At 44.6% G+C, this 141,808-nt stretch overlaps 4 protein-coding genes, 1 long non-coding RNA gene and 4 gene segments (V, D, J or C); 5 read left to right on the forward strand and 4 right to left on the reverse strand.

Moving 5' to 3' along the window:
• The window catches only part of DCAF11 (DDB1 and CUL4 associated factor 11), a 24,902-nt gene extending 6,813 nt beyond the window's left edge, over positions 1-18,089 (forward strand). Inside the window, exons 5-13 of the mRNA XM_064402216.1 lie at positions 1,257-1,327; positions 2,057-2,207; positions 3,906-3,981; positions 5,648-5,774; positions 8,666-8,842; positions 12,790-12,943; positions 16,390-16,536; positions 17,105-17,211; positions 17,941-18,089. Coding sequence (XP_064258286.1) covers positions 1,257-1,327; positions 2,057-2,207; positions 3,906-3,981; positions 5,648-5,774; positions 8,666-8,842; positions 12,790-12,943; positions 16,390-16,536; positions 17,105-17,211; positions 17,941-18,075 — 1,145 coding nt within the window. The 3' untranslated portion in view covers positions 18,076-18,089. The remainder of the gene's footprint in view (positions 1-1,256; positions 1,328-2,056; positions 2,208-3,905; positions 3,982-5,647; positions 5,775-8,665; positions 8,843-12,789; positions 12,944-16,389; positions 16,537-17,104; positions 17,212-17,940) is intronic.
• A 4,976-nt stretch (positions 18,090-23,065) lies between these two features.
• On the forward strand, positions 23,066-29,359 carry LOC135288880 (protein FAM98A-like). 3 transcript variants are annotated; one of them, XM_064402222.1, is made up of 2 exons: positions 23,066-23,324; positions 27,792-29,359. In XM_064402222.1, exon 2 carries the CDS (start codon positions 28,362-28,364, stop codon positions 29,046-29,048), a length of 687 nt encoding a protein of 228 aa, XP_064258292.1. In that variant the 5' UTR covers positions 23,066-23,324; positions 27,792-28,361; the 3' UTR covers positions 29,049-29,359. The 3 variants fall into 3 exon arrangements, with proteins under 3 accessions (XP_064258292.1, XP_064258293.1, XP_064258291.1); XM_064402223.1 differs by lacking the exon at positions 23,066-23,324 and adding an exon at positions 24,416-24,509; XM_064402221.1 differs by lacking the exon at positions 23,066-23,324 and adding an exon at positions 25,339-25,437.
• A 10,682-nt stretch (positions 29,360-40,041) lies between these two features.
• LOC135288831 (immunoglobulin epsilon heavy chain-like) lies at positions 40,042-117,831 on the reverse strand. Its single transcript, XM_064402217.1, has 10 exons — positions 117,828-117,831; positions 117,423-117,780; positions 111,277-111,365; positions 110,842-111,180; positions 100,548-100,634; positions 48,881-49,171; positions 45,863-46,183; positions 43,524-43,847; positions 41,810-42,141; positions 40,042-41,378 (listed from the first exon to the last, which is right to left on the reverse strand). The coding sequence occupies exons 1-10, from the start codon at positions 117,829-117,831 to the stop codon at positions 41,004-41,006; spliced, it is 2,520 nt and encodes an 839-aa protein (XP_064258287.1). The 3' UTR covers positions 40,042-41,003.
• Positions 55,647-59,793, reverse strand: LOC135288823 (uncharacterized). The gene is made up of 3 exons (XR_010351732.1): positions 59,701-59,793; positions 59,197-59,243; positions 55,647-55,761 (listed from the first exon to the last, which is right to left on the reverse strand). It is a non-coding gene; the product is annotated as an uncharacterized LOC135288823 (long non-coding RNA).
• On the forward strand, positions 61,697-69,932 carry LOC135288825 (Ig alpha chain C region-like). The segment is given in 5 exon segments: positions 61,697-61,700; positions 62,845-63,132; positions 63,965-64,300; positions 65,208-65,537; positions 69,507-69,932. Coding segments are annotated over 5 exon segments (1,353 nt in total).
• Positions 77,085-91,698, reverse strand: LOC135288822 (Ig mu chain C region-like). The segment is given in 6 exon segments: positions 77,085-77,194; positions 78,876-79,000; positions 82,642-82,983; positions 85,886-86,218; positions 88,707-89,036; positions 90,066-91,698. Coding segments are annotated over 6 exon segments (1,533 nt in total).
• A 3,847-nt stretch (positions 117,832-121,678) lies between the features above and the next one.
• Positions 121,679-122,503, forward strand: LOC135288832 (Ig heavy chain V region 914-like). The segment is given in 2 exon segments: positions 121,679-121,685; positions 122,058-122,503. Coding segments are annotated over 2 exon segments (453 nt in total).
• Positions 122,504-127,863: 5,360 nt separating this feature from the next.
• LOC135288833 (Ig heavy chain V region 914-like) lies at positions 127,864-128,324 on the forward strand. The segment is given in 2 exon segments: positions 127,864-128,164; positions 128,248-128,324. Coding segments are annotated over 2 exon segments (378 nt in total).
• A 4,926-nt stretch (positions 128,325-133,250) lies between these two features.
• LOC135288834 (Ig heavy chain Mem5-like) lies at positions 133,251-135,457 on the reverse strand. The gene is made up of 4 exons (XM_064402218.1): positions 135,323-135,457; positions 135,185-135,221; positions 134,733-135,092; positions 133,251-133,693 (listed from the first exon to the last, which is right to left on the reverse strand). Exons 1-4 carry the CDS (start codon positions 135,455-135,457, stop codon positions 133,251-133,253), a joined length of 975 nt encoding a protein of 324 aa, XP_064258288.1.
• Between the last annotated feature and the right edge of the window lie 6,351 nt (positions 135,458-141,808).

Raw genomic sequence — 141,808 nt, forward strand, 5'->3', positions numbered from 1 at the left:
TTCACTCAAAATTCCCAGAGTTTGACCCAAAATCCTCAGGTTCCCAATTTCGGACCTGAAATTACCCGAAATCTCCGGATTTTTGACCCAAAATTCCCAAATTTTGACCAAAAAAATTCCAAGTTTTCACCGAAAATGTCTCAATTTAGACTGAAAAATTCCGACACCAAATCCCTGAATTTTCACCTAAAACTCCCAAATTCTGACCCCAAATCCCCAAATTTCCCATTTCCGACCCTAAATCTCCAAATTTTGACCCAAAATTTCCCATAAATTGTTAAATTTGACACCAAAAAACCTGAATTTTGACACAAAATCCCCAAATTTTGACTGAAAAATCCTAAATTTTTACCCAAAACCCCCAAAACTCCCAACTTGAACCCAAAATTCCACCCAAAAAATCCCAAATTTTCACCAAAAACATCTGAATTTAGGCTTGAAAATTCTGACACCAAATCCCTGAATTTTCTCTTAAAACTCCCAAATTTTCACCTAAAAATCCCAAATTTTCTCCCAAAATTCCCAAAATTTCCCATTTTTGCTTCTAAATCCTCAAATTCCAACTCAAAATTTCCAGAAATTCTTACATTTTGAGGCAAATTTTGCCAATTTTCAACACCAAAAACCTAAGTTTTGACACAAAATCCCCGAATTTTGACTGAAAAATCCCAAATTTTCACCCAAAATCCCCAAAAATTTCCAATTTCTGGTTCTAAATTCCCAAATTTTCACCCAATTTTTTTTTTAAATTTTCAGGCAAAATTCGCTAATTTTGGCATAAAAAACCTGAATTTTGACACAAAATCCCCAAATATCGGCCTGAAACTCCAGATGTTTTACACAAAATCCCCAAATTTTGACCCAAAATCCCCAAATTTCCAATTTCTGCTTTTAAATCCCCAAATTTTCACCCAAAATCGCCAAAAATTCCTAAATTTTCAGGCAAATTTTGCCGATTTTGAGCACCAAAATCCTAAAATTTGGCACAAAATTGTCAAGTTTTTACTGAAAAATCCCAAATTCTCACCCAAAATCCCAAAAATTTCCAATTTCTGGTGCTAAATCTTCAACTTTTCACCCAAAATTTTTAGATTTTTGGGCAAATTTTGCCAATTTTGGGCACCCAAAATCCCAAATTTTGACACAAAATCCCCAAATTTTCACAGAAAAACACGGAATTTTCAGTAAAAATCCTTAAAATTCCCAATTTTAACCCGGTTTTGACCAAAATCCCCGTTTTTTTGCCCCAAACGCAGACCACACCCTGCGGCTGTTCGAGGTGTCGGGGGAGGGGCTGCGGCTCCTCCGGGCCACCAGGGGGCGCCAGGTGGCCGTGGCCTTCAGCCCCAAAATCCCCGAATTTCACCCCAAAACGTCCAAACTTCCGCCCAAAACTGCCCCAAACCCCCCGGAGCTGGAGCCGAAAATTCCGAATTTTCACCCAAAATCCCCAACCCCCCCCAAATTTTGAACCCAAAACCTTCTGATTTTTAACCCAAAATCCCCAAATTTTGCCCTAAAACTCCTAAATTTTGACTAAAAATTCCCAAATTTTGACCCAAAATCATCAGGTTCCCAATTCTGGACTTGAAATTGCCCAAAATATCTGGTTTTTGACCCAAATTTGTCACATTTTCAGCCAAAAAAATCCAAAAATATCTCAATTTAGACTGGAAAATTCTGACACCAAATTCCTGAATTTTCTCTTAAAACTCCCAAATTTTCACCTAAATCTCCCAAATTTTGACCCGAAATCCACAAATTTCCCAATTCCGACCCTAAATCTTCAAATTTTCACCCAAAATTCCCCAAAATCCTTAAATTTTGAAGCAAATTTTCCCAATTTTGAGCACCAAAAACCTAAATTTTGAAACAAAACCCCCGAATTTTCACAGAAAATTCCAGAAATTTCACCCAAAACCCCCAAAATTCCCAATTTTAACCCGGTTTTGACCAAAATCCCCGTTTTTTGCCCCAAACCCAGACCACACCCTGCGGCTGTTCGAGGTGTCGGGGGAGGGGCTGCGGCTCCTCCGGGCCACCAGGGGGGCGCCAGGTGGGCTGGAGCGTGCTGGACGTCGCCTTCAGCCCCGACGGGAGCCAGGCCCTCTACTGCTCCTGGTCCAGCTGCGGTGACTGGGGGATACTGGTTTATACTGGGAGGGGGGCCGGGAGGGGGAAAACGGGGAAAAAACGGGGAAAAAACGGTGAAAAAATGGGGAAAATCTGGTGGGAAAATGGCGAAAATGTGGGGAAAAAAGGGTTAAAATGGGGTAAAAGTGGGGTTTGGGGTTACTGGTTTGTACTGGTTTGTACTGGTTTGGGACTGGGGGTTACTGGTTTGGACTGGGAGGGGGGCCGGGAGGGGGGAAACGGGGAAAAAACGGGGGAAAACGGTGAAAAAATGGGGAAAATCGGTGGGAAAATGGGGAAAATCGGTGGGAAAATGGCCAAAATATGGGGAAAAAAGGGTTAAAATGGGGGTTTGGGGTTACTGGTTTGTACTGGTTTGTACTGGTTGGGGACTGGGGGTTACTGGTTTATACTGGGAGGGGGGAAATGCAGAGAAACGGGGAAAAAAACGGGGAAAAACGGTGAAAAAATGGGGAAAATCGGTGGGAAAATGGCCAAAATTGGGATAAAAATGGTTAAAAATGGGCAAAATGTGGGGAGTAAAGGGTTAAAAATGGGGAAAATGGGGTTTGGGGTTACTGGTTTGTACTGGTTTGGGACTGGGGGATACTGGTTTGGACTGGGAGGGGGCCGGGAGGGGGGAAACGGGGAAAAAACGGGGGAAAACGGTGAAAAAATGGTGAAAAATGGTGGGAAAATGGCGAAAATGTGGGGAAAAAAGGGTTAAAAATGGGGAAAAATGGGGTTTGGGGTTACTGGTTTGTACTGGTTTGGGACTGGGGGATACTGGTTTATACTGGGAGGGGGGCCGGGAGGGGGAAAATGGGGAAAAAAACGGGGGAAAACGGTGAAAAAATGGGGGAAAACGGTGGGAAAATGGGGAAAATCGGTGGGAAAATGGCCAAAATATGGGGGAAAAAAGGGTTAAAATGGGGCTTGGGGTTACTGGTTTGTACTGGTTTGGGACTGGGGGTTACTGGTTTGGACTGGGAGGGGGGAAATGGGGAAAAAACGGGGGAAAACGGTGAAAAAATGGGGAAAATCCGGTGGGAAAATGGCGAAAATGTGGGGAAAAAAGGGTTAAAATGGGGAAAATGGGGCTTGGGGTTACTGGTTTGTACTGGTTTGTACTGGTTTGGGACTGGGGGTTACTGGTTTGGACTGGGAGGGGGCCGGGAGGGGGAAAATGGGGGAAAAAATGGGGGAAATATGGGGGGAAATGGGGAAGAAAGGGTTAAAATGGGGTAAAAATGGGGTTTGGGGTTACTGGTTTGTACTGGTTTGGGACTGGGGGTTACTGGTTTGGACTGGGAGGGGGACTGGGGAGGGGAAAAAAATGGGGGAAAATGGACAAAAAAGACGAAAAAAGGGTTAAAAATGGGGAAGAAAAGGTTAAAAATGGGGGGGAAAGGGTTAATAATGGGGTTTGGGGTTACTGGTTTGTACTGGTTTGTACTGGGAGGGAACTGGGGGTTACTGGTTTGGACTGGGAGGGACCAGGGAGGGGGGAAAATGGTGAAAAAATGGTAAAAATTGGGCTGAAAATGGTAAAAAAAAGGGATAAAAATGGGGGGAAATGGGGAAGAAAGGGTTAAAAATGGCGGAAATGGGGCTTGGTGTTACTGGTTTGGACTGGGAGGGGACTGGGAGGGGACTGGGAGCGACCGGGAGGTGAAAAACCGGTGGAAAATCGGCGAAAAAAAGGGCCAAAAAATGTTGAAAAACGACAAAAATCTGTCAAAAAAACAATGAAAAGGGGGCGGTGGCCTGAGCCGGCCCCGCCCCTTTCCAGTCACACGTCTTTGATTTGCATGGAGAGGGCGACGCCCACACGGCCCTGGACTTCAGGTGGGGGGCGTGGCTTCACCCTGGGGGCGGGCTTCTCCATTTGGGGGCGTGGCTTCCATCTAGGGGGCGTGGCTTGGGTGTTTTTTTGCTCCTCATTTGCATTTGGGGGCGTGGCTTTGGTGGTTTTGTTGCTTTAAGGGGCGTGGCTTTGCTGTTTGGGGGCGTGGCTTGGGGTCCTGGGGTTAATTTGCATTTGTGGGTGTGGCTGTGAAGGAAGGGGCGTGGCTAAAACGTGGTGGGCGGTGGCTTAAACGGGCTGGGGTTCAATTAAATGGAAGTGGGCGTGGCTTGATTGCATAATTAGGTTGGTGTACTGATGTGGGCGTGGCTTAAACCCATAATTAACCCAATATAATAAAGTGGGCGTGGCTAAAACCCATCATTAACCCCAAATTATGAAGTGGGCGTGGCTTAAAACCAGAATTGAACCCAATATCATAAAGTGGGCGTGGCTTAAACTGCTAATTTACCCAAATTTATGGAGTGGGCGTGGCTTAAACCCATAATTAACCGAGAATTATGAAGTGGGCGTGGCCTAAAGACATAATTAACCCCATAAAATAAAAAGTGGGCGTGGCTTAATGTCCATATTTAACCCAATATAATCAAGTGGGTGTGGCCTAAACCCGTAATTAGCCCAAATTTATCAAGTGGGCGTGGCTTAAAACCCATAATTAACCCAAATTTATGAAGTGGGCGTGGCTTAAAACCCATAATTAACCCAAATTTATGAAGTGGGCGTGGCTTAAAACCCATAATTAACCCAAATTTATGATGTGGGCGTGGCTTAAAACCCATAATTAACCGAAAATTATGAAGTGGGCGTGGCCTAAAGACATAATTAACCCCATGAAATAAAAAGTGGGCGTGGCTTAATGTCCATATTTAACCCAATATAATCAAGTGGGCGTGGCTTAAATCCACAATTAACCCAATGTAATAAAGTGGGCGTGGCTTAAACCCCATAATTACCCCAATAAAAGCAAGTGGGCGTGGCTTAAATCCACAATTAACCCAATTTATGAAGTGGGTGTGGCTTTAACCCAATATAATCAAGTGGGCGTGGCTTAAACATAAAATTAACCTGAATTTATGGAGTGGGCGTGGCTTAAACCCATAATTAACAGAGAAGTATGAAGTGGGTGTGGCCTAAAAACATAATTAACCCCATAAAATAAAAAGTGGGCGTGGATTAATGTCCATATTTAACCCAATATAATCAAGTGGGCGTGGCTTAAAACCCATAATTAACCCAAATTTATGAAGTGGGCGTGGCTTAAAACCCATAATTAACCCGAATTTATGACGTGGGCGTGGCTTAAAACCCATAATTAACCCAAATTTATGAAGTGGGCGTGGCTTAAAACCCATAATTAACCCAAATTTATCAAGTGGGCGTGGCTTAAAACCCATAATTAACCCAAATTTATCGAGTGGGCGTGGCTTAAACCCCCAAATTACCACCATATAATCAAGTGGGCGTGGCTTAAATCCACAATTAACCCAAATTTATGAGGTGGGCGTGGCTTAAAACCCATAATTAACCCAAATTTATCAAGTGGGCGTGGCTTAAACCCCCAAATTACCACCATATAACCAAGTGGGCGTGGCCTAGACCCCTCATTTAACCCGGGGGGCGTGTCCCCCCGCTGTCCCCCGCCCCCAGGCCGGACGAGCGGCGCTTCGCCGTCTTCTCATTGGCCGTGGGGCCGGACGGGCGGGACGTGATGGGCGGGGCCAACGACGGCTGCGTCTACGTCTACGACCGCGAGGCGCAGCGCCGCGTCGAGAGGGTGAGACCAGTAAAAAACCAGTTCAGACCAGTTTGGCCGCCATCTTGAGCCATTTTCCCGCCATTTTTAACCTTTTTTCTGCCATTTTTTCCCAATTTTTTTCCATTTTTTCCTAATTTTTAACCATTTTTTTGTCAATTTTTAAGGGTTTTTTTGACATTTTCCGCCATTTTGTCTCAGTCCCTCCCAGTTCAAACCAGTATAAACCAATGGCGGCCATCTTGACCCTTCTCCTGCCATTTTTAACCCTTTTTTGGCCATTTTTTTTCCATTTTTTTCTCCGTTTTCAACCATTTTTTCAGAATTTTTAATGGTGTTTATCCAATTTCCGCCATTTTGTTTCAGTCCCTCCCAGTATAAACCAGTTCGGACCAGTTTGGGACCCATGTCCGCCATTTTGAACCTTTTTTCTGCCGTTTTTAACCCTTTTTTTGCCTTTTTTTTCCCAATTTTTTTTCCATTTTTTTTTCAATTTTTAACAATTTTTTTACAATTTTTTGCTGTTTTCAGCCATTTTGTTTCATTCCCTCCCCAGTATAAACCAGTACGGACCAGTTTGGGGCTGCTGGCGGCCATCTTGAACCCTTTTCCCGCCGTTTTTAACCCTTTTTTGGCCGTTTTTTTCCCAACTTTTAACCCTTTCTTCCCCATATTGTCAGCTATTTTCCCCATTTTTTCCCCATTTTTCCCCTCCCAGCCCCCTCCCAGTACAAACCAGTAACTCCCAGTCCCTCCCAGTACAAACCAGTAACCCCAGTTCCCATTTCCCCCACTTTTAACCCTTCCCTCTCCACTTTTAACCCTTTTTTTCCCTTATTTCTCCCATTTTTCCCCATTTTTTTCCCCATTTTTTCACCATTTCTCCCCATTTCCTCCCCCTCCCAGTCCCCTCCCAGTACAAACCAGTAACCCCCAGTACAAACCAGTAACCCCAGTTACCATTTCCCCCATTTTTAACCCTTTATTTGCCACATTTCCCCCATATTTCCACCTATTTTCCCCATTTTTCCACCATTTCTTCCCATTTTTTTCGCCCTCCCAGCCCCTCCCAGCCCCCTCCAGTCCCTCCCAGTACAAACCAGTAACCCCCAGTCCCAAACCAGTACAAACCAGTAACCCCAAACCCCATTTCCCCCATTTTTAACCCTTTCTTCCCCGTATTTTCCCCCGTTTTCCCCATTTTTTCACCTACTTCCCCCATTTTTTCACTGTTTTTCCCCCGTTTCTCCCCATTTTCCCCCTCCCAGTCCCCTCCCAGTACAAACCAGTAACCCCCAGTTCCCATTTCCCCCCACTTTTAACCCTTCCCTCTCCACTTTTAACCCTTTATTTGCCACATTTCCCCCATATTTCCACCTATTTTCCCCATTTTTCCACCATTTCTCTCCCATTTTTTCGCCTCCCAGCCCCTCCCAGCCCCCTCCCAGTCCCTCCCAGTACAAACCAGTAACCCCCAGTCCCAAACCAGTACAAACCAGTACCCCAGTTCCCATTTCCCCCCACTTTTAAACCTTTCCTCTCCACTTTTAACCCTTTCTTCCCCACATTTCCCCCATATTTCCACCTATGTTCCCCATTTTTTCACCGTTTCTGCCCGTTTTTTCCCCCTCCCAGTCCCTCCCAGTACAAACCAGTAACCCCCAGTCCCAAACCAGTCCAAACCAGTAACCCTAAACCCCACTTCCCCCATTTTTAACCCTTTCTTCCCCATATTTTCACCTATTTTCCCCATTTTTTCACCTTTTTTCCCCCATTTTCCCCCTCCCAGCCCCTCCCAGCCCCTCCCAGTACAAACCAGTAACCTCCAGTCCCAAACCAGTCCAAACCAGTAACCCCAGTCCCTATTTCTCCCACTTTTAACCCTTTCTTTACCAAATTTTCCCCACATTTCCCCCCATTTTCCCCATTTTTCACCTATTTTCCCATTTTTTCCCCGTTTCTCCCCGTTTTTTCGCCTCCCAGTCCCTCCCAGTCCTCTCCCAGTCCCCTCCCAGTACAACCAGTACAAACCAGTAACCCCACACCCCATTTCCCCCCACTTTTAACCCTTTCTTCCCCGTATTTTCCCCCATTTTCCCCATTTTTTCACCTACTTCCCCCATTTTTTCACTGTTTTTCCCCGTTTCTCCCCATTTTCCCCCCTCCCAGTCCCCTCCCAGTACAAACCAGTAACCCCAGTTCCCATTCCCCCCACTTTTAACCCTTCCCTCTCCGTTTTTAAACCCTTTATTTGCCCTATTACCCCCATATTTTTACATATTTTCCCTGTATTTTCACCGATTTTCCCCGTTTTTTCACCGCTTGTCCCCATTTTTTCACCTCCCAGTCCCCTCCCAGTACAAACCAGTAACCCCCAGTCCCAAACCAGTCCAAACCAGTAACCCCAGTTCCCATTTCCCCCATTTTAACCCTCTATTTTCCGTATTTCCCTTATTTTTTCTCCCATTTTCCCCGTTTTTTCACCGTTTCTCCCCGTTTTTCCCCCTCCCAGTCCCCTCCCAGTACAAACCAGTAACCCCAGTCCCCATTTCCCCCACTTTTAACCCTTTCCTCTCCACTTTTAACCCTTTATTCCCCACATTTCCCCCCATTTTCCCCATTTTTCCACCTATTTTCCCTGTTTTTTCCCCATTTCTCCCCATTTTTTCGCCTCCCAGCCCCTCCCAGTCCCTCCCAGTACAAACCAGTAACCCCAAACCCCCTTTTTAACCCTTTCCTCTCCATTTTTAACCCTTTATTCCCCACTTTTTAACCCTTTCTTCCCATATTTCCATGTATTTCCCCCATATTTCCACCTATTTTCCCCGTTTCTTCACCGTTTCTCCCCGTTTCTTCGCCTCCCAGTCCCCCTCCCAGTACAAACCAGTAACCCCCCGCCGCCCCGCCGGCAGGTCCCCGCCCACGAGGACGACGTCAACGCGGTGGCGCTGGCCGACGCCTCGGGGCAGCTCCTGCTCTCGGGCGGCGACGACGGCGTGGGCCGGGCCTGGGACCGGCGCTGCCTGCCCGAGGGGCCGGCCGCCACGCTGGCCGGGCACCGCGACGGCCTCACCTTCCTGCACGCGCGGGTGAGCAACTGGGAGGGACTGGTTTGTACTGGGAGGGACTGGGAGGCGAAGAAGAACGGGGAGAAACGGTGAAAAAACGGGGAAAATAGGGGTAGAAATGGGTGAGAAATGGCAAAGAAAGGGTTAAAAATGGCGGGTAAAGGGTTAAAAATGGCTGACAAAGAGTTAAAGTGGGAACTGGGGTTACTGGTTTGTACTGGGAGGGACTGGGAGGGAAAAAACGGGGAGAAAAGGCGAAGAAATGGGGAAAATAGGGGTAAAAATGGCAAAGAAGGGGTTAAAAATTGCTGGAAAAGGGCAAAGAAAGGGTTAAAGATGGAGGAAATGGGAACTGGGGTTACTGGTTTGTACTGGGAGGGACTGGTTTGTACTGGGAGGCGAAAAAAACGGGGAGGAAAGGTGAAAAAACGGCGAAAATAGGGGTAAAAATGGCAAAGAAGGGGTTAAAAATGGCGGGTAAAGGGTTAAAAATGGTGGATAAAGGGTTAAAATGGGAACTGGGGTTACTGGTTTGTACTGGGAGGGACTGGGAGGGGAAAAATGGGGGGAAATGGTGGAAAAATGGCGAAAATAGGGGTAAAAATGGGGGAGAAATGGCAAAGAAAGGGTTAAAAGTGGGTGAGAAGTGGGGAATAAAGGGTTAAAAATGGTGGATAAAGGGTTAAAAATGGCTGACAAAGGGTTAAAGTGGGAACTGGGGTTACTGGTTTGTACTGGGAGGGAGTGGGAGGGAAAAAACGGGGAGAAAAGGCGAAGAAATGGGGAAAATAGGGGTAAAAATGGCAAAGAAGGGGTTAAAAATTGCTGGAAAAGGGCAAAGAAAGGGTTAAAGATGGAGGAAATGGGAACTGGGGTTACTGGTTTGTACTGGGAGGGACTGGTTTGTACTGGGAGGCGAAAAAACGGGGAGAAAAGGCAGAAAAACGGCGAAAATAGGGTCGGAAATGGCAAAGAAAGGGTTAAAAGTGGCGGGTAAAGGGTTAAAAATGGTGGAGAAAGGGTTAGAAATGGTGGATAAAGGGTTAAAATGGGAACTGGGGTTACTGGTTTGTACTGGTTTGTACTGGGAGGGACTGGGAGGCGAAAAAACGGGGAAAATAGGGGTAAAAATGGGGGAGAAATGGCAAAGAAAGGGTTAAAAGTGGCTGAAAAATGGCAAAGAAAGGGTTAAAATGGAGGAGAAAGGGTTAGGAATGGTGGAAATGGGAACTGGGGTTACTGGTTTGTACTGGTTTGTACTGGGAGGGACTGGGAGGCGAAAAAACGGGGAAAATAGGAGTAGAAATGGGTGAGAAATGGCAAAGAAAGGGTTAAAAATGGCGGGTAAAGGGTTAAAAATGGAGGAGAAAGGGTTAAAATGGGAACTGGGGTTACTGGTTTGTACTGGGAGGGACTGGGAGGGACTGGGAGGCAAAAAAATGGTGAGAAAAAGTGGAAAAATGGCGAAAATAGGGGTAAAAGTGGGCAAAAAAGGGTTAAAAGTGGGGAAGAAAGGGTTAAAAATGGGGGAAATGGGGATTGGGTTACTGGTTTGTACTGGTTTGGGGCTGGGGGTTACTGGTTTGGACTGGGAGGGGAAAAAATGGGGGAAAAAACGGCGAAAAAAGGGTTAAAAACGGGCTCAAAATGGCGGAGAAAGAGTTCAAAATGGCGGATTTGGGGTCACTGGTTTGGACTGGTTTGTACTGGTTTGGACTGGTTTGTACTGGTTTGTACTGGTTTGGACTGGTTTGGACTGGTTTGTACTGGTTTGGACTGGTTTGGACTGGTTTGGACTGGTTTGGACTGGTTTGTACTGGTTTGGACTGGTTTGTACTGGTTTGGACTGGTTTGTACTGGTTTGGACTGGTCCCAACTGGATTTTCTCCATGGAGAGGCGCCAAAATGGGGCAAAAATGGCCAAAAATGGTCAAAAATGGCCAAAATTGACCTGAATTTTTTCATACTGGTTTGGACTGGTTTGGACTGGTCCAAACTGGTCTATACCTGTTTATACTGGTTTGTACTGGTCCAAACTGGGATTTTATGCATGGGAGAGCAACTGGGAGCACAAAAAATGGGGAAAATGAGCGAAAAATTGGTCAAAAATGGGTCCAAAATGGCCGAAATCGACTCGAATTTTTTCGTACTGGTTTGAACTGGTCCAAACTGATTTTTACTGGTTTGTACTGGTTTATACTGGTCCAAACTGGTGCAAACTGGTTTATACTGGGATTTTATGTAAGTAGGAGCACAAAAAATGGGTCAAAAATGGTCAAAAATGGCCAAAAATGGGTCAAAAATGGCTAAAATAGACCTGGATTCTTTTATACTGGTTTATACTGGTTTGGACTGGTTTATACTGGTTTGGACTGGTTTATACTGGTTTGTACTGGTTTATACTGAGTTATACTGGTTCAAACTGGGATTTTCTCCATGGGAGAGGCGCCAAAATGGGGCAAAAATGGCCAAAAATGGTCAAAAATGGCCAAAATCGACCCGAATTTTTTTGTACTGGTTTGTACTGGTTTGTACTGGTCCAAACTGGTCTATACTGGTTTATACTGGTTTGTACTGGTCCAAACTGGGATTTTATGCATGGGAGAGCAACTGGAAGCACAAAAAATGGGGGAAAATGAGCGAAAAATTGGCAAAAAATGGCCCAAAATGGTCAAAAATGGCCGAAATCGACTCCAATTTTCTCGTACTGGTTTATACTGGTTTCTACTGGTTTGGACTGGTCCAAACTGGTTTATACTGGGATTTTATGCACGGGAGAGTAACTGGGAGCACAAAAAATGGTGTAAAATGGCCAAAAATTGGTCAAAAACGATCAAATATGGCTCAAATCAACACACGGATTTTTTCGTATTGGTTTGTACTGGTTTGGACTGGTTTATACTGGTCTGTACTGGTTTATACTGGGATTTTATGCAGGGGAGAGCAACTGGAAGCACAAAAAATGGGGGAAAATGAGCGAAAAATGGGAAAAAATTGCACAAAAATGGGGAAAAAATGGGTCAAAAATGGCTGAAATTGACCCGGATTTTTTCATACTGGTTTGTACTGGTTTGAACTGGTTTGTACTGGTCCAAACTGGTCTATACTGGTTTATACTGGGATTTTATGTAACTGGGAGCACAAAAATGGGGAAAAACGGCCAAAAAATGGGCAAAAAATGGCCGAAAATGGGTCAAAAATGGCTCAAATCGACCCGGATTTTTTCGTACTGGTTTGTACTGGTTTGTACTGGTTTGTACTGGTCCAAACTGGTCCAAACTGGTTTATACTGGTCCAAACTGGGATTTTTTCCATTGGAGAGGCAACAAAATGGGTCAAAAATGGCCAAAAATGGTCAAAAATGGCTCAAATTGACTCGAATTTTCTCATACTGGTTTGTACTGGTGTATACTGGTCCAAACTGGTTTATACTGGTCCAAACTGGGATTTTCTCCATGGGAGAGGTGCCAAAATGGGTGAAAAATGGCCGAAAATGGCCAAAAATGGGCAAAAAATGGCCGAAAATGGGTCAAAAATGGCTGAAATCGACCCGGATTTTTTCGTACTGGTTTGTACTGGTTTGAACTGGTTTGTACCGGTCCAAACTGGTCTATACTGGTTTATACTGGGATTTTATGTAACTGGGAGCACAAAAAATGGGGAAAAACGGCCAAAAATGGGCAAAAAATGGCCGAAAATGGGTCAAAAAAGGCTGAAATCGACCCGGATTTTTTCGTACTGGTTTGGACTGGTTTGGACTGGTTTATACTGGTCTGTACTGGTTTATACTGGGATTTTATGCATGGGAGAGCAACTGGAAGCACAAAAAATGGGGGAAAATGAGCGAAAAATGGGAAAAAATTGGACAAAAATGGGGGGAAAATGGTCAAAAATGGCTGAAATCGACCCGGATTTTTTCGTACTGGTTTGTACTGGTTTGAACTGGTTTGTACTGGTTTTCCCGGCAGGGGGACGGGCGCTACGTGGTGTCCAACTCCAAGGACCAGTCGGCCAAGCTCTGGGACCTGCGGCGGCCCTCGGGGCCCGCGGCGCTGGCGGCGGCGCGCCGGGCGGTGGCGCGGCAGAGCTGGGACTACCGGTGGCAGAGGGCGCCCCGGAACGGTACTGGTTTATACTGGTTTGGACTGGGAGGGGGGGAAATGGGGGGGAAAAGGCGAAAAAACGGGGGGAAAACGGTGAAAAAAACGGCGAAAAACGGTGGGAAAATGGGGAAAATAGGGTTAAAAATGGGTTAAAATGGGGTTTGGGGTTACTGGTTTGTACTGGTTTGGACTGGTTTGGACTGGGAGGGGACTGGTTTGGACTGGGAGGGGACTGGGAGGGGGAAAATGGGGAAAAAAGGTGAAAAAACGGTGAAAAAATGGCCAAAAAAGGGTTAAAAATGGGGAAAACACGGCAAAAAAAGGGCTAAAAACGGGAAGAATTTTTCGCATTTTTGGGGCAATTTTGGATGAATTTTTGGGTGAATTTTCCCCATTTTTGGGTCAATTTTCGGACCAATTTTGTGTAAATTTTGGAGCATTTAATGGCCAAATTTTGGGTGAATTTTCCCCCTTTTTGGGCCAATTTTTGAGTGAATTTTCCTCATTTTTCGGTCAATGTAAGGTCGAATTTTTGGTCAATTTTGGGCCAATTTTTGATGAATTTTTTGGGTGAATTTTCCCCCATTTTTTGGCCAATTTTGGGCCAGTTTTTGGGTGAATTTTTAACAGAATTTCCCCCCGTTTTTGAACCAATTTTTGGGTGCATTTCCCTCATTTTTAAGCCAATTTTTGGGTCAATTTCCCCCATTTTAGTCCAATTTCCAGTCAATTTTTGGGTGATTTTTTTCCTCAATTTTGGGCAAATTTTCATCCAACTTTGAGTCAATTTTGGGTCAAATTTTCCCTATTTTGGTCAATTTCAGGCAAATTTTGGCTGAATTTTGCCCATTTTTACTCCAATTTCGAGCCAATTTTTAGGTGAATTTCCTCCAATTTTTGGCCAATTTTGGGTCAATTTTCGTCCAACTTTGAGTGAATTTTGGGCCAAATTTCCACCATTTTAGTCAATTTTGTGCGAATTTTGTGTGAATTTCACCCATTTTTACTCCAATTTTCACCAAATTTTGGGTGCATTTCCTCCAAATTTAGACCAGTTTTGGGTCAATTCTGGACCAATTTTCGACTCCATTTTGGGCCGAATTTCCGCCATTTTTGGGTCAATTTCTGGCCAATTTTTGGGCTAATTTTGGGGCCAATTTTAGATCAATTTGGGGCCATTTTTTGGGTCAATTTTGGGCTCATTTCACTCATTTTGGGGCCAATTTTTGGACCATTTTTAAGCCAATTTTGGTTGAAATTTGAGTCAGTTTTGGGCCAAATATTCCTCATTTTGGTCCATTCTGGTCAAATTTTGAGTGAATTTTCTCCATTTTTACACCAATTTTGAGCCAATTTTTGAGCGATTTTCCCCTCAATTTTAGTCCCATTTTAGGTCAGTTTTGGGTCAATTTTGGTCCGAATTTCCTCCATTTTGGTCCATTTTCCTCAAATTTTGGTTGAATTTCCCCCATTTTTACTCCAATTTCCAGCCAAATTTTAGGTGAATTTCCTCCAATTTTTGGCCAATTTTGGGTCAATTTTGGTCCAACTTTGAGTGAATTTTGGGCCAAATTTCCACCATTTTAGTCAATTTTGTGCGAATTTTGTGTGAATTTTCCCCATTTTTACTCCAATTTTCACCAAATTTTGGGTGAATTTCCTCCAAATTTAGACCAGTTTTGGGTCAATTCTGGACCAATTTTCGACTCCATTTTGGGCCGAATTTCCGCCATTTTTGGGTCAATTTCTGACCAATTTTTGTGCCAATTTTTGGGCCAATTTTAGGTCAATTTGGGGCCAGTTTTTGGGTCAATTTTGGGCTCATTTCACTCATTTTGGGGCCAATTTTTGGACCATTTTTAAGCCAATTTTGGTTGAAATTTGAGTCAGTTTTGGGCCAAATATTCCTCATTTTGGTCCATTCTGGTCAAATTTTGAGTGAATTTTCTCCATTTTTACACCAATTTTGAGCCAATTTTGAGCGATTTTCCCCTCAATTTTAGTCCCATTTTAGGTCAATTTTGGGCCAATTTTGGGGTGAATTTCTCAACTTTTGGTCCATTTTGCTCAAATTTTGGTTGAATTTCCCCCATTTTCACTCCAATTTCGAGCCAATTTTTAGGTGAATTTCCTCCAATTTTTGGCCAATTTTGGGTCAATTTCAGTCCAACTTTGAGTGAATTTTGGGCCAAATTTCCACCATTTTAGTCAATTTTGTGCGAATTTTGTGTGAATTTCACTCATTTTTACTCCAATTTTCACCAAATTTTGGGTGAATTTCCTCCAAATTTAGACCAGTTTTGGGTCAATTCTGGACCAATTTTCGACTCCATTTTGGGCCGAATTTCCGCCATTTTTGGGTCAATTTCTGGCCAATTTTTGGGCTAATTTTGGGGCCGATTTTAGATCAATTTGGGGCCATTTTTTGGGTCGATTTTGGGCTCATTTCACTCATTTTGGGGCCAATTTTTGGACCAATTTTAAGCAAATTTTTGTCCAAATTTGAGTCAATTTTGGGCCAAATTTTCCCTATTTTGGTCAATTTCAGGCAAATTTTGGGCGAATTTTGCCCATTTTTACTCAAATTTTGAGCCAATTTTTGGGTGATTTTTTCCTCAATATTAGTCCAATTTTAGGTCAATTTTGGGCCAATTTTGGGGTGAATTTCCACCATTTTGGTCCATTTTGCTCAAATTTTGGTTCAATTTCCCCCATTTTTACTCCAATTTCCAGCCAATTTTTAGGTGAATTTGCTCCAATATTTGGCCGATTTTGGGTCAATTTTTGTCCGACTTTCAGTCAATTTTGGGCCAAGTTTCCACTATTTTGGTCCATTTTGGTCAAATTTTGATTGAATTTCACCCATTTTGGGTCCAATTTTCAACAAATTTTTAGGTCAATTTCTCCCAGTTTTGGGTCAATTTTTGACCAATTCCGGGCCAATTTTTGACTCAACTTTGGGCCGAATTTCCGCCATTTTGGGTCAATTTGGGGCCAGATTTTGGTCTAATTTTGAGTCAAATTTGGGTCAAATTTCCCTCATTTTGGTCAATTTTATGTGATTTTTGGTTGAATTTCCCCCATTTTTACTCCAATTTCGAGCCAATTTTTAGGTGAATTATCTCCAATTTTTGGCCAATTTTGGGTCAATTTTTGTCCGACTTTGAGTGGATTTTGGGCGAAATTTCCGCCATTTTGGTCAATTTTGGTCAAATTTTGTTTGAATTTTCCCCATTTTTACTCCAATTTTCAGCAAATTTTTAGGTCAATTTCTCCCAATTTTAGACCAATTTTGGGGTCAATTTTGGACCAATTTTCGACTCCATTTTGGGCCAAATTTCCGCCATTTTGGGTCAATTTCGCTCTAATTTCGCTCTAATTCCGCCGTTTCTCGCCCGATTTTCACCGGGTTTTTTTTCCCCGTTTTCCCCCCGTTTCTCCCCAAATCCGTGGCCCCGCCCCCAGCGCGGCGGGCCCCGCCCCTGCCCGGTGACGCGTCGCTGGTGACGTTCCGGGGCCACGCCGTGCTGCACACGCTGCTGCGCTGCCGCCTGGCGCCGCCGGGGGGCGCCGCCGCCCTGGCCGCCGGCAGCGCCGACGGGAGCGTGCTGGGTAAACTGGGAGCGACTGGGAGGGCGCTGGGGGGCGCTGGGGGGGACTGGGGGGGACTGGGAGGGACTGGGAGGGGGGAAATGGTGAAAAAATGGGGAAAAATGGTGAAAAAATGGGGAAAATATGGGGAAAAAAGGGTTAAAAATGGGGTTTGGGGTTACTGGTTTGTACTGGTTTGGGACTGGGGGTTACTGGTTTGTACTGGGAGGGGACTGGGGGTTACTGGTTTGTACTGGGAGGGGGACTGGGAGGGGTTTGGGGGGCACTGGGAGGGACTGGGAGGGGGAAAATGGGGAAAAATAGTGAAAAAATGGTGAAAAAAGGGTTAAAAATGGTAAAAAATGGGGGAAAATGGGGGGAAAGGGTTAAAAATCAAACTGGTTTATACTGGTTTGTACTGGTTTGTACTGGGAGGGGACTGGGAGGGAAAAAAGGTCGAAAAACGGCGAAAAAAGGGTTAAAAACGGCGAAAAAACGGCTTTAAAAAGGGTTAAAAACACGAACTGGTTTGAACTGGTTTGAACTGGGCGGGGCTCGCTGGCCCCGCCCCCTTTCTGTCCCCCCGCAGTCTATGACGTCATCACGGGGCGTGTCCTGCGGCGGCTGGCCAATCACGGCGCCTGCGTGCGCGACGTCAGCTGGAGCCCCGAGGGGGCGTGGCTCGCCAGCGCCTCGGTGGGCGGGGCCTGGGGGAAGGGGCGGGGCTTGGGCGGGGAGAGGGGCGGGGCTTAAAGGGGAAAGGGGAGGGGTTTAAATGGGGAAAGGGGCGGGGTTTAAATGGGGAAATGGGCGGGGCTTAAAGGGGGAAAGGGGCGGGGCTTAAAAGAGAAAGGGGTGGAGCTTAAATGGGGAAAGGGGTGGGGTTTAAAGGGGAAATGGGCGGGGTTTAAATGGGAAATGGGCGGGGCTTAAATTGAGAAGGGGAGGGGCTTAAAGAATAATTTAAAGGGGAAAGGGGCGGGGCTTAAAGGGAAAATGGGAGGGGCTTAAAGGCCAAAAGGGGCGGGGGTTTAAAGGGGAAATGGGCGGGGTTTAAATTATGAAAGGGGCGGGGCTTAAATGGGAAATGGGAGGGGTTAAAATGGGGAAAGGGCGGGGCTTAAAGTGAAAAATGGGAGGGGCTTAAAGGCCGAAAGGGGCGGGGTTTAAAGGGGAAGGGGGGCGGGGTTTAAATTAGAAAGGGGCGGGGTTTAAAGGAGAAAGGGGAGTGGTTAAATGGGAAAAGGGGCGGAGCTTAAAGTGGAAATGGGAGGGGCCTAAAGGGAAAAGGGAAGGCTTTAATGAAAGGGGCGTGGTTTAATCAAAAGGGGCGTGGTTAAACTCCAAGGGGCGGGGTTTGTGAGGCGGAGGGGCGTAGCTTCAGGCCGAGGGGGGGCGTGGCCTGAGCCGGCCCCGCCCCCGCAGTGGGACGGCACCGTGCGGCTCTGGGATTACCGGGACGGCGGCGATGACGTCACCGAGGGGGCGGGGCCTCGCCGACAGGGGGCGGGGCCTCGCCGCAAGAGGGGCGGGGCCGGCGGGGGGCGTGGCTTGGAATAAAGAGCGAAGCGTGGCTCCGCCTCCTTTTCATTGTGGGCGGGGTTAATTGGGGTGGGGGCGTGGCTTAATGGGGGAATGGGCGTGGCTAAAGTGGGCGTGGCTTGGGGGGAAAAAACCCCAAAAAATTTGGGGGGAAATCGGCAAAAAAATTTGGGATTTTGGGAAAAAATCGGGGAGGGAAAGTGGGGCGTGGTCACGTGGTGGGTGTGGCTCGTGTGGGCGTGGCTTCCGGGTGGCTCCGCCCCCACAAAAATCGCGGTGGAATTGAGGGGAAAAAAGGAAATTTTGGGGTTTTTTGGAGGTTTTTTAATGGGGGAAGGGGCGGGGCTTAATGAAGAAAGGGGCGGGGTTTAGAAGGGAAAGGGGCGGGGTTTAAACAGGAAAGGGGCGGGGTCTGCCCCATAGATTGATGGTTGCCCCAAAAATCCCAAATCCCGCCCCAAAACCCCCCAAAAACCTCAAAAAACCCCAAGAAAAATCGCCAAAAATCGCCAAAAATCGCCAAAAATCCCGGAAAAAAAAACGAAAAAGAAAAAACAACAAAAAAAAAACCCAAAGAACCCCAAAAACCCCAAAAACCCCAAAAAAACCCACAGAAAAATAAAAAAAAGACCCCAAAAAAGTCCCGAAAAATCCCCAAAAATCCCGAAAAAAAACCCCAAAAAAACCCCAAAAAACCCCCAAAAAACCCACAAAAAAAAATCCAAAGAAACCCATGAAAAAAAACCAAAAAGACCCCCAAAAAGCCTCCCAAAAAAGCCGTAAAACCCCCAAAAAACCCCAAAACCCAAAAAAACCACCCAAAAATCCCCAAAAAACCCACGAAAAAAAACCACAAAAACCCCCCAAAAAACCAAAAAAAACCCCCAAAAAAAACCCCGGAAAAAAAACATAAAAACCCCAAAAAAACTCTCAAAAAATCCACAAAAAAACCCCAAAAACTCGCAAAAAAATCCCAAAAAATCCCGAAAAAAACCCAAAAAAACCTCAAAAACCCCCCCTGAAAAAACCCCAAAAACTCCCAAAAAACCCGAAAAAACCCCAAATCCCGCCCCATAGACCCAAAACCCCGCCCCAAATTCCAAAAAAATCCCAAGCCCCTCCCCCAAGCCCCTCCCCCCAGCTGTCCCCGTCCATCCCCGCCCCTCCCCCCCTTCGCCCTTGCCCCGCGTCCTCTCCTCCCTCCAAACCCCCCAAAAAACCCCAAAAAAAACCTCAAAAAATCCCCCCAAAAATCCCGGAAAAAACCAAAACAACCCCAAAAAAACCCACCAAAAAAACCCACAAAAACCCCCCAAAAAACCCCAAAAACCCCAAAAAAACCCCCAAAACCCTTGAAAATCCCAAAAAACCCTCAAGAAACCCACGAAAAAACCCATAAAAAAACCCCCAAAAACCCTCAAAAAAAACCCCAAAAAAACCCTCAAAAAAAAATCCACAAAAAAACCCCAAAACAATGGCAAAAATCCCGGAAAAAAACCTCCAAAAAAATCCCAAAACACCCCAAAAAATCGCAAAACATCCCAAAAAATCCCAAAAAATCCGCAAAAAAAAACCCCCAAACCCCCCAAAAAACCCCCAAAAACCCCAAAAAACCCCCCAAAAAACAAAAAAAAAACCCAATAAACACGAGAAAAACCCAAAAAATCGCAAAAAATCCCCAAAAAAACCCCAAAAAATCGCAAGAAAACCCCAAAAAACCCGAATAAAACCCAGGAAAAAAAACCATGAAAAAAAACCCCAAAAAACCATGAAAAAAACACCAAAAAAAACCTCAAAAAACGCCCCCAAAACCCCCCAAAAAACCACCGAGAAAACCCCAAAAAACCTCAAAAAATCCCCCCAAAAATCCCGGAAAAAACCAAAACAACCCCCAAAAAAACCCCACAAAAACCCCCAAAAAACCCCAAAAAATCGCAAAAAAACCCGAAAAAAACCCCCCCAAAAAAAAAAAATCAAAAACCCCCAAACCCCACCCCAAAATCCCAAAAAATCCCAAGCCCCTCCCCCCAGCTGTCCCCGTCCATCCCCGCCCCTCCCCCCCCTTCGCCCTTGCCCCGCGTCCTCTCCTCCCTCCCAAACCCCCCAAAAAACCCCAAAAAACCTCAAAAAACCCCAAGAAAAATCGCCAAAAATCCTAAAAAATCCCCAAAAAAAAACCAAAAAAGAAAAAACAAAAAAAACACCCCCAAAGAACCCCAAAAACCCCAAAAAAACCCCCAAAAAACCAGAAAAATAAATAAAAGACCCCAAAAAAATCGCAAAGAATCCCCAAAAACCCCGAAAAAAAAAATCCCCAAAAAACCCCAAAAAACCCCAAAAAGACCCCACGAAAAAAACAAACAAAAAAAAACAAACAAAAAGCCTCCCAAAAAAGCCGCAAAACCCTAAAAACCCCAAAACCCAAAAAAAACCACCAAAAAAAACCACCCAAAAAACCCCCGAAAAACCCAAAAAACCCAGAAATCCCCCAAAAAAATCCACAAAAAAAAAACCAAAAAACCCCAAAAATCCCCCCTAAAAACAAAAAAAAAACCCTAAAAAAACCCCAAAAAAACCCCAAAAACACAAAAGACCCCCCAGAAAACCCTCAAAAAAAGCCCCAAGTCCCGCCCCATAGATCCCAAACCCCGCCCTAAATTGGCCAAAAAAATCCCAAGCCCCTCCCCCCAGCTGTCCCCGTCCATCCCCGCCCCTCCCCCCCTTCGCCCTTGCCCCGCGTCCTCTCCTCCCTCCCAAAACCCCCAAAAAACCCCAAAAAATCTCAAAAAAATCCCCCCAAAAATCCCGGAAAAAACCAAAACAACCCCCCAAAAAAACCCACCAAAAAAAACCCACAAAAACCCCCAAAAAACCCCAAAAACCCCAAAAAACCCAAAAAACCTCCAAAAATCCCAAAAAACCCCCAAATCCCCCCCAAAATCGCAAAAATCCCAAAAAATCCCAGAAAAAAAACCAAGAAAAACCCCAAAAAAAACCTCAAAAAAACCCCCCAAAAAACCCAAAAAAATCCACAAAAAAACCCCCAAAAAACCCCAAAAAAAACCCCAAAAAACCCTTGAAAATCCCAAAAAACCCTCAAGAAACCCACGAAAAAACCCATAAAAAACCCCCAAAAACCCTCAAAAAAAACCCCAAAAAAACCCTCAAAAAAATCCACAAAAAAACCCCCAAAAAATGGCAAAAATCCCGGAAAAAACCTCCAAAAAATCCCAAAACACCCCAAAAAAATCGCAAAAAATCCCCAAAAATCCGCAAAAAAACCCCAAAAAACAAAAAAAAAAAACCCCAAAAAACCCCCCAAAACCCCTCAAAAACCCGCAAAAAAACCCCAAAAAATCCCAGAAGAATTTTTTTAAAAAAACCAAAAAAAAAACGCAAAAAATCCCCAAAAATCCCAAAAAAAACCCCCCAAAACAAGAAAAAAACCCAAAAAACCCCAAAGAACCCCAAAAAAACCCCCAAAAAAAACCCAAAAAACCCAAACAACCCCAAAATACTCCAAAAATCGCCTCAAAAAAAAACCAAAAAAAATCCCCAAAACCCCCCAAAAAACCCAGAAAAATAAAAAAACGACCCAAAAAAATCCCCAAAAATCCCCAAAAAAAACCAAAAACAAAACCCAAAAAACACCAAAAAAAACCCCCAAAAACCCCGAAAAATCCCATAAAAACCCCCAAAAAACCAAAAAAAATCCCAAAAAAAACCTCAAAAAACCCCCAAACCCCGCCCCATAGATCCCAAACCCCGCCCCAAAACTCCAAAAAAAACCCCAAAACCCCTCCCCCAAGCCCCTCCCCCCAGCTGTCCCCGTCCATCCCCGCCCCTCCCCCCTTCGCCCTTGCCCCGCGTCCTCTCCTCCCTCCCAAACCCCCAAAAACCCCAAAACACCCCCCCAAAAAAACCCAAAAAAATCCCCCAAAAATCGCAAAAAACCCCAAAAAACCCACGAAAAGAACCCACGAAAAAACCCCAAAATACCTCAAAAAAAAGCCCCAAAACACCCCAATAAACCCAAAAAACCTCCAAAAAACCCCAAAAAATCGCAAAAAATCGCAAAAAATCCCGAAAAACAAACAAACAAAAAAAAACCCAAAAAAACCCCAAATCCTGCTTCAAAACCCGCAAATCCCACCACAAAAATGTCCCAAAAATCCCAAAATTTCACTCCAAAAATCCCAAATCCCGCCCCAAAAACCCCAAATCCCACCCCAAAAATCCCAATTTTCACTCCAAAAAACCCCAAATCCCGACCCAAAAAAATCCAAAAATTCCCCAAAACCCCAAATCCCGCCCCATAGATCCCAAAAAAAATTTCCAAACCCCTCCCCCAAAACTACAAACCCCGCCCCAAAAATCCCAAAATATCCCTCCCAAACCCCGCCCCCCCGCCCCTCCCCCCCTTCGCCCTTGCCCCGCGTCCTCTCCTCCCTCCCAAACCCCCCAAAAAACCCCAAAAAACCCCAAAAAACCCCAAAAATCCCAAAAAATCAGAAAAAAGAACCACAAAAAAAACGACCCAGAAAACCGCCAAAAAAATCCCCAAAACCCCAAAACAACCCCGAAAAAAACCCTCAAAAAACCCTTAAAAATCCCAAAAAACCCACGAAAAAAACCCAAAAAAACCCTCCAAAAAAACCCCGAAAAAACCCTCCAAAAAAATCCACAAAAAACCCCCAAAAAATCGCAAAAAACCCCAAAAAACCCCGAAAAAACCCTCAAAAAAATCCACAAAAAACCCCCAAAAAAACCTAAAAAATCCCCAAAAAACCCTCAAAAAAAACCCTAAAAAACACATAAAACCCCCCAAAAAAACCCCAAAAAACCCCCAAAACCCGCCCCAAAACCCCCAAATTTCTCTCCAAACCCCGCCCCAAAATCCCAAAAAATCCCAAGCCCCTCCCCCCAGCTGTCCCCGTCCATCCCCGCCCCTCCCCCCCTTCGCCCTTGCCCCGCGTCCTCTCCTCCCTCCCAAACCCCCCAAAAAAAACCCCAAAAAAACCCCAAAAACCCCCCAAAACCCAAAAAAAACCCCATGGCCTCTATGGGGCGAGCCTTTGCCGTGGGGCAGCGGCTCTTTGGGGCCGCGCTGGCCGCGCTGTGCCGGGGGGCGGCGGCGCTTTTGGGTGCCCCGCGCGGCCCCGCGCCCACGCGCTGCTCCTGGGGGCGCTGCTGGGGCTGGGGCCGCTGCTCAGGGGGCGCGGGGACCCCCACAGCGTGCTGGCCTCGCCCCACAACCGCCTCGAGGCGTGAGTCGGGGGTTTGGGGTCGCTTTTGGGATTTTTGGGGTTTTTTTTGGGATTTTTTTGGGGGTTTTTTGGGGATTTTTTTGGGGTGTTTTTGGGGTTTTTGGGGTGGTTTTGGGGCTGAAAATGGGATCTATGGGGCGGGATTTGGGGTTTGTGGGTCATTTTTGGGGTGGGATTTGGGTTTTTGGGGTGCTTTGGGGGTGGTTTTGGGGCTGAAATTGGGATCTATGGGGCAGGAATGGGATCTATGGGGCGGGATTTGGGGTTTTTGGGGGTGGGATTTGGGGATTTTGGGGTGGTTATGGGGCGGGATTTGGGATCTATGGGGCAGGATTTGGGGTTTGGGGTTCGAGATTTGGGGTTTGGGGTCCGAGATTTGGGGTTTTTGGGGTCGGTTTTGGGGTTTTTGGGGGTGGGATTTGGGGTTTTTGGGGGGTGGCTATGGGGCTGAAAATGGGATTTATGGGGCAGGAATGGGATCTATGGGGCGGGATTTGGGGGTTTTGGGGTGGGATTTGGGGTTGGGGGTTCGAGATTTGGGGTTTTTGGGGTCTTTTTGGGGTCGTTTTTGGGGTGGGATTTGGGGTTTTGGGGTCGTTTTTGGGGTGGGATTTGGGGTTTTTTGGGGGGTTTTGGGGTGAGATTTGGGATCTATGGGGCTGGATTTAGGGTTTTGGGGGCATTTTTGGTGGGGATTTGGGGTTTTTGGGGTGGTTATGGGGCTGAAAATGGGATCTATGGGGCGGGGGTTTGGGGTTTTTGGGGTCGGATTTGGGGTTTTTTGCGGTGGGATTTGGGGTTTTTGGGGTGGTTATGGGGCTGAAAATGGGATCTATGGGGCGGGATTTGGGGTTTTGGGGTCATTTTTGGGGCGGGATTTGGGGTTTTTGGGTCGGGATTTGGGGTTTTGGGGGGCTGGAAATGGGGTTTTTGGGGTGGGTTTTGGGTCGGGATTTGGCGTTTTGGGGTCGGGATTTGGGGTCTTTGGGGGGCTGGCAATGGGGTCCGGGGGGGATCTATGGGGCGGGGCCGTGCCGGGGGGCGGCGGCGCTTTTGGGGTGCCCCGCGCGGCCCCCGCGCCCCACGACGCTGCTCCTGGGGGCGCTGCTGGGGCTGGGGCCGCTGCTCAGGGGGCGCGGGGGACCCCCACAGCGTGCTGGCCTCGCCCCACAACCGCCTCGAGGCGTGAGTCCGGGGGTTTTTGGGGTGGGATTTGGGGTTTTTGGGGTTTTTGGGTTTTTTTGGGATTTTTTTTCTGGGTTTTTTTTCGGGTTTTTTGGGGTTTTTTGGGGTTTTTGGGATGGTTTTTGGGGCTGAAAATGGGATCTATGGGGCAGGATTTGGGGTTTGGTGTGGATAATAGGATCTGTGGGTCAATCTATGGGGCGGGATTTGGGGTTTGGAGTTCGAGATTTGGGGTTTGGGGGCATTTTTGGGTGGGATTTGGGGTTTTTGGGGTCGTTTTGGGGCTGAAAATGGATCTATGGGGTGGGATTTGGGGTTTTTGGGGTGGGATTTGGGGTTTTGGGGGTCGTTTTTGGGATGGAATTGGGGTTTTTTGGGGGTTTTTAGGGTGGTGGATTTGGGATCTATGGGTCAGGATTTGGGAGTTTTGAGGGCATTTTTGGGTGGGATTTGGGGTTTTTGGGGTGGTTTTGGGGCTGAAAATGGGATCTATGGGGCGGGATTTGGGGTTTTGGGGGTGGATTTTGGGGAATTTGGCGTTTTTGGGGCGAGATTTGGGGGTTATGGGGCTGGCAGGGGGATCTATGGGCGGGATTTGGGGTGTTGGAGTCATTTTTGGGTCGGGATTTGGGGTTTTTGGGGGCAGCCATGGCGCTCTCAATGGGATCTATGGGGCAGGAACGGGATCTGTGGGGCGGGATTTGGGGTTTTTGGGTCGGATTTGGGGTCTTTGGGGGGCTGGCAATGGGGTCGGGGGGGATCTATGGGGCGGGCCGTGCCGGGGGGCGGCGGCGCTTTTGGGATGCCCCGCGCTGGCCCCGCGCCCACAGCGCTGCTCCTGGGGGCGCTGCTAGGGGCTGGGGCCGCTGCTCAGGGGGCGCGGGGACCCCCACAGCGTGCTGGCCTCGCCCCACAACCGCCTCGAGGCGTGAGTCGGGGTTTGGGGTTTTTATGGGATTTTTGTGTTTTTTTTGGGGTTTTTTTGGGGGTTTTTTTTGGGGTGTTTTTGGGGTTTTTGGGGTGGTTTTGGGGCTGAAAATGGGATCTATGGGGCAGGAATGGGATCTATGGGGCGGGGTTTGGGGTTTTTTGGGGCAGGATTTGGAGGTTATGGGTCGGGATTTGGGGTTTTTGGGGTGAGATTTGGGGTTTTTGGGGTCGTTTTTGGGGTGGGATTTGGGTTTTTTTTGGGGTTTTTTAGGGTGGATTTTGGGATCTATGGGGCTGGATTAGGGTTTTGGGGTCATTTTTGGGGCGGGATTTGGGGTTTTTGGGGTGGCTATGGGGCTGAAAATGGGATCTATGGGGCAGGAATGGCATCTGTGGGGGCGGGGATTTGGGGTTTGGGATGTTGGATTTGGGGTTTTTGGGGTGGGATTTGGGGTTTTTGGGTCGTTTTTGGGGTGGGATTTGGGGTTTTTGGGGTGTGGTTATGGGGCTGAAAATGGGATCTGTGGGGCAGGGATCAATATCGGGCTGGGATCAATATCTGTGGGGCAGGGATCAATATCTGTGGGGCAGGGATCGATATCTGTGTGTCTGGATCAATATCTGTGTGTCTGGGATCAATCGATCGATCGATCGATCAATCGACGCTGAATCCGCGCGGGAACCGATCGATCAATCGATTGTCAATGGATCGATCGATAATCAATAATCAATAAAGTGTGATGCATGGGATTATCAGTGTGTGATCAGGTAACCAATCGCCGATCAATAACCAATCAGCAAGCGATTCAATACTAATCAATGAGCAAACAGCAACCAATAAACCAATCGATAATAAACAGAAAATAATAACCAATCAATAATCAATACATAACCAATAACCAATCAATAATTAACAGACAATAATAAATAACCAATCAATAATCAATAAACAGACAATAATCAATAACCAATCAACAATTAATACAGACAATATTCAATAACCAAACAATAATCAGAAACTAATCAATAATCAATAACCAATCAATAAATAAAACAGTAACCAAATGCCAATCAATAACCAATCAATAACCAATAATGAATCAATAACCAGGCCAATAATCAATAATTAATAAAATACCAATTAATAATCAATCCATAATCAATACCCAAATAAAACCCAATATTCAATCGCCAATTAACCAATAGCCAATAAATAACCAATAACCAATTAATTAATAAAAAATAGCCAATATGTAAATAATAACTAATAAATAACCAATTAATAACCAATAAATAACCGATAACCAATATTCCATAATCAGTAATCAATTGAAAACCAATTATTCAATTGCCAATTAACCAATAACCAATAAACAGCCAGTAACCAATTACCAATCAATCACTGATTGATAACCAAGAAAGAATTCATTAATAACCAATAAATAACAAATAATCGATAATTAATAGCCAATAATTGATGATTTATGGATGATAATTGATGATTAATAATTGGGTGATAATCGATAATTAATGACTGGTAAATAACCAAGAACTAATTCACTAATATCTAATAAATAACCAATAATTAATAGCTAATAATCAATAATTAATAGACAATAATTGATGATTAATAGCAGATAATCGCTGATTAATTAATGGGTGATAATTGATAATTAATGATTGATAACCAAGAAATAATTCATTAATAATCAATAAATAACAAATAATCATTAATAGCAATAATTGATGATTAATGGCTGATAATAGATAATTAATTATTGATAAATAATCAATAAATAATTAATAACTAATAAATAACAAATAATCGATCATTAATAAGCAATAATTGATTATTAATAGCCAATAATTAATGATTAATGGGTGATAATCGCTTATTAATTAATGGGTGATAATTGATAATTAGTGATTGATAAATAACCAAGAAATAATTAATTAATAACCAATAAATAACCAATAATCGATAATAGCTAATAATCGATAATTATTAGCCAATAATTGATGATTAATGGCTGATAATCGATAATTAATGATTGATAAATAACCAAGAAATAATTCAATAATAACAAATAACCAATAATCGATCATCAATAGCTAATAATTGACTATTAATAGCTAATAATTGATGATTAATGGGTGATAATTGATAATGATTGATAAATAACCAAGAAATAATTCATTGATAACAAATAAATAACCAATAAGCGATCATTAATACCTAATAATTGATTATTAATAGCTGATAATTGATGATTAATGGCTGATAATCGATGATTAATGGCTGATAATCGGTAATTAATGACCGATAATCGATAATTAATCAATAATTTTCAGCCGCCTGACCTCCTCGGCCGCCGCCTGGACCTGGCTCCTGATTGGCTCCCTGCTGGTGGCCTCCACCCCTGGCTCCGCCCCCCCTGGGGCTCCGCCCTCCGCGCCCTCGCCCGATTGGCCGTCGGCCTGGCGCTCTCGCGGGCCGGCCACGCCCTCGGCACGCCCTGGAGGCGGCCACGGGCGCCTGCACCTCCCCCACCCCGCTGGGGACCCTCCTGGTGCCCCTGGGAGACCCCGCGGCCTGCCGGGGGGGCGGGGCACAAGTGGGAGGGGTTTAGCCCCGCCCCCCAGGCCTTCGCGCTGGTGCACTGCGGGCTGGGATTGGCCGAGGAGGCGGCGGCGCTGGGGCGGAGCCTGTACGGGCCCAAGATGGCCGACGGTTCGGCCAAGATGGCCGCCGGGTGCAAGATGGCCGCCGGGTACAAGATGGCCGCCGAATCCAAGATGGCGCCCTGGTACAAGATGGCGCCCTGGTACAAGATGGCTCCCTGGTACAAGGATGGCCGCCGGGCGTGACGTGAGGGAAGAATCCAAGATGGCGCCGGGTATGACGGAAGTGAAGAATCCAAGATGGCCGCGCGATACAAGATGGCCGCCGGATATGATGTGAGTGAAGAATCCAAGATGGCCGCCGGATACAAGATGGCGGAGGAATCCAAGATGGCGCCCGGATCCAAGATGGCGGCGCGCTACAAGATGGAGGAAGGATCCAAGATGGCCGCCCCGTGGCCACGCCCAACATGGCGGCCGGGCTCGCCGCCGCCTCGCCCAATCGGCTTCGAGTGGGCGGGGCCTCCTCACTACGGCTGGGGCGGGGCCGGCGGCCATCTTGGGCGGCCATTTTGGGGCGGGGGCGGCCATTTTGAAGAGAGCAGTGGCGGCCATTTTGATTTTGGCGGCCATTTTGAAGGAAGAAGCGTCGGCCATTTTGATTCCGGCGGCCATTTTGATTCCGGCCGCCATTTTGAAGGAAGAAGCCTCGGCCATTTTGAAGGCGGCCATTTTGACTACGGCGGCCGTTTTGATTCCGCCGGCCATTTTGACCGCCCCGGCCGCCATTTTGACCACCCGGGCGGCCATTTTGACCCCGCCGGCCGCCATTTTCTCAGCGCTTCTCCTCAATTTGAAGGCGGCCATCTTGCCGGCGGCCATGTTGGCGACACCGGCGACCATTTTGTGGCCCCGCCCGCCGCCCTGTCCATCCTGTACCTGCTGGCCGTGGCCCTGCTGGTCACGTGCACCTCCTGCTGGTGGTGACGCTCACCTACCGCCACACCTGGGCCCGCAACGCCGCCGGCGCCGCCCTGGGCTGGGCCGCCTGGGCCCTCACCTACCGGGGGTGGTACCGGTGGGCGTGGTCACCGGGGCCGCCGGGGTGGGGCTGAGGGGCGCGGCCAATGAGAAAAAAGGAAAAAAATCCGTGAAAAAAATAAAGAAAAACGAGGGGGAAACAATGAAAAACTGGAAACAAGATGGCGGAAATTTGGCGGGAAAATGGGGTGAAAGGGGAAAGGGGGCGGGGTTTAAAGGGCGGGGTGGCAATGAGGGGAATTTAGGGGGAAATTTGGCAAAAATTTGGATTTTTAAAGAAAAAATCGGATTTTTAAGGGGTAAAGGGGGCGTGGCTTAAAGGGAGTGGGCGGGGCTTAAGGGGGAGTGGGCGGGGTTTAAGGGGGTGTGGCTCTGTGGGGAAAATCGGGGGAAAAATCTGAGAAAATTTGGGTTAAAATTGGATTTTTCTGAGTAAAAATTTGGCTTTTAAGGGAAAGGGGGCGTGGCTTAAGGGGGAGTGGGCGGGGTTTAAGGGGGCGTGGCTCTGGTGGGGAAAATGGGGGGAAATTGGGTTAAAATATTTAAAAATTGGGTTAAAAATGAGAATTTTGGTGGGAATTTTGGGATTTCAGGCAGGAAATTTAGAAAAGGGGGCGTGGTTTATTGGAAGGGGCGTGGTTTGGTAGAAAATGGGCGTGGCTTATGTGGGCGTGGCCTCCAGATGACCCCGCCCCCCAAATTTGAGATTTTTTGAGGCATTTCTGGTGTTTTTCCACAAGGGGGCGCCCCAAGGGTAAAATTTGGGGCTGAATTCAGCGATTTTTGGGTTAAAAGTGGGAGGGGCCAAAAATGCAAATGAGGGGAGCGTGGGAAAATGAGCTTTGGGGGAGAAACGGTGAATTTGGATTTTTTTGGTCCAAAATTGGAGGTTTTTGACCCAAAATTTGGATTCTTTCGGACCTAAATTGGGGATTTTTTTGGGACTAAAAATGAAGATTTTGGGACAAAAAGTTGGGAGTTTTTTTCCCCAAATTTGGATTTTTTGACCTAAAATTTTGATTTTTTTTTTGACCTAAAAATGAAGATATTCGGATGCAAAATTTGGATTCTTTCGGACCTAAAACTGGGGTTTTTTGGGGCAGAAAATGAAGAATTTTTGACCCAAAATCGGGATTTTAATGAATTAAAAATAAAAATTTCTGGACCCAAAATTGGGATTTTTTTAATGAAATAAAAATGAAAAATTTTTGGATGCAAATTTGACTGTTTTTGACCCAAAATTGGGATTTTTTTGACCTAAAATTGGGATTTTTTTTGGGGTGGAAAATGAAGATTTTTTGGACCCGAAATTGGATTTTTTTTTAATGAAATAAAAAATGACAATTTTTGGACTCAAAATTAGGAAATTTGGGTGAAAATTGGGATTTTTTTGACCCAAAATTGGGAATTTTTTGCACCTAAAATTGGGATATTTAATAAAATAAAAATTGCAATTTTTGTACGTAAAATTGAGATTTTTGGACCTAAAAATGAAGATATTTTTAACCTAAATTTGGAATTTTTTTTGAAATAGAAATGAAGATTTTTGGTCCCAAAATTGCAATTCTTCAAAAATAAAAATTAAGATTTTTTGACCCAAACCTGGAGATTTTGGGTCAACATTTGGGGGGGGGGGGGGGTGGGGGTTTAATTAAAAATTCAGATTTTTTTGACCTGGAAAATTCAGATTTTTGGGTGGAAAAAATCACAATTTTTTGGGCTTTGAAAATGTCGATTTTTAAGGCAGAAAAATGAGAATTTTTTTGGTTAAAAAAAGTGAAGATTTTGGGATGGAAAATGATGATTTTGGGGGTAGAAAAATTGTGACTTTTGGAGCTTTTAAAATGAAGATTTCTGGGGGTGAAAAATCCACGATTTTAAAGACCATGAAAAAAAGAAGATGTTTGGATGAAAAAAAAAAGAAGATTTTTTGGGTCGAAAAATCGTGATTTTTTTGGGCAGATTTTTAAGGTGAAAATTGAGGATTTTTGTGAGGGTCGATTTTGAGGTGAAAAAAGCCGCGATTTGGGGGTGGAAAAATTGTGATTTTTTTTTTTTGAGGGGTAAAAATGAGACTTTTGGGCAGAAAAGTGGCTTTTTTTGGAGAGGAAAAAAGAGGATTTTTGGGTGAGAAAAAAAATTGTGATTTTGGGAGCCTGAAAATGAAGATTTTTTGGGTGGAAAATTGAAGAATTTTTGGTTCAAAAATCGGAATTTTGGGGGTAAAAAAAATGGAGATTTTTTGGGTGGAAAATTGCAATTTTTTGGGGCAGAAAAAAAGAAAAAATTTTGAGCATGAAAATGAAGATATTTTTGGGGTTAAAAAATTCGTGATTTTTATTCAAAAATTGAAGGTTTTTGAGGTAGGAAAATGAGGATTTTTGGGGTGAAAACTGAAGATTTTGGGATGGGAAAGTGAAGAATTTTAGTAGGTAGAAAAAATTCAATTTTGGGGGCAGAAAAATGAAGAATTTAAGGTGAATTTGGACCAAAAATCGCTGATTTTCCTCAAAAAAATGAAATTTGGGGTGGAAAACGAGGTGAAAATGGGGGATTTTTTTGGTGGATTTGGGGGGGAAAAAAGGGAAATTTGGGGTAAAAAAAGGGGAAATAAATGGTAAAAATGTGATTTTTTTTGTCTAAAATTGTGGCATTTTGCCTTAAAAAAATGTGAATTTTCTGCCTTAAATTTGTAAAATTTGCTCTGAAAATGAAGAATTTTACCCTGAAATAAAGAATTTACCTTAAAATGTTGAATTTCGCCTCAAAATTTGTGTTTTTTTCAGAATAAATTTTAATAAATTTTTACTTCTGTGTGAATTTATTTTTAGTCCGAAAATGTGAAGTTTTAAAATCCAAAAATGTGAATTTTTTACATCAAAAAATACGAAATTTTTTGCTTTAAAAAAATATGAATTTTTTACTTTTTAAAAAGTGACATTTTGCCCCAAATTTCTGCATTTTTAACACCCAAAAATTTGGATTTTTTTTTTCCCTCCAAAAATTCAATTTTTTTCCATTAAAAATTATTCTTCTTTTTCTCAAAAAACTTTAAATTCTGCCCCAAAATTCTCCTTTTTTTTTTTTTCCCGTAAATCGATTTCTTTCCACTCAATTCATTTATTTTTAACCAAAAGATGCAAATTTCACACCCCAAATTTTACATTTTTCATACCAGTAAATTTCGGGTTTTACCCCAAAACCTTCGGGATTTAAAATTTGCATTTTTCACCCTCAGCTCTGGCGCTGTTTGCCTGATTTTGGCTTTTTCACCTTAAAATTTTGATTTTTGCCCTAAACCTGAATTTTTACCCAGAAAATTCAGAATTTTTACCCCAAAATTGGGGATTTTTTTACCCCAAAAAATCCAAATTTTCAATAAAAAATCAGAATTTTATCTAAAAATTTATTTTTTTGCCTCAAACCCCCAAATTTTTTGCCTTAAAATTATTTTTTTTACCCTAAAATTAATTTTTCTTTAAAAATCAACATTTTAACTGAAATTTGATATTTTGGCCCTAAAATCTGAATTTTTCTCTTAAAATTCCAATTTTTCCCTCAAAAAACAAAACATTTTACTCTAAAATTGGACTTTTTGCCCTAAAATTGATTTTTAGCTCCTAAAAATCATTATTTTTACTCCAAATTTAAGATTTTTACCCTAAAATTCAGATTTTTCCTTAAAAAATCCCAATTTTTTACCCCCAAAAAATCAAGATTTTCCCCAAAAATTCCGAATTTTTACTCCAAAAATCCAAATTTTTACCCAAAACCAAATTTATCTTTAAATTTTGCCCGAAAATTGATTTTTTTCTCCCAAAATCATATTTTTTTACCCAAAATTTGGGATTTTTGCCCTAAAATTCAGATTGTTTTCCTCCTAAAAATTTGAATCTTTACTCAAATAATTCCATTTTCCCTTAAAAATTGATTTTTTCTTTAAATTTTGCCTTAAAATTGATTTATTCCCCTAAAACCATAAATTTTTCTCAAAATTGGGGATTTTTCCCCTAAAATTCAGATTTTTTTTCCTTAAAATCCCAATTTTTACTCAAAAAAAATCAAAATTTTTGTCCTAACAAGTGAATTTTTCTTTAAATTTTGCCCTAAATTTGATTTTTCTCCTAAAATCACAGTTTTTTATTGAATACTTCAGATTTTTATCCCAAAAACTCAGATTTTTTTTTCCCCTAAAATCCAAAATTTTACCCCAAAAATATTTTTTCCAAAAATAATTATTTTTTCTTTAAATTTTGCCCAAAATCCTCATTTTTTAAGAAAAAAATCTTCATTTTTCACCTGAAAATTCAATTTTCCACCCAAATTTTCACATTTTTACCCAAAATTTCTCTTTTTCACCCCAAATTTCAGAGTTTTCAGCAGCAAACTTCAACTTCAACCTAAAAAAATTCAATTTTTCCACCCCAAAACCACAAAATTTGCCTAAAATCGCCTTTTTTTGCACCCAAAACCCTGCGGGGATTTTGAGGCTTTTTTTAACACCCAAAATTTGCATTTTTCACCCCAAACCCGAGAATTTTGCAGCTGAAAAACGAAGATTTTGGGGCCTCAAAAATCGCGTTTTTCACCCCCACAAAAATCTGATTTTTTCACCTAAAAATTCGGATTTTTTGGACCTAAAATCGCATTTTTTGACCTCAAAAATTCAGAATTTTATTCAGCTCAAAATGAGGATTTTTGGAGCCTGAAAATTCAATTTTTTTACCCCAAAAATTTCTTAATTTTTACCCTCAAAATTCCAATTTTTTGCCCCAAAATCCCCACTTTTAACCTCAAAAATTGTATTTTTTACCCAAATTTTCACTTTTTAGCTCCCAAAATCCCAATTTTATCACAAAATTTCCATTTTTACCCTCAAAAAAATCGGATTTTTCCCAAATTTCCTTTTTTTTACCCCAAAATTTTCCATTTCCCCCCACAAATTCCACTCAAATTCACTTTTTTCACTAAAAATTCGCTTTTATTGCCCCAAAATTGGGGATTTTCTTCCAGCAAAATTCAACATTTTTCCATTAAATCACAAAAATTCCATTTTTTACACAAAAATCCCCAAATTTCACCCAAAATTCCCAATTTTTTAACCCAAAAAATTCCCATTTCACCCCAAGATTTCCCCACTTTTCCCCCCAAAATTCCCGATTTTTACCCCAAAATTTAACCCCAAAATTCCCCATTTTCCCCCCAAATTTTCCCCCAATTTTCACCCCAAATCCCCGAATTTTTTACCAAAAATTCCCCAAATTTTCCCCCAATAATTCCCAATTTTTCCCCCCAAAAAATCCCATTTTAACCCAATTTCCCCTCCCCAAAAATCCCTTTTTTTACCCAAAATTCCCCAAATTTTGCTCCCCAATTTCCCCCCAATTTTCCCCCCAAAAGTTCCCAAATTTCGTCCCCAAAATTCTCAATTTTCCCCCCAATTTTCCACCCCCAAAATCCCTTTTTTTACCCCAAAATTTCCCCATTTCCACCCAAAAATCCCCGATTTTTTAACCCCAAAAATTCCCAATTTTTTCCCCAATTTCACCCCCAAAATTTCAATTTTTTTTACTCCAATTTCCCCCCAAAATCCCCCAAATTTTCCTCCCCAAAATCCCCATTTTTTACCCCAAATTCCCAATTTTTCCCCCAAAATTTCCCCCTCAAAAATCCCAAATTTCCCCCCAGTTTTTCCCCCAAAATTCCCAAATTTCCCCTCAAAAATATCCCAAATTTTTAACCCCAAATTTCCCAAATTTTTAACCCCAAAATCCCCAAATTCCCTCCCAAAAATCCCCCAAATTTCCCCCCCAAATTCCCAATTTTCCCCCCAATTTTTCCCCAAAATTCCCAACTTTCTCCCCCTAAAAAATCCCAAATTTTAACCCCAAATTTCCCATTTTTTACCCCAAAATTCCCAAATTTTTTACCCCCAAAAATTCCCAATTTTTAACCCCAAAGTCCCCCAATTTCCCCCTAAAAATCCCCCAAATTTCCTCCCCAAAATCCCCATTTTTTACCCCAAACTCCCAATATTTTCCCCCTCAAAAATCCCAATTTTCCCCCCAATTTTTTCCCCAAAATTCCCGAATTTTCACCCAAAAAATCCCAATTTTCAACCCCAAATTTCCCATTTTTTTACCCCAAAATCCCCCATTTTTTCCCCCAAATTTCCCATTTTTACCCCAAAAAATCCCCAAATTTCCCCCCAAAATCGACAATCCCCCTCCCAGTCCAAACCAGTCCAAACCAGTATAAACCAGTATAAACCAGTTCAAACCAGTCTCACGCCCCCTGCTGGACGCTCAGCCTCAGGAGGGAGCTCAGCACCCACTGAACCTGTATGGACCAGTACAAACCAGTATAAACCAGTATAAACCAGTTTGGACCAGTACAAACCAGTCCAAACCAGTACGAAAAAATTCGGGTCGATTTCGGCCATTTTTGACCATTTTTGGCCATTTTTGCCCCATTTTGGCTCCTCTCCCATGGAGAAAATCCCAGTTTGGACCAGTACAAACCAGTTTGGACCAGTATAAACCAGTTTGGACCAGTATGGACCAGTCCAAACCAGTACAAACCAGTCCAAACCAGTGACCCCAAATCCGCCATTTTGAACTCTTTCTCCGCCATTTTGAGCCCGTTTTTAACCCTTTTTTCGCCGTTTTTTCACCATTTTTCCCCTCCCAGTCCCTCCCAGTACAAACCAGTAACCCCCAGTCCCAAACCAGTACAAACCAGTAACCCCAAACCCCATTTCCCCCATGTTTAACCCTTTCTTCCCCATTTTTTCGCCATTTTCCACCATTTTTTCACCGTTTCTCCCCATTTTCCCCCCTCCCAGTCCCTCCCAGTCCCCTCCCAGTACAAACCAGTACAAACCAGTACAAACCAGTAACCTCGAACCCCATTTTTCCCCTTTCCCCCTCATTTTAACCCTTTATTTTCAATTTTTCACCCTTTTTTGCCCATTTCTTCACCGTTTTTCACCGTTTCTCCCCATTTTCCCCCTCCCAGTCCCTCCCAGTACAAACCAGTATCCCCAGTTTACCTTGCAGAGCGTCACGGTGGCCCCGTAGCCCACGCTGAGGAGGAAGAGGGTGATGAAGACCCCCAGGGTGTCCCAGGGGTCCCCCCCGGGCTCGTCCTGGCAGAAGTCGGGGGGCAGCTGCAGGTCTGGGGGGGAGGGGGAAATCCCAGTTCAGACCAGTATAAACCAGTTCAAACCAGTACGAAAAAATTCGGGTCGATTTGAGCCATTTTTGACCCATTTTTGCCCAATTTTTCCCATTTTTGACCCATTTCTGGCCACTTTTCACCAATTTTTTTCCCATTTTTAACCATTTTTTTTGCCTCTCCCATGGAGAAAATCCCAGTTCAGACCAGTATAAACCAGTACAGACCAGTACAAAAAAATTGAGCTGATTTGAGCTGGTTTTGACCCATTTTTAACAATTTTTAACCAATTTTTGGCCATTTTTTACCTATTTTTGCCCATTTTGAACCAATTTTTTTGCCTCTCTCATAGAGAAAATCCCAGTTTGGACCAGTATAAACCAGTATGAACCAGTACAAACCAGTATAAACCAGTATGACAAAATTCGGGTCGATTTTGGCCATTTTTGCCCATTTTTTACCAATTTTTGCCCATTTTTTACCAATTTTTGCCCATTATGGTGCCTTTCCTATGGTTAAAATCCCAGTATAAACCAGTTTGGACCAGTTTGGACCAGTTCAGACCAGTATAAACCAGTACAAACCAGCACAAAAAATTCGGGTCGATTTGAGCCATTTTTGCCTATTTTTGGCCATTTTTAAGCAATTTTTGGCCATTTTTGGCCATTTTTGCCCCATTTTTTTGCCTCTCCCATGGAGAAAATCCCAGTTTGGACCAGTACAAACCAGTATGAACCAGTACAAACCAGTACAAAAAAATTCGAGTCAATTTGAGCAATTTTTGCCTATTTTTGGCCATTTTTTACCAATTTTTGCCCATTTTGACCCATTTTTTTGCTCCCACTTGCTCTCCCATGGGTGAAATCCCAGTATAAACCAGTATAGACCAGTTTGGACCAGTCCAAACCAGTACAAACCAGTATGAAAAAATTCGGGTCGATTTTAGCCATTTTTGACCATTTTTGGCCATTTTTGCCCCATTTTGGCGCCTCTCCCAGTATGAAATCCCAGTATGGACCAGTACAAACCAGTATGGACCAGTTTGAATCATTTTAAACCCAATCCCAGTTCATCCCAGTACAAACCAGTATAAACCAGTAACCCCAAAATCCCCTCCCAGTTCCCCCCAGTCCCTCCCAGTTTGATCCCAGTCCCCTCTCAGTATAAACCAGTATAAACCAGTAACCTCCAAAGTCCCTCCCAGTTCATCCCAGTTCATCCCAGTTTGATCCCAGTTCCCTCCCAGTTCATCCCAGTATAAACCAGTAACCCAAAATCCCCTCCCAGTTTGATCCCAGTTCCCTCCCAGTTCATCCCAGTATAAACCAGTAACCACAAAGTCCTTCCCAGTTCATCCCAGTTTGATCCCAGTATAAACCAGTAACCCCAAACCCCCTCCCAGTTTGGTCCCAGTTCCCTCCCAGTAACCCCGAGTCCCCTTCCCAGTATAAACCAGTACAAACCAGTGACCCTAAATCCCATCCCAGTTCCCCCCAGTCCCTCCCAGTTTGATCCCAGTCCCTCCCAGTTCATCCCAGTACAAACCAGTAGCCCTAAACCCCCTCCCAGTATAAACCAGTGACCCCCAAGTCCCTCCCAGTTCATCCCAGTATGGCCCAGTCGCCTCCCAGTAACCCCAAATCCCCTTCCCAGTATAAACCAGTACAAACCAGTGACCCCAAATCCCCTCCCAGTTCATCCCAGTTCGATCCCAGTTCATCCCAGTAACCCAAAATCCCATCCCAGTCCCTCCCAGTACAAACCAGTAACCCCCAATCCCCTCCCAGTTCATCCCAGTACAAACCAGTACAAACCAGTGCCCCCAGTTCCCCTCCCAGTACAAACCAGTGACCCCAAATCCCATCCCAGTTCATCCCAGTTCAATCCCAGTTCATCCCAGTTCATCCCAGTACAAACCAGTACAAACCAGTAACCCCCAAATCCCATCCCAGTTTCCCCCAGTCCCTCCCAGTTTGATCCCAGTTCAATCCCAGTTCATCCCAGTATAAAACCCCATTTTTTCACCAAAAATCACGGAATTTTCGCCAATAACCAACTTTTAATGGACTAATAACCACTAATAATGACTAATTAACCTAATAATTAAAGTTTCGAGACCCAAACCCAGGAATAAACCCAAAAATCGACCCCAAAATCCCATTTTCCACCCTAAAAACCCCATTATTTTACCAAAAAAGCCAAATTTTCGCTAATAATCGATTTTTAATAGACTAATAACTACTAATAATGACTAATTAGCCTAATAACCAATCTTTCATGATCCAAACCATGGAATAACCCCAAAAATGGCTCCCGAAATCCCATTTTCAACCCTAAAAACCCCAATATTTTATCAAAAATCACGGAATTTTTGCCAATTACCAACTTTTAATAGACTAATAACCACTAATAATGACTAATTAAGACTAATAACCACTGTTTTATGAATTAAACCAAGGAATAACCCCAAAATAACCCCTGAAAATCCCATTTCCGACCATAAAAACCCCATTTCTCACCAAAAAACACCCAATTTTCGCTAATAACCAAGTTTAATGGACTAATAATGGCTAATAAAGACTAATTAACCTAATAATTAAAGTTTCATGACCAGAACCATGGAACGAACCCAAATTAACCCCTGAAAATCCCATTTCCGACCATAAAAACCCCATTTTTTCACCAAAAAAAGCCCAATTTCCCCTAATAACCAACTTTTAATAGACTAATAACCACTAATAAAGACTAATTAACCAAATTATCATCGTTTCATGAACCCAAACCATGGAATAAACCCAAATTAACCCCTGAAAATCCCATTTTCCACCCTAAAAACCCCATTATTTTACCAAAAAAGCCAAATTTTCACTAATAATCGATTTTTAATAGACTAATAACCACTAATAATGACTAATTAACCTAATAATCAATCTTTCATGACCCGAACCAAGTAATAACCCAAAAAATGGTTCCCAAAATCCCATTTTCAACCCTAAAAACCCCATTTTTTCACCAAAAAACACCCAATTTTCGCCAATAACCAACTTTTAATAGACTAATAACCACTAATAATGACTAATTAAGCTAATAACCACTGTTTCATGAATTAAACCATGGCATAACCCCAAGAGTCGACCTCAAAATCCCATTTCCGACCATAAAAACCCCATTTTTCCACCTAAAAAAGCCAAATTTTCGCGAATAACCAACTTTTAATAGACTAATAACCACTAATAATGACTAATTAAACTAATTCCCGTGGTTTTATGAACCAAATAAAGGAATAAACCCAAAATAACCCCTGAAAATCCCATTTCCGACCATAAAAACCCCATTTTTCCACCTAAAAAAGCCAAATTTTCGCTAATAACCAACTTTTAATAGACTAATAACCACTAATAATGACTAACTAAGACTAATTACCACTGTTTTAAGAATTAAACCATGGAAGAACCCCAAAAACGGCTCCCAAAATCCCATTTCTGACCCTAAAAACCCCATTATTTTACCAAAAAAGCCAAATTTCCCCTAATAACCAACTTTTAATAGACTAATAACCACTAATAATGACTAATTAAGACTAATAACCACAGTTTTATGAATTAAACCACGGCATAACCCCAAAAATCGACCCCAAAATCCCATTTCCGACCATAAAACCCCCATTTTTCCACCAAAAAACACCAAATTTTCGCCAATAACCAACTTTTATAGACTAATAACTACTAATAATGACTAATGAAGCTAATTCCCATGGTTTCGAGACCCAAACCATGGAATAACCCCAAAATAACCCCTGAAAATCCCATTTTCCACCCTAAAAACCCCATTATTTTACCAAAAAAGCCAAATTTTCACTAATAATCGATTTTTAATAGACTAATAACCACTAATAATGACTAATTAGCCTAATAACCAATCTTTCATGACCCGAACCATGGAATAACCCCAAAAATGGCTCCCAAAATCCCATTTTCGACCCTAAAAACCCCATTTTTTCGCCAAAAAACACCCAATTTTCACCAATAATCGATTTTTAATAGACTAATAACCACTAATAATGACTAATTAACCTAATTCCCGTGGTTTTATGAACCAAATAAAGGAATAACCCCAAAATAACCCCTGAAAATCCCATTTCCGACCCTAAAAACCCCATTTTTCCACCTAAAAAAGCCAAATTTTCACTAATAACCACCTTTTAATAGACTAATAACCACTAATAATGACTAATTAAGACTAATAACCACAGTTTTATGAATTAAACCATGGAATAACCCCAAAATAACCCCTGAAAATCCCATTTCCGACCATAAAAACCCCATTTTTTCTCCAAAAAACACCCAATTTTCACTAATAATCGATTTTTAATAAACTGATAACCACTAATAATGACTAATTAAGACTAAGAACCACTGTTTTATGAATTAAACCATGGCATAGCCCCAAAAACGGCTCCCAAAATCCCATTTCCGACCCTAAAAACCCCATTACTTTATGAAGAAACACCCCATTTTCACTAATAACCAACTTTAATAAACTAATAACGGCTAATAATGACTAATTAAGGCTAATAACCACTGTTTTATGAATCAAACCATGGCACAACCCCAAAAATCGACCCCAAAATCCCATTTCCGACCATAAAAACCCCATTTTTCCGCCAAAAAAAGCCAAATTTTCACTAATAACCAACTTTTAATGAGCTAATAATTATTAATTCCATTAATTACCGGGGTTTCTGGGCACGGGGCGCTGCAGGAAGCGCAGGGGCAGCGCCTCGTGCACCACGGCGCAGGCGAAGGCCGCGCCGCGCTCCCACTCCTCCCGCGGCACCTCCAGGCGGCTGTAGAGGAAGAAGCGCCCCTCCCCCCCCAGCTCCCGCCGCGCCCGCCCCGTCTCCACCGCGAAATTTTGGGGGTTTTGGGTTTTTTGGAGGTTCTCCTGGTTCTTGTGCCACTGGACGTCGATGGAGTCGGGGAAGAAGCCGCGGACGAGGCAGGTGAGGCTCAGGGTGGGGCGGGAGGAGGAGAGTTCTTCCGGGGGAGGGGGGAAGACGTACACCGAGGGCGGGAAGCGTTTTCCTGCGAAAAACCAAAATTTTGGTTAAATTGGGAAAAAACCCGGTTAAAATCGGTCAAAATTTGATGAAAAATTGGCAAAAATTCAGTGAAAAATGGACACAAAATGGCGGAAAAATGAGAATATTAGGGGAGAAAATGGGGCCAAAAATTTTGGGAAAATTGTGGAATTTTGGGAAATTTTGAGGAAAAAGGTGCGAAAATTTGGAGAAAGTTAATGGGAAATGTGAGAGAAAATTGGGAAAGATTGGGGAAAGCTTGAAGGAAATTGGGGAAAATTTTGGGTAAATTTGGGCAAAGTTTGGGGAGAGTTTCACAAAATTTTGGGGAAAATTGGGGAAAAAATTGGGGAAAAAATCGGAGAAAGTTTGGGGAAAATGAGGTGAAATTTGGGGGGAAATTGGGAGAAACTGGGGAAAAACTTGTTGAAATTTAGAGGAAAGTTTGGGCAAAAAATTGGGAAAATTTGATGAAAATTTGGAGAAAGTTTGGGGAAAATCGGAGGAAAAACGGAGGAAAAATTGGGAAAAAATTGGCAAAAATTGGGGAAAAATTGGGAAAAATTGGGAAAAATGGGGAAAATTTTGGGAAAATTTGGGTGAATTTTGGAGAAATTTTGGAGGAATTGTAGAGGAATTTTGGGGTGAAATTGGGGTGAAATTGGTCAATGAAGTCCAGGGAGAAGCCGCGGCCGAGGCAGGTGAGGCTCAGGGTGGGGCGGGAGGAGGAGAGTTCTTCCGGGGGAGGGGGGAAGACGTAGACCGAGGGCGGGAAGCGTTTTCCTGCGAAAAACCAAAATTTTGGTTAAATTGGGAAAAAATCCGGTGAAAATCCGGTGAAATTTGATGAAAAAAATTTTTTTTTTTAATTTTTTTCGAATTTTTTTGGAATTTTTAAAAATTTTTTTGGAATCTTTTTGGAATTTTTTTATTTTTTTTTTTTTAATTTTTTTTTGAACTTTTTAGAATCTTTTTGTAATTTTTTTAACTTTTTGTAATTTTTTGGAACTCTTTTGCATTTTTTATTGGATTTTTTATAAATCTTTTAAAATTTTTTTCCGAATTTTTTCTGAATTTTTCCGAATTTTTCCTATTTTTTTCCGAATTTTTTCCTAATTTTTTCCTAATTTTTTCCGAATTTTTTCCTAATTTTTTCCTAATTTATTCCTGATTTTTTTCCGAATTTTTTCGTAATTTTTTCCTAATTTTTTTCCGAATTTTTTCCTAATTTTTTCCGAACTCTTTCCGAATTTTTTCTGAATTTTTTCCGAATTTTTTCAGATTTTTTTCCGAATTTTTTCCGATTTTTCCCGATTTTTTCCGATTTTTTTCCGAATTTTTTCCGAATTTGTTCCTAATTTTTTCCTAATTTATTCCTAATTTTTTTCCGAATTTTTTCCTAATTTTTTCCGAATTCTTCCAAATTTTTTTTCGATTTTTTTCCGATTTTTTTTCCAATATTTTTCCGAATTTTTTCCGAATTTTTCCTAATTTATTCCTAATTTTTTCCGAATTTTTTCCGAATTTTTTCCGAATTTTTTCCTAATTTTTTCCGAATTTTTTCCTAATTTATTCCTAATTTTTTTCCAAATTTTTTCCAATTTTTTTCCGAATTTTTTCCTAATTTATTCCTAATTTTTTTCCAAATTTTTTCCGATTTTTTTTCACGAATTTTTCCCGATTTTTTCCCGAATTTTTCCGAATTTTTTCCGAATTTTTTCTGAATTTTTTCCGATTTTTTTCCGAAATTTTTCCGATTTTTTTCTGAATTTTTCCGAATTTTTTCCGAATTTTCCCGAATTTTTCCCGATTTTTCCCGTTTTTTTCCGAATTTTTTCTGAATTTTTTTCCTAATTTTTTCCGAATTTTTTCTGAATTTTCCCGATTTTTTCCGAATTTTTTCCGAATTTTTTCCTAATTTTTTCCTAATTTTTTCCTAATTTTTTCCTAATTTATTCCTGATTTTTTCCGAATTTTTCCGAATTTTTTCCGAATTTTTCCTAATTTTTTCCGAATTTTTTCCGAATTTTTCCCTAATTTATTCCTAATTTTTTCCTAATTTTTTCCTAATTTTTTCCTATTTTTTTCCGAATTTTTTCCCGAATTTTTCCCGAATTTTTCCCGATTTTTTTTTTAAATCCCCCCCCCCCCCCTTTAACCCCTACCTTGCCGCCTCTCCACCCTCCTCTCCAGCGGCGCCGGCAGCTCGGCGTGCCCCACCCGGCAGACGAAGGCGGCGCCGCCCTCCCAGTCGCCGGTGGCCACCGGCAGCTCGCTGGCCGCCGTGAAGGTCCCGTTGAAGTGGTGGCTCAGCCGCAGCGGGAGGGGCTGGCCAAGATGGCCGCCGCCCACGCGGCTCCAGGTGACCGAGAGCCCCTCGTCGCTGGGCAGGCTGGTGACCAGGCACAGCAGCCGCGGCGTCTGCGTGATGAAGAGGTCGGAGGGCGACGGCGGCAGCGCGAAGACGGAGATGGGCGTGGAGCTGGGGGCTGGGGGGCGAGAGGGGAAATTGGGGTTGGGTTGGGTTGGGTTGGGTTTGGGGTCTTGGAAAACCCAAGAAGTTGAGTTGGAGTTGAGTTGGGTTGAGTTGAGTTGAGTTGAGTTGAGTTGGGTTGAGTTGGGTTGAGTTGGGTTGGGTTGAAGAACATCAAAAGTTGAGTTTGGGTTGGGTTGGGTTGAGTTGAGTTGAGTTGAGTTGAGTTGAGTTGGGTTGAGTTGAGTTGGGTTGGGTTGAGTTGGGTTGAATTGATTGGGTTGGGTTGAGTTGGGTTGGGTTGAGTTGGGTTGACTTGGAGAAGTCAAATGTTGAGTTTGGGTTGAGTTGAGTTGGGTTGAGTTGGGTTGAGTTGGGTTGAGTTGAGTTGGGTTGGGTTGAGTTGGGTTGAATTGATTGGGTTGGGTTGAGTTGGGTTGGGTTGAGTTGGGTTGACTTGGAGAAGTCAAATGTTGAGTTTGGGTTGAGTTGAGTTGGGTTGAGTTGGGTTGAGTTGGGTTGAGTTGAGTTGAGTTGGGTTGAGTTGGGTTGAGTTGGGTTGGGTTGGGTTGACTTGGAGAAGTCAAATGTTGAGTTTGGGTTGAGTTGAGTTGAGTTGGGTTGGGTTGGGTTGGGTTGAGTTGGGTTGGGTTGGGTTGAGTTGGATTGAGTTGGGTTGGGTTGGGTTGAGTTGGGTTGGGTTTGGGGTCTTGGAAAACCCAAGAAGTTGAGTTGGAGTTGAGTTGGGTTGAGTTGAGTTGGGTTGAGTTGGGTTGAATTGATTGGGTTGGGTTGGGTTGGGTTGAGTTGGGTTGGTTGAGTTGGGTTGGGTTGAATTGGGTTGGGTTGATCTTGAAGACCTCAAAACTCCAAAATTTGGTCAACCAAGACCCCAAAACCCAACTGGAGGATCTTGAAGACCCCAAAACTCAAAATTTGGTCAAACCCAAGACCTCGAAGACCCCAAAACTCAACTGGAGACCCCAAAACTCAACTGGAGACCCCAAAACCCAAAATTTGGTCAACCCAAGACCCCAAAACCCAACTGGAGGATCTTGAAGACCCCAAAACCCAACTTGGGCTAAACTGAAGACCCCAAAACCCAACTGGAGACCCCAAAACCCAACTGGAGAACCTCAAAGACCCCAAAACTCAAAATTTCGTCAACCCAAGACTACAAAACTGAACAAAAGAACCCAAAACCCAACTGGAGGATCTTGAAGACCCCAAAACCCAAATAAAGACCCCAAAACTCAACTGGAGACCCCAAAACCCAACTGGAGAACCTCAAAGACCCCAAAACTCAAAATTTGGTCAACCCAAGACCCCAAAACCCAACTGAAGACCCCAAAACCCAACGGGAGACCTCAAAACCCAACTGAAGACCCCAAAACCCAACTTGGGCTCAACTGAAGACCCCAAAACCCAACTGGAGGATCTTGAAGACCCCAAAACCCAACTAAAGACCCCAAAACTCAACTGGATACCCCAAAACTCAACTGGAGACCCCAAAACCCAACTGGAGGATCTTGAAGACCCCAAAACCCAACCAAAGACCCTAAAACTCAACAGAAGGCCCCAAAATCCAAAATTTGGTCAACCAAGACCCCAAAACCCAACTGGAGGATCTTGAAGACCTCAAAACCCAACTGAAGACCTCAAAGACCCCAAAACTCAAAATTTGGTCAACCCAAGACTACAAAACTCAACCCAAGACCCCAAAACCCAACTTGGGGTCAACTTGGGGTCTTGAAGACCCCAAAACTCAACTGGAGAGTCTTGAAGACCCCAAAACCCAACGAAAGACCCCAAAACCCAACTAAAGTCCCCAAAACCCAACCGAAGACCTCAAAACCCAACCCAAGACCCCAAAACTCAAACTTTGGTCAAACCCAAGACCTCAAAGACCCCAAAACCCAACTGGAGGATCTTGAAGACCCCAAAACTCAACCCAAGACCCCAAAACCCAACAAAACCCCCCAAAACTCAACCAAGACCACCCCCAGCCCCGCCCGGCCCCGCCCCGCTCACCCGAGCAGCGCCCGGCCGTGGCCTCGCTGACGACGCCGGACGCGGCGTGCGTCGCCCGGCAGGAGAACGCCCCGTCCCACCAATCGGCCGTGGAGACGTTGAGGCGCGACACCACCCGGAACGTCCCGGGGGCGGGGCCGGGCGTGGCCTCCTCCGTGTGGGCGTGGCCCCCCGCCATCGGCTCGCCGTCCTTCAGCCAATCCACGGCGACGGTGGGCGGGGCCAGGTCGGTGATGAGGCAGATTAGCTCCACCTCCAGGTGGGAGGAGCCGCAGGATTGGAAGACGGAGACGACCGGTGGGCGGGGCTTCAAGCCGTCAACTATTAAACAAACATGACGTCATAATTATGCAATAAAAAGGGGGCGTGGCCAAAAGGGGGAGGGGCTCGGACCTACCTGGGGCGGTGGCGGTGGAGGGGGCGGAGCCTACGGTGGAGGCCGAGGTGGGAGGACCTCAAGAAACGGGGAGAAACTCGAGATTTTGGGGGAAATCCGAGAGATTTTGGGGAAATTTGAGAAATTTGGGAGAAATTTGAGGAATTTTGGAGAAATTTGAGAAATTTGGGAGAAATTTGAGGAATTTTGGAGAAATTTGAGTTTTTTGGGAGAAATTTGAGGATTTTGGAGAAATTTGAGGATTTTTGGAAAATCTCGAAAGTTTTGGAGAACCTCGAGGTTGGAGAACCTCGAAAATCTCGGAGAAACTCAAGAATTTTGGAGAAATTCGAGAATTTGGGGAGAAATTCAAGAATTTTGGAGGAACTCAAGAATTTTGGGAAAATCTCAAAAATTTTGGAGAACCTCGAGAATTTTGGAGAAATTCAAGGATTTTGGAAAAATCCAAGAGTTTGTGGAGAAACTCGAGAATTTCGGAGAAAATCAAGAATTTTTGGAGGATTTCAATAATTTGTGGAGAAATTAAAAAATTTCGGAGAATTCCAAGAATTTTTCAAGAAACTCAAGAATTTTTGGAAAATCTCAAAAATTTTGGAGAACCTCGAAGTTGGAGAACTTCAAAAATCTTGGACAAACTCAAAAATTTGGGAAAAATTCAAAAAGTTTTGGAGAAACTCCAGAATTCTGGAGAATTTCAAGAATTTTTGAGAAATTCAAGAAATTTTGGAGAAATTCAAAATATTTTGGAGAACCTCGAGGTTGGAGAACCTCAAAAATGTTGGAGAAACTCAAAAATTTTGGAAAAATCCAAGAATTTTTTGGAGAAACTCAACAATTTTGGAAAATCTCAATATTTTTTGAGAACCTCAAGAATTTTTGGGGAACCTCAAAAATTTTGGAGAAACTCAAAAATTTTTGGAGAACTTCAACAGTTTTTGGAGAATTTCAACATTTTTGGACAACCTCAAGGTTGGAGAACCTCAAAAATATTGGAAAAATCCAAGAATTTTTGGAGAATCTCAAAAATTTTTTGGAAAACCTCAAAAATCTTGACGAACCCCCAAAAAATTTTGGAGAACCTCAAAAACTTTTGGAGAATTTCAAGAATTTTGGGAAAATCCAAGAATTTTTGGAAAATCTCACCGATTTTTAGAAAAACCTCAAAAATCTTGCAGAACTTCAACAATTTTTGGAGAATTTCAGCAATTTTGGAGAACCTCAACAATTTTGGGGTTCCTCAAGGTTTCGTCGAGTCCAAAACCCCAAATTTTTGGGTTGAAATCGGGGGATTTTGGGTTTTTTTGGGACCTACCTGGGGTCGCGCTGGAGACCCGGGAGGGGGCGGAGCCTACGGAGATCCAGGGGCGGGGTCAGGCTCGGAGGCTCCGCCCCCCTTCCCCGTATGCAAATTTCGGGGGGTTTTTTGGGTGGGCGGGGCCAGGACCTACCTGGGGCGGGCGCCGTGGTGGGCGTGGCGGGGGCGGAGCCTACGGAGACGCCGCCGGGGGTTGGGGGACGTCGGGGGGTGGGGACCCCTAAATTTGGTCAATCCAAGACCCCAAAGACCAAAAATCCCAAAATTTGGTCAAACCAAGACCCCAAAGACCCAAAATCCCAAAATTTGGTCAATCCAAGACCCCAAAGACCCAAAATCCCAAAATTTGGTCAATCCAAGACCCCAAAGACCAAAAATCCCAAAATTTGGTCAACCTAAGACATCAAAGACCCCAAAACCCAACTTGGGGTCAAGCCAAGGTCATCAAAGACCCCAAAACCCAACTGGAGGATCTTGAAGACCCCAAAAATTCAAAATTTGATCATTCCAAGACCCTCAAAGGCCAAAAATCCCAAATTTGGTCAACTCAAGACCCCAAAACCCAAAATGAAGACCCCAAATACCCCAAAACCCCAAAATTTGGTCAAACTCAAGACCCCAAAGACCAAACACCCAACTGGAGGATCTTGAAGATCCCAAAACTCAACTCAAGACCCCAAAACCCCAAATTTGATCAATTTGAGACCCCAAAACCCCAAAATTTGGTCAAACCAAGAACCAAACCCAACTTGAAGACCCAAAACCCAACTGGAGGATCTTGAAGACCCCAAAATCCAAAATTTGATCATTCCAAGACCTTCAAAGACCAAAAACCCCAAAATTTGGTCAACCAAAGACCCCAAAACCCAACTGGAGGATCTTGAAGACCCAAAACCTCAAAATTTGGTCAAACCAAGACCCCAAAACTCAAGTTTGGGTCAATCCAAGACCTTGAAAACCCCAAAACCCAACTGGAGACCCCAAAATCCAAAATTTGGTCAACCAAAGACTGAAAACCCAACTTGAAGACCCAAAACCCAACTGGAGGATCTCAAAGTCCCCAAAACCCCAAATTTGATCAATTTGAGACCCCAAAACCCCAAATTTGGTCAATCCAAGACCCCAAAACCCAACTTGAAGACCCCAAAGACCCCAAAACCCAACTCAAGACCCCAAAACTCAAAATTTGGTCAATCCAAGACCTAAAACTCAACTCAAGACCCCAAAACCCCCAAATTTGATCAATTTGAGACCCCAAAACCCCAAAATTTGGTCAAACCCAAGACCCCGCCCCCTTTTCACCGACCTTTGACCTGGACGCTCTTGGTGGTCGCCGTGGCCGCGTGCCGGGCCGTGCAGGTGAAGCTCCCGGAGCTTCCGGAACCTTCCGGAACGAGGAGCCGGCTGCCGGCCTTGAAGAGCCCCGATTGGCTGAAGACCTGGGGGATGGGGGCGGGGCCCGGCGAGGGGGCGGGGTCCCAGCTGAAGGCCACGGGGGCGGGGACGAAGCCGGAAGCCAGGCAGCCAATGGGGCGGGAGGGGGCGGAGCCGGCGGAGCAGGCGGCCAATGGGAAGAGGGCGGGGGGCGTGGCCCGGGCTGGGGGTGGGGGGAGAGAGAAAAAAGGGGCGGGGTTAGAGGTGGGGGAGGGGAAAAAGGTCCCGTAGGGGGCGCTGTGCCCCATAGTTTCGATCCTGCCCCATAGAAAGTTCTGGAAGGATTTTCCTGCCCCATAGATCCGATCCTGCCCCATAGATCCCAAATCGGCCCCATAGATCCGATCCTGCCCCATAGAAAGTTCTAGAAGGGGCTCTCGGACCCATAGAAAGTTCTAGAGGGATTTTCCTGCCCCATAGATCCCAAATCTGCCCCATAGATCCGATCCTGCCCCATAGATTTTTCCCTGCCCCATAGAATGTTCTTGAAGGATTCTCCTGCCCCATAGATCCGATCCTGCCCCATAGAAAATTCTAGAAGGGGCGCTCGGACCCATAGAATGTTCTAGAAGGATTTTCCTGCCCCATAGATTTTAAATCCTCCCCCATAGATCCGATCCTGCCCCATAGATTCGATTCTGCCCCATAGAAAATTCTAGAAGGGGCTCTCGGACCCATAGAAAGTTCCAGAGGGGTTTTCCTGCCCCATAGATCCCAAATCTGCCCCATAGATTTTTCCCTGCCCCATAGAATGTTCTTGAAGGATTCTCCTGCCCCATAGATTCGATTCTGCCCCATAGAAAATTCTAGAAGGGGCTCTCGGACCCATAGAAAGTTCTAGAAGGATTTTCCTGCCCCATAGATCCTGTCCTGCCCCACAGAAAGTTCCAGAAGGATTCTCCTGCCCCATAGATTCGATCCTGCTTCATAGATCCGCCTGCCCCATAGAAAATCCTATAGGAGTTACTCTGCCCCATAGGGGTCACTTGGACCCATAGATCCCGTCCTGCCCCATAGATCCATCCCTGCCCCACAGATCTCCTGCCCCATAGAGAGCCCCCTGTCCTTTAAGGACCTCCCTGCCCCATAGAAAATCCTATAGGGACTCTCCTGCCCCATAGATCCTATCTGGCCCCATAGCGATCCCTGCCCCACAGATCTAAAATCTGACCCATAGATTCCATCCTGCCCCATAGATCTTCCTGCCCTATAGTAACCCCCCCTGCCCCATAGATCTCTCTGTCCTATAGGGGTTCTTCTGCCCCATAGATCCCGTCCTGCCCCATAGATCTTCCTGCCCTATAGAGACCTCCCCGCCCCATAGAAAATCCTATAGGGGCTCTCCTGCCCCATAGATCGTCCTGCTCTTTAGGAACAGTTCAGGCACCCCTGCCCCATAGATCCCGTCCTGCCCCATAGATCCCGTCCTGCCCCATAGATCTCATCCTGCCCCATTGATCTCATCCTGCCCCATAGATCTCCTGCCCTACAGGTCCTCCTGGCCCCATAGAAAATCCCAAAGGAACTCTCCTGCCCCATAGATCCGCTTGCCCTATAGGGACCTCCCTGCCCCCTATAAACTTCTAGAGGGACTCTCCTGCCCCATAGATCCTCTCCTGCCCCATAGATCCTCTCCTGCCCTATAGGGACCTCTCTGCCCCATAAAAAATCCCATAGGGTCACTCGGACCCATAGGAAATCCTATAGGGGTTCTCCTGCCCCATAGATCCCATCCTGCCCTATGGATCCTCAGAGACCCCATCCTGCCCCATAGCGATCCCTGCCCCATAGATTCCCCTACAGTACAGCTTGGGGACCCCTGCCCCACAGATCCCAAATCTGCCCCATAGATCCCGTCCTGCCCCATAGATCCCCCTGCTCTATAGGAACAGTTTAGGGACACCCTGCCCCATAGCGATCCCTGCCCCACAGATCCCGTCCTGCCCTATAGATCCCCCTACACTATAGGGACCCTACAGTACAGCTTAGGAACCCCCTGCCCCATAGATCCCAAATCTGCCCCACAGATCCCGTCCTGCCCCACAGATCCCAAATCTGCCCCATAGATCCCGTCCTGCCCCATAGATCCCCCTGCCCTATAGGAACAGTTTAGGGACACCCTGCCCCATAGCGATCCCTGCCCCACAGATCCCGTCCTGCCCTATAGATCCCCCTACACTATAGGGACCCTACAGTACAGCTTAGGAACCCCCTGCCCCATAGATCCCAAATCTGCCCCACAGATCCCGTCCTGCCCCACAGATCCCAGATCTGCCCCATAGATCCCGTCCTGCCCCATAGATCCCCCTGCTCTATAGGAACAGTTTAGGGACCCCCAGCCCTACAGGAACCTCCTGCCCCATAGCGAACCCCCCTGCCCTATAGGGACCCTACAGTACAGCTGAGGGAGCCCTGCCCCACAGATCCCAAATCTGCCCCATAGATCCTGTGCCCCATAGATCCCCCTGCCCCATAGCGACCGCTCCTGCTCTATAGGGACCCTACAGTACAGCTGAGGGAGCCCCTGCCCCATAGATCCTAAATCTGCCCCATAGATCCCATCCTGCCCCAGAGCGATCCCTGCCCCACAGATCGCCCTACTCTATAGGGACCCTACAGTACAGCTGAGGGAGCCCTGCCCCACAGATCCCAAATCTGCCCCATAGATCCTGTTCTGCCCCATAGATCCCGTCCTGCCCCATAGCGATCCCTGCCCCATAGATCCCAAATCTGCCCCATAGATCCTGTTCTGCCCCACAGATCCCAAATCTGCCCCATAGATCCAGTCCTGCCCCATAGCGATCCCTGCCCCACAGATCCCCCTACTCTATAGGGACCCTACAGTACAGCTGAGGGACCCCCTGCCCCATAGATCCCAGATCCTGCCCCACGGATCCCAAATCTGCCCCACAGATCCCAAATCTGCCCCACAGATCCCAAATCTGCCCCACAGATCCCAAATGTGCCCCACAGATCCCAAATCTGCCCCATAGATCCTGTTCTGCCCCATAGCGATCCCTGCCCCACAGATCCCAAATGTGCCCCACAGATCCCAAATGTGCCCCACAGATCCCAAATCTGCCCCATAGATCCTGTTCTGCCCCATAGATCCCATCCTGCCCCATAGCGATCCCTGCCCCACAGATCCCAAATCTGCCCCATAGATCCCGTCCTGCCCCAGAGCGATCCCTGCCCCACAGATCCCCCTACTCTATAGGGACCCTACAGTACAGCTGAGGGAGCCCCTGCCCCATAGAACCCATCCTGCCCCATGGACCCTGTGCCCCATAGATCCCCCTGCCCTATAGCGACCGCCCCTACACTACAGGGACCCTACAGTACAGCTTGGGGACCCCCTGCCCCATAGATCCCAAATCTGCCCCATAGATCCCGTCCTGCCCCATAGCGATCCCTGCCCCACAGATCCCCCTGCTCTATAGGGACCCTACAGTGCAGGTGAGGGACCCCTGCCCCACAGATCCCAAATCCTGCCCCATAGATCCCGTCCTGCCCCAGAGCGATCCCTGCCCCACAGATCCCCCTACTCTATAGGGACCCTACAGTACAGCTGAGGGAGCCCTGCCCCATAGAACCCATCCTGCCCCATGGATCCTGTGCCCCATAGATCCCCCTGCCCTATAGCGACCGCCCCTACACTACAGGGACCCTACAGTGCAGCTTGGGGACCCCCTGCCCCACAGATCCCAAATCTGCCCCATAGATCCCGTCCTGCCCCATAGCGATCCCTGCCCCACAGATCCCAAATCTGCCCCATAGATCCCGTCCTGCCCCATAGATCCCAAATCTGCCCCAAAATTCCCATTTTTCACCATTTTTTTGGCTTTTTCACCCCAAAATTCCCATTTTCGGGCCATTTTTGGGTCCTTTTATCCCAAATTTACTCCCCAAAATTCCCCCTTTTTTTGGGATATTTTTTGGCCATTTTATCCCAATTTCATCCCAAAATCCCCCCCAAAATTCCCACTTTTAGGACCATTTTTGGGTCATTTGATCCCAAATTTTCTCCCTAAATTTCCCCCTTTTTTGGGACATTTTTGGGACATTTTCCCCCAATTTTCCCCCAAAATTCCCCGTTCGGGACATTTTTGGGTAATTTTATCCCAAAATCTTTTTCCCAAAATTCCCCTTTTATTGGGACATTTTTGCCCAATTTTTTCTCAATTTCCCCCCAAATTTCCTCCACAGAATTCCCTTTTTTTGGGTCTTTTCCTCCCAAATTTTCCCCCTAAAATTCCCTCTTTTTTTGGGACATTTTTGGGCCATTTTACCCCAAATTTCCCCCCCAAAATCCCCATTTTTTCCCATTTTTTGCCATTTTTTCCCCAAATTTCTTCCCTTAAATTCCCTTTTTTTGGGAAATCATTTTATCCCAATTTTCCCCCCAAAAAATTCCCATTTTTCATCATTTAATCCCAAATTTCACCCCCTGAAAATTCCCATTTTTTGAACCATTTTTTAACCTTTTTCACCCCAAATTTTTTCCCCCCAAAATTCGCATTTTTGGGACTTTTTTTTTTGCCATTTTTCCCCATATTTTCCCCCAAAATTCCTCCCCCTCCTCACCTGCTCCTCACGCGGCTCCTTCTGCTCCTCTGCCCCTCCTCCCCCTTCCCGCCCCTCCCCCACCCCCAAATTTCCCTTTTTCGGCCCCAAAAAACGGCCCCGGGGCGCCCCCTAGCGGCCGAACCCGGGAACTGCACCCCAAAAATTCCACCCCAAAAATCGAATTTTTTTGGGGGCGTTTTGACCAAAATTCCAATTTTTGGGACGTTTTATCCCCAAATTTCCCCAAAATTCACTTTTTTTGGGACATTTTTGGTCATTTTGACCCAATTTTTCCTTCCCAAAATTCCAATTTTTGTGACATTTTCTTCCCAAATTTTCCCCTTAGTTGGGACATTTTTGGCCGTTTATGACCCAATTTTCCTTCCCAAAATTCCAAATTTTGGCCATTTTGGGGCAATTTTTTTTGCCCTTTTAATCCCAAATTTTGCCCCAAAATTTCCGATTTTTGGCCTTTTTTTTAATTCCCAAATTTCCCCCCCAAAATCCCAAATTTTCACCATTTTGGTGCAATTTTTTTTTTTTGCTTTTTTATCCCAAATTTTACCCCAAAAATCCAAATTTTTTGACATTTTTCCCCAAATTTTCCCCTTTTTTGGGACATTTTTGGCCCCAATTTTCCTTCCCAAAATTCCAATTTTTGGCCATTTTTGGCCTTTTTTTATTCCCAGTTTCCTCCCCCCAAAATCCCAAATTTTCACCATTTCGGGGCAAATTTTTTTGACATTTTTATCCCAAATTTCGCCCCAAAATTCCAATTTTTTTGGGACAGATTTGGAGCCATTTTATCCCAAATTTCCAAAAAAAATTTCCAATTTTTGGGCCTTTTAATCCAAAAATTTCCAAAAAAAAAAATCAAATTTTTGGCCCCTTTTTTGTCATTTTTTCCTCAATTTCCACCCCCACCTAAAAATTCTCATTTTCCACCATTTTATCCCAAATTTTCCCCAAAATCCTCTCAAATATTCAATTTTTTTGCAATTTTGGACCATTTTTGGCCATTTCATCCCAAATTTCCCTCCCCAAAATTCCGATTTTTTCACTTTTTTCGGGCCATATTTTTCCCAATTTTCCTCTTCCCAAAATTCCAATTTTTCAAAACTTTATCTAAATTTTTTCCCCAAATATTCAAATTTTTCTCAATTTTGGGCCATTTTTTAGTCCATTTAACCCCAATTTTCCCTCCCAAAATTCCCATTTTTAACCCCAAAATTTCCTTTTTTGGAACAATTTTTGGGCCATTTTATCCCAAATTTCCCAAATTTTCCATTTTTGGGGACATTCTTGGGATATTTTTGACCGTTTTATCTCAAAATTCCCATTTTTGGAAATTTTTTGCCCCCAAAATTCCCTTTTTTTCACCATTTTTGGGACCATTTTTTTGGCCATTTTCTCCCAAATGTCCATCCCAAAATTCTCATTTTTTTGGACCATTTTGTCCAAAATTCCAATTTTTGGGACATTTTGGAGCCATTTTAGGCCTTTTATCCTAAATTTCCCCAAAATTCCCTCCCCAAATTCCCATTTTTCACCATTTTTTCCAAAATTCTCCCCAAAATCCCAAATTTTTACCATTTTGTGGCCATTTCACCCCAAAATTCCTATTTCCCCACATTTTACCCCAAATTTCCCATTTTCCCCCCATTTTACCCCAAATTTCCATCCCAAAATTTGAATTTTTTCCCAAAATTCCATTTTTTACCATTTTTCACCGTTTTATCCCAAAATTTCCCCCCAAATTCCATTTTTTTCCCAAAATTCCATTTTTTAACCATTTTTTGGTCTTTTCACCCCAATTTCCCCCCCAATTTCCACTTTTTCATCCTTTTATCCCAATTTCCCCCCAAAATTTCCCCAAAAACCCCCAAATTTTATTTTTTTCCCCCAAATTCCCCTCAAAATTCCAATTTTTACCATTTTTTACCATTTTTGGACATTTTTCCCCCAAAATTCCCCCAAAATTTTCAATTTCCCCCCAAAGTTTCCTCCCCAAATTCCCATATTTTTATTCCCCCCCCAATTTTCCCGTTTTTCCCTCTTTTCACCCCAAATTTCCCCCTCCAGAGCCGCAGCCAATCAGGAGCCGCGGGATCCACGCGGGAGCCAATCAGGAGCGAGCGGATCCGGCCGGGAGCCAATCAGGAGCCTCTGTCCAGCAGGGGGCGCCGTCTGATGGAAAAAACAGGATTTTGGGGGAAATTTGGGGGAAATTTGGGGATTTTTTGGGGGGAAAATTTTGGGGAAAATTTTGGGGAATTTGGGAAATTTTTGGGGGGAATTTTGGGGATTTTTTGGGGATTTTTTTGGGGAAGTTTGAGGGGATTTTGGTGAAATTTGGGGTTTTTGAGGGGAATTTTTGGGGAATTTTTCTTTAATTTTGGGAAATTTTTGGGGATTTTTTTGGGAATTTTTGGAATTTTTTTGGGGGAATTTTTGGAAAAAGTTTTGGGGGAATTTTTGGGGAATTTGGGGGAGAATTTTGGGGATTTTTTTGGAATTTAAAAGGAAAATTTGGGAGGTTTTGGGGAATTTTTAAAAAAAAGTTGTGGATTTTTTTGGGAATTTTTGGGGAGTTTTTGGGAATTTTTGAGAAAATTTTGGCGAAATTTTTGGGAATTTTTGGGATTTTTTTGGGGAGTTTTGAGGGAATTTTGGGGCATTTTTTGAATTTTTTTTAATTTTTAATTTTTTTTTTAATTTTTGGGTATTTTGGGGGAATTTTTTGGGGAATTTTGAGAGGAAAATTTTGGGGGAAATTGGGGGAATTTTTGGATTTTTTTTGGGGAAAATATTTTGGGATTTTTGGGTCAAAATATTTGGGGAATTTTAAGGAAAAATTGGGGAGAATTTTGGTGGAATTTTTGGGGGGATTTTGGAGAAAATTTTAGGAATTTTGGGGATTTTTTTGAGCTTTTTTTGGGGAATTTTGAGGGAAAATTTTTGGGGGATTTTTGGGATTTTTTTACGGGGGATTTTGGTAAAATTTTGGGGGGATTTTTTGGGAAAATTTTGGGGCAATTTGAGGGAAATTTTTGGGGGTTTTGAGGGAGAATTTTACGGGATTTTTTTGTGAATTTTGGGGAAGAATTTTGGGGATTTTTTGGGGGAATTTTTCGGGAATTTTTGGGTCTTAATTTTTAAATTTTGGGGGAATTTTTGAGGGAATTTTTTGTGGATTTTTAATGAATTTTTTTGGGTGAATTTTGGGGGAAATCTTTGGGGTTTTTTTCTGGATTTTTTTTGGGGGGAATGTTTAAAAATTTTTTGGGGGAAATTGGGGAATTTTTTTGGAATTTTTGAGGGAAATTTTCGGGAATTTTGGGGAAATTTTGGGGAGTTTTTGGGATCTGGGAGCTGGGACTGGGCTGAACTGGTTTGAACTGGTCTAAACTGGTCTGGACTGGTCTGAACTGGGAATGCTGGGGCTGGGACTGGTCCTAAACTGGTTTTTACTGGTTTAAGCTGGGCTGGACTGGTTTGGACCGGTTTAAACTGGTTTTAACTGGTCCAAACTGGTCTAAACTGGTCTGAACTGGTCTGGACTGGTCCGAACTGGGAATGCTGGGGCTGGGACTGGTCTAAACTGGTTTTGACTGGTCTAAACTGGTCTGGACTGGTTTGAACTGGGAATGCTGGGAATGGGATGGGTCTAAACTGGTTTGGACTGGTCCTAAACTGGTTTTTACTGGTTTAAGCTGGGCTGGACTGGTTTAAACTGGTCTGGACTGGTCTGGACTGGACTAAACTGGGAATGCTGGGAATGGGATGGGTCTAAACTGGTTTGGACTGGTCTGGACTGGTCTAAACTGGTCTGAACTGGGAATGCTGGGGCTGGACTGGTCTGAACTGGTTTGGACTGGTCTGGACTGGTTTGGACTGGTCTGGACTGGTCTAAACTGGTTTAAGCTGGGCTGGACTGGTCTAAACTGGTCTGGACTGGTCTAAACTGGTCTGGACTGGTTTAAACTGGGAATGCTGGGGCTGGGACTGGTCCTGAACTGGTTTGGACTGGTTTAAGCTGGGCTGGACTGGTCTGGACCGGTTTAAACTGGTTTTAACTGGTCTGAACCGGTCGAACTGGTCTGAACTGGTTTGGACTGGTCTAAACTGGTCTGAACTGGGCTGAACTGGTCTGGACTGGTCCGAACTGGGAATGGTGGGGCTGGGACTGGTCTAAACTGGTATAAACTGGTTTGGACTGGTCTAAACTGGTCTGAACTGGTTTAAGCTGGACTGGACTGGTTTAAACTGGTTTTAACTGGTCTGGACTGGTTTTAACTGGTCTGGACTGGTCCAAACTGGTTTAAGTTGGGCTGGACTGGTCTGGACTGGGAATGCTGGGGCTGGGACTGGTCTGAACTGGTTTGTACTGGTCTGGACTGGTCCGAACTGGGAATGCTGGGGCTGGGACTGGTCTAAACTGGTTTTGACTGGTCTAAACTGGTCTGGACTGGTTTGAACTGGGAATGCTGGGAATGGGATGGGTCTAAACTGGTTTGGACTGGTCTAAACTGGTCTGGACTGGGAATGGTGGGGCTGGACTGGTCTAAACTGGCTTGGACTGGTCTAAACTGGTGAAAACTGGTCTAAACTGGTTTAAGCTGGGCTGGACTGGTCTAAACTGGTCTAAACTGGTCTAAACTGGTCTGGACTGGTTTAAACTGGGAATGCTGGGGCTGGGACTGGTCCTAAACTGGTTTTTACTGGTTTAAGCTGGGCTGGACTGGTTTGGACTGGTTTAAACTGGTCTGAACTGGTCTGGACTGGAAATGCTGGGGCTGGACTGGTCCTAAACTGGTTTTTACTGGTCTGGACTGGTCTGAACTGGTCTGAACTGGTTTAAACTGGTCTGGACTGGGACTGGTTCTAAACTGGTCTAAACTGGTCTAAACTGGTCTGGACTGGTCTAAACTGGGAATGCTGGAGCTGGGACCGGTCCTAAACTGGTTTGGACTGGTTTAAGCTGGGCTGGACTGGTTTGGACTGGTTTGAACTGGTTCTAACTGGTCTAAACTGGTCTGAACCGGGCTGTACTGGTCTGAACTGGTCTGGTCTGTTCTAAACTGGGAATGCTGGGGCTGGGATGGGTCTAAACTGGTCTAAACTGGTTTTGACTGGTTTAAGCTAGGGCTGGACTGGTCTAAACTGGTTTGGACTGGGAATGCTGGGGCTGGGACTGGTCCTAAACTGGTTTTTACTGGTTTAAGCTGGGCTGGACTGGTTTGGACTGGTTTAAACTGGTCCAAACTGGTCTAAACTGGTTTAAACTGGTCTGGACTGGTCCGAACTGGGGATGCTGGAGCTGGGACTGGTCTAAACTGGTCTGGACTGGTTTAAACTGGTCTAAACTGGGATTGCTGGGAAGGTTTTCAGGCCCGGCCCCCCCCCTCCCCAAATTCGGGATTTTTGCGCCCAAAATTCCCCAAATTCCCCCCAAAATCCCCAAATTCCCCCCAAAATCCAGGCCGGGCTTGGTTAAAACCGAGTTTAACCCAAAATCCCCGAAATTCAACCCAAAACTGAGCTTAAAGTTCAAAAAAATTAAAAAATGCCCCAAAATTGCCCAAAATTTAAGAAATTCACCCCAAAATTCATAAAACTTACCCCAAATCTTCTCAGGTGAGCTCAAACCAGGTGAGGCTCTGTTAGAACTGAGTTTAAACACAAAATCCTCTAAATTCACCCCAAAACTGAGCCAAAAGTTTTAAAATCAGCCAAAATTGGCTAAAATCCTCAAAATTCACCCCAAAATTCGCAAAATTTACCCAAAATCTTCTCAGGTGAGCCTAAACCAGGTGAGGCTTTGATAAAACCGAATTTAAACCCAAAAACCCCCAAATTCAACCCAAAACAGAGCTAAAAGTACCAAAATCAGCCAAAATTGCACAAAATTGCCCAAAATCCTCAAAATTCACCCCAAAAATCACAAAACTCACACAAAATCTTCTCAGGTGAACTCAAACAAGGTGAGGCTTTGTAAAAATTGAGTTTAAACCCAAAATCATCTAAATTCAACCCAAATCTGAGCTTAAAATTCTAAAATCAGCCCAAAAATCACTAAAATTGACAAAAATTGCCCCAAAATTGTTCAAAATTTACAAAACTTACCCCAAATCTTCTCAGGTGAGCTCAGCTCAGGTGAGGCTTCATCAAAACTGAGTTTAAACCCAAAATCCTCTAAATTCACCCCAAAACGGAGCCTAAAGTTCAAAAAATTAAAAGAAAACCACTAAAATTGCCCAAAATTGCCCCAAATTTAAGAAATTTGCAACAAATTTGCTCAGGTGAGCTCAGCTCAGGTGAGGCTTTAGTTAAAACTGAGTTTAAACCCAAAATCCCCAAAATTCAACCCAAAACTGAGCTTAAATTCTAAAATCAGCCAAAAAATCACTAAAATGGAAAAAAATTGCCCAAATTTTAAGGAATTTACCCAAAATCCACTCAGGTGAGCCCAGCTCAGGTGAGGCTTTGTAAAAAATGAGTTTAAACCCAAAATCCACTAAATTCAACCCAAAACTGAGCTGAAAATTCTGAAATCAGCCCAGAAATCACTAAAATTGCCCAAAATTGCCCAAAATTTACAAAACTCAACCAAAATCTTCTCAGGTGAGCTCATCCCAGGTGAGGCTTTGTAAAAAATGAGTTTAAACCCAAAATCCTCCAAATTCAACCCAAATCTGAGCTTAAAATTCTAAAATCAGCCCAAAAATCACTAAAATTGCCCAAAATTGCCCAAAATTTACAAAACTTACCCCAAATCTTCTCAGGTGAGCTCAGCTCAGGTGAGGCTTTGTAAAAAATGAGTTTAAACCCAAAATCCTCCAAATTCAACCCAAAACTGAGCTTAAAATTCTAAAATCAGCCCAAAAATTGCTAAAATTGCCCAAAATTGCCCCAAAATTGCTCAAAATTCATAAAACTTACCCCAAATCTTCTCAGGTGAGCTCAAACCAGGTGAGGCTCTGTTAGAACTGAGTTTAAACACAAAATCCTCTAAATTCACCCCAAAACTGAGCCAAAAGTTTTAAAATCAGCCAAAATTGGCTGAAATCCTCAAAATTCACCCCAAAAATTGCAAAATTTACCCAAAATCTTCTCAGGTGAGCCTAAACCAGGTGAGGTTCTGTTAAAACCAAGTTTAAACCCTAAAAACCCCAAATTCACCCCAAAACAGAGCTAAAAGTACCAAAATCAGCCAAAATTGCCCAAAATTGCCCAAAATCCTCAAAATTCACCCCAAAAATCACAAAACTCACCCAAAATCTTCTCAGGTGAACTCAAGCAAGGTGAGGCTTTGTAAAAAAAGGGTTTAAACCCAAAATCCACTAAATTCAAACCAAAACTGAGCTTAAAGTTCAAAAAATTTTTAAAAATCACAAAAATAGCTCAAAATTGCCCAAAATTTAAGAAATTTGCCCCAAATCTTCTCAGGTGAGTCCAAATAAGGTGAGGCTTTGTAGAAAATGAGTTTAAACCCAAAATCCACTAAATTCAACCCAAAACAGAACCAAAAAATGCAAAAAAAAAATTAAAAATCACTAAAATTGCTCAAAATTGCCCAAAATTTAAGAAATTTGCCCCAAATCTTCTCAGGTGAGTCCAAATAAGGTGAGGCTTTGTTAAAACTGAGTTTAAACCCAAAATCCTCTAAACTCAACCCAAAACTGAGCTTAAAATTATAAAATCAGCCCAAAAATCACTAAAATTGACAAAATTTGCCCAAAATCACAGAAATTTGCCCCAAATCTTCTCAGGTGAGTCCAAATAAGGCGAGGCTCTGTTAAAAATGAGATTTAACCCAAAAATCTTTGAATTCACCCCAAACCTGAGCCTAAAGATCGGAAAAACAAAAAAAAAACCCCGCGAAAATCGCCCCCAAATTGCCCAAAATCGCCCAAATTTGCCCCAAATCCCCACCTGGGATCGGCGCTGTCACCTATGGGGGGTGGGTGTGGCCTGGTGACGTCACCGGTGACGTCACTCCCAGACGGGGCGGGGCCAATGGGAAACCGCGGTTTCCTTTTTTTGGGGTTTTTGTGGTTTTTTGGGGGTTTCGGTTCTCACGGGGGCGGGGGCGGGGCTATGCTAATGAGGGGGGTCAATCATGGGTAAGCCACGCCCACCGCGGGGTTTTCCCGCCATTTTCGGCCATTTTGGATTCGATTTTTTTGGTTTTTTTTTTTCTTTTTTAAATTTATTCTTTTTTTTTTTTGTTTTTAATTTTCTTTTCTTTTTTTCTCCTAAGTGGGCGTGGCCTATTTATGCTAATTAGGGTGTTTTTCCACGCCCACTCCCCTCAGAAATTTCCCGCCATTTTCTCGTGGAATTTTCGGCCATTTTGGATCCAGCGTCGGCCATTTTGAATCGGATTTTCCTCCATTTTGGATCCATTTCCGCCATCTTGGATCCGCCATTTTGGATACCTGGTCGGCCATCTTGGGTCTGCCATTTTGGATACCTGGTCGGCCATCTTGGATCCGCCATTTTGGATCCAGTTTCAGCCATCTTGGATCCGCCATTTTGGGTCAATTTCAGCCATTTTGGGTCCAATTTTGGCCATCTTGGATCAGCCATTTTGGATCCATTTCCGCCATTTTGGATACCTGGTCGGCCATCTTGGATCAGATTTTTGGCCATCTTGGATCCGCCATTTTGGATCAAATTTCGGCCGTTTTGGACCGGCCATTTTGGATACCTTGTCGGCCATCTTGGATCCAATTTATGGCCATTTTGGATCGGCCATTTTCAACCCATTTTTGGGCCATTTTTGGTCCGATTTTGGCCATTTTTGATCCAATTTCCACCATCTTGGATCGGCCATTTTGGATCTAATTTCAGCCATTTTGGGTCCAATTTCCACCATCTTGGATCGGCCATTTTGAGTCCAATTTCAGCCATTTTGGATCGGCCAATTTTTATCCAATTTTTGGTCATTTTGGCTCAAATTTCAGCCATTTTGGGTCCAGTTTCGGCCATCTTGGATTGGTCACTTTGGATCCAATTTCGGCCATCTTGGACCCATTTTCAGCCATTTTGGGGCCAATTTTGGCCATCTTGGATCGGCTATTTTGGATCCAATGTCCGCCATTTTGGCTCTGATTTCAGCCATCTTGGATCAGATTTTCGGCCATCTTGGATCAAATTTTATGGCAAAATTTGGGGGTTTTTGGGTGTTTCTCATCCAATTTTGGGCGGGATTTTTTCCCCCAGCGTGGGCGTGGCCTAACTATGCAAATCCCCCTAATTTCACAGACCCCGCCCGCTCCCCCAGCGTTTTCCCGCTGCTCTCCTGCGACGGCGACTGCGAGGACCAGGTGAGCTTCGGCTGCCTGGCCGACGGCTTCTTCCCGCAGCCCGCCCAGATCACCTGGGTGGGCGTGGCCTCGGACGCCGCCCGGAACTTTCCGGAAGTCCAGACGGGCAGCGGCCGCTACGGGCTGAGCTCCCAGGTGACCACGAGCGCAGACAAGGCCAAGGAGGGGGACTTCCGGTGCCAGGTGGAGCATTATGGGAAGAATGTGGAGCTGGAGATCACGGGAGGTGAGGACACACCTGGGACACACCTGGGGGGAGTTTTGGGCCCATTCAGGACAAATTTCCGCCATTTTTGATCCATTTTCAGCCATTCTGGATTTTATTTTGCCCATTTTGAATCCAATTTCAGCCATTTTGGGTCAAATTTCAGCCATTTTGGATTTAATTTCAGCCATTTTGAATCCAATTTCAGCCATCTTGGATCAAATTTCAGCCATCTTTGGTCATCCATTTTGGATCAAATTTCAACCATTTTGGCTCCAATTTCAGCTATTTGGGGTTGGCCATTTGGGATCCATTTCGGCCATCTTGGCTCCAATTTCAGCCATTTTGGATCAGCCATTTTGGATCCAATTTTGACCATTTTGAATTGGCCATCTTGGCTCCAATTTCAACCATCTTGGATTGGTCATTTTGCATTTAATCTCAGCCATTTTTGGATCCAATTTTGGCCATTTTGATCCAATTTCAGCCATCTTGGATCAGCCATTTTGGATCCAATTTCAGCTACTTTGGGTTGGCCATTTTGGATCATTTTTTGACTGTCTTGGATCCAATTTCAGCCATTTTGGATCAGCCATCTTGGATCCAATGGCAGCCATTTTGGATCCATTGTCAGCCGTCTTGGCTCCATTTTCAGCCTTTTTGGATTGGCCACTTTGGATCAATTTTGGGCTGTTTTGGATCCGATTTTCAGCCATATTGAATGAGATTTTCAGCCATCTTCAATGAGATTTTCAGCCATTTTAGCTCGATTTCTGTCAGAATTGTTTTGGTTTTTCTGCTGGGATTTTTGGGTCACCTGAACGGGATTTTTGTGCTCACTTGTCCCCACCAGACTCCCTGTGCCGCAACCACACCCCGAACTTCTCCGTGTCCCTCCTGAGCGACCCCAACCAATCCCACCCCGAGGACCCCGAGGTCCACCTGCTGTGCCAGGTGCGTGGGCATGGCGCCGGCGACGCCCATCTCACGTGGTTGGTCAACGGTGACGTCGCCCAGATTGGGGAGAAGCCCTCCAGCTGCGAAGAGGGCGGGGCCGGCCAGGTGACGCTGAGCGGCCGCGCCAACGTCAGCCGGGAATTGTGGGAGTTGGGCGCCACCTTCACCTGCCAGGTTAGCCACGCCCACCTGGACACGCCCCTGCAGGCCAACATCAGCACCTTCTGTAAATGTGAGTGGGAACTGGGGGGGTTTTGGGGGTTTTTGGGCGGTTTTAATGAAAAATTAGGATTTTTTTTTTTAATATTGATGGGATTTGGGTGAAATTTCACGAAATTCTCAGGTTTTTTTTAAAATGAAAATGAAGGGAATTTGTAGAAATTTTGATATTTTTAAAAAATATCAATTTTTTAAATTAGACAGAATTTTAATTTTAAAAACAACACCCAGGAATTTTTTATTTACTAAAATCACGGGGTTTTCACCCAAATTTTTTTTCCATATCCCATTTTATTTTCTCCAACATAAAATCCTCCTCCAACCTCAATTCTCTTCAAAAAATCCCCATGAAATCCCAATTTTTACCCCAAAATTTCCATTTTTTAAGTTAAGAAATCCCATTATTTTACCAAAATTCCACTTTTTTCACCCAAATTTTTTCCCAGTCCCAAATTTCATCTCCAACTTCAATTTCCTCTAAAAAATCCTCTGAAAATCCCAATTTTTTGTCAAAAAATCCCCCAAAAATCCCAATTTTTAGCTAAAAATCACTTTTTTTTTACCAAAATTGCTATTTTTACCCAAATTTTTTTCACATCCTAAATTTCATCTCCAACTGCAATATCCTCTAAAAATCCCTTAAAAATTCCCAATTTTTTCACAAAAAATCCCTAAAAAATCCCATTTTTTCGCTAAAAATTCATGGTTTTTTACCAAAATTCCCGTTTTTTCACCCAAATTTTTTCCCAGTCCCAATTTTATCTCCAACCTCAATTTCCTCTGAAAATCCCAATTTTGTCAGAAAATACCCTCAAAAATCCCTAAAAAAATTCGATTTTTTCGCAAAAAATCCCCATTTTTTCGTAAAAAAATGCAGTTTTTTACCAAAATCTCCATTTTTCTCCCCGTTTTTCCCCCAGCTCCCGTCCCCACGCCCTCGGTGTCGGTGCTGCCGCCCTCCCTGCAAGACCTCTACCTGTCCACCAGCCCCAACCTCACCTGCGTGGCCACCAACCTGAAATCGCCGCAGGCCAAATTCACCTGGAGCCGCTCCCCGCCCGGGGGCGGGGCCTCGGTGGGCGTGGCCACTTCCGGCCCCGCCCTCCGCCTGCCCAACGGCTTCTACGAGCTCCGGAACTTTCTGGGGATCTGCGCCGAGGACTGGAACTCCGGGGACACCTTCACCTGCGCCGTGGCCGTGGAGGAGCTGGGGCCCGAGCCGCTGACGGCCAGCGCCAGGAAGGACACAGGTGGGTTTTGGGGTGAAAAAAGCGGATTTTGGGATTTTTGTGGATTTTTTCAGGAAAAAAATTGGGGGTTTTTAAGTGATTTTCCCTGATTTTTATGCGATTTTTTCTGGTTTTTAGGTGATTTTTTATGGATTTTAGGGGATTTTTTTCCAGGTTTTAAGGTGATTTTTTTTCTGATTTTTCAGTGGGTTTTTTTTGGTTTTTTGGTGATTTTTTCTGGTTTTTAGATGATTTTTTTCTGTTTTTGAGGTGATTTTTTTTCCTGGTTTTAAGTTGATTTTTTCTGGGTTTTAGGTGATTTTTTCTGGGTTTTAGGTGGATAATTCTGGTTTTTATGGTGATTTTTTCTGATTTTTCGGTGATTTTTTTTCCTGGTTTTTATGTGATTTTTTTCTGGTTTTTAGATGATTTTTTCTGGTTTTTAGGTGATTATTTCCAGATTTTTAAGATTATTTTTTCTGATTTTTCAGTGATTTTTTCTGGTTTTTAGGTGATTTTTTTCTGGTTTTTAGGGGATTTTTTTTCTGGTTTTAAGTGATTTTTTTCTTATTTTAACATGATTTTTTTCTGGTTTTTAGGTGATTTTTTCCTGGGTTTTAAGGTGATATTTTCTGATTTTTAGGTGACTTTTTTTTTTGGTGGTTTTTAGGTGATTTTTTTCTGGGTTTTAGGTGGTTAATTCTGGGTTTTAGGTGATTTTTTTCTGATTTTTTCTGATTTTGATCCTGGTTTTTACGTGATTTTTTTTCCGAATTTAAGGTGATTTTTTTTTTCTGATTTTTAGGTAATTTTTTTCTGATTTTTAGGTTATTTTTTCCAGGTTTTTAAGATTATTTTTTCTGATTTTTAGGTGATTTTATCTGGGTTTTTAGGTGATTTTTTTCTGATTTTTAAGTGATTTTTTTCTGGTTTATAGGTGATTTTTTCTGATTTTTAGGTTATTTTTTCCAGGTTTTTAAGGTGATTTTTTTCTGGTTTTTACGTGATTTTTTCTGGGTTTTAAGTGATTTTTTTCTGGTTTATAGGTGATATTTTCTGATTTTTAGGTGATTTTTTTCTGGGTTTTTAGGTGATTTTTTTCTGGTTTTTAGGTGATTTTTTCTGATTTTTATGTGATTTTTTCTGATTTTTCAGTGATTTTTTTTCCAGGTTTTTAAGGTAATTTTTTTCTGATTTTTAAGTGATTTTTTTTCTGATTTTTAGGAGTCTAATTCTGATTTTTCAGTGATTTTTTTGGGTTTTAAGGTGATTTTTCCTGGTTTTAGGATTCCCAGTTTAGGACTGGAATTCCCAGTTTAAGACTGGGTCGGTGTCACCTGGGTCCTACTGGGACATCACTGGGAGGTTACTGGTCCATACTGGGAGGTTACTGGGAGGTTACTGGTCCATACTGGTCCATACTGGTCTATACTGGTTGGTTACTGGTCTATACTGGGAGGTTGCTGGGAGGTTCCTGATCTATACTGGGAGGTCACTGGCCCATACTGGTCCATACTGGGAGGTTACTGGTCCATACTGGTCTATGCTGGGGTGTTACTGGTTTATACTGGTCTATACTGGTTGGTTACTGGTCTATACTGGGAGGTCACTGGTCCATACTGGTCTATACTGGTCCATACTGGGAGGTCACTGGTCTATACTGGGACGCTACTGGACTATACTGGTCTATACTGGGAGGTCACTGATCCATACTGGTCCATACTGGGAGGTCACTGGTCTATACTGGGAGGTCACTGGTCTGTACTGGTCTATACTGGGACGCTACTGGTCCATACTGGTCTATACTGGGAGATCACTGGTCCATACTGGTCTATACTGGTCGGTTACTGGTCCATACTGGGAGGTTCCTGCTCTATACTTGTCCATACTGGTCGGTTACTGGTCCATACTGGTCTATACTGGTCGGTCACTGGTCTATACTGGGAGGATCTCAGAGACCCAACTGGTCCATACTGGAAGGGCCAACTGGTCAAACTGGGAATGATCCAGTCTATACTGGGAGGTCAAACTGGGAATGGCTCCTCAAACTGGGAAACCAAACTGGGAATGGCTCCTCAAACTGGGAGACTCAACTGGGAATGGTTCCTCAAACTGGTAACCCAACTGGGAATGGTTCTGCAAACTGGGAACGCAAACTGGGAATGGTTCTTCTAACTGGGAAACCCAACTGGGAATGGTTCTTCTAACTGGGAAACCCAACTGGGAATGGTTCCTCAAACTGGGAAACTCAAACTGGGAATGGTTCTTCAAACTGGGAAACCCAACTGGGAACCCAACTGGGAATGGCTCTTCAAACTGGGAAACCCAACTGGGAATGGATCTTCTAACTGGGAAACCCAACTGGGATTGGATCTTCTAACTGGGAGACCCAACTGGGAATGGTTTGGTCAACTGGGAACGGTTCTTCAAACTGGGAAACCCAAACTGGGATTGGTTTCTCTAACTGGGAATGGTTCCTCCAACTGGGAAACCCAAACTGGGAATGGTTCTTCAAACTGGGAAACCCAACTGGGAACCCAAACTGGGAATGGTTCCTCCAACTGGGAAACCCAAACTGGGAATGGCTCTTCAAACTGGGAACCCAAACTGGGAATGGTTCCTCTAACTGGGAATGGTTCTTCTAACTGGGAAACCCAACTGGGAACCCAACTGGGAATGGTTTGGTCAACTGGGAACGGTTCTTCAAACTGGGAAACCCAAACTGGGATTGGTTTCTCTAACTGGGAGTGGTTCCTCCAACTGGGAAACCCAAACTGGGAATGGTTCTTCTAACTGGGAAACCCAACTGGGATTGGATTCTCCAACTGGGAAACCCAAACTGGGATTGGTTCCCCCAACTGGGAACCCAACTGGGAATGGATTCTTCAACTGGGAGACCCAACTGGTTATGGTCTTTCCAACTGGGAAACCCAAACTGGGATTGGATTCTCCAACTGGGAAACCCAAACTGGGATTGGTTTCTCTAACTGGGAATGGTTCTTCAAACTGGGAAACCCAAACTGGGATTGGTTTCTCTAACTGGGAATGGTTCCTCCAACTGGGAAACCCAAACTGGGAATGGTTTCTCCAACTGGGAAACCCAACTGGGAATGGCTCCTCTAACTGGGAGACCCAACTGGTAATGGTTTGGTCAACTGGGAACGGTTCTTCAAACTGGGAAACCCAAACTGGGATTGGTTTCTCTAACTGGGAATGGTTCCTCCAACTGGGAACCCAACTGGGAATGGTTCTTCTAACTGGGAAACCCAAACTGGGATTGGTTCCCCCAACTGGGAACCCAACTGGGATTGGTTCCCCCAACTGGGAACCCAACTGGGAATGGATTCTTCAACTGGGAGACCCAACTGGGAATGGTTTGGTCAACTGGGAAACCCAACTGGGAACCCAACTGGGAATGGTTCCTCCAACTGGGAAACCAAACTGGGAATGGCTCCTCTAACTGGCAGACCCAACTGGGAATGGCTCCTCCAACTGGGAAACCCAACTGGGAATGGTTTGGTCAACTGGGAAACCCAACTGGGATTGGTTCCCCCAACTGGGAACCCAACTGGGATTGGATTCTCCAACTGGGAAACCCAACTGGGAATGGTCTTTCCAACTGGGAAACCAAACTGGGAATGGTGAACCCAACTGGGAAACCCAACTGGGATTGGATTCTCCAACTGGGAAACCCAACTGGGAATGGTCTTTCCAACTGGGAAACCCAAACTGGGATTGGTTCCTCTAACTGGGAGACCCAACTGGGAATGGTTCCTCCAACTGGGAAACCCAAACTGGGAGTGGTCTTTCTAACTGGGAGACCCAACTGGGAATGGTTCTTCAAACTGGGAAACCCAACCGGGAATGGTTCTTCAAACTGGGAGACCCAACTGGGATTGGTTCTCCCAACTGGTGAACCCAACAGCGATTGGTCCCTCCACCCCAAGCCCCACCCCCACACTGACCACGCCCACCTCCCCTCCCCCCCAGGCGGCACCGCCGTGGCCCCCAAGGTCTTCGTCTTCCCGCCGCCGCCCGAGGATCTGGCGCTGGGCGAGTCGGCCATCTTGACCTGCCTGGCCAGCGGCTTCTTCCCGCGCGACGTCCTGGTGGCCTGGACGCACCAGGACCGGCCGGTGGCGCCGGACCGCTTCTCGGTGCTGGGCCCGGAGCCGGACGCCGGCGGTTCCGGAAGGTTCTCGGTCTACTCCAAGATGGCGGCCGGGGCGGAGGAGTGGCGGCGCGGCGACGTCTTCGCCTGCGTGGTGGGGCACGAGGGCGTGGCCATGAAGTTCATCCAGAGGAGTTTGGACAAATCCATGACGAGGCCGGCCAACGTCAACGTTTCCGTCATCTTGGCCGACTCTGACACCGTTTGTTATTAAATTTTGGGTGAAATAAACGAAATTTCAGGAAATTCGTGGTTTTATGATTTTTTTTTGGGAAAAAATGGGGTTTTCGGGATGAAAAATGTGGATTTTTATGGGGAAAATATTGATTTTTAGAGAGGAAAAATGTTGATTTCTTAGGAGGGAAAATGTTTAATTTTGGACGAAAAATAGCAATTTTTGGATAAAAAAATTGGATTTTTTGGAGGAAAAATGTGGATTTTTAGGAGGAAAATATGTGGATTTTTAGGAGGAAAATATGTGGATTTTTAAGAAAAAAAGATCAAATTTTGGAGGAAAAATAGCAATTTTTGGAGGAAAAAAGTGGATTTTTAGGAGGAAAAATGTGGATTGTTGGGTGGAAAATGTCGATTTTTTGGAGGAAAAATATGGATTTTTAGGAAGAAAAAATACGTCAAATTTTGGATGAAAAATGCCAATTTTCAGAAGTAAAAATCAGATTTTAAGCAGAAAAAGAAGCGGATGTCAGTCGGCCATTTTGTCTGGGGGTTTCCGGTCGCTCCCGGAAGGTTCCGGAAGGTTCCGGGTCCATCCCAAGAGGGCGGGGCACGAGGGCGTGGCCATGAAGTTCATCCAGACGAGCTTGGATAAATCCATGACGAGGCCGGCCAACGTCAACGTTTCCGTCATCTTGGCCGACTCCGACACTGTTTGCTATTAAATTTTGGGTGAAATAAACGAAATTTCAGAAATTAAAATTGAATTTTTGTCATTTTTTGGGAAAAAAAATGGGTTTTTGGGACGAAAAATGTGGATTTTTATGAGGTAAAATGTGGATTTTTATGGGAAAAAAAAGTGGAATTTTAGCAGGAAAAATGTCAAATTTTGGAGGAAAATTATCAATTTTTAACAGGAAAAATGCCAAATTTTGGAGGAAAATTGTCAATTTTTAGCAGAAAAAATGTCAGATTTTGCAGGTAAAATTTTGGAGAAAGAAATCGATTTTTTGAAGGAAGAATGTGAATTTTTAGGTAAAAAATGTCAATTTTTGGGAGAAAAAAGTGGATTTTAAGAAGAAAAATGTGAATTTTTTTGAGAAAAAGTGTTGATTTTTAGGAAGAAAAAATATGTCAAATTTTGGATGAAAAATGCCAATTTTCAGAAGGAAAAATCAGATTTTAAGCAGAAAAAGAAGCGGATCTCAGTCGGCCATTTTGTCTGGGGGTTTCCGGTCGCTCCCGGAAGGTTCCGGAAGGTTCCGGGTCCATCCCAAGAGGGCGGGGCACGAGGGCGTGGCCATGAAGTTCATCCAGAGGAGCTTGGATAAATCCATGACGAGGCCGGCCAACGTCAACGTTTCCGTCATCTTGGCCGATTCCGACACCGTTTGTTATTAAATTGTTTAATTTTGGGTGAAATAAAGTGAATTTCAGTAAATTAAAATTTTTTCTGTGTGGTATTTTTGAGTTTTGGTGTGAAAATTTTGGATTTTGGGGTGGAAAAATGTGGACTTTTAGGTGAAAAATATCAATTTTTAAGAGGAAAATTGTGGATTTTTTAGGAAGGAAAAATGTGGATTTTTAGCAAGAAAAACGTCAAATTTTGGAGGAAAATGTGGATTTTTTAGGAGGAGAAATGTGATTTTTTTTTAGGGAAAAAGTGGATGTTAGGAGTGAAAATGTGAATTTTTAGGCAGGAAAAATATGGATTTTTAACATGAAAAATGCGCATTTTTAAGGAGGAAAAAATATGTATTTTTGAGAGAAAAATTTGTAATATTTTGCGTAACAAATTGGATTTTCTTGAGGAAAAAGTGTTGATTTTGAGGAAGGAAAAAAATCTCAATTTTTGGAGGGAAAAATTGCCAATTTTTTGAGGAAAAAAGCGGATTTTTAGCAGAAAAAGAAGCGGATTTCAGTCGGCCATTTTGTCTGGGGGTTTCCGGTCGCTCCCGGAAGGTTCCGGAAGGTTCCGGGTCCATCCCAAGAGGGCGGGGCACGAGGGCGTGGCCATGAAGTTCATCCAGAGGAGCTTGGACAAATCCATGGCCAGGCCACAAAACGTCAACGTTTCGGTGATTTTCGCCGACTCTGACACCATTTTCACATTTTTTTGCCCGTTTTGCCCAATTTCCCCCTTTTTTCGCCCCAGATCTGCACCCGGCCTGCGTCGCGGTCACGCCCGGCCTCGAGCCCCACCACGACCCGGAAGATTCCGACCTCTGGACCTTCGGCACCTTCGTCATCCTCTTCCTCCTCAGCCTCTTCTACAGCACCGGCGTCACCGTCTTCAAGGTCGTTTTCCCCGAAAAAAAACAGGTTTTGGTCAATTTCTGCACAAAAATCGATATATATGCAAATCTATGCAGATTTTTCTGTTTAAATAATCGGTTTTTAATGGGTTTATGACTCAAATTTTTTCCTCAAAATCTTCCCCAGAAAATCCCACCAAATGCAGAATTTTGCACAAATTTATGTAGATTTATGCAGATTTATGTAAATTTATGCGGCTTTAAGCAAATTTTCCTTTTAAATATTCAAATTTTAATGGGTTTATGACTCAAATTTTTCCTAAAGCATCTTCCCCAGGAAAATCCACCCCAAAATCCAAAATTTTGTGCAAATTTACTCAGATTTATGCAGATTTTATGCAAATTTATGCAAATTTATCCAGATTTTTGCAAATTTATCCAGATTTAAGCAAATTTTGTGTTTAAATATTCAAATTTTAATGGGTTTATCACTCCAGTTTTTCCTCAAGATCTTCCTCCAAAACCTTTTCCAGAAAATCCCCCCAAATCCAGAATTTTGCACAAATTTGTGTAAATTTATGCAGATTTATGCAAATTTATCCAGATTTAAGCAAAATTTGTATTGAAATATTCCATTTTAATGGGTTTATCACTCTAATTTTTCCTCAAAATCTTCCCCAGAAAATCTTCCCCCGAAATCCAGATTTTTTTGGCAAACTCCTGCAAATTTAATCAAATCTGCGCAAATTTTATGCAAATTTATGTAGATTTATGTAGATTTATGCTGATTTATGCAAATTTTGTGTTTAAATATTCAATTTTCAATGGGTTTATGACTCCAATTTTTCCTAAAATATCTTCCCCAGAAAACTCACCCCAAAATCCATAAATTTACTCAGACTTCTGCAAATTTATGTAAATTTATGCAAATTTGTGCAAAATTTTGCGTTTAAATATTGAATTTTTAATGGGTTTATGACTCCAATTTTCCCCCAAAATCTTCCCCAGAAAATTCCCCCAAAATCCAGAATTTTGCGCACATTTATGCAAATCTACTCAGATTTATGCAGATTTATGCAAATTTACACAAAATTTATATTTTAAAGTTTCATTTTTAAGTGAGTTTGTGACTCCAATTTTCCCCCCAAAATCCCCCAAATTTTCCTCCCAAAATCTCCCCAAATCCACAAAATGTTATGCAAATTTATGCAGATTAATGCGAATTTATGGGAATTTTAGGTTTTAAAATCCCATTTTTAACGGGTTTGTGACCCAACATTTTCCTCAAAAAATCCCAAGTTTTTTCCCCAAAAAACCCCAAAATGTTCCTCAAAAATTTATCCAAAAATTCCCCAAATTTCTCCCCAAAAAATCCCAGAATTTTCTCCAAAATTTTTCCCAAAAAATTCTCAAATTTCTCCTCAAATTTTCTCCAATTTTTCATCAAATTTTCTCCAATTTCTCCCCAAATTTTCCCCTAAAATTCCCCAAAATTTTTCACCTAAAAATCCCCAAAAATCCTCAGATTTTCCCCCCAAAAATCTTCTTTTTTTCCCCCAATTTTCCCCCAAAATCCCAATTTTTTCCCAAAAACCCCCAATTGTTCTCCCCAATTGCCAATTATTGTTAATTTATGCAAATTTATTCAATTTTGGTGTTTTTTTGCAGGTGCTGTGAGGTGCTGGAAGAGAAGATGTCGCGTTTTGGGGCAATAAAATGAAATTTTGGGTGTTTTGTGTCCAAATTCTTGATTTTCTGTAAAAAATCAGTTTTTAATAAAAATTCCCAATTTTTTAACAGATTTGTGACCCCAAAACAGAGAGAAATTCCCCCAAAAATCCCAAATTTTCCTCCCAAAAATCCTCCAAAATTTCCCCTAAAATTCAAATATTTTCCCTTAAAAGTAATTATAAAAATCCACAAAAATACCCCCAAAATCCCAAATTTTTCCCCAAAAAAATCCCCAAAATTTTCCTTAAAATTCAAAATTTTTCCCTTAAAAATAATTTTAAAAATCCCCCCAAAATTCCAAATTTTTACCCAAAAGAATCCCCCAAATTTTCCTTAAAATTAAAATTCTTTTCCCTTAAAAATAATTTTAAAAATCCACAAAAAATTCCCCCAAAAATTCCAAATTTTCTCCCAAAAAATTCCCCCCAAAAATCCCAATTTTCCCCTAAAAAAATTCATCTTAAAACTCAACATTTTTCCCTAAAAAAATCCCATTTTTTTTCCCAAAAAATCCCCAAAATTTCCCCCCAAAAAATCCCCAAAATTTCCCCCCAAAAAATCCCCCAAAATTCCAAATTTTTCCTCCAAAAATCCCCAAATTTCCAATTTTTTCCTAAAGAAAAATCCCTCAAACTCCCCACAATTTTTTTCCCCAAAAATTCAAAATTTTCCCTAAAAAACCCCAACAACTCTTCCCCAAAAATTCACAAAAAATCCCCAAAATTCCCTTCAAAATTCCCCAAAATTTTCCCAATTTTTGCCTAAAAAAATCACCAAATTTTCCCTTAAAAAATTCCAATTTTTCCCTTCTAAAATCCCCATTTTTTCCCCAAAATTTCCCCCAAAATCCTCAATTTTTACCCAAATTTTTACTTAAAAAACCCCCCAAAATTGACATTTTTACCCCAAAATCGCTTCAATTTTTCTCCCCCCCAAAATCCAAAATTCACCCAAAATTGACCCAAAATTCGATTTTCTGCCTTTTCCCCTCCCCCACTCAAACTTCCCCTTTTTTACCCTAAAAATTTATATTTTTTTTTGGGTTTTATTTTTTTTTTTTTTGTTTTCGTTTTTTTTTTTTTCTTTTCTTTTTTTGAGCTTTTTGACCCAAATTTGCTCAAACCGAGAGGTTTTGACCCCAAATCCTCCCCCGGGCGGTTTCTGTTTGTCTCGAACCCAAAATTTTTGGAGTTTCGCCTCAAAAAGTTCCCGTGAATTGGTAAGGAAAAGGTTAAAAATTGAGAAAAAAAAAGACAAAATTTTGGGTAAAAATCAGGGAAAAAATAGAAAAAAATTTAAGATTTTTAAAGGAAAATTTGGGGATTTTTTTGTGAAATTTTGGAGAGAATTTTATGAATTTTGGGGATTTTTTTTGAGGAAAAAAATTGGAATTATTTTTTTTTAAATTAGGGGAAATTTGGGGATTTTTAGGGAAATTTTGGTGAAAAATTTTGGGATTTTCTTGAAAAATATTTTGGGGAAAAATTTTGGGGAATTTTGAGGAAAATTTGGCTCTAAAACCCCTCAAAAAAAAATCAAACAAAAACCCCAAAATTCCCCCCTTAAAAATCTCAATTTTGGTAAAAAATTGATCAAAAAAGTGAAATTTGGGTCAAAAACTTGAGCAAAAACTGGGAAATTTGAGGGAAAATTCAGCAAAAATTTGAGATTTTTGGGGTGAAATGACCAAAAAAATTGAATTTTTGGTTAAAAAATGACCCCAAAAATGGAAAATTTGGGGGTAAAATCCATAAAAATTTGAGATTTTTGGGGATTTTTGGGGTCTTGATTCAATTTTTTGGGGTTTGGAGAAAAATTTTGGGGGGATTTGATCAAATTTTGAGGTTTTAAGATTCAATTTTGGGGATTTTCCACCAAATTTTTGGGGAAAAACGTTGAAATTTTGGGATTTTACCCAAATTTTGGGGATTTTTTAAAATTTTGACAGAATTTTGGGGTTTAAAATAAAATTTTTGGGGCTTTTTGGACCAATTTTTGGGGGAATTGATCGAATTTGGATTTTTCCCAAATTTGTGAGAATTTGTTTCAATTTCGTTGATTTTTTCCCAAATTTGGGACTTTTTTCCCCCAAATTTTTGGTCATTTTAATCCAATTTTAGAAGTTTTTTTTTTTGTTCAATTTTGGGGGTTTTTTGGCTCAAATTTTGGGGGATTTTGCGCCCCCTGGTGGCCGAAAAATGAATTAAAAATCCCTCAAAATTTCCCAAAAATTAAAATAAATTTTAATAATTTTAAATAAATTTTAAATAAATTTTAATAAATTTTATTTTAAAACTAAAACCACCCCAAATTTATTTTAAGAATCCCAAAATTTCCTCCCAAAATCCTGAAATTTTATTTTCAAACCCCAAAATTTCCCCCCTAAAATTTATTAAAAAACCCCAAAATTTCCCAAAAAAATTTCATTTAAAATCCCAAATTTTTCCCCAAAATTTCCACAAAATCCCAGCAAAAATTCTTTTTAAAACCCCCGAATTTCCCCAAAAATCCATTTTAAAAACCAAAAAATTGCCCCGAAATTAAATTTATTTTAAAAAACAAAAAACATTTTCCTCCAAATCCCCAAAATTTTATTTTAAAAACCCAAATTTCTCCCCCCAAAAATTAAAATTAATTTGAAAGCCCCCAAAATTTATTAAAATCCTCCAAAATTCATTTAAAAAACCCCAAATTTTCTCCCAAAATTTAATAAAAAAATTTTAAAAAAACCCCAAAAACCAACATTTTACCCCAAATTCACCAAAATTCATTAAAAACAAAAAAAATTTCCCCAAAATTTCCTCGAAAATGCAAAAATTTATTTTAAAAACCCAAAATTCACCCCAAAATTCATCAAAAAACCCCAAAATTCCGTTTTAAAAACTTCAAATTTTACCCCAAAATGCATTAAAAACCCAAAAATTCCCCCAAAATTTCCTCAAAAATAAAAATATTTTTTTAAAAACCCCCAAATTTACCCCAAAATCCATTAAAAAAACCCCAAAATTTACCCCAAAATTTCATCAAAAATTCAAAAATTTATTTTAAAACCCCTAAATTTCCCCTAAAATCCCCAAAATTTCCCCCAAAACCCAAAAATTTATTAAAAAAACCCCAAATTTTCCCCCAAAATTTATTTTTAAAAAATCCAAATTTTTCCCCCCCAAAATTCCCCGAAATCCCAAAGAAAAAACAACAAAATTTTGGTTAAAAAAATGAAAATTTTCTTTATTTTTTGGGGTTTTTGGGGGATATTTACAAGGGTGGGGGGAGGGGAAGGGAAAATTTTGGGAAATTTGGGAAAATTCCAGAAGGTTCCGGCACTTCCGGGTTTGGGGTCATTTCACCTGAAATGAGAAAAAAAGAAAAAATCAGAATTTTTAGCAAAAAAAATTGGATTTTTTTGAGCTAAAAATGTGAATTTTTGCCCGAAATTTAAGGGTTAAAAATCGGAATTTTTTGGGTAGAAAAAGGGAAAAAAAAATTGGGAATTTTGGGGGAAAAAATGGGATTTTTTTTGGTGGAAAAATCTGGAAAAAATTGAATTTTTGGATGTAAAAATGGGGGAAAAAATTGGATTTTTTGAGTGTAAAATTGTGAATTTTTGCCCGAAATTTAAGGGTTAAAAATCGGAATTTTTTTGGGTGGGAAAAGGAAAAAAAATTTGGGAGTTTTTGGGGGGAAAAATCTGGAAAAAAATTGGGATTTTTGGGTGTGAAACAAGGAAAAAAAAATTGAATTTTTGGATGTAAAAATGGGGAAAAATATTGGATTTTTTGGGCTATAAAAACAGAAAAAAATTGGATTTTTTGGAGCTAAAAATGTGAATTTTTGCCTGAAATTTAAGGGTTAAAAATCGGAATTTTTTTGGGTGGAAAAAGGGAAAAAAATGGGAATTTTGGGGGAAAAATGGGGTGAAAAATTTGGATTATTTGGGGTAAAAATGGGAAAATAATTGGATTTTTGGGCTGAAAAATGGGAGAAAAATTGGAATTTTTAGGGGGAAAAAATCGGAAATTTTATCCATAAAATCAGGGGGAAAAAAATCGAAATTTTGGGTGTAAAATCAGGGGAAAAAATTGGAATTTTTGGGCTGAAAAATGGGAGAAAAATTTGGATTTTTTGGGGGAAAAATTGGAATTTTTGTTCATAAAATCAAGAAAAAAATTGGAATTTTTGGGTGTAAAATCAGGGAAAAAAAATCGAATTTTTGGGCTGAAAAATAGCAGAAAATTTTGAATTTTTGGGGGGAAAATACCGAAATTTTGGGTGTTAAAACCAGATAAAAAATTGGAATTTTTGGGCTGAAAAATGGCCAAAAAAATCAGATTTTTTTTCCCTAAAATCGTCAATTTTCGAGCTAAATGCGCGGGGGAAGAAGCGATTTTTGGGTGAAAAAAAGGGGATTTTTGGGCCATAAAACCAGGGGAAAAAAATTGAATTTTTGGATGTAAAAATAGGAAAAAAATTGGAATTTTTGGGCTCTAAAATGGGAGAAAAATTTGAATTTTTTGGGCTGAAAATTTGGAATTTTTGGGTAATAAGAGCAGAAAAAATTGGGGTTTTTTGGGCATAAAATGAGGTAAAAATTGGAATTTTTGGGTGTAAAATGGGAGAAAAATTTGGATTTTTTGGGGGAAAAATTGGAAATTTTGTCCATAAAATCAGGGAGGAAAATTTGAATTTTTGGGTGTAAAATCAGGGAAAAAAAATTCGAATTTTTGGGTGTAAAATCTGGGAAAAAATTGGAATTTTTGTGTGTAAAATCATATAAAAAATCGGATTTTTGGGCTGAAAAACAGCAGAAAAATTTGAAATTTTTGGGGGGAAAAATCGAAATTTTGGGTATAAAATCTGGTAAAAAATTGGAATTTTGGGTGTAAAATCAGGCAAAAAATTGGAATTTTGGGCTGAAAAATGGCCAAAAAAAATCAGATTTTTTGCCCTAAAATCCTCAATTTTCGAGATAAATCCACGGGGACAGAAGCGATTTTTGGGTGAAAATCGGGGGATTTTGGCGCAGTTGACCTTGATGAGGGTGACGGTGGCGCTGTAGAAGAGGCTGAGGATGAAGAGGACGATGAAGGTCGAGGCCGTGGCCCAGAGGCTGCGCAGATCCTCGTCCTCCTCCAGGGCGGCGCCGGCGAGCAGGGCTGCAAAATGGGGCGAAAACGGGAAAAAACGGGAAAAAAAAACATTAAAAATTTGAAAAAAAATAGAATTTTAGGGGTTAGTACAAAAATTGGGGGGTTTTGACCCAAAAATTCATGATTTTAAGGCAAAATTTGGGTGTTGAAGGTGTAAAATTTTGGATTTTTTCGCCGCTAAATTTGGGATTTTTTGACCCAAAATTTGGGATTTTTTAACCCCTCAAATCCCAATTTTTTTGCTCCAAATTTTGGATTTTTTGACTCTCAAATCCTGATTTTTTTGCCCCAAAATTTAGGATTTTCAGCCCCAAGATTCGGATTTTTTTAACCCCCAAATCTCGATTTTTTTCGCCCCAAAATTTGGATTTTTAAACCCCTAAATCCTGATTTTTTTAATCGCAAAATTTAGGAGTTTTTCGCCCCAAAATTTGGATTTTTAAACCGTCAAATCCCAATATTTTTGCCACAAAATTTGGTTTTTTTAACCCCTAAATCCTGGGGGTTTTGCCACAAAATTTGAGATTTTTTGCCCGAAAATTTGGATTTTTTTTACCCTCAAATCCTGATATTTTTTGTCCCAAAATTTGAGATTTTTTTCGCCCCAAAATTTGGATGTTTTAACCCTAAAATCTTGATTTTTTTTTGCCCCAAAATTTTGGATTTTTCACCCCAAAATTCAGATTTTTTAACCCTCAAATCCCGGTATTTTTTTTGCCCCCAAATTTGGGATTTTTTTAACCCTCAAATCCTGATTTTTTTGCCCCAAAATTTAGGATTTTTCACCCCAAAATTTTAATTTTTTAACCCACAAATCCCGATTTTTTTTGCCCCAAAATTTGGGATTTTTTGCCCCAAAATCTTGATTTTTTAATTGAAAAATTTAGGATTTTCCACCCCAAAATTTGGATTTTTTAACCCCCTAAATCCTGATTTTTTTATTGCAAAATTTAGGAATTTTTCGCCCCAAAATTTGGATTTTTTTAACACCCAAATCCCGATTTTTTTGCCCCAAAATTTGGGATTTTTTTTAACCTTAAAATTTGGGATTTTTTTACCCCAAAATCCTGAATTTCCACCCCAAAATTTGGGATTTTTTTACCCTAAAATCCTGAAATTTTTGCCCAAAAATTTGGGATTTTTAAGCCCCCAAATCCCGAGTTTTCCACCCCAAAAATTGAGAGGTTTTATCCTCAAAATTCGCACTTTTTTACCCCAAAATTTGGGATTTCCCCCCCCCCAAAAAAGGGATTTTTACACCCAAAATCTTGATATTTTTTTCCACCGAAAATTTGGGATTTTTTACCCTAAAATCCTGAAAATTTTGCCCGAAAATTTGGGATATTTAAGCCCCCAAATCCCAAGTTTTCCACCCCAAAAATTTGGGGGTTTTATCCCCAAAATTGGGATTTTTTTTACACCCAAAATTGGGATTTTTTTCACCCAAAATTTGGGATTTTTTACCCCAAAATCCCCCGCCCTGCAGCGCCCCCTGGTGGCCGCCGCCCCTCCCGGATTGACCCAAAATCGGCGCTTTTGGACCCAAAAATTCGGGGTCAAAATTTCCCCATTTTTGGGCAAAAAAATGGAAATTTGGGGGAAGAAATTTGGGGATTTTGGGGGGAAATTGGGGGAATTTCCTTAATTTTGGGAAATTTTGGAATTTTATGGAATTTTTGTAATTTTTGGGGAAAGAATTTGGGATTTTGGGGCAAAAAATTGGGATTTGGGGGGAAATTGGGGGAAATTTGCTGGATTTGGGGAAAAAATGAGGAATTTTGTCGATTTTTTGCAATTTTGGGGGATTTTGGGTCTGGAATTGGAAAGGATGAATTTTTTTGGGGAGAAAAACAGGGGAAAAGGGAAATTTTTGGGTGAAAATTGAGCATTTTGTGGTGGGAAAAGTTGGGATTTTTGGGGGGAAAATTGGGATTTTTGGGAAAAGTTGTTTTCTAATGAAAACAAGATTTTTTGGGGTGAAAATGTGGATTTTTGGTGAGAAAATTTGGATTTTTTTGGTGAAAAAGTGGAAATTTTGGGGTAAAAAATAGGATTTTTTTGGAAAATGTGAGTCTGAGAAAAATCAGATTTTTTGGTGAAAATGGGGATTTTTTTGTGGGAAAAATGGGATTTTTTGGGTGAAAAATCGGCAATTTTTGGGAAAAATTGGGAATTTTGGGGGTAATTTGGTTTGTAGGGAAAATGGCATTTTTTGGGGGGAAAACGACAAATTTTGGGGGTAAAAATAGGAATTTTGGGTGAAAAAATTCAGATTTTGGGGAAAGATTTCGTCTATTGGAGAAAAATTCATTTCTGAGAAAAAGTGAAAATTTTTGGGTAAAATTTCGTGATTTTTGATGGGGAAAATCGAATTTTTTGGGTGAAAAAGTGGCGATTTTGGGAAAAAATCGGTTCTTTTTGGGAAAAATTGGTCAGTTTGGGGAAAAAATGATATATTGAGAAAAATGTTATTTTTGGTGGGGAAAATCACATTTTTGGTGGGAAAACATGCTAGAAATGGCATTTTTTTGAGTGAAAAAATCCAAATTTTGGTAAAAAAATAATTTCTTTGCAACAAACCCATTTTGTTAGAAACACACTCAAAACTCTTTACAAAATCTCGATTTTTGGGTTAAAACCACGTCAAAAAATCGCATTTTTGAGCGAAAAATCGCCCTTTTTTTTTGCAAAACCTTTATTTTTCTCTACCAAAGTGCATTTTTTTGGGGAAAAAAATCGGATTTTCAGTAACAACCACTGAGGGCGTGGCTGAAAATGAGGAAAAATTTGAGGTTTTTGGGTTTCCTGGCAGCCTTGTCCAGCGGCCGCCGCTCGCGCCCCCACACGGGGCCGGATCGGGGCAAAAAGGGGCCAGATTGGGAAAAAATTGGGGTTTTTTGGGGAAAAATGGGATTTTTGGGGAAAAATGGGTTTTTTGGGGAAAAAATGGGTTTTTTGAATGGAAAAGTGGGGATTTTTTGGGAAAAATTGGGGATTTTTGGGGGGATTTTGGTGGGTTTAGGGGGAAATTTGGTTTCTGAGAAAAACTGGATTTTTGGTTGAAAATGATCAAGTTTTGGCAGGAAATTTTGGTGGTTTTGGGTGAAAAAGTGGCGATTTTGGGAAAAAAATGGCAACTTTTGGGGAAAAATTGGTCTGTTGGGGAAAATGAGTTTCTGAGAAAAAGTGGAACACTTCTGTGAAAAATTGGCAATTTTTGATGGGAAAAATGGGATTTTTGGGGGGAAAAATGGCAATTTTGGGGAAAATATTGGTCAACTTGGGAAAAAATGATATATTGAGAAAAATTGTATTTTTGGTGGGGAAAATCGCATTTTTGGTGGGAAAACATGGTAGAAATGGCATTTTTTGAGTGAAAAAATCCAAATTTTGGGAAAAAATCGATTTTTTTGCATCAAACCCATTTTGTTAGGAACACACTCGAAACTCTTTACAAAATCTCGATTTTTGGGTTAAAACCACGTCAAAAAATCGCATTTTTGAGCGAAAAATCGCCATTTTTTTTTGCAAAACCTTTATTTTCGAAGCTAAAAAAGTGCAATTTTCGGGAAAAACTCCCAATTTTCAGTAACAACCGCTGAGGGCATCACTGAAAATGAGGGAAACGTTGACGTTGGCGGGTTTACCGGCAGCCTTGTCCAGCGACCTCTGCGCCAGCCGCAGCGGCAGCCGCTCGTGCCCCACCAGGCAGGTGAAGACGCCGCCGCCCTCCCAATCCCGCGCCGGCACCGTCAAGGTGCTGACGGCCAGGTGGGCGTGGCCGGAAGGGGCGTGGCCGTTGTCGGGGCGTGGCCGGAAGGTGATGGCGCGGCCCGGTGGGAGGGGCCGGCCGTCCTGCAGCCATTGGACGAGGAGGTCGGGCGGGTTGAAGTCGCGCACCAGGCAGGTGAGGGTGGCCCAGGTGTGGAGGCGGAGCTGCTCGGGGGGCGGGGCCAGCAGGTAGATGGAGGGCGGGGACGCGTCCGGGACTGTGAGGAAAAGGAAATTTAGTTGGGATTAAAGTGGTTTGGGTTTTTTTCCTCAAAAAAAACGCGTTTTTCACCCAAAATCCTATTAGTTTTGCCGCAATAATTCCATCCCAAAACCCCCATTTTTCTCCCCAAAACCCCCAATAATTTCACCCCAAAGCTCCCCATTTTCCACCTCAAAATGCCCCAAAAATTCCACCCTAAAATCTCAATAATTTCACCCCAAAACTCCATTTTTTTTCACTTCAAAGCTCCCCATTTTCCACCCCAAAAACCCCAAAAATCCCACCACAAAACCTCCCATTTTTCACCCTAAAAGACCGAATTATTCCACCCCAAAACCGCCCATTTTCCACCCCAAAATCCCCAAAAATTCCACCCCAAAACCTCCCATTTTCGACCCCAAAATTCTCAAAAATTCCACCCCAAAAACTCCCATTTTTTCACCCCAAAATCCCCAATAATTTCATCCCAAAATCTCGAATAATTCCACCCCAAAATCTCCAAAAATTCCACCCCAAAAACTCAAAATTTCCACCCCAAAACCTCCATTTTTACCCCAAAACCCCCCATTTATTTCACCCCAAAAACTCCAATAATACCACCCCAAAACCTCCCATTTTTCACCCTAAAAAACCAAATTATTCCACCCCAAAACCGCCCATTTTTCACCCCAAAACCCCAATAATTCTACCCCCAAATGCCCCATTTTCGACCCCAAAATCCCCAATTATTCCACCCCAAATGCCCCATTTTCAACCCCAAAATCCCCAATAATTCCACCCCAAAACCTCACATTTTTCACCCCAAAAATTCCACCCCAAAACCTCCCATTGTTTGCCTCAAAAAACCCCAATTATTCCACCCCAAAACCCCCTATTTTCAACATTAAAATTCCCAATAATTCCACCCCAAAACCTCCCATTTTTCACCCTAAAAAACCCAATAATTCCACCCCAAAATCCCCAAAAATTCCACCCCAAAATCTCCAATAATTCCACCCCAAAAATTCCACCCCAAAATCTCCAATAATTCCACCCCAAAATCCCCAAAAATTCCACCCCAAAACCTCCCATTTTTCACCCCAAAAATTGCAATAACACCACCCCAAAACCCCAATAATTTCACCCCAAAACTCCACTTTTTCCACCCCAAAAATTCCACCCCAAAACCTCCCATTTTTCACTCCAAAATTCCCAATAATTCCACCCCAAAACCCCATCCCAAATCCCAATAAATTTACCCCAAAATCCCAAAAAAATTCCACCCCAAAACTCCACTTTTTTCACCCCAAATCTCCCCATTTTTCACCCCAAAATCCCAACGGGTTTTGGGATTTTGGGGGTATAAATGTGGGATTTTGGGCTGAAATTTTTGGATTTTGGGTCGAAATTTTGGGGGTTTGAGCCAAAATTTTGGGATTTTTGAGGTGAAAATTGGGGGATTTTGAGCTGAAATCCTGGGATTTTGGGCTGAAAATGAGATTTTTTGGGATTTTGTGGTGAAATTTTTGAAATTTGTGCCGAAATTTTGGGATTTTGAGCTAAAATTTTGCAATTTTGAGGTGAAATGCCGTGATTTTGAGGTGAAAATTGGGGGATTTCGGCTGAAATCCCAGGATTTTGGAGTAAGAATCTGAATTTTGGGCTGAAAAAGTGAACTTTCGGGATTTTGGTGTGAAAATCAGAATTTTGAGCTGAAATTTTGGGATTTCGGGCTGGAATTTTGGGATTTCGAGGTGAAAATTGGGGGATTTCGGCTGAAATCCCAGGATTTTGGAGTAAGAATCCGAATTTTGGGCTGAAAATGTGAACTTTTGGGGTTTTGAGCTGAAATTCTGGGATTTTGAGGTGAAAATTGGGGGATTTTGGCTGAAATTTTGGGATTTTGGGGTAAGAATCTGAATTTCGGTCTGAAAATTTGAACTTCGGGGATTTTGGGCTGAAATTTTTCAAGCTTTTACCAAAATTTTTGAATTTTGTGCCAAAATTTTGGATTTTGAGCTGAAATTTTGGGATTTTGAGGTAAGAATCTGAATTTTGGGCTGAAAATATGAACTTTTGGGATTTCGGGGTGGAAATCATGATTTTAGGCTGAAATTTTGGGACTTTCTTGCTGAAATTTTTGGAATTTTGAGCTGAAATCCCAGGATTTTGGTGTAAGAATCCGAATTTCAGTCTAAAAATGTGAACTTCGGGGATTTTGTGCTGAAATTTTTGAATTTTGTGCTGAAATTGTTCTATTTTGATCTGAAATCCTGGGATTTTGAGGTGAAATATTGCGATTTTGGGCAGAAATCCCACAATTTTGGGGTAAGAATCTGAATTTTGGGCTGAAAATGTGAACTTTTGGGACTTCGTGCTGAAATTCTGAATTTTGCGACAAAATTCTTGAATTTTGTGCTGAAATTTTGGGATTTTGAGCTGAAATCTCAGAATTTTGGTCTAAAATCCCAGGATTTTGGAGTAAGACTCTGAATTTCGGGCTGAAAATGTGAACTTTTGGGATTTTGAGCTGAAATTTTTGAATTTTGCGCTGAAATTGCTCAATTTTGAGCTGAAATTTTTGAATTTTTGAATTTGTGCCGAAATTTTTGAATTTTGCGCTGAAATTGCTCAGTTTTGAGCTGAAATTTTTGAATTTTTGAATTTGTGCCGAAATTTTTGAATTTTGCGCTGAAATTGCTCAGTTTTGAGCTGAAATTTTTGAATTTTTGAATTTTGTGCCGAAATTTTCCGATTTTGTGCCGAAACATCGGAAAACTGCGGCGAAAATTGGGATTTCCTTCCAAAATCCCATAACTTTAAGGTAAAAAACCTCAAATTTCGCTCCAGAACCCCTAAATTTCGACATTTTCGAGCAAAAAAATCGCGATTTCGCAACTTTTCCCCCCAAAACTCACCCGCGGCCTTCCTCAAGGTCACCTCCCGCGGGTAGAGCAGCTCGGGGTGCGACACGCGGCACGTGAAGACCTGCCCGGACTCCCAGGCCTCGGTGGCCACCGCGGCCACGCCCTCGGCCGCCATCATCCCGTTGGCCTGGATGGCCGGCGCCGACGTCGCCGTGGCCAAGGCCCGGCCGTCCTCCCCCAGCCACGTCACCTCCAGCCCCTCAGCCGGCGCCGGCAGGTTGGAGACGCGGCAGGTGAGGCGCGCCGAGCGCTCGCGGAAGACGTCGGCGAAGGGCGGCGGCACCGGCTCCACGCGGATCTCGCCGGCGGCCAGCGGCGCGTCGTCTGGCGGGGGGAAGGGGTTGGGGGTCAACTGGAAGGGTTTTGATGGTGGTTTTGGGTCTTTTCCACCCAAAACGATCATTGGTGTTGAGCATGGGTCAACTGGAAGACCCTTCTTGATGGTTTGGGTGGTTTTTATCCAAAAAAAATCATTTGTGTTGAGTATTGGTCAACTGGAAGACCCTTCTTGATGTTTTGGGTGTTTTTCACCCAAAAAGACCATTGGTGTTGACCATTGTCATTTGGAAGACCCTTCTTGATGGTTTTGGGTGGTTTTGACCCAAAACAATCATTGGTGTTGAGTATTGGTCAACTGGAAGACCCTTCTTGATGTTTTGGGTCTTTTCCACCCAAAATGATCATTGATGTTGAGCATGGGTCAATTGGAAGACCCTTCTTGATGGTTTGGGTGGTTTTAACCCAAAAATAAGTGTTGGGGTTGAGTATTGGTCAACTGGAAGAGTTTTCTTGATGGTTTTGGGTTTTTTCCACCCAAAACGATCATTGGTGTTGAGCATGGGTCAACTGGAAGAGTTTTCTTGATGGTTTGGGTGGTTTTTATCCAAAAAAAATCATTTGTGTTGAGTATTGGTCAACTGGAAGACCCTTCTTGATGATTTGGGTGGTTTTTACACAAAAATGGGTTTTGGGGTTGAGTATTGGTCAACTGGAAGACCCTTCTTGATGGTTTTGGGTTTTTTCCACCCAAAATAATCATTGGTGTTGAGTATTGGTCAACTGGAAGACCCTTCTTGATGTTTTGGGTCTTTTTCACCCAAAAAGACCATTGGTGTTGACCATTGTCAATTGGAAGACCCTTCTTGATGGTTTGGGTGGTTTTAACCCAAAAATAAGTGTTGGGGTTGAGTATTGGTCAACTGGAAGTGTTTTCTTGATGGTTTTGGGTTTTTTCCACCCCAAACGATCATTGGTGTTGAGCATGGGTCAACTGGAAGACCCTTCTTGATGATTTGGGTGTTTTTTATAAAAAAAAATCATTTGTGTTGAGTATTGGTCAACTGGAAGACCCTTCTTGATGTTTTGGGTCTTTTTCACCCAAAAAGACCATTGGTGTTGACCATTGTCAATTGGAAGACCCTTCTTGATGGTTTTGGGTCTTTTCCACCCAAAACGATCATTGGTGTTGAGTATTGGCCAACTGGAAGACCCTTCTTGATGGTTTGGGTGGTTTTTACCCAAAAATAAGTGTTGGGGTTGAGTATTGGTCAACTGGAAGACCCTTCTTGATGTTTTGGGTCTTTTTCACCCAAAAAGACCATTGGTGTTGACCATTGTCATTTGGAAGACCCTTCTTGATGGTTTTGGGTCTTTTCCACCCAAAACGATCATTGATGTTGAGTATGGGTCAACTGGAAGACCCTTCTTGATGGTTTTGGGTGTTTTTATAAAAAAAAAATCATTGGTGTTGACCATTGTCAATTGGAAGACCCTTCTTGATGATTTGGGTGGTTTTTACCCAAAAATGGGTGTTGGGGTTGAGAAATGGTTGGTTCAACCCAACCCAACTCAACCCAACCCAACTCAACTCAACCCAACTCAACCCAACCCAACCCAACTCAACCCAACTCAATCAATTCAACCCAACTCAACTCAATCCAACTCAACTCAACCCAACTCAATCAATTCAACTCAACTCAACTCAACTCAACTCAACTCAACTCAACTCAACCCAACTCAATAAATTCAATTCAACTCAACTCAACTCAACTCAACTCAATCAACTCAACCCAACTCAACTCAACTCAACTCAACTCAACTCAATCAACTCAACCCAACTCAACTCAACTGAACTCAACTCAACCAAATCCAACTCAACTCAATCCAACTAAATCAACCCAATCAACTCAACTCAACCCAACTCAACCCAACCCAACTCAATCAATTCAAATCAACTCAACTCAACTCAACTCAACTCAACTCAACCCAACCCAACTCAATCACTTCAACTCAACTCAACTCAACTCAACTCAACTCAACCCAACTCAACTCAACTCAACCCAACTCAATAAATTCAATTCAACTCAACTCAACTCAACTCAACTCAACTCAACTCAACTGAACTCAACTCAACCAAATCCAACTCAACTCAATCCAACTCAATCAACCCAATCATCTCAACTCAACCCAACTCAACCCAACCCAACTCAATCAATTCAACTCAACTCAACCCAACTCAACTCAACCCAACTCAACTCAACCCAACTCAATCAATTCAACCCAACTCAACTCAACAAACTCAACCCAACCCAACTCAACCAATTCAATTCAACTCAACTCAACTGAACCCAACTCAACTCAACCCAATCAATTCAACTCAACTCAACTCAACTCAACCAACTCAACCCAACTCAACTCAACTCAACTCAACTCAACCTCCTCCAATCCCATTTTTTTCTCGATTTCTACGGGAATTTCACCCTGAAATGACCCAAAACCCCAAATTTTTCAATTTTCTCCCCAAAAAACTCACATCCGCACTCCATGGCCTTGCTGGTGTTCCTCATCTCCTCCCCGGCCTGGCAGGTGAAGACGACGCCGCTCTCCCACTCGGCCTCCGTCACCACCACCCGGCTGCCGGCCACGAAGACGCCGGAACCTTCCGGAACCGGCCCCTCGTGGGCCACGCCCTCGCTGACGGGGGCGCCGTTGCGCCGCCACCGGATGGGGGCGGAGCCGAGGCCGCGCCGGGAGCCGCGGATTTGGCAGAGGAGGGTGGAGTTGCGGTAGGGGCCCTGGAACTCCTCGCGGGACGGCGGGAACAGGGTGAGGGACGGCGAGGAGGGCGGTGCGGCGCCGGGGCCTGCGGGGGGAAAACTGGGGTGAATTCGGGGGAATTTGGCAAAATTTGTGAGAATTTGATAAAATTTGGGGAAATTTGGGGGAAATGTGTGAAATTTTGGGAAAATTTGAGGACATTTGGGGGAATTTTGGGAAAATTTGTGGAAATTTGGAGAAATTTGTGAAATTTGGGAGAAATTTGGGGGAAATTTGGGGAAATTAGTGAAAATTTGGGGAAATTTTGTGAAATTTTGTGGAAATTTGTGGAAATTTGTGAAAATTTGGGGACATTTTGGGAAAATTTGTGGAAATGTGGAGAAATTTTGTAATATTTGTGAAAAGTTTGGGAGATTTGTAAAATTTGTGAAAATTCAGGGAAATTTAGGAAAAATTGTGAAAATTTGGGAAAATTTGTGAAAATTTTGTAAAATTTGTGAAAATTTGGGGAGATTTGGGGAAATTTTGTGAAATTTGGGGAAATTTGTGAAAATTCGGGGGAAATTTGGGGAAATTTTGTGAAATTTGTGAAACTTTGGGGAAATTTCTGAAAATTTGGGGAAATTTGGGGGGAAATTTTGGGGAAATTTGGGGAAATTTGGGGGAAATCTGGGGAAATTGGGGGGAATTTGTGAAATTTTGGGAAAATTCGGGGAAATTTGTGAAAATTTGTGACAATTTTGTAAAATTTGTGAAAATTTGGAGAGATTGGGGAAACATTTTGCGAAATATGTGAGAATTCGGGGGAAATTTGTGAAAATTCGGGGAAATTTGTGGAAATTTGTGAAAATTTGTGAAAATTCGGGGAAATTTGTGAAAATTTTGGGGAAATTTGGGGAGATTTGTGGAAAATTTGTGAAAATTGGGGGAAATTTGTGAAAACTTGGGGGAAATTTGTGAAAATTTTGTAAAATTTGTGGAACATTTTTTGGGGACATTTTTTAGGGTATTCAGGCCATTTTTCACGGCATCATTTGGGACATTTCTGGGCACACCCGCACCATTTTTTTGGGCCGTTTTCCACACTTTTCCCCCCCCATTTCTGGCTTCTCACCTGGGTTAAACACCTCCACGCTGCGGCTGCCCTTGGCGTGCCGGGCCTGGCAGCGGAAGGGCTGCCGGGATTTCCCCTCCTCCAGCTCCATGCCCAGCCGCGAGGCCGCCAGGAAGGTTCCGGAACTCGGCAGCGCCGGGAAGGCGGCGCCGGCCACGCTTTGGTTCCGGCTGTCGCTCCAGGCGAAGCCGACTGGCTCCGGCACGAAGCCGACGGCGACGCAGCCGACGGAGAACAGGGAGCTGGCGCCGCACGGGGACAGCGGGAACAAATCCGGGGCACGGGCCGAGACTGCGGGGAAAAAATTCCAGAATTTTAGGTCAAAAAGCAAAGAAATTTGGTGAAAATACGCGAAAATTCCGTCAAAATACGCGGAAATTTGGCGAAAATACATGGAAATTCAAGCAAAATTCCCACCAAAATTTCATTAAATTTTTGCAAGAAATTCGGAAAAAATTCAGTGAAAATTCAGCAAAAATTCCACCCAAAAATCTGCTAAAATTCCAGCACAAATTCAGTGAAAATTCCATCAAAATATGCGAAAATTTGGTGAAAATACATGGAAATTCAGGTAAAATTTCTATAAAAATTTTATGAAATTTTTTACAAAAATTTGAGGGGAAATACTGAAAAAAAATCAGTGAAAATTCAGTGAAAATTCCACCCAAAAATCCGCTAAAATTCCAGCAGAAATTCAGTGAAAATTCCATCAAAATAAGCGAAAATTTGGTGAAAATACATGGAAATTTAAGCAAAATTTCCACAAAAATTTCATTAAATTTTTGCAAGAAAATTCAGAAAAAAATTCAGAAAAAATTCAATGAAAATTAAGCGAAAATTCCACCCAAAAATCTGTTAAAATTCCAGCAGAAATTCAGTGAAAATTCCATTAAAATACGGGAAAATTTGGTGAAAATCCATGGAAATTCAAGCAAAATTTCCACGAAAAGGTAATGAAATTTTTTGTGGAAATTCTGTGAAAAAATCCCACTAAAATTCCTACAAAAACGGGCAAAAAATTCAGAAGAGATTTAGCGATAATTTAGCTGAAATTCAGCTAAAATTTTGGCAGAAGTTCCACGGAAATTTAGTGAAAATTCCAGCAGAAATTCAGTAAAAATCCTGTGAAAATTTCATGAAAATTCCACCCAAAAATTGCCTTAAAAATCCACAGAAATTCAGTGAAAATTCTGTGAAAATTCAGTGAAAATTCAGTGAAAATTCAGTGAAAATTCTGCAAAAATTCTGGCAGAAATTCAGCAAAAATTTCACAAAAAATTCCAGGAAAATTCCACAAAAAATTCCAGGAAAATTTCCACAAAAAATCCAGGAAAATTTCACGAAAATTCCGAGACAATTCAGCAAAAATTCTGCGGAAATTGGGGTTTTTTTGGGGGGGAAATTCTGGGATTTTCCACCCAGGTGGGAAAAAATTAAAATTTTGGTGAAAATACGCTAAAATTTTGGTGAAAATACGCTAAAATTTGGCCAAAATCGCTGAAAAATTCATCAAAATATGTGAAAATACATGGAAATCGAGGCAAAATTTCCACGAAAAAATTAATGAATTTTTTGGTGGAAATTCTGTGAAAAATCCCACAAAAAATCCAATAAAAATGGGCAAAAAATTCAGAAAAAAATCCTCAAAAATTCGACAAAAATTGCACAAAATTTATGCAGAAATTCAGTAAAATTCCGTGAAAATTTTGTGGAAATTTTGGCAGAAATTCCCAATTTTTGGGTGTAAAATTCCCAATTTTTGGGTGTAAAAGTCCCAATTTTTGGGTGTAAAAGTCCCAATTTTTGGGCAGAAAACCCTCAATTATTTATTTAAAAAATCCTGATTCTTGGGTGGAAAATCTCTGATTTTTGGGTGGAAAATTCCCAATTTTGGGTGGAAAAATCCCCATTTTTTGGTGAAAAAAAATCTCCATTTTATTGGTGAAAAATTCCCAGTTTTTGGTTGGAAAAATCCCAATTTTTGGACAAAACAATTCCTAATTTTTGGGTGGAAAATCCCCAATTTTGAGGCTGAAAAATCCCAATTTTTGGGTGGAAAAAATCCCCTTTTTTGGTGGAAAAAAATCTCATTTTTTGGAGTGGAAATTCCCAATTTTTGGGGTGGAAAAATCCCAATTTTTGGGTAGAAAAATCCCCAATTTTTGGTTTAAAATCCCCAATTTTTAGGGTGGAAATTCCCATTTTTTGGTGGAAAAAATCCCATTTTTTTTTGGTGGAAAAATTCTCATTTTTTGGGGTGGAAATTCCCAATTTTTGGGGTGGAATAATCCCAATTTTTGGGTGGAAAATTCCCCATTTCTTTGGGTTAAAAGTCCCAAATTTTTGAGTGGAAATTCCCAATTTTTGGGGCCGAAAATCCTCATTTTTTTGGGTGGAAAATCCCCAATTTTTGGGTGGAAATTCCTAATTTTTGGGGTAGAAAAATCCCAATTTTTGGGGTGGAAAAATCCTCAATTTTTGGGTTAAAATCCCCAATTTTTAGGGTGGAAAAAATCCCTTTTTTGGGTGGAAAAATCCAAATTTTTTACTTGAAAATTCCCCAATTTTGGGCAGAAAAATCCTAATTTTCGGGTGGAAAAAAATCCCATTTTTTGGTGGAAAAAAATCTCATTTTTGGGGGTGGAAATTCCCAATTTTTGGGGTGGAAAAATCCTCAATTTTTGGGTTAAAATCCCCAATTTTTAGGCTGGAAGTTCCCATTTTTTGGGTTAAAATTCCCAATTTTTGGGTGGAAAAAATCCCATTTTTTTGGTGGAAAAAATCTCATTTTTTGGGGTGGAAATTCCCAATTTTTGGGGTGGAATAATCCCAATTTTTGGGTGGAAAATTCCCCATTTCTTGGGGTTAATAGTCCCAAATTTTTGAGTGGAAATTCCCAATTTTTGGAGTGGAAAATCCTCATTTTTTTGGGGTTACAATCCCCAATTTTTGGGTGGAAAGTCCTAATTTTTGGACAGAACAATTCCCAATTTTTGGGTTAAAATCCCCAATTTTTAGGGTGGAAATTCCCATTTTTTTGGGTGAAATTTCCCAATTTTTGGGTGGAAAATTCCCCATTTTTGGGGTTACAATTCCCAATTTTTGGGTGGAAAATTCCCCATTTTTCTAGGGGTAAAATTCCCAATTTTGGGTGGAAATTCCCCATTTTTGTGGGTTAAAATTCCCAATTTTTGGGTGGAAAAATCCCCATTTTTTGGTGAAAAAATTCTCAATTTTTGGGGTTAAAATTCCCAATTTTTGGGGTTAAAATCCCCAATTTTTGGGGTGAAAATTCCCCATTTTTGCCCCAATTTTGCCGGTTTTTGGTGCGAAATTTTTGGTGCTTTTGGGGTTCTGGTCCCAGTACAAACCAGTACGGACCAGTATGGACCAGTATGGACCAGTATGGACCAGTATGGACCAGTATGGACCAGTATGGACCATTATGAACCAGTATGGACCAGTATGGACCAGTATGGACCAGTACGGACCAGTATGGACCAGTATGAACCAGTATGGACCAGTATGAGCTGGGACCAGTATAAACCAGTCCAAACCAGTACGGACCAGTACAGACCAGTCCAAACCAGTACAGACCAGTACGGGCACCCCCAGCCGTCCCAGCCTGACCAGTATAGGACCAGTACAGACCAGTACAAACCAGTACGGACCAGTATGGGCTGGAACCAATCCGAACCAGTATAAACCAGTACAGACCAGTACCGGAAACCTCAGCCATCCCAGCTTGACCAGTATGGACCAGTATGAGCTGGGAGCAGCCCAAACCAGTACAGACCAGTACAAACCAGTCTAAACCAGTATGGACCAGTACCAGAACCCTCAGCCACCCCACCAGGACCAGTACAGACCAGTCCGGACCAGTACAGACCAGTCCAAACCAGTCCAAACCAGTCCAAACCGGTTCAGACCAGTTCAAACCAGTCCAAACCAGTCCAGACCAGTACAAACCAGTCCAAACCAGTACGGACCAGTCCAAACCAGTCCAAACCAGTCCAAACCAGTACAAACCAGTCCAAACCAGTACAAACCAGTACAGGCACCCTCAGCTGCCCCAGCTTGACCAGTACAGACCAGTATAAACCAGTATGAGCTGGGACCAGTCCAAACCAGTACAAACCAGTACGGGCACCCCCAGACACCCCAGCTTTACCAGTATGGACCAGTACAGACCAGTATGAGCTGGGAGCAGCCCAAACCAGTTCAGACCAGTACAAACCAGTACAAACCAGTACCAGCACCCTCAGCCACCCCAGCTTGACCAGTACAGACCAGTATGGACCAGTATAAACCAGTATGAGCTGGGAGCAGCCCAAACCAGTCCAGACCAGTCCGAACCAGTACAGACCAGTACAGACCAGTACGGACCAGTACAGACCAGTACGGACCAGTACAGACCAGTACAGACCAGTACAAACCAGTACGGACCAGTACAGACCAGTACAAACCAGTACGGACCAGTACAGACCAGTACGGACCAGTACTGCCACCCTCAGCTACCCCAGCTTGACCAGTACAGGACCAGTATGGACCAGTATGGACCAGTATGAGCTGGGACCAGTCCAAACCAACCCAAACCAGTATAAACCAGTACAGACCAGTACAGGCACCCTCAGCTACCCCAGCTTGACCAGTACAGACCAGTATGGACCAGTACAGACCAGTCCAAACCAGTATGGACCAGTCCAAACCAGTACAGGCACCCCCAGCCACCCCAGCTTTACCAGTATGGACCAGTACAAACCAGTATGGACCAGTAAAAGCTGGGACCGGTCCAAACCAGTACAGACCAGTCCAAACCAGTATAAACCTGTACCAGCACCCCCAGCCGCCCCAGCTTGACCAGTACAGGACCAGTATAAACCAGTAAGGACCAGTATGGACCAGTCCAAACCAGTATAAACCAGTATGAACCAGTCCAAACCAATCCCTCCCAGTATAAACCAGTCCAAACCAGTCCAGACCAGTATAAACCAGTCCAGACCAGTATGGACCAGTATAAACCAGTATGGACCAGTCCAAACCAATCCCTCCCAGTATAAACCAGTCCAAACCAGTCCAGACCAGTATAAACCAGTCCAGACCAGTATGGACCAGTATAAACCAGTATGGACCAGTCCAAACCAATCCCTCCCAGTATAAACCAGTACAGCCCAGTATAAACCAGTCCAAACCAGTCCAAGCCAGTATAAACCAGTACGGACCAGTACAAACCAGTACAGACCAGTACGGACCAGTATGGACCAGTACGGACCAGTATAAACCAGTACGGACCAGTACGGACCAGTATGGACCAGTATGGTCCAGTATGGGCCAGTACGGACCAGCACAAACCAGTACAGCCCAGTATAAACCAGTACGGACCAGTATAAACCAGTACGGACCAGTACAAACCAGTATGGACCAGTACGGACCAGTACAAACCAGTACAGCCCAGTATAAACCAGTACGGACCAGTATAAACCAGTATGGACCAGTCCAAACCAGTCTAGACCAGTATAAACCAGTCCAGACCAGTATAAACCAGTACGGACCAGTATAAACCAGTACAGACCAGTACGGACCAGTATAAACCAGTATAAACCAGTCCAGACCAATACAAACCAGTCCAGACCAGTATAAACCAGTCCAAACCAGTCCGGAGCGATTAACAATCAATTAAAACCTAATTAAAGTCTAATTAAAGCAATTAAAAACCTGACCAATCCCGTTAAAACCTAATTAATCCAATTAATAACCGGATGAAACTAATGAAATCCAATTAAAATGTAATTAATTCCCTTCAAAGCCAATTAAGAGCAATTAAACGGTAATTAATTCCCTTAAAAACCAATTAAAACTAATTCCCTTAAAACCAAAGAAAATTCAATTAATTCCAATTAAAACTGATTAAAACTGAATTGATTCCCCGAAAAAAATAATTAAAATCAATTAAAATTAAATTAATTCCCTTAAAACCAATTAAAACGGATTAAAACTTAATTAATTCCCTTAAAATCCAATTAGAACTGATTAAAATGTAATTAATTCCCTTAAAAACTAATTAAAACCGATTAAAACGAAATTAATTCCCTTAAAGACAAATAAAATTAAATTAAATCCTTAAAAACCAATTAAAACCAATTAAAACCAAATTAATTCCATAAAAGCCAATTAAGACCGATTAAAACTAAAATAATTCCCTTAAAATCCAATTAAAATGTAATTAATTCCCTTAAAAACTAATTAAAACCGATTAAAACTAAATTAATTCCCTTAAAACCAATTAAAACCGATTAAAACGAAATTAATTCCCTCAAAACCAACTAAAATTAAATTAATTCCCTTCAAATCCAATTAAAATGAAATTAATTCCTTTAAAAACTAATTAAAACCGATTAAAACTAAATTAATTCCCTTAAAAGCCAATTAAAACCAATTTAAACGAAATTAATTCCCTTAAAAGCCAATTAAAATCAATTAAAACGAAATTAATTCCCTTAAAAGCCAATTAAAATCAATTAAAACTAAATTAATTCTCTTAAAATCCAATTAAAACTAAATTATTTCCTTTAAAAACTAATTAAAACCGATTAAAACTAAATTAATTCCCCTAAAAGCCAATTAAAACCAATTTAAACGAAATTAATTCCTTTAAAAACGAATTAAAACCAATTGAAACTAAATTAATTCCCTTAAAAGCCAATTAAAATGAAATTAATTCCCTAATAGCCAATTAAGACCGATTAAAATTAAATTAATTCCCCTAATATCCAATTAAAACTAAATTAATTCCTTTAAAAATTAATTAAAACCGATTAAAACTAAATTAATTCCCCTAAAAGCCAATTAAAATCAATTAAAACGAAATTAATTCCCTTAAAATCCAATTAAAACTAAATTAATTCCTTTAAAAATTAATTAAAATCAATTGAAACGAAATTAATTGCCTTAAAACCAAATAAAATTAAATTAATTCCTTTAAAACCTCATTAAAACCGATTAAAACTAAATTAATTCCCTTAAAATCCAATTAAAACTAAATTAATTCCTTTAAAAATTAATTAAAATCAATTAAAACGAAATTAATTGCCTTAAAACCAAATAAAATTAAATTAATTCCTTTAAAACCTCATTAAAACCGATTAAAACTAAATTAATTCCCTTAAAATCCAATTAAAACTAAATTAATTCTAGTAAAAACCAAATTAAACTGATTAAAACTAAATTAATTCCATAAAAGCCAATTAAAATCAATTAAAACTAAATTAATTCCCTTAAAAACCAATTAACGCTAATAAAAAGTAAATTAATTCTAATAAAAATCAATTAAAAAGAAATTAATTCTGTTAAAAAGCGATTAAAATCAATTAAAGCAATAAAAACTAAATTAATTTCCTTTAAAACCAATTAAAACCCAATAAAATCAATTAAACCCAATTCAAATTAAGTAAAAACCAATTAAAAACCAATTAAATCCAATTAAAATTAATTAAAACCCAGCAAAATCCGATTATTAATTAATTAAACCCCGTTAATTAGGGACTAAATCCAATTAAAATCGACTAAACCAAATTAAAAGCCAAATAAAACTGATTACAAATCAATTAAAACCAATTAAAAATCAATTAAAACCAATTAAAATGAAGGAAAATTGATTAAAATTCAGTTAAACCCTAATGAAGTTAATTAAACTGGGAGAAAATCAATTAAAACAAAATAAAATTAATTAAATTAAATTGAAACACAATTAAAATTAATTGAGCCAAATCAAAATAAATTAAATTAAAATTAAATTAAATTAAATTAAATTAAATTAAATTAAATTAAATTAAACGGGACTAAAACTCAATTAAACCAATTAAAAGCGATTAAAATTAATTAAATTGATTAAAAATGGCGAAAAATGCAATTAAAATTCAATTAAAAATTAAATTAAAGTTAAATTAAGAGTTAAATTAAAACCGAATAAAAACCAATTAAAATTAATTAAATTTGAACACAATTGAAATTCAATTGAAACTCAATTAAAACTCAATTAAAAATGAAGAACGAATTAAAAACTAATTAAAAACCAATTAAAACCAATTAAAATTCAATTAAAACTATATAAAAATTAATTAAAACCTAATTAAAACTCGATTAAATCTCTATTAAAACCGATTAAATCTCAATTAAAACCCAAATAAATAAAATTTTGAATTAATTAAAACCCAATTAAAATCCCCCATTAAAAACCTTCTAAAAAGTTCTCAATTTTCTCCCCAAAATTCGCTTTTTTCCCCTCTAAAAACCCCAAATTTTGACCCAAAAATCGAAATTTTAACCCAAAATTTTCTCCCCAAAATTAAAATTTTTTTACCCCTAAAACCCCGAATTCTTCTGCCCCAAAATCTCATTTTTTACACCAAAAAATTCAATTTTTTTCACCTTAAAAAAATCAAATTTTTCTGCCCAAAAATTCAATTTTTAACCCAAAATTTACTCGAAAACAATCCAATTTTTCCCCTCTAAAAATTCGAATTTTTGGCCTAAAAATTCGATTTTTTTACCCCAAAATTCAATTTTTTCCCCTAAAAAATCCGATTTTTTCTGCCCCAAAAATTCCATTTTTTTACCCCAAATTTTCTCCTTAAATTTCAATTTTTGACCCTAAAATCCCCCCCAAAAATTTCAATTTTTTTCCTCTAAAAATTCCATTTTTTTTGCCTCATTTTTTGACCAAAATTCAAATTTTTTCCCCCAAAAATTCAAATTTCTCCCCCCAGGTGTTGTTTTGACCAAAAAAGGGGAAATTCCCCCCAAAAAGCCCCAATTTCCCCTTTTTTTGTTGTTTTCGAAACTTTTTTGGGGCCGAATTTCCCCTTTTTGGGGCCCTTTTGGTTTCGGTTCCTTTTTTTATCTTGGGGGGGAAAAAATTCAATTTTTTATTGATTTTTAATTGAGTTTTAATCGATTTTTAATTAATTTTTAACCGGATTTTAATTTGATTTTAATTAAATTTTAATTTGATTTTTAATGACATTTTAATCAATTTAAATTTGATTTTTAATTGGTTTTTAAATGACTTTTAATTGATTTTAATTGATTTTTTAAATCCCTTTTAAATTGATTTTTCATCGACTTTAATTGGGTTTTTAATTAGTTTTTATTAAATTAAATTATAATTAAATATAAAATAAATTTTAACAAATTTAATTAATTTAATTTCATTTAATTTAAATTTAAATTTAATTTAATTTAAATTTAATTAATTTAAAAATATTTTCTACCTAAAAAATCCCTAAAATTGACTTTTTTTTACCCAAAACTTCTAATTAATTAATTAATTAATTTAACCCAAAAATCGCCAATTTTAACCCAAATCTTGCCTAAAAAAATCACCAAAAAATTGAATTTTCACCAAAAATAAAGATTTTTTTTGTCCTTTTAACCTCAAATTTTCCTCCCTAAAAATCCGATTTTTTCCCCTGAAATAAATCGAATTTTTGTCCTTAAACCTCCAAATTTTCTACCTAAAAAAATCATATTTTTGCCCCAAAAAATTTTATTTTTATCCCCCAAAAATCTAAATTTTTGTCCCTAAAAAATCCAATTTTTTATCTTTAAAATGTCTAATTTTTATCCCCAAAAATACTAATTTTCTGACAAAAAAATCCAAATTTTTGCCCCTAAAAATTCAAGTTTTTTCACCCCAAAAAATCGAATTTTTACCCCTAAAAATCTATTTTTTTACCCACAAAAAATCCGAATTTTTATCCCTAAAAATCCGAATTTTTTCCCTAAAATTTCCAATATTTTGCCCTAAAAAATCCGAATTTTTCCCCCCAAAAATTCCAATTTTTGCCCCTAAAAATCCAAATTTTCGGGCTTAAACCCCCGAATTTTTGCCCCGAAAAATTCAATTTTTTACACCCAAAAATATCGAATTTTTAACCCTAAAAATTACAATTTTTTGGACCTAAAAATTCAAATTTTTGTCCCTAAAAATTCAATTTTTCCCACTTAAAAATCCCAAATTTTTTCCCTATAAAAATCTAATTTTTCCCCTTAAAAATTTGAATTTTTTACCCCTAAAAAATCCAATTTTTCGGACCTAAAAATTCAATTTTTTGTCCAAAAAATTCAATTTTTCCGACTTAAAAATCCACATTTTTTCCCTAAAAAAATCACAATTTTTTTTCCCTAAAAAAATCCATTTTTTCCCCTAAAAATTTGAATTTTTTACCCCTAAAAAATCTAATTTTTATCACCTAAAAATTCAATTTTTTGCCCAAAAAATTCAAATTTTCCCCCTTAAAAAATCCAAATTCCCGCGCCTTGAACCCCGAGATTTTCCCGCCAAAACCCCGAGATTTTCCCGCCAAACCCCGAGATTTTCCCGCCAAACGCCCCCGGGGGGTTTTTGGGGGCGGGGAATCCGAATTCGGGGCGGGAAATGGGGAATTTTGGGTGGAAAAAGGCGGATTTTGGGGTCGGACTCACCGCTGGACACCGTGACCGTCGTGCCGCTGCCCCAGGCGTCAATAGCGACCCACGGTGGGCGGGGCCGGGGCCGGGCCCGAGCAAAAACTGGGGCGAAAAACGGGGAAATTGGTTAAAAACGCGAAAAATGGGGGAAAAATCGGGAAAAATAGGGAAAAAAATTGGAAAAAATGGGGAAAAATTTTGGGGGGAAAAAGGGGGGGATTGGAGGGGTTTTTGATGGTTTTTCACTCGGTTTTTTCCCCCCCAAAAAATGCATTTTTACCCCGAAAAAATCTGATTTTACTCCACAAAATCCACGATTTTTGCCCCAAAAAACCCCAAATTTTCCTGCAAAAAATCCCATTTTTACCCCCAAAAAACCCCGATTTTTACCTTTCCAAAATCCCCGATTTTTACCCAAAAAACCTAAATTTTCCCCACAAAAAACCCCAATTTTCCCCCATTTTCCTGCAAAAAAATCCCATTTTTACCCCCAAAACCTCGATTTTTACCCCAAAAACCCCCACATTTTCCCCATTTTCCTGCTAAAAAAATCCTATTTTACCCCCCCAAAAAAATTTTCTTCCAAAAAACTGATTTTTCTCCACAAAAACCCCGATTTTTACCCCCCAAAACCCCAATTTCCCCCCCATTTTCCTGCAAAAAAAATCTCATTTTTACCCCCCAAAAATCCGATTTTTCTCCCCAAATACCCCGATTTTTACCCCCCAAAATCCCCGATTTTTACCCCAAAAAACCCAAATTTTTCCCCATTTCCCCACAAAAACCCTCAATTTTATCCCCCAAAAAACCCATTTTTCTCCCCAAACCCCCAAATTTTTCCCCCAAAATCCCAAATTTGAACCCATGTATTCCCTGCATTTTCCTGCAAAAAATCCCATTTTTACCCACCAAAAAAACCTGATTTTTACCCCAAAAAAACCCGATTTTTACCCATTTTTCCCCCTCGTTTTCCTGCAAAAAATCCCATTTTTACCCCCCCCAAAAATCGGATTTTTCTCCTCCAAAATCCCGATTTTTACCTCCAAAAACCTAAATTTTTCCCCATTTTCCTGCAAAGAAAATCTCATTTTTACCCCCAAAAAATCCAATTTTTCTCCACAACATCCCCGATTTTTACCCCAAAACCCCCAAGTTTTTCCCCATTTTCCTGCAAAAAAATCTCATTTTTACCCCTAAAAAACCCATTTTTCTCCCCAAAAAACCCCCATTTTCCCCCTAAAATCCCGATTTTTACCCCAAAAAACCCCAATTTTTCCCCACAAAAAACCCCCAATTTTATCCACCAAAAAAACCCAATTTTCCCCAAAAAAACCTGATTTTTCTCCACAAAACCCCCGATTTTTGCCCCAAAAAACCCAAATTTTTCCTGCCAAAAAATCCTATTTTTACCCCCCCAAAAAACCCCATTTTTGTCCCCCAAATCCCCTATTTTTGCCCCAAAAAACCCACATTTTTCCCCTGCATTTTCCTGAAAAAAAATCCCATTTTTACCCCACAAAACTCCCGATTTTTACCCCAAAAAACCCCGATTTTTACCCATTTTCCCCCACATTTTCCTGAAAAAAATCTCATTTTTTCCCCGAAAAAACCCGATTTTTCTCCACAAAAACCCCGATTTTTGCCCCAACAACTCCAAATTTTCCTGCAAAAAATTTCATTTTTACCCCCCAAAAACCCAATTTTCTTCCAAAACTCCCAATTTTTCCCCTCCCAAAATCCCGATTTTTACCTCCCCAAAATCTCCGATTTTTACCCCAAAAAACCCCAATTTTTCCCCACAAAAAAACCCCAATTTTATCCACCAAAAAAAATAATTTTCCCCCCAAAAAACCTGATTTTTCTCCACAAAATCCACGATTTTTGCCCCAAAAAACCCCAAATTTTACTGCAAAAAAATCCCATTTTTACTCCCAAAAAACCCCGATTTTTCTCCACAAAAACCCCGATTTTTGCCCCAAAAATCCCCAATTTTTCTCCATTTTCCTGCAAAAAAAAAATCCCATTTTTACCCCCCCAAAAAACCATTTTTCTCCCAAAAACCCCCGATTTTTACCCAAAAAACCCAAATTTTCCCCCATTTTCCTGAAAAAAATCCCATTTTTACCCCCAAAAACCCGATTTTTGTCCACAAAAACCCCCGATTTTTACACATTTTTCCCCCGCATTTTCCTGCAAAAAAAAATCCCATTTTTACCCCCCAAAACCCCCGATTTTTACCCCAGAAAATCCCGATTTTTGCCCCAAAACCCCCGATTTTTACCCATTTTCCCCCCGCATTTTCCTGAAAAAAAATCTCATTTTTTTCCCCGAAAAAACCTCATTTTCCTCCACAAAAACCCCGATTTTTGCCCCAAAAATCCCCAATTTTTCCCAATTTTCCTGCAAAAAAATCCTATTTTTACCCCCCAAAACGCCCGATTTTTACCTCCCCCAAATTCCCCGATTTTTACTCAAAAAATCTAAATATTTCTCCATTTCCCCACAAAAAAACCCAATTTTATCCCCAAAACCCTCAATTTTTACCAATTTTCCTGCAAAAAATCTCATTTTTACCTCCCCAAAACCCCCGATTTTTACCCATTTTCTCCCCGCAATTTCCTGCAAAAAATCCCATTTTTTCCCCGAAAAAAACCTCATTTTCCCCCCCAAAACCCCGATTTTTACCCCAAAAAACCCCAAATTTTTCCCCATTTTCCTGCAAAAAAAATCCCATTTTTACCTCCCAAAAACCCCGATTTTTACCCCAAAAAACCCAATTTTTCCCCATTTCCCCACAAAAACCCCAATTTTACCCCCAAATTTTTCCCCATTTTCCTGCAAAAAAATCCCATTTTTACCCCCCAAAAAATCCGATTTTTCTCCACAAAAACCCCGATTTTTGCCCCAAAAATCCCCAAATTTTCCCCATTTTCCTGCAAAAAATTCTCATTTTTACCCCCAAAAAAATCTGTTTTTTCCCCCCCCAAATCCCTGATTTTTACCCCAAAACCCCCAAATTTCTCCCCATTTTCACCCCCCAAAAATTCCAATTTTTCTCCACAAAAACCCCGATTTTTACCCCAAAAAACCCAAATTTTTCCCCATTTTTACCCTTAAAAATCCCAATTTTTGCCCCCAATTTTCCCACAAAAAATCCCCATTTTTACCCCAAAAAATCCAATTTTTTTCCCCCAAATCCCTCCCATTTTTACCCTAAAAACTCCAATTTTTTCCCTTTAAAAAAGAAGCAAAAATCGGGGAAAATTGGGGAGAAAAAAATGGGAAAAAAATTTGAGATTTTTGGGGCAAAATTGGGAAAATTTTGGGGGTTTTGGGGGAGTAAAAATTAAGGTTTTTTGGGGGAAAAATGTGATTTTTTGGGGGGTAAAAATGGGGAAATTTTGGGGGTTTTGGGGGGTAAAAATTGGGGAGGTTTTGTGTAAAAATTGGGGAAAATTTGGGATTTTTTTTAGGGTAAAAATGAGGATTTTTGGAGGAAAAATTGGGATTTTTGGAGGTAAAAATGAGTTTATTTTGGGGTAAAAATGGGTTTTTTGGGGGGGGATTTTTGGGTTTTTTTGAGGGATTTTTGGGGGATTTTTGAAGTTTTTTTAAATTTTTTTTTATGGTTTTTTTTTAAAGTTTTTTTGGGTTTTTTTAGGGAATTCTGGGGGGTTTTTGAGAGGGTTTTTTTAGTGTTTTTTTTGGGGTAAAAAGGGGATTTTTAAAGGTTTTTTTGGGGTAAAAATCGCGGCTTTTAGGGAGGTTTGGATACAGGAAAAAGGGAAGGAAAAATTTGGGGTAAAAAATGAGGAAATTGGGAAAAAAAATCATTATTTTGGCTTTTTTTGGGATAAAAAAGGATAAAAAAGCGAATTTTGGAGGCTTGGATTACGGGGAGAGGGGGGAAATTTGGGTTAAAAAAGGGGAAATGAATAAATTTTGAGGTTTTGAGTTAAAAATGTGAATTTTGGGGTTTTTTAGGTTTTTTTTGGGTGTGGGAAAAGGGGAAAAAAGGGATAAAAAAAAAGAGAAAAAATGGGAAAAAATGGGAAAATCCGGTGGGATTTGGGTGAAAAATGTCAAAATTTGGGGAAAATGGGAATTTTTGGGGTGAAATTTGGGGTTTTTTTGGGAGAAAATCTGGGGGGAAAAGGGAAAAAAAATTGAGATATTTGGGGTTAAAAAGGGAAAAAATGGGGAAAATTGAGATTTTTTTGGGGGAAAATGGGGAAAAAATTGAGAATTTTTTTTAGGAAAATTGGAAAATCTGGGTGGGATTTGGGGAAAAAATGGGGAAAATGGGGAAAAATGGGAAAAAAAGGGGAAAAATTTGAGTTATTGGTGGGGAAAAAGGGGGAAAATGGGGAAAAAAAAGAGATTTTTGGGGAAAAATTGAAATTTTTGGGGGAAAACGGGAAAAAACTGGATGGGATTTGGGTTAAAAATGTGAGAATTTGGGGAAAATGGGAATTTTTGGAGTGAAATTTGGGGTTTTTGGGAGAAAATCTGGGGGGAAAAGGGAAAAAATGGGGAAAAAATGGAGATATTTGGGGTTAAAAAGGGAAAAATGGGGAAAATTGAGATTTTTGGGGGGAAAAGGGGAAAAATGAGAATTTTTTTTGAAAATGGGAAAATCTGGGTGGGATTTGGGGAAAAATGGGGAAAAATTGGGATATTTGGGGTTAAAAATGGGGAAAATGGGAAAAATTGAGATATTTGAGGGAAAATTGGGAAAAATTTGAGATATTTTGGGGAAAAATGGGGAAAATGGGAGGGATTTGAGGTTAAAAAGGAGAAAAACGGGAAAAAATTGAGAAATTTTTGGGAAAAAAGGGAAAATCTGGGTGGGATTTGGGGGGAAATGGGGGAAATTGGGATATTTGGGGTTAAAAATGGGAAAAAAAGGGAAAAAATTGATATATTTTAGGGAAAAAGGGGAAAATCGGGAAAAAATTGAGAGATTTGGGGGGAAAAAGGGAAAAATCTGATGGGATTTGGGGGGAAATGGGGAAAAATTGGGAAAACAGGGAAAATCTTGGGGGAATTTGGGGGGAAAATGGTGAAATTTGGGGGGGAAAAAGGGAAAAATTGAAAAATCCGGGCAGGATTTTGGGGGAAAATGAGGGAAATGGGGAAAAATGGTGAGATTTTGGGAAAAATGGGGAAAAAAATTGAGTTATAGGAGGGAAAAAAGGGAAAAAAATGGGGGAAAATGGGGAAAAATGGAGATTTTTGGGGAAAAACGGGAAAAAAGCGGATGGGATTTGGGTTAAAAATGTGAGAATTTGGGGAAAATGGAAATTTTTGGGGTGAAATTTGGGGGTTTTGGGAGAAAATCTGGGGGGAAAAGGGGAAAAAAGGGGAAAAAATTGAGATATTTGGGGTTAAAAAGGGGAAAAATTCGGAAAATTTGAGATATTTTGGGGGAAAAAATTGAGATATTTTGGGGGGGAAATGGGAAAAAAGGGAAAATGGGAGGGATTTGAGGTTAAAAAGGAGAAAAACGGGAAAAAATTGGGAAATTTTTGGGAAAAAAGGGAAAATCTGGGTGGGATTTGGGGGAAAATGGGGGAAATTGGGAAAAATGGGAAAAAAGGGGAAAAATTTGAGTTATTGGTGGGGGAAAAGGGGGAAAATGGGGAAAAAAATGAGATTTTTGGGGAAAAATTGAAATTTTGGGGGGAAAACGGGAAAAAACCTGATGGGATTTGGGTTAAAAATGTCAGAATTTGGGGAAAATGGGGATTTTTGGGGTGAAATTTGGGGTTTTTTGGGAGAAAATCTGGGGGGAAAAGGGAAAAATGGGGAAAAAATGGAGATATTTGGGGTTAAAAAGGGAAAAATGGGGAAAATTGAGATTTTTGGGGGGAAAAGGGGAAAAATGAGAATTTTTTTTGAAAATGGGAAAATCTGGGTGGGATTTGGGGAAAAATGGGGAAAAATTGGGATATTTGGGGTTAAAAATGGGGAAAATGGGAAAAATTGAGATATTTGAGGGAAAATTGGGAAAAATTTGAGATATTTTGGGGAAAAATGGGGAAAATGGGAGGGATTTGAGGTTAAAAAGGAGAAAAACGGGAAAAAATTGAGAAATTTTTGGGAAAAAAGGGAAAATCTGGGTGGGATTTGGGGGGAAATGGGGGAAATTGGGATATTTGGGGTTAAAAATGGGAAAAATGGGAAAATTTGAGATATTTGAGGGGAAATCGGGAAAAATTTGAGAGTTTGGGGGAAAAAAGGGAAAAATCTGATGGGATTTGGGGGGAAATGGGGAAAAATTGGGAAAACAGGGAAAATCTTGGGGGAATTTGGGGGGAAAATGGTGAAATTTGGGGGGAAAAAAGGGAAAAATTGAAAAATCCGGGCAGGATTTTGGGGGAAAATGAGGGAAATGGGGAAAAATTGTGAGATTTTGGGAAAAATGGGGGAAAAAATTGAGTTATAGGAGGGAAAAAATCGGGGAAAATGGGGGAAAATTGAGATTTTTGGGGAAAAACGGGAAAAAAGCGGATGGGATTTGGATTAAAAATGTCAGAATTTGGGGGGAAAGGGAATTTTTGGGGTGAAATTGGGGGTTTTTGGGTGTTTGGGGTTTTTGGAGGTGTCTGTGCCCCTGGGAGCAGCAGCAGCGGCGGCGCCGGCGCCGCTCCCACGGTGACACCGAGGGCACCAAAAACCCGCCCCGGTTTGGGGAGAAAAAACGAGAAATTGGGTAAAAATAACGCGGGGGGAGGGGAGGGGGGGGATGGGGGGAAATTGGGGGAAAAATGGGGAAAAATGGGAAAAATTTGGGGAGTTTGGGGGGAAAAATGGGGGGGAAATGGGGAAAAATTGAGAAATTTGGGGGAAAAATGGGGAAAAATGAGGAAAAACGGGAAAAATTTGGAGGGAAAATGGAAAAAAATGAGATTTTGGGGGAAAAAATGGGAAAAATTTGGGGGAAAAATTTGGGGGAAAAATTGGGAAAAATGGGAAAAAGTTGGGGGGTTTTGGGGGGAAATGGGAAAAAGGGAAAAATGGTGAAAAAAGGGGAAAAATGGGGAAAAAAGGGAAAAAATTGAGAGATTTGAGGGGAAAATGGGGAAAAATTTGGGGGGAAATGGAAAAAATTTGAGAAATTTGGGGGGAAAATGGGGAAAAATGGGAAAAATTTGGGGGAAAAATGGGGGAAAATGGGGAAAAAAAGGGAAAATTGAGAGATTTGAGGGGGAAATGGGGAAAAACTCGGGGAAAATGGGGAAAAAAGGGAAAAAATTGAGAGATTTGAGGGGGAAATGGGGAAAAACTGGGGGGAAATGGGGGAAAATTGGGGGGAAAAATGGGGGAAAATTTGGGGGAAAAATGGGGGGAAATGGGAAAAAAATTGAGAAATTTGGGGGAAAATGGGGAAAATGAGGAAAAATGGGAAAATTTTGGGGGGAAATGGGAAAAAATTGAGAAATTTGGGGGAATAATGGGGAAAATGGGAAAAATTTGGGGAGTTTTGGGGGGAAAATGGGAAAAAAGGGAAAAATGAGGGAAAAAGGGAAAAAATTGAGAGATTTGAGGGGGAAATGGAGAAAAATTGGGGAAATGGGAAAAAATTGAGAAATTTGGGGGGAAAAATGAGGAAAAAATGAAGAAAAATGGGAAAAATTTGGGGGGTTTTGGGGGGGATGGGAAAAAAGGGAAAAATGGGGAAAAAAGGGGAAAAATTTGGGGAAAAAATGGGGAAAAATGGGGAAAAAATGGGGAGATTTGAGGGGGAAATGGGGGAAAATGGAATAAAATGGGGGAAAATGGGGAAAAATGGAGAAATTTGGGGGAAAATGGGGAAAACTAGGGAGGAAATGGGAAAAAATTTGGAAAATCGGAAAATATTGGGAAAATTCAGGAAAATCTGGGGAGATTTGGGGGGAAAATGGGGGAAATTTGAGGGATTTGGGGGGAAATGGGAATAAAAGGTGATTTTTGGAAGAAAAAAATTGAGATTTTTGTGGGGAAATGGGGAAAAATGGGGAAAAATGGGGAAAAAATTGAGATTTTGGGGGAAAAATTGGGGAAAATGGGAAAAAATTGAGAGATTTGGGATTAAGAAGGGGAAAAATGGGGAAAACCTGGGGAGGTTTGAGGGAAAATGGGGAAAAATCAGTGGAAATTGGGGGAAAAAGGAAAAAATTGAGATATTTTGGGGAGAAATGGGGAAAAATTGGAAAAAATGGGAAAAAACAGAGAAAATTCGGGGAAATGGAACCATTTTTGTGCTTTTTGTGTACGAAAAAAATGTGATTTTTGTGACTTTTTTTGGGTGGGTTTCATGGGGAAAAAGGAAAATGTGAAAACTTGGGGGAAATGTGAAAAATTGGGGGAAATTGAACGATTTTTGTGCTTTTTGTGTACGAAAATCTGATTTTTTGACTTTTTTTGGGTTGATTTCACCAGGAAAAGGGAAAAGAATTGGGGGAAATCGGGAAAAGTTGGGAAAGAAGAGGAAAATTTGGGGAAAATTGGGAAAAAAGTGGAAAATTTGGGGGAATTTGAACCAATTTTGGGCTTTTTGGCCACAGGGGTTTTATGGGGGAAGGGGCGGGGCTTGTGAGGAAAGGGGCGGGGCTTGGGTTCCCGAGGCTTCCAGAACTTTCCGTTCCTGCTGGGAGCTTCCAACCAACCCAACTCAACCCAACCCAACTCAACCCAACCCAACTCAACCCAACCCAACCCAACTCAACTCAAGTCTACCCAACCCCCTCTTCCTCTTCCACTCAAGTATGACCAACCCAACTCAACCATGACCAACCCAACCCCCTCTTCCTCTTCCTCTTCCACCCAACCCAACTCAACCCAACCCAATTGAACTCAACCCAACTCAACTCAACTCTACCCAACCCCCTCTTCCTTTCATCTTGCAGCCAACCATGACCAACCCAACCCAACCATGACCAACCCAACTCAACCCTTTCCTTCCTCTTCCATCCAACTCAACCCAACTCAACTCAACTCAACTCAACCATGGCCAACCCAACCCAACTTCCTCTTCCTTTTCCACCCAACCATGACCAACTCAACTCAACCCAACCCAATCATGACCAGCCCAACCCCCTCTTCCTCTTCCACCCAACTCAACTCAACTCAACTCAACTCAACTCAACTCAACCATGACCAACCCAACCCCCTCTTCCTTTCATCTTACAGCCAACCATGACCAACCCAACTCAACCCAACTCAACTCAACTCAACTCAACCATGACCAACCCAACCTCCTCTTCCTCTTCTACTCAACTCAACCCAACTCAACCCAACCATGACCAACCCAACCCAACCATGATCAACCCCACCCAAACCAACTCAACTCAACTCAACTCACTCAACTCAACTCAACCATGACCAACCCCACCTCCTTCCTCTTCCTCTTCCACCCAACCATGACCAACCCAACCCAACCCAACCTAACCATGACAAACTCAACTCAACTCAACCCAACCCAACCCAACCATGACAAACTCAACTCAACTCAACTCAACTCAACTCACTCAACTCAACCATGACCAACCCAACCCCCTCTTCCTCTTCTACTCAACTCAACCCAACCCAACTCAACTCAACCATGACCAACCCAACCTCCTCTTCCTCTTTGACTTAACTCAACCCAACTCTACTCAACCATGACCAACCCAACCCAACCCAACCCAACTCAACCATGACCAACCCAACCCAACCCAACTCAACCCAACCATGACCAACCCAACCCCCTCTTCCTCTTCTACTCAACTCAACTCAACTCAACCCAACTCAACTCAACCCAACTCAACCATGACCAGCCCAACTCCCTCTTCCTCTTCAACCCAACCATGACCAACCCAACCCAACTCAACTCAACCATGATCAACCCAACCCCCTCTTCCTCTTCCAATGAACTCAACCCACCCATGACCAACTCAACTCAACTCAACTCAACCATGACCAACTCAACCATGACCAACCCAACTCCCTCTTCCTCTTCAACCCAACCATGACCAACCCAACTCAACCCAACTCAACTCAACTCAACCCAACTCAACCATGATCAACCCAACCCAACCCAACCATGACCAACTCAACTCCCTCTTCCTCTTCCACTCAACTCAACCCAACTCAACTCAACCATGACCAACCCAACCCAACTCAACCCAACTCAACTCAACCATGACCAGCCCAACCCCCTCTTCCTCTTCCACTCAACTCAACTCAACTCAACCTTGACCAACCCAACCCCCTCTTCCTCTTCCACCCAACTCAACCCAACCATGACCAACCCAACCCAACCCAACCCAACCCAACCCAACCCAACCCAACCCAACCCACCCCAGCCCCGCCCCCCCGGGGTTTCCCGCCACCCCTCCCCGCCGCCCGGCGCCGCCGTGAGCGGCGCAGAAATACGCCCCGGAATCCCCCTCCTCCAGCCCTTCCCCCTCCAGCGCCGCCCACCCCCCGCCGCCGCCCCTCCCCCTCGCCCGGAACCGCCCCTCCCCCAGCATCTCCAGCGCCCCTCCCCCGCGCCGCTGCCGGACCCAGACGACCCCGAAATCGCCGGAATCGGCCCCGAAAACGCGGCAGAGGAGGCGCAGGGACCCCCCGGGGGGCTGGAGGTCCCCCCCGGACTCCAGCAGGGTCACGGCCGCCCGGAGCCCTGCGGGGAAAAAAAATTCGGGATTAAAATGAGAAAAGGGATTGGTGGAGAAATCGGAGGGGGCGTGGCTTGCGGGGGAAAGGGGGCGTGGCCTACCCGGGAGGGCCAGCAGGGCCAGCAGGGCCAGCGCCGCGAGGGGGTTGGTGGCCATGGCCGGGATGTGCCGGGCCAGGGCGGCCCGGGGGCTTTTATAGGGGAAAAGGGGCGGGGTTTCAGCCGAAAGGGGCGTGGCTCGGCCGATAAGGGGCGTGGCTTGGCGGGTAAGGGGCGTGGCTCGCCCCCGTGGTCGTTAATGAGTGTTAATTGGTGGGATGAAGGGGTTAATGGAGCGCGGGGCTCGTTTGGCGGGAAATTAACCCGGGTTAATTGAGAGAATAGGGTTTGCTAATTAATGGGTGGCGGTTAATTGGGAGTTCGTTAATTAATGCGCCCGAGTTAATTGCAAGAGTTCAATTCACTAATTAATACATCCCACTTAATTGCAGGACTTTATTTCATTAATTAATAAGTCCAAGGTCATTTGAAGGGCTTGATTTATTAATTAATAGGTCCCAGTTAATTGCAGGCATCCGTTTCATTAATTAATAGGCCTGAGTTAATTGCAAGAGTCCATTTCATTAATTAATCGGTCCCAGATAATTTCAAGGGCCTGATTTATTAATTAATAGGTCCCAGTTAATTTCAGGCATCCATTTCATTAATTAATAGGTCCCAGTTAATCGCAAGACTCTGTTTCATTAATTAATAGGTCCGGGGTAATTTCAAGGACCTAATTTATTAATTAATGGGTCCCAGTTAATTGCAAGACTCTATTTCATTAATTAATGAGTCCGAGGTAATTTTAAGGGTCCAATTTATTAATTAATGGGTCCCAGTTAATTGCAAGAGTCCATTTCATTAATTAATAGGCCTGAGGTAATTGCAAGAGTTGGATTCATTAATTAATACATCCCACTTAATTGCAAGACTCTGTTTCATTAATTAATAAGTCCGAGGTAATTTTAAGGGTCCAATTTATTAATTAATAGGTCCCAGTTAATTGCAGGCACCCGTTCCATTAATTAATTGTTCCCAGTTAATTGCAAGACTCTATTTCATTAATTAATATGTCCAAGATAATTTGAAGGGCCTAATTTATTAATTAATGGGTCCCAGTTAATTGTAAGAGTCTATTTCATTAATTAATAAGTCCTAGGTAATTTCAAGGGTCTGATTTATTAATTAATTGATCCCAGCTAATTGCAGGAGTCCATTTTATTAATTAATAGGTCCCAGTTAATTGCAAGACTCTATTTCATTAATTAATAAGTCTGAGGTAGTTTCAAGGGCTTAATTTATTAATTAATAGGTCCCAGTTAATTACAGGTTCATTAATTAATAGGTCTGAGTTACTGCCGGTGTCCAGTTCATTAATTAATTAATCTGACTTAATTGCAATGACCCAATTCATTAATTAAAGGGTCCGAGGTGATTTCAAGGCCCCAATTTATTAATTAATAGCTCCCAGATAATTGCAGGCATCCAAACCATTAATTAATGCATCAAGAGTTAATTACAAGAGTCCAATTAATGGGTGATGATTAATTGGAGTGTAATTAATTAATTAATGGAGCCCGTAGCGTTTATTTTAATTAATTAAATAATTAAAGGATTTAAGTTAATTGCAGAACTCCATTAATTAATGGGCCCATTGTGGCTAATTGCCATTAACTAATTAATTAAAAATTAATTGCAGACGTCCCTTGAAGTAATTAATGGATCGGGGTTAATCACCAGGGTTAATTAATTAATTAATGGCTCACGTGTCCATGTAATCAAGCAATTAATGGATCAGTGTTAATCACAGGAATCCCTTTAATTAATTAATTAATCGTCATTAATCACAGGCAACCGATATGTTAATTAATTACTTGGGATCAAGCACAATAATTAATTAATGGATAATCACGGGCATTGGGGCAATTAATTAATTAATGGATTAATCAGGATCGATCACAGGGGGCTAATTAATTAATTAATCGGGATTAATCAAAGGACTGCAATTAATTAATTGGTTAATAAAGTTTATTAATCTCAGGCATCTAATTAAGTTATTAAAATTATTCTTTATTAAAAATTAATTAATTATTAATTTATTATTGATGAAATCTCCAGAGAATTAATGAAATTAATTAATTAATGAACCACAACAATTACTGCAAATTAATTAATTAAACAACTCATTAATTAGCCGAGCGGGCCTCCAATTAAGTAATTAATTAATTAAAATCAAATAATTAAAAAACCCGCAGCCATTAAATAAATAATTATTGGGCGGAATTAATTAATCGCGATTAATCGACGTTAATTAAGGCGGGCGATCAATCGGTGACGTCATCGCCGCCGATTTTGGGCGGGAAAAGCCAAAACCGGGAATTCCCCGCGCGGCCGCCAGGGGGCGCGGCGCGACCAAAAATTGGGGGATTTTGGGCAAAATCGGTGAATTTTCAGTGGTTTTGACCCAAAATCCCCTGGTTTGGCCCCAAATCCCCACCAGAGGTTCTGAAGTGCCTCAAACCTCTTAATTAACCCCAATCTGCTCATTAATTAATTGGATTTCTCCCAATTAATAGCTCATTAAACACCCAAAATCCCAAATTTTCACTGATTTTACCCCAAAATCCCAAATTTTCAATGATTTTGCCCCAAAATCCCCGTGTTTGGCCCCAAATCTCCACCAGAGGCTCTGAAGAGCCTCAAATCTTTTAATTAACCCAAATCAACTCATTAATTAATTGGATTCCTACTAATTAACAGATCGTTAAAAACCCAAAATCCCAAATTTTCACTGATTTTTCCCCAAAATCTCCTGGTTTGGCCCCAAATTTCCACCAGAGTTTCTGAAGTGCCTCAAAACCTCAATTAATCCAAATCCACTCATTAATTAATTAGATTTCTCCTACTTAACAGCTCATTAAACCACCAAAATCCCAAATTTTCATTGATTTTGCGCCAAAATCCCAAATTTTTGCTGATTTTGCCCCAAAATCCCAAATTTTCAATGATTTTGGCCCAACATCCCAAATTTTCACAGATTTTGCCCCAAAATCCCAAATTTTTACTGATTTTGCCCCAAAATCCCAAATTTTCACTGGTTTCCCCCCAAATCTCCACCTTTTTCACCCAAATTTTTCCCCCAAATTCTCGACTCTCGGCCTCACTTTTTCATTGCTTTTAGGAGATTTTTGGGGCAAATCTTTTGAATTTTAGGGGTTTTTTCAGGTCTGGAATGAAGGGACATGAGACGGAATTTATTATTATTATTATTATTATTATTATTATTATTATTATTATTATTATTATTACCATTATTATTATTGTTATTATTATTGTTATTGTTATTATTATTGTTATTATTATTGCTATTATTATTATTGTTATTGTTATTATTATTGGTATTATTATTGGTATTATTATTATTGTTATTATTATCGTTATTATTATTATTATTGTTATTATTGTTATTATTATTGTTACTATTATTGTTATTATTATAGTTATTATCATTATTGTTATTATTATTATTATTGTTATTGTTGTTATTATTATTGTTACTATTATTGTTATAATTATTATTGTTATTATTGTTGTTATTATTATTATTGTTATTATTATTATTATTGTTGTTATTGTTATTCTTATTGTCATTATTATTATTATTCTTGTTATTGTTATTCTTATTGTCATTATTATTATTGTTATTATTATTATTATTACCATTATTATTATTATTGTTATTATTATTATTACTATTATTATTGTTATTATTATTGTTATCATTATTATTGTTATTGTTGTTATTATTATTATTGTTATTATTATTGTTATTATTATTGTTATAATTATTATTGTTATTATTGTTGTTATTATTGTTATTATTATTATTATTATTGTTATTGTTATTCTTATTGTCATTATTATTATTATTGTTATTATTATTATTACCATTATTATTATTATTGTTATTATTATTATTGTTATTATTATTGTTATTATTATTGTTATTATTATTGTTATTGTTATTATTATTGTTATTATTATGGTTATTATTATTGTTATTATTATTATTGTTATTGTTATTGTTGTTATTATTATTGTTATTATTATTGGTATTATTATCATTATTGTTATTGTTATTGTTATTATTGTTGTTATTATTATTATTGTTATTATTATTATTGTCATTGTTATTCTTATTGTAATTATTATTATTATTATCATTATCGTTATTATTATTATTATTTTATTTTTATTATTTTCTTTATTATTTCTTATTATATATAAAAAAATTCTAATATTTATGAATACATCTTTCGTTTCGATATTTACATTTGAAAGGGAAAAAGGGGATGGAAATGGCGACAGCTCAAAGCGCGCGTGGAGAACGTTCCAGAACACATCCAGGAGGGCGAGCAGGAGCAGGGGGGAAGGATGGGACGCCCAAGGGTCTCCATTTGGGGCCAAAAGTCGGGATTTTGGGTCAATGTTTGAGCTGTTCCCATCCCCATCTCCCCTTTTTGCCGCAGGGCTCCGGGCGGCCGTGACCCTGCTGGAGTCCGGGGGGTTTTTGGGTTTTTACCCCGATCCAATCCCGGCGTCTCCACTTCTCTGCATGCCCCAGGCACTTCCCCACAAACTTTGACCCCGTTGTTGTCTCCTTGTCCCAACCTGGCGCTGTTTTGACCCGAAATCTCCTCTCCTGGCCCCAAATCTCATCTCCTGGCCCCAAATCTCATCTCCTGTCCCCAAATCTCCTCTCCTGGCCCCAAATCTCATCTCCTGGCCCCAAATCTCATCTCCTGGGCCCCAAATCTCATCTCTTGGCGCCAAATCTCATCTCCTGCCCCCAAATCTCATCTCCTGGCCCCAAATCTCATCTCCTGGCCCCAAATCTCATCTCCTCACCCCCAATCTCATCTCCTGGCCCCAAATCTCATCTCCTCGCCCCAAATCTCCTCTCCTGGCCCCAAATCTCCTCTCCTGACCCCAAATCTCATCTCCTGGCCCCAAATCTCCTCTCCTGGCCCCAAATCTCATCTCCTCACCCCAAATCTCATCTCCCGGCCCCAAATCTCATCTCCTGGCCCCAAATCTCATCTCCTGGCCCCAAATCTCCTCTCCTGGCCCCAAATCTCCTCTCCTGACCCCAAATCTCATCTCCTGGCCCCAAATCTCCTCTCCTGGCCCCAAATCTCATCTCCTGGCCCCAAATCTCATCTCTTGGCCCCAAATCTCCTCTCCTGGCCCCAAATCTCATCTCCTGACCCCAAATCTCATCTCCTGGCCCCAAATCTCATCTCCTCACCCCAAATCTCATCTCCTGACCCCAAATCTCCTCTCCTGGCCCCAAATCTCATCTCCTGGCCCCAAATCTCATCTCCTGGCCCCAGATCTCCTCTCCTGGCCCCAAATCTCATCTCCTCACCCCAAATCTCATCTCCCGGCCCCAAATCTCATCTCCTGGCCCCAAATCTCATCTCCTGGCCCCAGATCTCCTCTCCTGGCCCCAAATCTCATCTCCTGCCCCCAAATCTCATCTCCTGGCCCCAAATCTCATCTCTTGGCCCCCAATCCCATCTCCTGACCCCAAATCTCATCTCCTGGCCCCAGATCTCCTCTCCTGGCCCCAAATCTCATCTCCTCACCCCAAATCTCATCTCCCGGCCCCAAATCTCCTCTCCTGGCCCCAAATCTCATCTCCTGGCCCCAAATCTCATCTCCTGGCCCCAAATCTCATCTCCTGGCCCCAAATCTCCTCTCCTGGCCCCAAATCTCCTCTCCTGGCCCCAAATCTCATCTCCTGCCCCCAAATCTCCTCTCCTGCCCCCAAATCTCCTCTCCTGGCCCCAAATCTCATCTCCTCACCCCAAATCTCATCTCTTGGCCCCAAATCTCATCTCCTGGCACTGGGGGCCAGGGCTGGGGTGTTGGGGGTGGGTTGGACTCGATGATGAGCTTGGAGGTCTCATCCAACTCTGTGAATTCTGGGAATTTTGTGAATTCAGTGAATTCTGTGAATTTTGTGGATTCTGCGATTTCTGTGAATTTTGTGGATTCTGTGAATTCAGCAAATTCTGTAAATTCTGTGCATTCCGTGAATTTAGAGACGTGGAATTGGAGACTGAGACAAAACCTGGAGGATTGGCTCAAGGGCGGAGCTTTGAAGGGAGGACCTGGGGAAGGGGGACAGGAGGGGTACCAGCCATGGGGGCGGGGAACAAATATCATAAGCATTGGGATAACCAGCACCAGAACCCTTCCCGCAGAAATAGGATCCGGAATCCTTGAGCTTGAGGTTGTTCATGGTCAGCGTCACCGAGCTCTGCCCGTTGTCCCTGCAGATCCTGACCCGGCCCCTGACGGATGAGGCGTACACGGTGACACCACCAGTGCTGTCGATGGCTGCGAGGTATTCCAGCGCCTGCCCGGGTCTCTGGCGCATCCAGCCCATCCCAAAACTGCCGAAATCAAAGCCGGACCCTCGGCAGAGGAGGCGCAGGGACCCCCCGGGGGGCTGGAGGTCCCCCCCGGACTCCAGCAGGGTCACGGCCGCCCGGAGCCCTGCGGCACAAAGGGGAGATGGGGATGAGGGGATGGAAAGCTCAAGCGCATGCGTCCAATTCATTAATCAGTGGAGTGAGTTTAATTGAAAGTTTTGGAGCACCTTAGGATACAGGAAACCTCTGGTGGAGATCTAGGACAAAACCAGGGGAGTTTGGAGCAAAACAGAGAAGGTTTTGGGACAGGGGAGCGGCCGTGACCCTGCTGGAGTCCGGGGGGGACCTCCAGCCCCCCGGGGGGTCCCTGCGCCTCCTCTGCCGAGGGTCTGGGTTCAGTTTTGGGAATTTTGACATGTACTGGATCCGCCAGAGGCCCGGGCAGGCGCTGGAATACATCGCAGGGATCAGCAGCAGTGGTGGCAGCACCCTCTACGCGCCATCGTTCAAGGGCCGGTTCAGGATCTCCAGGGACAACGGGCAGAGCTCGGTGACGCTGACCATGAACAACCTCAAGGACGAGGATTCCGGATCCTATTTCTGTGCCAAATATGCTTATACTGGTTGGGGTGATCCTGGTGCTGGTTATATTGATGACACAGGTGGTGTCCCCACCCCAATCTCCGAGTCCCCCCCGTCCCCAGAGCCCAGACCCTTCCCCCAGAGCCCAGCCCCAGACCCAGCTCTTGACCATTGATCCCAGCCTGGCACTGCCTTGGCCCCAATTCTCACCCGCTGACCCCAAACCACAACTCCTGACCCCAAATCTCCACTTTCTTCCCCAAAACCTTGCTCTGAAGGTCGGGATTTGAGGCCAAGGCCCAGATTTGGGGAAAATCGTTGAGGATCTGTGTCAGCGACTGTGATTTGGAGCCCAAAGTCGAGGTTTGGGACACAATTGGGTGAGTTTTGGCACGAAACCAGTTGGGTCTGGGGGTGAACCATTCGGGGTTTTGGGGTCTTTGGTCACCATTGGTGGAAATGGGGGAGACTTGAGACAAAGGGCCAAGGGCTGAGGTTTGGGGGAATGATCCAGGCTCTGGGGACAGGTGGGGACACTGAGATGGGGCCAGGGATCCACCAGGAGCATCTTCACCATCAGCAGCAGCATTCCACCTACCAGCACCAGCACGTTTGGCACAGAAATAGGATCCGGAATCCTCGTCCTTGAGGTTGTTCATGGTCAGCGTCACCGAGCTCTGCCCGTTGTCCCTGGAGATCGTGAACCGGCCCTTGACCGACGGCGAGTAGTAGGTGCTGCCACTGGTGCTGAACCCTGCGAGCAACTCCAGGGCCTGCCCGGGTCTCTGGCGAACCCAGTACATGGTGGAACCCCCAAAATCAAAGCCAGAGCCTCAGCAGAGGAGGCGCAGGGACCCCCCGGGGGGCTGGAGGTCCCCCCCGGACTCCAGCAGGGTCATGGCCGCTCCCACATCCCCAAACCTTCTCTGGTTTTGGCTCAAACTGCCCTGTTTTGGCCCCAAATCTCCACCAGAGCTTTCCTGTATCTTAGGGGTGCCTCAAACCATTCAATTAGTCTTGCTCCACCCATTAATTAATTGGACAACTCCTCCTGAAATTTCCATCCCCTCATCCCCATCTCCCCTTTTCCCCGCAGGGCTCCGGGCGGCCGTGACCCTGCTGGAGTCCGGCGGGGACCTCCAGCCCCCCGGGGGGTCCCTGCGCCTCCTCTGCCGAGGGTCTGGCTTTGATTTTGGGAATTTTGAAATTTACTGGATCCGCCAGAGACCTGGGCAGGTGCTGGAATTCGTCGCACAGATCAACAGCAAGGGCGACAACGCCGTGTATGCAGCAGCCGTGCAGGGCCGGTTCACGGTGACCAGGGACAACGGGCAGAGCTCGGTGACGCTGACCATGAACAACCTCAAGGACGAGGATTCCGGATCCTATTTCTGTGCCAGATGTTTTGACAGCAATTGTAAATGGTTCTCTGTTTCTGCTTCTGGCGCTGCCGGTTATGGCGATGGCGCCGATCATGGCGCCAGGCTGGCAGCGGTGGGGTCGTGCCTGGTCTCAAAATCCCCTGATCCATCCCCCAAACCCCAACCCATGGCCCCATTGTTCACCTTCACCCCCAACTCTGCCATCACTGCCCCAATTCCCAACTTTCCCCCCCATTTTGCCCATTTCACCCAAATCTCCCCCAGCTCCCCGGGCCCTGATTGGGTGGAGGTCAGAACTGGGGGCCAGGGGTGAACGTTTGGGGCCAATGGGTGAGTTTTGGGGAAGGTGGCAGTGAGGGTGTGGGGTCAGTGCTCAACGTTGGGACACATGAGGGACACTTGGGACAAAGGGCTGAGAGCTGAGGGTTGGACGAAGGGACTCGGTTTGGGGACAGGGGGACACCCAGTTGGGAGCAGTGCCACCCCTGACGTGTCAACCATCAGCAGCAGCAGCACAACATCCACTATCAACATATTTGGCACAGAAATAGGATCCGGAATCCTCGTCCTTGAGGTTGTTCATGGTCAGCGTCACCGAGCTCTGCCCGTTGTCCCTGGAGATCGTGAACCGGCCCTGCACCGAGGGCGCGTATCTGGTGGCACCACCATTGTTGGTGATCCCTGCAACGTATTCCAGCCCTTGCCCAGGTCTCTGACGCATCCATTGCATGCCAAAACCCCCGAAATTGAACCCGGACCCTCGGCAGAGGAGGGGCAGGGACCCCCCGGGGGGCTGGAGGTCCCCCCCGGACTCCAGAACGGTCACCGCCGCCCGGAGCCCTGCGGGGAAAAGGGGAGATGGGGATGAGGGGATGGATCGGGGCGTGGGCTGGAGTGGGCTTGGTGCTGTGGAGGTGGGTGGATCCCAGGTATTGAGTGCCAGCAGGGCCAGGACCAGGAGAATTGGGAGGTCCAAAGGTCACAGTTTGGGGCCAAGAATCAGGATTTCTGTCACTGTTTGGGCTTTTCCCATCCCCATCCCCTCTTTTTGTTCCACAGGGCTCCGGGCGGCCGTGACCCTGCTGGAGTCCGGGGGGGACCTCCAGCCCCCCGGGGGGTCCCTGCGCCTCCTCTGCCGAGGCTCCGGCTTCAATTTCGGCAGTTTTGCCATGGAATGGGTGCGCCAGAGACCCGGGCAGGCGCTGGAGTGGGTCGGGAGCATCAGCAACACTGGTGCCAGCACCTACTACGCACCCTCGGTGCAGGGCCGGTTCACGATCTCCAGGGACAATGGGCAGAGCTCGGTGACGCTGACCATGAACAACCTCAAGGACGAGGATTCCGCCGTCTATTTCTGCGCCAAAACTGCTGATAATTGTTGTGCTGCTGCTGCTGCTGCTTATCGTGCAGGCGCCGGCGGCGGTGGATCCACCCACATCTCAGTGTCCCCACCTGGCCCCAAAGCCTGGATCGTTCCCCCAAACCTCAGCCCTTGACCCTTTGTCTCAAGTCTCCCCCATTTTCACCAGTGATGACCAAAGACCCAAAAACCACAACTGGTTCTGTCCCAAACCCAACTGCTTTGGTCCCAAAACTCGCCCGATTCTGTCCCAAATCTCCAGTTTGGGTTCCCAGTCACAGCCGCTGACACACATGTGCTATTCTGACCCAAACTGAGACGTTAACCTCAAATCCCAACCTTCAGAGCAAGGTTTTGGGGAAGAAAGTGGAGATTTGGGGTCAGGAGTTGTGGTTTGGGGTAAGCGGGTGAGAATTGGGGCCAAGGCAGTGCCAGGCTGGGGTCAATGGTCAAGAGCTGGGTCTGGGGCTGGGGTCTGGGGGAAGGGTCTGGGCTCTGGGGACTGGGGGGGACTTGGGAGATGGGAGTAGGGACACCACCCGTGTCGACAATATAACCAGCAGCATAACCACCCGAAGCAGCACCACCCTCTTTGGCGCAGAAATAGGATCCGGAATCCTCGTCCTTGAGGTTGTTCATGGTCAGCGTCACCGAGCTCTGCCCGTTGTCCCTGGAGATCCTGACCCGGCCCTGCACCGATGGCGAGTAACCGATGTTGCCACCATTGTTGCTCATCCCAGCCACAAACTCCAGCGCCTGCCCGGGTCTCTGGCGCATCCAGCCCATTCCAAAACTGCCGAAACTGAACCCGGACCCTCGGCAGAGGAGGCGCAGGGACCCCCCGGGGGGCTGGAGGTCCCCCCCGCACTCCAGCAGGGTCACGGCCGCTCCCCCATCCCCAAACCTTCACTGGTTTTCCCCAAACTCCCCTGATTTTATCCCAAATCTCCACCAGAGTTTTTCTGTATCCTAAGGTGCCCCAAACCTTTCAATTAACCTCACTCCACTCATTAATCAATTGGATGCTTCCACTTGAGCTTTCCATCCCCTCATCCCCATCTCCCCTTTTCCCCGCAGGGCTCCGGGCGGCCGTGACCCTGCTGGAGTCCGGGGGGGACCTCCAGCCCCCCGGGGGGTCCCTGCGCCTCCTCTGCCGAGGGTCCGGGTTCGATTTCGGCAGCCACACCATGTTCTGGATCCGCCAGAGACCCAGGCATGCGCTGGAATTCGTGGCCGCCATCGAGAGCAGCGGTGGTGACACCAGATACGCGCCGTCGGTGCAGGGCCGGGTCAGGATCTGCAGGGACAACGGGCAGAGCTCGGTGACGCTGACCATGAACAACCTCAAGGACGAGGATTCCGGATCCTATTTCTGTGCCAGGCGTTTCACCAGCGGCTGGTACATCAACGCTGCTCCTGGCGGCGCCGGTTGTGGTGGCGATGCCGGGGCTGGTCCCAAACCCCAAACGCTGCGTCCCCAGCAGGGGCAGGAATGGGATGGGGAGACCCCCAGGGGTTTCTGAACCTCTGTATTGGATTTTGGGAATTTTGACACTAGTTGGGTGTGCCAGAGCCCCAGGAATGCGTTGGGATGGATCTAAGGGTGGATTCAGCTGGAACGTTCCATTTTGGATTGGAAAAAAACAGTGAAGATTTGAGGACAAAAGCTGGGATTTGGGGGAAGGATCTCTGGGGATTGCAGATATTCGGTGAAAATCATGGGGGTGGGAACACTGACGGCACTGTGCCCAATACGAGCAGCACTCTCAGAACCGTAACTACCAGTAGAACGTTTGGCACAGAAATAGACGGCGGAATCCTCGTCCTTGAGGTTGTTCATGGTCAGCGTCACCGAGCTCTGCCCGTTGTCCCTGGAGATCGTGACCCGGCCCCTGAACGACGGCCCGTAGCCGGTGTCAGCACCATTGCTGCTGATACTTGCGACGTATTCCAGCTCCTTCCCGGGTCTCTGACGGATCCAGATCATTCCGTAACTCCCAAAATCGAAGCCGGAGGCGCGGCACAGCAAGGTCAGGGACCCCCCGGGGGGCTGGAGGTCCCCCCCGGACTCCAGCAGGGTCACGGCCGCCCGGAGCCCTGCGGCACAAAGGGGAGATGGGGATGGGAACGGCTCAAACATTGACCCCAAATCCTGACTCTTGGCCCCAAATTGAGACCCTTGTATTTCTTCATCCTCTTCCTCCTGCTCCCGCTGGTTCTGCCAGGTGGGTCCCGACTCTCCCTGGATCTGACCACACCCAGCACCAGCCACACCCTGATATGGTTCATCGTCTCATCTCCCCTTTGTGCCGCAGGGCTCCGGGCGGCCGTGACCCTGCTGGAGTCCGGGGGGGACCTCCAGCCCCCCGGGGGGTCCCTGCGCCTCCTCTGCCGAGGGTCTGGGTTCAATTTCAGGAGCTCCTACATGAGCTGGATCCGCCAGAGACCCGGGCAGGCGCTGGAGTGGATCGCAGGGATCTACCCTGATGGCAGCACCTTCTACGCGCCCTCGGTGCAGGGCCGGTTCACGATCTCCAGGGACAACGGGCAGAGCTCGGTGACGCTGACCATGAACAACCTCAAGGACGAGGATTCCGGATCCTATTTCTGTGCCAAAAACGCTGATGGTTGTTGTGCTCCTGCTGCTGGTGATGATATTGGTTATGGTGATGTTGGTTATGGTGGCGCTGGCCACGACCCTATGGTTGAGTCTCCCTGTTGTCCCGAAACCCAGACCTTCCATAAAACCTCCTCTTCTGACCCTTTGTCTCAAGTCTCCCCCATTTCTACCAATGGTGACCATAGACCCCAAAGCCCCGAACGGTTCTGCCCCAAACCCAATAGCTTTGGCCCCAAAACACTGCCCAATTCTGCCCCAAATCTCCACTTTGGGATATCAGACACAGCTGCTGACATAAATCCTCAGCCTTTGTCCCCAAATCTGGACCTTCGCCTCAAATCCCGACCATCAGAGCAGAGTTTTGGGGAAGAAAGTGGAGATTTGGGGTCAGGAGTTGTGGTTTGGGGTCAGCGGGTGAGAACTGGGGCCAAGGCAGTGCCAGGCTGGGATCAATGGTCAAGAGCTGGGTCTGGGCTTGGGGTCTGGGGGAAGGGTCTGGGCTCTGGGGACGGGGGGGTGATTGTGGGGGATGGGGTGGGGACACCACCTGTGTCGACAATATAACCAGCAGGAGCAGCGCCACCACCAGGAGCTTTGGCACAGAAATAGACGGCGGAATCCTCGTCCTTGAGGTTGTTCATGGTCAGCGTCACCGAGCTCTGCCCGTTGTCCCTGGAGATCGTGAACCGGCCCTGCACCGAGGGCGCGTACTCGGTGTAGCCACCAGTGTTGACCCCTGCGATAAATTCCAGCCCCTGCCCGGGTCTCTGGCGCACCCAGCCCATCCCAAAACTGCCAAAACTGAACCCGGAGCCTCGGCAGAGGAGGCGCAGGGACCCCCCGGGGGGCTGGAGGTCCCCCCCAGACTCCAGCAGAGTCACGGCAGCTCCCCCATCCCCAAACCTTCACTGCTTTTCCCCAAACTCCCCTGATTTTGTCCCAAATCTCAACCAGAGCTTTCCTGTATCCTAAGGTGCCCCAATTTCTTCAATTAGCCTCACTCCATGCATTAATGAATTGGACACCTCCACTTGAGATTCCATCCCCTCCTCCCCATCTCCCCTTTTTCCCGCAGGGCCCCGGGCGGCCGTGACCCTGCTGGAGTCCGGGGGGGACCTCCAGCCCCCCGGGGGGTCCCTGCGCCTCCTCTGCCGAGGGTCCGGGTTCAGTTTCGGCAGTTTTGATGTCCAATGGGTGCGACAGAGGCCCGGGCAGGGGCTGGAGTGGATCGCTCTTGTCACCAGCAGTGGTGGCACCACCCAGTACGCGCCATCGTTCAAGGGCCGGGTCACGATCTCCAGGGACAACGGGCAGAGCTCGGTGACGCTGACCATGAACAACCCCAAGGACGAGGATTCCGGATCCTATTTCTGTGCCAAATGTGGTGCTGCTGGTTGGGGTCCTGCTGATTGACCCCATTCCCGTCACTCTGTCCCCCCCTGTCCCCGTGCCCCAGACCCTTCCCTGCAGCCCCTGACCCCACTCCTGACCCTCTGTCCCACCCTGGCTCTGCTCTGGCCCCAAATCTCAGCTCCTGGCCCCAAATCAGGGCCGCTTTCACCCTCAGCTCAGCCTTGGCCCTCAAATCCCAACCACTGCCCCCAGACTTGGCCACTTCTGCCCCAAATCTGCCCGGCTGGCACCGAGTCACAGCCACCGACCCAAACCCGGCCCAGTGGCCTCACATCGGGACTTTTGGCACAAAATTTGGTATCTTGGCTCCTCGCCTGAAATCCTGACCCAAATCTTGACCAATTCAATGTAATTTGGGGAAGGAGGGCAGTGGGTGTGGCCCAGAGGTGACATTTGGGGCAGAGCCAGTGCAGGGCTGGGACAAAGGGTCAGGAGTGGGGTCAGGGGCTGGGGTTTGGGGTCAGGGGCTGGGGTTTGGGGTCAGGGGCTGGGGTTTGGGGACAGGTGGGGACACAGCGATGGGAGAGGGGACAATACCATAGGCATCATTAGCACCAGCACCAGTATTGACATATTTGGGGCAGAAATAGACGGCAGAATCCTCGTCCTTGAGGTTGTTCATGGTCAGCGTCACCGAGCTCTGCCCGTTGTCCCTGGAGATCGTGAACCAGCCCTTGAACGATGGCGCGTAGTAGGTGCTGCCACCAGTGTTGATCCCTGCGATCCACTCCAGCGCCTGCCCGGGTCTCTGGGGGATCCACTGCATGCCAAGACTGCTGAAATCGAACCCGGAGCCTCGGCAGAGGAGGCGCAGGGACCCCCCGGGGGGCTGGAGGTCCCCCCCGCACTCCAGCAGGGTCACGGCCGCCCGGAGCCCTGCGGGAAAAAGGGGAGATGGGGATGAGGAGATGGAAAGGTCAGGCGGAGTTGTCCAATTAATTAATGGGTGGAGCAAGATTAATTGAACGGTTTGAGGCACCTCTAAGATACAGGAAAGCTCGGGTGGAGATCTGGGACAAAATCAGGGGAGTTTGGGGCAAAACAGAGAAGGTTTTGGGACAGGGGAGCGGCCGTGACCCTGCTGGAGTCCGGGGGGGACCTCCAGCCCCCCGGGGGGTCCCTGCGCCTCCTCTGCCAAGGGTCTGGCTTCAATTTCGGCAGTTTTGGAATGGGCTGGATGCGCCAGAGACCCGGGCAGGCGCTGGAGTTTGTGGCTGGGATGAGCAACACTGGTGGCAACATCGGTTACTCGCCATCGGTGCAGGGCCGGGTCAGGATCTCCAGGGACAACGGGCAGAGCTCGGTGACGCTGACCATGAACAACCTCAAGGACGAGGATTCCGGATCCTATTTCTGCGCCAAATCTGCTGGTGCTAATAGTGGGAATGCTGCTGCTGATGGTGAAGTTGCTCCTGGGGGAATCACCCACATCTCAGTGTCCCCACCTGTCCCCACAGCCTGGATCGTTCCCCCAAACCTCACCCCTTGACCCTTTGTCTCAGGTCTCCCCCATTTCCAACAATTGTGACCACAGACCCCAAAACCCCTGCATGGTTCCACCCAAAACCCAACTGTTTTGGCCCCAAAACTCACCCAATTCTGTCCCAATTCTCCACTTTGGGCTCCCAGGAACAGCCGCTGACACAAATCCCCCACCCTGACCCAAATCTGGGCCTGGGCCTCAAATCCCAACCTTCAGAGCAAGGTTTTGGGGAAGAAAGTGGAGATTTGGGGTCAGGAGTTGTGGTTTGGGGTCAGCGGGTGAGAACTGGGGCCAAGGCAGTGCCAGGCTGGGATCAATGGTCAAGAGCTGGGTCTGGGTCTGGGGTCTGGGGGAAGGGTCTGGGCTATGGGGACGGGGGACAATTGGCAGATGGGAGTAGGGACACCACCTGTGTCGACAATTTAACCAGCAGGAGCAGCAGCACCACCACCAGCAGCTTTGGCACAGAAATAGGATCCGGAATCCTCGTCCTTGAGGTTGTTCATGGTCAGCGTCACCGAGCTCTGCCCGTTGTCCCTGGAGATCCTGACCCGGCCCTTGAACGATGGCGCGTACTCGGTGTAGCCACCAGTGTCACTGATCCGTGCTACATATTCCAGCCCCTGCCCGGGTCTCTGGCGCATCCAGCCCATCCCAAAACTGCCAAAATCAAACCCAGAGCCTCGGCAGAGGAGGAGCAGGGACCCCCCGGGGGGCTGGAGGTCCCTCCCGGACTCCAGCAGGGTCACGGCCATTCTCCCATCCCCAAACCATCACTGGTTTTGTACCAAACTCCCTTTGTCTGGCCCCGAATCTCCAACAGATCTTTCCAGTATCGTAAAATGTCCTAAACCATACAATTAGGACAAATCCACTCATTAATGAATTGGAAGCCTCCGCTTGAGATTTCCATCCCCTCGTGCCCATCTCCCCTTTTCCCCGCAGGGCTCCGGGCGGCCGTGACCCTGCTGGAGTCCGGGGGGGACCTCCAGCCCCCCGGGGGTCCCTGCGCCTCCTCTGCCGAGGGTCCGGGTTCGATTTTGGGAGTTTCTCCATGTTTTGGATCCGCCAGAGACCCGGGCAGGGGCTGGAATTCGTCGCATCAGGAGGCGCAGGGACCCCCCGTGGGGCTGGAGGTCCCCCCCGGACTCCAGCAGGGTCACGGCCGCCCGGAGCCCTGCGGGGAAAAGGGGAGATGGGGATGAGGGGATGGAAAGCTCAGGTGGAGGCGTCCCATTCATAAATGTGTGGATTGAGAGTAATTTAACAGTTTGGGGCACCTTTAGGGTGCAGGAAATCTCTGGTGGAGATCTGGGAAAAAATCCGGGGAATTTGGGGAAAACCAGAGAAAATTTGGGGATGGGAGAATGGGTGTGACCCTGCTGGAGTCCGGGGGGGACCTCCAGCCCCCCGGGGGGTCCCTGCGCCTCCTCTGCCGAGGCTCTGGGTTCGATTTCGGGAGCTCTTCCATGTGCTGGATGCGCCAGAGACCCGGGCAGGCACTGGAGTGGCTCGCAGGGATCTACCCTGATGGCAGCACCAGGTACGCGCCGTCGGTGCAGGGCCGGGTCAGGATCTCCAGGGACAACGGGCAGAGCTCGGTGACGCTGACCATGAACAACCTCAAGGACGAGGATTCCGGATCCTATTTCTGTGCCAAACATTCTGGTGCTGGTTGTTGTTGGGCTGGCTATGGTGCCGGTGCCGGTGGTGGATCCACCCCCATCTCAGTGTCCCCCCTGTCCCCAAAGGCAGACCCTTCTCCCAGCCCTCAGCTCTCGGCTCTTTGTTGCAAGTCTCACCCATTTGTACCAATCGTGAGGACTGACCCAAAATCCTTCGGATTCAGTCCCAAAACTCAACCATTGGCCCCAAACCTTCACCCGTGTCCCCCAGTTCTGACCTCCACCCAATCAGGGCCGGGGGAGCTGGGGGCAGAATTGGGTGAAAGGGGGAAAATTGGGGGAAAGTTGAGAATTGGGGCAAAGATGGTGGAGACTGGGGGAGATGTTCAAGGGGATCAAGGGCTGGGTTTGGGGAAAGGATTTGGGGATTTGGGGACAGTTGGGGATCCAGGGGTGGGGATTTAAGGCATCGTCACTATCACCAACGGCAACACCACTGTTACCACCAAAAGCAGATTTGGCGCAGAAATAGGATCCGGAATCCTCGTCCTTGAGGTTGTTCATGGTCAGCGTCACCGAGCTCTGCCCGTTGTCCCTGGAGATCCTGACCCGGCCCCGCACCGAGGGCGCGCACGCGGAGCTCCAGCCTTCCGTCCGGACACTCCCGACCCACTCCAGCCCCTGCCCGGGTCTCTGGCGGATCCAGAACATGTCGTGATCGGCCAAAGTGGACCCGGAGGCGCGGCACAGCAAGGTCAGGGACCCCCCGGGGGGCTGGAGGTCCCCCCCGGACTCCAGCAGGGTCACGGCCGCCCGGAGCCCTGCGGCACAAAGGGGAGATGAGACGATGAACCATATCAGGGTGTGGCTGGTGCTGGGCGTGGTCAGATCCAGGGAGAGTCGGGACCCACCTGGCAGAACCAGCAGGAGCAGGAGGAAGCGGATGAAGAAATCCAAGGGTCTCAATTTGGGGCCAAGAGTCAGGATTTGGGTCAATGTTTGAGCTGTTCCCATCCCCATCTCCCCTTTTCCCCGCAGGGCTCCGGGCGGCCGTGACCCTGCTGGAGTCCGGGGGGGACCTCCAGCCCCCCGGGGGGTCCCTGCGCCTCCTCTGCCGAGGCTCCGGGTTCGATTTTGGGACTTATGGCATGCACTGGATCCGCCAGAGACCCGGGCAGGCCCTGGAATGGATTGGAGGCATCAACAATGATGGTGTCAACACCTACTACGCGACGTCGGTGCAGGGCCGGTTCACGATCTCCAGGGACAACGGGCAGAGCTCGGTGACGCTGACCATGAACAACCTCAAGGACGAGGATTCCGGATCCTATTTCTGCGCCAAACACGTTTATTCCCGGAATGCTGACACTGCTGACAGTTTTGGCCCCGCCCCATGGCTGTGTCCCCAGCTGTCCCCAGCTGTCCCCAGCTGTCCCCAGACCCCTCCCTGGTCCAGCCCTGGCCCCTCTGGCCCCATCGGGGCTGCTCAATCTCTCCAGGGATGCCCCGCGCCAGGTGTTGTGGTTTTGTTTTGCCAAATTCACATTTCCCCAAATTCACATTTCCCCAATTTTCAGATTTCCCCAATTTTCAGATTTCCCCAAATTCAGATGTCCCCAATTTTCAGATTTCCCCAATTTTCAGATTTCCCCAAATTCAGATTTTCCCAGTTTTCAGATGTCCCCAATTTTCAGATTTCCCCAATTTTCAGATTTCCCCAAATTCAGATTTCCCCAATTTTCAGATTTCCCCAATTTTCACATTTCCCCAATTTTCACATTTCCCCAAATTCAGATTTCCCTAATTTTCAGATTTCCCCAATTTTCACATTTCCCCAAATTCACATTTCCCCGGGTTTCACATTTCCCCAATTTTCACATTTCCCACCCAACGTGCTGCTGCGTGTGCTGGGCTCGGCGCTGGCCAATCACCCGTGCCCTCATTTCCTGCTCTGGGACAGGACTGGGAGAAAGCCAAAGCAGGCTGAAAACCTTCAAAAGGACATTTATTAAAAGTAACGAAGAGAAAAAGCCAAGAATCCAAACAAACCCCTCCGAACGCTTCTCCTCCTCCCTCAAACTCTCCTTTCCCGCTGACAATGAAACAAAACCCAAAATTTCCACTCAGTTTGCCACCTCTAAACCAGTCATTCCTCAGCTCCCTGAGAGAGAATTCCCTCTTGTTAAGGTGATGGAGGCTTCTTTATGAGAGGAAAAACCCGTTTTTGGTGGTTTTTGATTTCATCAGGAGCCCTGCCAAGGTGAAATCCCTCCCGTTGTCACCAGCCTTCCCACAGCTTGTCACGGGCCGGCTTTTGGGGCGTTGATTTAAAGACGAGCTGTTCAAAGGCAGAATTCTCATTACCTGTCTCTAAAATCGTCCTCACCCCTGCAAACAGAAATATTTTATTATTTCTAATTCTCCTGGAAGGCCAGGCCTGCCCTGCTCTGCCCAAACTCCTCACGGGATCACGGCCGTGCCAACATCTGCTCCTCTCAGCCTGGCGGCCTCGGCTCGAGGTCAGTTTGGGCATTTCCATCTCCCCACGGTTTCACCTGTTTGGGGAAAAATGGGTGGTTTCTGCAGAGCTCACAAGAGGATTTCACCCCAAAACCGAGGAGCAGCACCAAGGCACGGCGGCCGGGGAGGGAGCAGTGAGGTGCCAGAGGGGAGGGAGGAGAAGACGCCGAGATTTTGGGGCTCTGCAGCCTCCCCCCACTTCCTTCCTGGCAGCTGCAGGGGCCCGGGCAGGCCGGGGCAGGAAAATAAAAAGTTCTGGGTTTGTGTCATCTTTAACATCTGCGTTTCACGGAGGCGTGTCCAGGTTCTGAGTGGCTCAGCAGAACGCCAGCTGCAGAAAAAGCTTTGTGTCACTGCCCTGAATTGCCCAGCACGGCCACGGCCGCTCCCCCATCCCCGAACCTTCTCTGGTTTGTACCAAACTCCCTTCGCCTGGCCCCAAATCCCCAACAGATCTTTCCAGTATCAAAAAAGGCCTTAAACCCTGCAATTAGCCCAAATCCACTCATTTGTTAATTAGACACTTCTGCTTGAGATTTCCATCCCCTCATCCCCATCTCCCCTTTTCCCCGCAGGGCTCCGGGCGGCCGTGACCCTGCTGGAGTGCGGGGGGGACCTCCAGCCCCCCGGGGGGTCCCTGCGCCTCCTCTGCCGAGGGTCCGGGTTTGATTTCGGGAATTTTGGGATGTTCTGGATCCGCCAGAGACCCGGGCAGGGACTGGAGGACATCGCAGAGATCAGTAGCAGTGGCAGCACCTGGTACGCGGATTCAGTCAAGGGCCGGGTCAGGATCTCCAGGGACAACGGGCAGAGCTCGGTGACGCTGACCATGAACAACCTCAAGGACGAGGATTCCGGATCCTATTTCTGTGCCAAATCTTACAACACTGGTGCTGGTACTGCTCGTATTGATGACGGTCCTACCCCAATCTCCGAGTCCCCCCCGTCCCCAGAGCCCAGACCCTTCCCCCAGACCCCAACCCCAGACCCAGATCTTGACCATTGATCCCAGCCTGGCACTGCCTTGGCCCCAGTTCTCACCCGCTGACCCCAAACCACAACTCCTGACCCCAAATCTCCACTTTCTTCCCCAAAACCTTGCTCTGAAGGTTGGGATTTGAGGTTAACGTCTCAGTTTGTGTCAGAATAGCGCATGTGTGTCAGCGGCTGCGACTGGGAACCCAAACTGGAGATTTGGGACAGAATCGGGCGAGTTTTGGGACCAAAGCAGTTGGGTTTGGGACAGAACCAGTTGTGGTTTTTGGGTCTTTGGTCATCACTGGTAGAAATGGGGGAGACTTGAGACAAAGGGTCAAGGGCTGAGGTTTGGGGGAACGATCCAGGCTTTGGGGACAGGTGGGGACACTGAGATGTGGGTGGATCCACCGCCGCCGGCGCCTTCACGATCAGCAGCAGCAGCAGCAGCAGCAGCACAACAATTATCAGCAGTTTTGGCGCAGAAATAGATGGCGGAATCCTCGTCCTTGAGGTTGTTCATGGTCAGCGTCACCGAGCTCTGCCCGTTGTCCCTGGAGATCGTGAACCGGCCCTTGACTGACGGCGCGTAGTAGGTGGTGCCACCATTGTTGCTGATGTATGCGATGAATTCCAGCCCCTGCCCGGGTCTCTGGCGCACCCAGCCCATCCCAAAACTGCCGAAATTGAAGCCGGACCCTCGGCAGAGGAGGCGCAGGGACCCCCCGGGGGCTGGAGGTCCCCCCCGGACTCCAGCAGGGTCACGGCCGCCGGGAGCCCTGCGGGGAAAAGGGGAAATGGGGATGGGAACAGCTCAAACACTGACCCCAAATCCTGACTCTTGGCCCCAAATTGTGACATTTTCTTGTTATCCTGCTGATCCTGCTGACTTCCCAAGTGGTTCACCCCATTTCTCCGGATCTGGCCACACTCACTCCGAGGCCTCGACCAACCCCGTTCCTCATCCCCATCTCCCCTTTTCCCCGCAGGGCTCCGGGCGGCCGTGACCCTGCTGGAGTCCGGGGGGGACCTCCAGCCCCCTGGGGGGTCCCTGCGCCTCCTCTGCCGAGGGTCTGGGTTCAGTTTCGGCAGTTTTGGGATGGCCTGGTATCGCCAGAGACCCGGGCAGGGGCTGGAATTCATCGCAAGGATCCACAGCAATGGTGGTTTCATCGAGTACGGGCCGTCGGTGCAGGGCCGGGTCACGATCTCCAGGGACAACGGGCAGAGCTCGGTGACGCTGACCATGAACAACCTCAAGGACGAGGATTCCGGATCCTATTTCTGCGCCAAATCTGCTGGGGCTTACACTGCTGATCCTGGTCGTAGTGAACGTGGCGGTGCTGGCTCCATCCCCCATCTCCGAGTCCCCCCTGTCCCCAAAGTCCAGACCCTTCCCCCAAACCCCAACCCTTGACCCCATCCTTGTCCCTGTGTCCCAGCCCTGGACAGGTCCTGCCCCAAATTCTCAGCTCCTGGCCACAAAGTTGACCCAAATCTTGATCCTCGTCCTAAAATCTCCACTTTCAGTCCTAGGTTTTGGGGAAGAAAGTGGAGATTTGGGGTCAGGAGTTGTGGTTTGGGGTCAGCGGGTGAGAACTGGGGCCAAGGCAGTGCCAGGCTGGGATCAATGGTCAAGAGCTGGGGCTGGGGCTGGGGTCTGGGGGAAGGTTCTGGGCTCTGGGGACGGGGGGGACTCGGAGATTGGGGATGGGGACACCATGGGTCACGTCAACAAATCCAGCACTTTCAGCCCAAGCACTACTAGCACCCTTGGCACAGAAATAGGATCCGTAATCCTCGTCCTTGAGGTTGTTCATGGTCAGCGTCACCGAGCTCTGCCCGTTGTCCCTGGAGATCCTGAACCGGCCCTGCACCGAGGGCGCGTAGTAGGTGCTGCCACCACCGCTGCTGATCCCTGCGATGTATTCCAGCGCCAGTCCGGGCCTCTGGCGGATCCAGTACATGTCAAAATTCCCAAAAGTGAACCCAGACCCTCGGCAGAGGAGGCGCAGGGACCCCCCGGGGGGCTGGAGGTCCCCCCCGGACTCCAGCAGGGTCACGGCCGCCCGGAGCCCTGCGGCACAAAGGGGAGATGAGACGATGAACCATATCAGGGCGTGGCTGGTGCTGGGTGTGGTCAGATCCAGGGAGAGTCGGGACCCACCTGGCAGAACCAGCGGGAGCAGGAGGAAGAGGATGAAGAAATACAAGGGTCACAGTTTGGGGCCAGGAGTCAGGATTTGGGTCAATGTTTGAGCTGTTCCCATCCCCATCTCCCCTTTTCCCCGCAGGGCTCCGGGCGGCCGTGACCCTGCTGGAGTCCGGGGGGGACCTCCAGCCCCCCGGGGGGTCCCTGCGCCTCCTCTGCCGAGCGTCCGGGTTCAGTTTCGGCAGTTTTGGGATGGGCTGGATGCGCCAGAGACCCGGGCAGGGGCTGGAATGGGTCGCAGGGGTCAACACTGGTGGCTACACCGAGTACGCACCATCGGTCAAGGGTTGGTTCACGATCTCCAGGGACAACGGGCAGAGCTCGGTGACGCTGACAATGAACAACCTCAAGGACGAGGATTCCGCCACCTATTTCTGTGCCAAAGCTCCTGGTGGTGGCGCTGCTCCTGCTGGTTATATTGTCGACATGGGTGGTGTCCCCACACCCATCTCCAAGTCCCCCCATCCCCAGAGCCCAGACCCTTCCCCCAGACCCCAACCCCAGACCCAGCTCTTGACCATTGATCCCAGCCTGGCACTGCCTTGGCCCCAGTTCTCACCCGCTGACCCCAAACCACAACTCCTGACCCCAAAGCTCCACTTCCTTCCCCAAACTTTGCTCTGAATTTTCGCATTTGACGTTAAGGTCCCGATTTGGGTCAGAATTGGGGATCTGTGTCAGCGGCTGCGACTGGGAGGCCAAACTGGCGATTTCGGGCAGAATCGGGCAAGTTTTGGGGCCAAAGCAGTTGGGTTTTGTGCAGAACCAGGCAGGGGTTTGGGGTCTTTGATCACCATTAATGGAATATGGGGGAGACTTGGAGGAAAGGGTCAAGGGCTGGGGTTTGGGGGAAGGGTCTGGGCTTTGGGGACAGGTGGGGACACTGAGATGGGGGTGGTTCCACCGCTGCTGGCATCTTCACTGGAAGCAGATGGAGCCCAATCAGCAGCATAGACAGATCTGGCGCAGAAATAGGATCCGGAATCCTCGTCCTTGAGGTTGTTCATGGTCAGCGTCACCGAGCTCTGCCCGTTGTCCCTGGAGATCGTGACCCGGCCCTTGAACGATGGCGCGTAGAGGGTGCTGCCACCAGTGTTGCTGATCCCTGCGAGCCACTCCAGCCCCTGCCCGGGGCTCTGGCGCACCCAGAACATGTTGTAGCTCCCAAAATCGAACCCGGACCCTCGGCAGAGGAGGCGCAGGGACCCCCTGGGGGGCTGGAGGTCCCCCCCGGACTCCAGCAGGGTCACGGCCGCCCGGAGCCCTGCGGGGAAAAGGGGAGATGGGGATGAGGGGATGGATTGGCTGTAGGGCCCTAAGTGGGTGTGGCCAGTTGAAAAAATGTGCTGAACCCACCGGGACTGGTCACCGGGATCAGCAGGATGACAAGAAACTGGCAGAATGTGGGGCCAGGAGTCAGGATTTGGTGTCAATGTTTGAGCTGTTCCCATCCCCATCTCCCCTTTTCCCCGCAGGGCTCCGGGCGGCCGTGACCCTGCTGGAGTCCGGGGGGGACCTCCAGCCCCCCGGGGGGTCCCTGCGCCTCCTCTGCCGAGGGTCCGGCTTTGATTTCGGCAGTTTTGCCATGGAATGGGTGCGCCAGAGACCCGGGAATGCGCTGGAATACATCGCAGGGATCAATAACAATGGTGGCGGTACCAGATACGCGCCCTCAGTCAAGGGCCGGTTCACGATCTCCAGGGACAACGGGCAGAGCTCGGTGACGCTGACCATGAACAACCTCAAGCTCGAGGATTCCGCCGTCTATTTCTGCACCAAAAACGCTTATGCTGGTGGTTATGATGGTGCTGCTGTGGTTGAACATTTTGATCCCATCCCCGTCCCGGTCCCTGTGTCCCCCCTGTCCCCGTGCCCCAGACCCTTCCCCCAAACCCCAGCCCCTGACCCCATTCCTGTCCCCTGTCCCAGCTCTGAACTGGTTCTGCCCCAAATCTCCGCCATTTCCCCCCAAATTCTCAGCTCTCAGCCCCTCCTCTTCACCGCTGGTGCCAATTTTTGGGGCAAACCCTCAGGCCTGGGTGCCCGCAGCAGCCAGGGTTTGGTGCCAGGGGTGCAGATCTGGGGCTGCCCCAGAGGGATTTTCAGGCCAATGGTCACCAGGGAAGGGAGCGGAAATCTGGGGTGAAAGGCTGGGATTTGGGGGACGGTTCTGGGCAAAGGGCCCAAGGGCAAGGGGAAGGCTGAGATTTGGGAGAAATGGTCAAAACTGAAAGAAAAAGTCAAGAGCTGGGCCAGGAAGGAGAGAGTTTGTTGGAAAATGACCAAGACTGGAAGAAAATAGCTGGGAATTGGGGAAAGAATGGCTGGGATTGGAAACATTTGTTGACCACCATGGAGGTGGGGCCAGAAGTGTCGCCAAAAGCAGCAGCATCAGCAGCAGCATAACCACTATCAAAAGATTTGGCACAGAAATAGGATCCGGAATCCTCGTCCTTGAGGTTGTTCATGGTCAGCGTCACCGAGCTCTGCCCGTTGTCCCTGGAGATCGTGAACCGGCCCTTGAACGATGGCGCGTAGAAGGTGCTGCCACCATTGTAGTAGATCCACGCGATGAATTCCAGCCCCTGCCCGGGTCTCTGACGAACCCAGCCCACGTCGTAGCTTCCAAAATCGAACCCGGACCCTCGGCAGAGGAGGCGCAGGGACCCCCCGGGGGGCTGGAGGTCCCCCCCGGACTCCAGCAGGGTCACGGCCGCCCGGAGCCCTGCGGCACAAAGGGGAGATGAGACGATGAACCATATCAGGGTGTGGCTGGTGCTGGGTGTGGTCAGATCCAGGGAGAGTCGGGACCCACCTGGCAGAACCAGCAGGAGCAGGAGGAAGAGGATGAAGAAATCCAAGGGTCACAATTTGGGGCCAGGAGTCAGGATTTCGGTCAATGTTTGAGCTGTTCCCATCCCCATCTCCCCTTTTCCCCGCAGGGCTCCGGGCGGCCGTGACCCTGCTGGAGTCCGGGGGGGACCTCCAGCCCCCCGGGGGGTCCCTGCGCCTCCTCTGCCGAGGGTCCGGGTTCAGTTTCGGCAGTTTTGATGTCCAATGGGTGCGACAGAGGCCCGGGCAGGGGCTGGAGTGGATCGCTCTTGTCACCAGCAGTGGTGGCACCACCCAGTACGCGCCATCGTTCAAGGGCCGGGTCACGATCTCCAGGGACAACGGGCAGAGCTCGGTGACGCTGACCATGAACAACCCCAAGGACGAGGATTCCGGATCCTATTTCTGTGCCAAATGTGGTGCTGCTGGTTGGGGTCCTGCTGATTGACCCCATTCCCGTCACTCTGTCCCCCCCTGTCCCCGTGCCCCAGACCCTTCCCTGCAGCCCCTGACCCCACTCCTGACCCTCTGTCCCACCCTGGCTCTGCTCTGGCCCCAAATCTCAGCTCCTGGCCCCAAATCAGGGCCGCTTTCACCCTCAGCTCAGCCTTGGCCCTCAAATCCCAACCACTGCCCCCAGACTTGGCCACTTCTGCCCCAAATCTGCCCGGCTGGCACCGAGTCACAGCCACCGACCCAAACCCGGCCCAGTGGCCTCACATCGGGACTTTTGGCACAAAATTTGGTATCTTGGCTCCTCGCCTGAAATCCTGACCCAAATCTTGACCAATTCAATGTAATTTGGGGAAGGAGGGCAGTGGGTGTGGCCCAGAGGTGACATTTGGGGCAGAGCCAGTGCAGGGCTGGGACAAAGGGTCAGGAGTGGGGTCAGGGGCTGGGGTTTGGGGTCAGGGGCTGGGGTTTGGGGTCAGGGGCTGGGGTTTGGGGACAGGTGGGGACACAGCGATGGGAGAGGGGACAATACCATAGGCATCATTAGCACCAGCACCAGTATTGACATATTTGTGGCAGAAATAGACGGCAGAATCCTCGTCCTTGAGGTTGTTCATGGTCAGCGTCACCGAGCTCTGCCCGTTGTCCCTGGAGATCGTGAACCAGCCCTTGAACGATGGCGCGTAGTAGGTGCTGCCACCAGTGTTGATCCCTGCGAGCCACTCCAGCGCCTGCCCGGGTCTCTGGGGGATCCACTGCATGCCAAGACTGCTGAAATCGAACCCGGAGCCTCGGCAGAGGAGGCGCAGGGACCCCCCGGGGGGCTGGAGGTCCCCCCCGCACTCCAGCAGGGTCACGGCCGCCCGGAGCCCTGCGGGAAAAAGGGGAGATGGGGATGAGGAGATGGAAAGGTCAGGCGGAGTTGTCCAATTAATTAATGGGTGGAGCAAGATTAATTGAACGGTTTGAGGCACCTCTAAGATACAGGAAAGCTCGGGTGGAGATCTGGGACAAAATCAGGGGAGTTTGGGGCAAAACAGAGAAGGTTTTGGGACAGGGGAGCGGCCGTGACCCTGCTGGAGTCCGGGGGGGACCTCCAGCCCCCCGGGGGTCCCTGCGCCTCCTCTGCCAAGGGTCTGGCTTCAATTTCGGCAGTTTTGGAATGGGCTGGATGCGCCAGAGACCCGGGCAGGCGCTGGAGTTTGTGGCTGGGATGAGCAACACTGGTGGCAACATCGGTTACTCGCCATCGGTGCAGGGCCGGGTCAGGATCTCCAGGGACAACGGGCAGAGCTCGGTGACGCTGACCATGAACAACCTCAAGGACGAGGATTCCGGATCCTATTTCTGTGCCAAATCTGCTGGTGCTAATAGTGGGAATGCTGCTGCTGATGGTGAAGTTGCTCCTGGGGGAATCACCCACATCTCAGTGTCCCCACCTGTCCCCACAGCCTGGATCGTTCCCCCAAACCTCACCCCTTGACCCTTTGTCTCAGGTCTCCCCCATTTCCAACAATTGTGACCACAGACCCCAAAACCCCTGCATGGTTCCACCCAAAACCCAACTGTTTTGGCCCCAAAACTCACCCAATTCTGTCCCAATTCTCCACTTTGGGCTCCCAGGAACAGCCGCTGACACAAATCCCCCACCCTGACCCAAATCTGGGCCTGGGCCTCAAATCCCAACCTTCAGAGGAAGGTTTTGGGGAAGAAAGTGGAGATTTGGGGTCAGGAGTTGTGGTTTGGGGTCAGCGGGTGAGAATTGGGGCCAAGGCAGTGCCAGGCTGGGATCAATGGTCAAGAGCTGGGTCTGGTCTTGGGGTCTGGGGGAAGGGTCTGGGCTCTGGGGACGGGGGGGACTCCAAGACAGTGGTGGCACTGTGACCAATACGAGCAGGACTAGCACCAGTGTTATAAGATTTGGCGCAGAAATAGGATCCGGAATCCTCGTCCTTGAGGTTGTTCATGGTCAGCGTCACCGAGCTCTGCCCGTTGTCCCTGGAGATCGTGACCCGGCCCTGCACCGAAGACGCGTACCAGGTGTTACCATTGCTATCGATTTCTGCGATGTATTCCATCGCATTCCCTGGTCGCTGGCGGATCCAAGCCATCCCAAAACTCCCAAAACTGAACCCAGACCCTCGGCAGAGGAGGCGCAGGGACCCCCCGGGGGGCTGGAGGTCCCCCCCGGACTCCAGCAGGGTCACGGCCGCCCGGAGCCCTGCGGGAAAAGGGGAGATGGGGATGAGGGGATGGAAACCTCAAGCAGAAGTGTCTAATTAACAAATGAGTGGATTTGGGCTAATTGCAGGGTTTAAGGCCTTTTTTGATACTGGAAAGATCTGTTGGGGATTTGGGGCCAGGCGAAGGGAGTTTGGTACAAACCAGAGAAGGTTTGGGGATGGGGGAGCGGCCGTGGCCGTGCTGGGCAATTCAGGGCAGTGACACAAAGCTTTTTCTGCAGCTGGCATTCTGCTGAGCCACTCAGGACCTGGACACGCCTCCGTGAAACGCAGATGTTAAAGATGACACAAACCCAGAACTTTTTGTTTTCCTGCCCCGGCCTGCCCGGGCCCCTGCAGCTGCCAGGAAGGAAGTGGGGGGAGGCTGCAGAGCCCCAAAATCTCGGCGTCTTCTCCTCCCTCCCCTCTGGCACCTCACTGCTCCCTCCCCGGCCGCCGTGCTTGGTGCTGCTCCTCGGTTTTGGGGTGAAATCCTCTTGTGAGCTCTGCAGAAATCACCCATTTTTCCTAAAAGACGTGAACAGCCTCAAGGACGAGGATTCCGGATCCTATTTCTGTGCCAAATGTTCCAGCACTGGTTGTGGATCGACTTTCTTCACTCTTTATGCTGACAATGTGGGTGCACTTGGCCCCCAGAGACTCTGTCCACAAACATCCCAAAATTCCCACATTCTACACTCAAATCATTACCCTTGGCATCAAATCTTGACCGTTTTCCCCCAAACTCCACCATCATTTTCTCCACTCTCACATTTCTCTGCAGTTTTGATCATTTGACCCAAATCTCAAAGGTTCATCCCCAAAACTCTGCCTTTGGTGCCCCAGATCTCAGCGGGGTTCACTTGTGACCATTGGGCCCAAACTCAGCTGGTTCTGCCCCAAATCTCAGCTGTTGGCTCCAAACCTCAGCTGTTGGCTCCATGTCTCAACCAAGGTCCGCAAACCTTGGTGCAAATGGTCGAGATTTGGGGACAATGAGAGAGATTTGGGTCCATGGAGGTAAAAAATGGAGTCAAGAGGTGGAAGGAAGTGTCCTGGGCATGGGGACAAGTGGGGACACGGTAACGGGGATGGGGTGAAACAGCATTGCCCCAGCCAGCACCAGCAGTTTTGGCACAGAAATAGGATCCGGAATCCTCGTCCTGGAGGTTGTTCATGGTCAGCGTCACCGAGCTCTGCCCGTTGTCCCTGGAGATCGTGAACCGGCCCTTGACTGAGGGCGCGTAGAAGGTGCTGGCAGCGTCGTTCCTGATCCACGCGATCCACTCCAGCGCCTGCCCGGGTCTCTGGCGCACCCATTCCATGGCAAAACCCCCGAAATCAAACCCGGACCCTCGGCAGAGGAGGCGCAGGGACCCCCCGGGGGGCTGGAGGTCCCCCCCGGACTCCAGCAGGGTCACGGCCGCCCGGAGCCCTGCGGGAAAAAGGGGAGATGGGGTCGCCAAAAGCTCCAACACTGACCAAAATCTTGACTCTTGGCCCCAAATTGTGACATTTTCCTGTGATCCTGCTCGCCCTGCCAACCTCCCACGTGGGTCCACCCCATTTCTCTGGATCTGGCCACACTCACTCCGAGGCCTCAACCAACCCCGTTCCCCATCCCCATCTCCCCTTTTCCCCGCAGGGCTCCGGGCGGTCGTGACCCTGCTGGAGTCCGGGGGGGACCTCCAGCCCCCCGGGGGGTCCCTGTGCCTCCTCTGCCGAGGGTCCGGCTTCAATTTCGGGAGTTACGGAATGTTCTGGATCCGCCAGAGACCCGGGCAGGCACTGGAATGGGTTGGAGGCATCAACAATGATGGTGTCAACACCTACTACGCGCCGTCGGTCAAGGGCCGGTTCACGATCTCCAGGGACAACGGGCAGAGCTCGGTGACGCTGACCATGAACAACCTCCAGGACGAGGATTCCGGCTCCTATTTCTGTGCCAAATGTGCTGGTGCTAGTTGTACTTATGCTGTTGCTGCATCTGCTGCGGTTTCTCCTCTTTCTGATTTTGGTCCTGTGTCCCCAAACACCCCAGCATTCTCTGATCCTTCTCCCAAATCCCAACCACTGCCCTCAAATCTCGGCCATGTTCCCAAAACTCTCTCACCGCTTCCCAATGGGAGTTTCTCCCCAGGTTTGAACATTTTTCCCAAATCTCGGCCTTTCCCTAACCTTGGACTGTTTCCCCAGAACCGTCCCGCAATACTCGACCTTTGTCCCCAAATCTGGACCCTTGGCCTCAATTCCCGACCTTCAGAGCAAGGTTTTGGGGAAGAAAGTGGAGATTTGGGGTCAGGAGTTGTGGTTTGGGGTCAGCGGGTGAGAATTGGGGCCAAGGCAGTGCCAGGCTGGGATCAATGGTCAAGAGCTGGGTCTGGGGTTGGGGTTTGGGGGAAGGGTCTGGGGTCTGGGGACGGGGGGGACTCGGAGATTGGGGATGGGGACACCATGAGTCACGTCAACAAAT

The sequence above is a fragment of the Passer domesticus genome, chromosome 36, assembly GCF_036417665.1.
Source record: "Passer domesticus isolate bPasDom1 chromosome 36, bPasDom1.hap1, whole genome shotgun sequence".
Classification (NCBI taxonomy): domain Eukaryota; kingdom Metazoa; phylum Chordata; class Aves; order Passeriformes; family Passeridae; genus Passer; species Passer domesticus.

Coding starts and splice junctions, on each gene's coding strand:
- LOC135288880 (XM_064402222.1), top strand. CDS start 28,362: ATGGCCGCGCGATACAAGATGGCCGCCGGATATGATGTGAGTGAAGAA.
- LOC135288831 (XM_064402217.1), bottom strand. Junction 46,184..48,880: donor CAAGAGCGTCCAGGTCAAAG/GTCGGTGAAAAG, acceptor TTTGTTTAATAG/TTGACGGCTTGAAGCCCCGC. Junction 42,142..43,523: donor GAGGGTGGAGAGGCGGCAAG/GTAGGGGTTAAA, acceptor GGTTTTTCGCAG/GAAAACGCTTCCCGCCCTCG.
- LOC135288834 (XM_064402218.1), bottom strand. CDS start 135,457: ATGTATTCCAGCGCATTCCCGGGTCTCTGGCGCACCCATTCCATGGCA. Junction 135,222..135,322: donor CCCCCCCGGACTCCAGCAGG/GTCACGGCCGCC, acceptor ACATTCTGCCAG/TTTCTTGTCATCCTGCTGAT. Junction 135,093..135,184: donor GATCCCGGTGACCAGTCCCG/GTGGGTTCAGCA, acceptor TTTTCCCCGCAG/GGCTCCGGGCGGCCGTGACC.